Here is a 138,161-nt window from a genome sequence, read left to right on the forward strand (position 1 = left end):
CTGTTCCTCCAAAAAGCTGCTGAGGCTTTTTGAGCCAATTGAAACAGTTTAAGATAAAGATCAGCCAATGCTGAATTAATAATGGAACAAACTTGAAGAGCTGTAATATTCATTTCTGTGTCAAAGTAACAATGTGATTATTACACTTTAACTTCAAACTGCACTTCACATACAATTCAAGTAATCTACTTATTATCCTACATAGTGCAAGGAAGTACCATTTCAGAGTCTGAATTTTTCTAGCTTATCTGAGCAATGTGTTTTGTCGTGTTGCTTGATGCCACACTCTCACTTTGGTGTCAAGGCAGATTGGTCAAGGAAAGGAAAAAGTGAAGAACAGTCTTTAGAGTTAGACTTCAAAGTAATATTATTTATTGAACGTTACTGAATATTGCTATAAATAATAATTGTAGTTATACCAGGCTTCAATCTTGTCGTTGTTTTGGGTAAGGACTCATCCACCTTCTTTGTGTTTATGTGTCTATGTACTTGTAAGGCTCTGTGAAGATCTGGAGTGTCATGTAGTCCAGTGCAGAGTAATATAGTAGTGCTTGTTCTAAAGCAGCCAAGTTATGCTAATTATGTTAAGCTCATGCAGCTCTGTAACATCAGCACAAGGTTTCTTCAAGGTCCTGAGGCCCTTACACATCAGAACACCTTATTTTATATCAGCCCACCTTTGCATTTCCTCCAAGATTTACATATTTTATTTGTCTCTCCGCGATGAGAGGTAATGTGCTCCATCACTGATTCCATGGGCGCTCTGATCAATAAATTATTAAAAATTCTATTCCCACACTCAACCTTGATCACATACGTACCACAACACTCCCTTTCTATCTGAGCCATTTTGAAATCTATTGACAGATTTTACTATGGACATCCATTGTTCTAAGTTCATTTAGCAGTCAGCATGAAGTTTTAACAAAAGCTTACCAGACACCTTTGTTTGAAAGTCAAAACCAGATTGATTTATTAAAACCTGTGATTGAAATATATATTCCAAATATTGATCAAGTTCCTCATAAATACTAAGAAGATAGTACAGGCATTTCAGTTACTGACTATCCTTTTGATGTATTTTGAAACTGTAAAAGGACCATTTTCCCAGTAAGGTTAAGCTTGACTGTCAAATCTCTCTTAATAATAGTGTTTTCTGTAGTAAATACTTGCACATTAGAATTTAGCATATGCACATGCTCTTCAATTTATCTTTCATTTCAGCATCTTCTATATTTTTAAAGGTTAGTCACTTTTCCTTTGAAAACCTGAAGATAGAAAATTATTTATATTTAGTTACTTGGTTGCTACACATTTTTAAATGCCTGCTTGGTTTCCGGGTTAGCTCTTTATTTTTTTTTAAAAAAGGAAAGCTTACTGCACTGTTTACTCAAAGCAAAGGTGTTGTGAACTGCATTAAAAAAAACACAAAAATACTGAAGTGCTGTATAAACTCCAAGGACAGCATTTTATTTTTTCAAAGAGGCACCCCAGGACCTGATCAGGTGTACCCGAGAACTCTGTGGGAAGCTAGAGAAGTGATTTCTGGGCCTCTTGCTGACATAGGGCTTATGCCCAAAACGTCGATTCTCCTGTTCCCTGGATGCTGCCTGACCTGCTGCACTTTTCCAGCAACACATTTTCAGCTCTGATCTCCAGCATCTGCAGGCCTCACTTTCTCCTCCTTGTATCATCAGTCAAGGTTGAGGTGCTGGAAGACTGGAGGTTGGCAAACATGGTGCCACTGTTTAAGAAGGGCAGTAAAGACAAGCCAGGGAACTATAGACCGGTGAGCCTGACCTCGGTGGTGAGCTAGTTGTTGGAGGGAATCCTGAGGGACAGGATGTACATGTATTTGGAAAGGCAAGGACTGATTAGGAATAGTCAACATGACTTTGTGCGTGGGAAATCATGTCTCACAAACTCGATTGAGTTTTTTGCAGAAATAACAAAGAAGATTGATGAGGGCAGAGCAGTAGACGTGACCTATATGGACTTCAGTAAGGCATTCGACAAGGTTCCCCATGGGAGACTGATTAGCAAGGTTAGATCTCATGGAATACAGGGAGAACTAGCCATTTGGATACAGAACTGGCTCAAAGGTAGAAGACAGAGGGTGGTGGTGGAGGGTTGTTTTTCAGACTGGAGGCCTGTGACCAGTGGAGTGCCACAAGGATCGGTGCTGGGTCCTCTACTTTTTGTCATTTATATAAATGATTTGGATGCAAGCATAAGAAGTACAGTTAGTAAGTTTGCAGATGACACCAAAATTGGAAGTGTAGTGGACAGTGAAGTGGGTTACCTCAAATTACAACAGGATCTGGACCAGATGGGCCAATGGGCTGAGAAGTGGCAGATGGAGTTTAATTCAGATCAATGCGTGGTGCTGCATTTTGGGAAAGCAAATCTTAGCAGGACTTATACACTTAATGGTAAGGTCCTAGGGAGTGTTGCTGAACAAAGAGATCTTGGAGTGCAGGTTCATAGCTCCCTGAAAGTGGAGTCGCAGGTAGATAGGATAGTGAAGAAGGCATTTGGTAAACTTTCAATTATTGGTCAGAGTATTGAGTACAGGAGTTGGGAGGTCATGTTGCAGCTGCACAGGACATTGGTTAGGCCACTGTTAGATTATTGCATGCAATTCTAGTCTCCTTCCTATCGGAAAGATGTTGTGAAACTTGAAAGGGTTCAGAAAAGATTTACAAAGATGTTGCCAGGGTTGGAGGATCTGAGCTATAGGGAGAAGCTGAACAGGCTGGGGCTGTTTTCCCTGGAACGTCGGAGGCTGAGGAGTGACCTTAAAGAGGTTTACAAAATTATGAGGCGCATGGATAGGATAAATAGACAAAGTCTTTTCCGTGGGGTCAGGGAGTCCAGAACTAGTGGGCATAGGTTTAGGGTGAGAGGGGAAAGATATAAAAGAAACCTAAGGGGCAACTTTTTCACGCAGAGGATGGTACGTGTATGGAATGAGCTGCCAGAGGCTGTGGTGGAGGCTGGTATAATTGCAACATTTAAGAGGCATTTGGATGGATATATGAATAGGAAGGGTTTGGAGGGATATGGGCCAGGTGCTGGCAGGTGGGACTAGATTGGGTTGGGATATCTGGTCGGCATGGACAGCTTGGACCGAAGGGTTTGTTTCCATGCTGTACATCTCTATGACTCTACGACTCTATGAGTCACTTTACAGCCTTTCAAACTCAATGAGTTTAAAACATCAGATCACAGCCTGTATCTCATTTTTTTCTGCCAATAGTTTGAGTGCTCTTTCATGCTCTTCCGTGCATTGTGAGTGTTACTGATAAAGGTAGCATTTGTTCTCAACTGTCCTTGAGCAGCTAATGTGAACCATCTTCTTAAACTGCTACGGTCCATCTGTTGTGTTTGCCACAGTGAAGTAAGGCCGTTCCCCGATTTGACCCTGCAATAGAAAGAAATAGTAATACATTTCCAAGTTAGGATCATGTTTGGATTACACGGGAACTTGATTCAGGTGGTGTTATATATACCTGCTACTTCATCCTTCAAGTTGGTAGAGATTGCACGTTTGGAACGCACTGTCATAGGAATCTTGGTGAACTACTGCAGTTCTCCTTGTAGATGGTACACAATACTGCCATTGTACTGTGGAGGGGGGAATGAATATTGAAAATGGTGATTGAGGTGCCAAACATGTGGCTTTATCCTGAGTGTTGTTGAACTCTTGAGCATTGCTGTAGTGACACTCATCCAGACAAGTAGCAAGTATTACTTCCTCTAAACCAGGAAGCCCCGATTCAAATCCCATTTGCTCCAGAGATGTGTAATAATAATATCTCTGAACAGGTGATTAGAAAATAGCTAATTGAAGTCCGTCTTCTGAGAAAAAACATTTAATTTGTCCAAATTAATGTCCATTTTTGAAATGCCAACTCATTCAGTTTCAGCTTCTTACTCATCCCTTCGAAGTTGGTTCTTTTAACATTGCGTATGCAATTTCAGATTTACTCAAATTGTCAGTTATTTTGCTTTATTAAAAGGCATAATAATTAATAATTGGATGATTAGTTGTCTTTTGTCTGTCAGAATGACCTGCCAATTTTACCTCTAATCTTAATCTCAAGAAACACGTTACTTTGACCAAAACCACATGGGTTGCACTAGGTGTAGAACTTTGTGTTTTGGATTAAGACTCTAATGTCAGGGTCAAATGTGGATCCCAATTTTACCTCACATTGGGAGCAGTCACCTGACTGATTTGACCTAATTTCATGAATGAATGGCTCGAGGTCAGGCTTATTGTCAAGTTAAGCAGAGCAGTGAGTCTCCTGAAGGTGAAATAGGCCTCCAGCGTGGAAGGAGAGGTAGCCTGCCCTTGTAGAATGAGAGAAAGCACGAGGGGGAAGACAATCGTTTCTAAAGTTTAAAAAAAAGGTCGAGGGGAATTATCCTTGAAGGTAGCCTTCACAGGTGTGGCTGTCCAGGGAGAGAGGCCTCCAAATTATCATGAAGTGCTGTACCACACCAGCCTCCTGTTTTGCCCTGGGTAGTCTGCTTCCACGCAACCTACTGTACTTCCAATGCTCTTAGGCCAATGAGAGAATTCTAGCTGGCCTGGTGAAGCCTTTATTGGTTTTTCAGTTGCCTTCACTAGCTGTCCACCACTTTTAGACATGGTCATTCAGCCCCTGATCTGGCCACGCTGAAATAAAGTAGCAGGAAGCCCAAGAGATCCCTTCATACCCAAATCTCACCGCATCCAATCAGCTTTTGAAAATCCTAAATGTGGATGCTTTAACTAGCCCTTTATAAAAAAATCTCTCTAGTTCTCACACATTCTTGTCACTGCAAAAGCAGTTGTGTGATAAATACTAACACTAAATCAGCATGCACATAGCAGCCTCCTTAGTTATTTATATACATGTCCTCAACAGAACAGAAGCACAAATAAAATTTCAGACATCTATCACCATATTTATTAAAACTTGTGGCAGCCATTGAGACCAAACACCGACAAGTGTTATGCAGTGATGAGGAAAACTCAATTACACTGTAAATTTAACCAGGTCTGAATATTTACTTGGCAGAGGAATAAATTAATGGGGTCCATCAGCTCACCATGAAGAGGCATCCATCCATGAGTAGCTCGCTGTACAGAACAGAAGCCCTGAAGAAATGAAGGCTGGCCAGCTTTCCCTACCACTTTGACTTGGGAAAGGAGATGCAAGGGCATATTTCAATAAAGCCAGTGCTAATGAATGGACACCCACTGGCTATATATTTTGACCATAGGGGCAATATACTTAATTGGTCTGAAAATATTTGAATTATCGGAATAAATTGAGGACATCCACGGACAAGAAAGAAAGGAAAACATCTGCATAATAATGCTATATCTGTACAAGATATTACAAACGAGTTTTCATAAAGTTTCTTTAAATTTTGGTAAAATAGCATAATGAAAAGGAGGATGTGTGGTTTGTTATCAGTCCAACTCAACATCATACCAATGTAGCTTGATTTCCCTAATGATTGCTGGACCAGGTCAAGTTGTATTAAAAATCATCAGTTCAACACTTGAACAGAAAGAATTCTTTTGTAGCTCAGACCTCTGCCTCACCTCCAGTTAGATTAACAGAACCATATGTCCACCATAAGTAATATCCAAAAGCAGAAAAACTAATTAAATAAATCAGACCTGTGCGGAAAATTACATCACAAATCAATTTAAAATTATTACTTGTGCACAAAATAATTCAGTCTTCTTATCCAACAAAACCAGAGACTCTGATTAAAAAACAATATTTGGTGTGATCCTTAATCCTGAACTATTCCTGAGTCAAGAACAAACCCTTCAAAAGTTATTGCTATGCATCAATCTACATTTCCCACAAAGTGTGTAATCTTTGTGCAATCTGCAGCCTCATAGCTCGGCATATCCCCTACTCAGCCATTCAACCATCAAGCCAAGGCACCAACCCTGATTCAATGGAGAGCGCAGTATGGAATGCCAGGAGCAGAACGAAGCATACCAAAATAAAAATGAGGTGTCAACCTGGTGAAGCTGTGAAATAGGGCTATTAGCATGTCAAAACAGCATAAGCAGCAAATGATATACAGAGCTAAGTGAGCCCACAATCAACAGATCAGATCTAAGCTCTGCAGTTCTACCACATCCAGTCATGAGTGGTGGAGGACATTTAAACAACTCAGTAGAGGAGGAAGCTCTATAAATCCTTTATGATAGGTGAGTCCAATAAATCAATGTAAAAGATAAGGCTAAAGAAATTGCAGCAATCTTCAGCCAGAAGTGCTGAGTGGATGATCCATCTTAGCCTCCTCCAGTGGTCCCCAGTATCACTGATAGTAGTCTTCAATCAATTCAATTCACTCTACTTGATTTCAAGAAATGGTTGGAGGCACTAGATCCTGCAAATGCTATGTTTCCTGATGACCTTCTGACAACAGTACTGAGGAATTGTGCTGCCGAGCTTGCCTGCTCCCCTAGCCAAGCTCTTCCAATACAGCTTCAACAATAGCATCTACCCCAACAATGCAGGAATTGCCCAAGTATGTGCTGTCCACAAAATGTGGTCAATCAGTGTCTACTGTTGATCATCAGTAAGGTGACGGAAGGTGCCATCACTGCTATCAAGTAGCAGCTGCTCAGCAATAACCTGCTCAATGACACCCAGTTTGGGTTCCATCAGGATCACTCAGCTCCTGACCTCATTGCAGTCTTAGTTCAAACATGGACAAAAGAGTTGAATTCCAGAGGTGAGGTGAGAGTGAAAGCCCTTGATATCAAGACCACATTCAACCAATTGTGGCATCAAGGAGCCCTAGCAAAACTGGAATTAGTGAGAATTGGAGGGGGGGCAAATTCTCCACTCATTGGAGTCATGGTTCAGTGGTTAGCACTGCTGCCTCATAGCACCAGTGACCCAAGTTTGATCCCACCCTCAGGCAACAGTCTATGTGGAACTTCCACATTCTTCCCTTGTCTGCTTGGGGTTCCTCTAGGTTCTCCAGTTCCCTCCCACAGTCCAAGGATATGCAGCCTCGATAGTTTGGCCGTGATAAGTTGCCCAAAGTGTCCTGGCATGTGTCAGTTAAGTGGATCAGCCACGGAAAAAAAAAGGATTATAGGGATAGGGTAGGGAGTTGATTCTCGTAGGATGCTCTTCAGAGGGTCAGTGTGGACTCGATGGGCCAAATGGCCTGCTTCCACACTGTAAGGACCCTATGATTCTATACCTAACATGTAGGAAAGATGGTTGTTGGAGGTCAGTTATGTAATTATGGAGTTCCTCAGGGTAGAGTCCTAAGCGCAACCATCTTCAACTGCTTCATCAATGACCTCTCTTCCGTCATAAAGGTCACCAATGATTGTACAAGGTTCAGCACTGTTAGTGACTCCTCAGATACTGTTTAAATGTAACAAGATATGAACAATATCCAGGCTTGGGCTCAAAGTGATAAGCATCATTCGCACCACAGAAATGCCAGGCAATGATCATCTTCAATAAGACACAATCTAACCACTGCCACTTGACATTTAATGGTGTTACCATCACTGAATCCCCCACTATCAATACAATTGACCAAACTCAAACTGGACTTGCTATATAAGCACAAGAGCAGGTCAGATGCTAGCAAGTAACTCATGATTCCCACAACCTATCCATCATCCATAAGACACAAGTCAGGGGCGTGATGGAGTACGCTCCTCTCCCTTGGATGGCTTCAGCAGCACTCATGAAGCTTGACATCATCCAGGACTGGTGCCACATCCACAAGAATCCACTCTCTCCACTGCCAATGCTCAGTCACACAAGTGTGTACTACTCACAAGATGTACTGTAGAAATTCACCAAAGCTCTTTAGTCAGCACCTTCTAAACCCACGACCACTTCCACCTAGGCAGACAAGGGCAGCAGATACATAAGAACTCCTTCACGCAAGACCCCCTCCAAGTCATTCACCATCCTGACTTGGAAATATATCTCCGTTCCTTCACTGACACCGGGTCAAAATGCTGAAATTCCCTCCCTAATGGCATTAGAGGTCAACCTACAAGACATTGACGGCAACAGCTCAAGAAGGCAGCTCAGCACCACCTTCTCAAAGGCAAAAGGGGCATGCAATAAATGACCGGCAATGCCCACATTCAATGAGTGAATACAAAAAATGAAATGTACATCTGTTCCATACTACACCCAATGTAAAAACATCATAAATTGTATAATGGCAAAAACTTCTCAAAAAAATGTTGAACAGTTTTTACAATGTTCTTACACTGTACTATGTAATTAGATGTCAGACTGTTTCTGCCAATTTTCAAGATTTCAAGTTCAGTAACTGAGTGAAGATACAGATGATCATGTCAAGTCAAAAAACACAAAGAACTCAATGAATTTACATCAAAAGTTGAAATCAAATGTCCACTATTTATAGTATGTTACATTTCACAAGGCATTAATATCTTGTTTAAAACTACAAGATAGTTTAAACTTGTAAAACTTTGGGTCATTGCACTTAAAATAAATTTTCACTTCCTATGAAACACTGTAGTGTAAAAGAAAACATGATGAACAAAGTCAATTACAGCTACATGTCATCCTGAAAACCCAACATTTACTCAAAATTGGGTAATAACGATTCTTGATGCTAGGAAGTTGTCTATAGCCTGTTCTGATATAATGCGATGATTGTTCCTGTGCTATCCCACGTTATAAGAACATCACATAATAGCAGCACCATTTAAACCAATGGGACTAAAACCACCATGTAGCCAATACAGGGAAAGAAAGTTCACGTTTTACAAATAATGGTTTAAATTCTTTAATCAAGTTACAGCCAATTCGTATTGAAGAAACATGCAATAAAGCAGAACTGACTGTATTGTTGGTCACTGTGATTATATCACTTTTCATTCTTCCTGCTTTTTCCCAGGCAGTCGGCTCCTGGTGGGGTCTCTTGTGAAGATGAGGGCTGCTTGTTAGATTGTTACTTTGTGCAGCAGCAAAAGTTGGAGCGGAAATAGAGAAGGTGATGCTGGGTTTAAACAGCAGACTTTAATTCCAGTCAGACCCAATGATTTTTAATCTGTGACTGTCACAAGGGAGAGATTCCAGAGACATGGTGATTTTAAAAGAGCCTTGTCTAATCAGTATGCATTATACTGTTTTTGTAACACACATCCACAGAGCCTTTTATACAATTTTGCACCAAGGTTTTTTCAAAATAAAGCTTTGTTCTTGGAAATGGACAAGCTTGGGTACAACAAGACGGGCAGATATTACCAATCCCCAGTTGTCTGTTGAGTGCCTGAGAACGAGCCTCATGAACCATTGCCATGCTGTGCTAAAGGTACTTAGATGATGCCTTTGTTCCCCCCTAAGGAGTATCCTGATTGTTGCAGGTTGATACTGAATGCATAGTGAGATATTTATATTGACAAACATAATTGCATTTATATAAAATCCTATGTTTTAGAAGAAGTTTGCACATTATACTAGAAGGTTTGTCATTGAGAAGCATAAAGCTGATGGTCAAGAGTTTTGTCAAAGAGGTCAGCCTGAAAGAAAACCTTAAGAGAAAGAGAGTCAGAGTTTAAACGAGGGAATTGCAGAACTTATGGCCCACAGTCTAAGTCACTAATATACCAGGAAGAAGAGGGTCCTTCCCAATGTGTGGTGATCTCTGGTTTACACAGATTCTGATCCTGTGTGTTCTTGTGTTATGTCAATTGCATAGCAACATTACCTGCTCCACAGCAATTTTCCTAGTTGAGAGATTTTTCTGACTTCTTTCCAGCTGCAGGGTCCAGAAGACCTTCAAATTGAAAATAGCGAGATTGTTTCAGGGGTGAGTTTACAATGAGAATCCATCCTTTTATACAGCTTCCCCCATTATACGTGCACTGTTATCAGTGAGAGATTCCGTGACTCTCGGGTTGGTGTTGGAACTTCACTGTGGATCTGAATCAGTGTCCATCCATTGTTCCGAATCACCTCTACGCTTCCTGATCACCTTTTGGCCACTGACTAAATTTGTTGGTTTCTAGTAACGTGTGTATTTTATCTCTTTTTAATATTTCATTATTATGTCTGCCAAATGGCTAAATGAGGTTTCCACCACTACCTAATGCTTGACCATGTGGTGCTATCTTCATCTTGTCACTCCAGCAGGAGTCATTTCTCCTGTCCACTTCTCTTCCAATTCAGAGCTTATGCTACCCTGGTCCATTAAACTATTGTTATCTCTTCACAGATACTGGCTTGTTCGTGACCACAACAGACCAAATGGGCCTAATGGCCTTTTGCTGTGCTATAGACCTATGTTTGACCAAAATTCTCCAAGTTTCTTTCTTTAAAGATTATAAAGCATTGAAAAAAGCCACAGGAGGAACAAGCATGAATTAACACGAGTATTTTTCTACCAGATTAAATTTTATACAATATTTAAGACGTAATGAATTGAAATGCAATAGTATTAAATACAATTGTAGTACATTCAAAAGTCTAAAGCACAACCATTAAGACCAAATAAATGTAGTCCAAAGAATACTGGAAATGCAAATCTAATTATATAAAATATACATCATGAGAGAAAGGATGTTGAATCATTTCAGAGGGAAAACTGCTATTGCAATTAATTATTCAGATTCAATTCATCTTCTGACAGGAACAACCCAGGAAAATGAATCTAAACATCATCCATATGACATGCTCTGATTGAAGATTAAGTGTCTTCTCACTGCCAATCAATTTCCAGCATCTGGCAGCTTACTTCCCACAATTTCTTCGCTTTTTCATCATCCTGGGCAGCTTGTGAGCAGTTTGCACGCTTACAATCCCTGGTTTGAAAAGGATTGAAAAAGGTGTTTAAATTTTCCATTTAGTCATAACTGTGAAACCCTATTATCAACACATACCTCATATCCATCCTAACAATCCCAATTTTCAAATGAAACAGATAACTTACTCCCAATTCTGTGGGCGGCACGGTGGCACAGTGGTTAGCACTGCTGCCTCACAGAGCCAGAGACCCGGGTTCAATTCCCGACTCAGGCGACTGACTGTGTGGAGTTTGCACGTTCTCCCCGTGTCTGCATGGGTTTCCTCCGGGTGCTCCGGTTCCTCCCACAGCCCAAAGATGTGCAGGTCAGGTGAATTGACCATGCTAAATTGCCCGTAGTGTTAGGTAAGGGGTAAATGTAGGGGTACGGGTGGGTTGCGCTTCGGCGGGGCGGTGTGGACTTGTTGGGCCGAAGGGCCTGTTTCCACACTGTAAGTAATCTAATCAATGGCAAGGTTCAATTGATAAAAGCACAAATTCTGATTGGGAACTAGGGAGAAAAAGCTCTTGCTTCTTTCCTTACAGGATATTGTAATATTCAACTTGGCCTCTCATGTAAGGAACTTCACCATATAATAATGTGTACATGAGTAGTCCCTCAGAACACTAAAAAACTTTATGAGCATGTGATAATGTGGGGAACTGTTGTACTGCAGCTGTAGGTTAATGCAGAAAAAGGTACCAAGTTGCAGTACAAATAACTCAATTTGTTCTTTAAGTACACTTTCACACCCAGTTACAGTTAGTTGCATTTATCCAACTTGAAATGCTGGAGCCCTGCTCTCAACACCTATACTGACTTGCACACTTCAAACAATATACATTGCTTCCGCTGTTATGAAGTACAAGACAAGAACATAAATCAACTGATGGGGTTAAATACCTAATTCATTCCTGGTACTTGCATGCTGGAAATGTTATTTGTCACTTATAGTTGAGGTCTGAATGTTGTTCATGTCTTGCTGCATGTTACACCAAAGAAACTGATTAGTGAGCCCGCTTGTGGCATGGTGGTAGTATCCCTGCCCAAGACAAGGGAGGTGAAAATGTGTTGCTGGAAAAGCGCAGCAGGTCAGGCAGCATCCAAGGAACAGGAGAATCGACATTTCGGGCATAAGCCCTTCTTCAGGACCTTTCCAGCAACACATTTTCAGCTCTGATCTCCAGCATCTGCAGCCCTCACTTTCTCCTCCAAGACAAGGGAGGCCCAGGTTCAAATCCCACCTGCTCCAGAGAGGTGCAACAACATTTCTGAACAGGCTGATTCGAAAAGTAGGTAAAATGAAAACAAAAACTAGTAGTCGTGAATGGTGCTATCCACCCTGTCTATACCTCTCATGATTTTGTAGACCTCAATCAGATTCCCCCTTTAACCATAGTCTTACTCATAAAAATAATCCTAACGTATTCAACCTCTCCTCATAGCTAGCACCCTCCATACTAGACAACATCCTGGTGAACCTTCTCTGCACCCTCTCCAAAGTATCCATATCCTTTTGGTAATGTGGCAACTAGAACTATACGCAGAATTCCAAATGTGGCTGAACCAAGTCCAATACAACTGTAACATGACCTGCCAACTCTTGTAGTCAATACCCCATCCAATGAAGGAAAGGATGTCATATGCCTTCTTGACCACTTTACTGATCTGCGTTGACACCTTCAGGGAACAATGGATTTGAATACCCAGATCTCTCTCTGTCAATGTTCCCAGGGACTTTCCCATTTACTGTATAGTTCACTCCTGAAGTGGATCTTCCAAAATGCATCACCTCGCATTTGCAGGGTTTGCACTCCATCTGCCATTTCTCTTCCCAGCTCGCCAACCTACCTATATTCTGCTGTATTCTCCGACAGTCCTCTTCACTATCTGCTACTCCACCAATTTTGGTGTCATCTGCAAACTTGCTCATCAGGCAACTGATACCTTCCTCCAAATCATATAGGGCCCTATCACGGATCCATCTGGAACACCATTGTCATAGGTTTCCATTTTGAGGAACTCCCTTCCATACTACTCTTTGTCTCCTGTTGCCCAGCCAGTTCTCTATCCATCCAGCTAGAACACCCTGGACCCCATGCAACTTCATCTTCTCAATCAGCCTCCAATGGGAGCCTTATCAAACGCCTTACTAAAGTCCATGTATACGACATCTACAGCCCTTCCCCCATTAATCAACTTTGTCACCTCCTCAAGGAATTTTATTAGGTTTGTAAAACAGGACCTTCCCAGCACAAAACAATGCTGCCCAATTAAATAAGCCCATTTTCTTCCAAACTGGAATAGATCCTATCCCTCAGTATCTTCTCCAGCAGCTTCCCTACCAGTGACATCAGGCTCACCAGTCTATGATTACCTGGAGTATCCCTGCTACCCTTCTTAAACAAGGGGACAACATTAGCAATTCTCCAGTCCTCCAGGACCTCACCATGTTCAAGGATGCTGCAAAGATATCTCTTAAAATCGTAGCTATTTCCTCTCTTGCTTCCCTCAGTATCCTGAGGTAGATTCCCATCCAGACCTGGAGATTTTTCTACCTTAATGCCTTTTAGAATACCCAAGACATCCTCCCTCCTTATGCCAATTTGACCTAGAGTACTCAAAGATCTATCCCCAACCTCAACATCAGTCATGTCCCTCTCCTCGGTGAATACCGATGCAATGTACTCTTTAAGAATCTCACCCGTTTTCTCTGACTCCACGCATAATTTTTCTTTGTCCTTGAGTGGGCCAACCATTTCTCTAGTTACTCTCTTGCTCCTTATATGAAAAAAAGGCTTTGGGATTTTCCTTAACCATGTTTGCTATAGATATCTCATGACTCTTTTTAGCCCTCGTAAATCCTCATTTCAGATTGGTCCTACATTCCCGATATTCTTCCAAAACTTTCTTCAGTAGTCTGGACCGTATGTATGCATCCTTTTTCCTCTTAGCTAGTCTCACAATTTCACCTGTCATCCATGGTTCCCTAACCTTGCCATTTCGATCCCTCATTTTCACAGGAACATGTCTCTTCTGAACTCTAATCAACCTCTCTTTCAAAGCCTCCCAAATATCAAATGTGGATTTACCTTCAAACAGCTGCTCCCAATTTACATTCTTCAGCTCCTGCCGAATTTTGCTATAATTGGCCTTCCTCCAATTTACTGCTCTCATTTTTGTCCATGAGTATTCTAAAACTTATGGAATTGTGATCAATATTCCCAATTCCCAAAGTAATCCTCTACTGAAACATCAACCACCTGGCCAGGCTCATTTCCCAATACCAGATCCAGTCTGGCCCCTTTCCAAGTTGGACTCTTTACATACTGCTCTAGGAAACCCTCCTGGATGCTCCTTACAAATTCTGCTCCATCTAGACCTCTAACACTAAGTGATTCCCAGTCAATGTTGGGAAAATTAAAATCTCTGGTTACCACCAACCTGTTGGTCTGACATCTTTCCAGGATTTGTTTACATATTTGCACCTCTATCTCATGTTCGCTGTTCGGAGGTCTGTAGTACAGCCCCAACATTATTATCGCACCCTTTCTATTTCTCAGCTTTGCCCATATTGCCTCACTGAGGGTCTTTTTGAATTTAGCATTGACAAAAGTGGATCCATTAGAAACTGGTGCAGGGATTCCAAGTCCCACACACAACATATAAAAAGGTCTCCAGAGTTTTCACAACTTTGCAAAAATCTTGGCCTCTGCCCCACTTACCCAGCATCAGCCTTTCTAGCTGACCAATGCATCAAAATGGGGAGAAAGTGAGGTCTGCAGATGCTGGAGATCAGAGCTGAAAATGTGTTGCTGGAAAAGCGCAGCAGGTCAGGCAGCATCCAGGGAACAGGAGAATCGACGTTTCCTGAAGAAGGGCTTATGCCCGAAACGTTGATTCTCCTGTTCCCTGGATGCTGCCTGACCTGCTGCGCTTCTCCAGCAACACATTTTCAGCAATGCATCAAAATGTAAACCAATAGGAAATGTTTCTGTATGCATTCAGCAATGTCAGAACAACTTTCTTATGAAGTTTATACATAAATGAGTTAGAGGTATACTCCTTTAAAAAAAAAGTGTTATTAGAATCGCAGAATGTAATAAATATTGATTTTACGCGAAATACTGCCCAGTTTCTTCTTCCAGTCCTTCAGCCACAGCACAAAAGAGTGTCGTTTCTGCACCTTCTGACGGAGACTTGGTGAAAGGTCGTAGCATTGTCAGGCCAAACCGAACTGCAGGATTCAAATGTCTGCTTAGTTCGGTCCGCACCACTCCAGGATGTAAAGAAAATACCAAAACACCAGCACCTAGAAGAGAAAGTGAAATAAGTGGATTTCTTACAAGGGTGGAATCTCAGTTTCTGGAGATGGAAAGCTTGGAGGCTGGAAGGGCACTAAATTAGGCCAAGACGTAGCACACTCAAATCCTTCTGCCTTCTTGTCCCCAATGGCATTAAACTTTAGCTGGGAAGGACCATGGTCAGCTTTTGGCTTTGCCAACAATGGAGACCTTCAAATAGTTCTTAACTGGCTACTTAAAGGCCTCACTGCATCAATACTGCATTAACCCTGCCACCAAGTGCCTTTCAATAGCTGCTTTTCCTCTCAAGAGTTTGGGGGGTGGGGGGAGGGAACAATTAAAATTTTAGCTGCTTTGGATACATGATCCAAATAGAAGGGATAGGAGGAAAATGGCATGAGTAGTGGTGGGGGTACGGGATGAGAGCAAAGGCCTCGTGGGCCGAACAGCTTCTAAAACAGTTGGAATAAATCCCGAACAGAAGCAGGGATACTGGCCAGGCCATCTCAGCCCTGGCCTTCCTCTACCTGGATCTACATCCAGTGTTGACAGGCTAACTCTATCCCCACCCCTCAGGACAAATACTGGATCCAATGAGTAAGCCCTTATAAGTAAGGTGGAGTGCCAGGTTTGGAACATTCCTAAACTGAAAATATCCTAACAGTTGGTAACCTCCTTATTCTTCCTACCAAGTGCAACATTACTTACATTATTGATTCATGCAATTTCCCTATTAAACACTTTTACCAGTTTAGGTAGCTGCTCTTAACATACAAGTCTTGATATTCTGATTTGGAGACAACATACTTGTTTTTGTTGCCTATTCAATTTCACATGCTTTCACCTTAGTCCTGTGTCGACCAATGAGTTCATTAAGATATTTTGAAAATTTAACATATTGAACCACTTGAAACATTAACTCTTTTCATCTCCAGAGATGCTTCCCAAAATTCTAAGATTGTCCATCATACTGCAATGGAAGGTTGTCAGAATTGGTCTTAACACAAACTGATTTTTGCTGCTATCTGCAACTGGAGAGCATCCTGGATATACATGGGCTCCAGAAGTTCAAGAAGTTAGCTCACTAGTGTTTTCTCAAAGAAAATTAGGAATGGACAATAAACACTGGCATAGCCAGTATGCCAACATCACGTGAATGAACTTTTAAAAACAAAGTTTAAAAATAGCGTGTTGGAGTGATGTATTTGAATTTAAATAAAGGCAACTGTATTTGCTGTTCTCCAATCCTTCAACATCATCGTTCCACCTAAAAAATTCAAACTTTAAATTTGTTGGAGAACTGAAGTGCAAATTTCTTCAGCGAGACAGTGGGTGGGTAGAACATAGCTTGACAGATTGAGAGTTAAGTACAACTGCCTTAGGAAGGTCACTGTTTTGATGTGGATAGCAAGGACGTAACCTATGGCCAGTGGAAAAGTAACTGGTTCTGAAGGAAAGCAAGAGAGCAGACAGCGAGTCTGAAGTTGTCATAGAGATGTACAGTACGGAAACAGACTCTTTGGTCAACACGTTAAGCCTGAGAAATTTGGAGTTCATTATGAATAAGATTTTTGTGAATTTGAAGGCACTAACAATGGAGAAGGAATGTTAGTAATTACCAATATTGGGATACAGGAAAAGCTGCTGTTGGTGTGTACGTACTCGTGTGTGTGTGTGTGTGGAGGATGCACAGACAGTGGCAGGGGCACAGTACGCACTCTGAGTGGAGATCTTAAAATGTCAGAGAGTGGCTCAGCATCACCACTATTGATCAAGCCCTAAAAGGGTACAATTACTAAACTGGATCTATGGCAGGTGGTGAAGGAACCAACCAGAAGGGAAGTCGACTTGACCTTGTCCTTAGCAAGTCTGGCAGCATCCAAGGAGCAAGAAAATCTATGTTTTGGGCATCAGGGATGTCATTTGGCCTTTTGCCCGAAACATCAATTTTTCTCGTCCTCGGATGCTGCCTGACCTACTGTCCTTTTCCAGCATATGTAGTCTTCACTTTCACCTTGTCCTTAGCAAACTAATCTGTCACACATCTGCCCATCCATGACAAGATTGGTTGAGGTGAGCACCACATACAGTTCTTGTGGACACAAACTCTCGTCATCACATTCAGAATATCTTCCACCATGTGTGAGAATACCTAAATTAGATTTTGACAAATCTAGTAATTTAAAAAACAGGACATCCATGAGAAGTTATGGGCCATCAGCAAAAGTGTATTCAATCATAATTTGTACATTCATTGCCCACGTATCTCCCATTCTACCATTACTATCAAGCCATAAGTCAACTCTGATACAAAGCATGGAGGAGTGTATGCCAGGAGCAGCATCAAGCATACCTGAAGCTGAGGTGTTAATCAAGTGGAATTACAGCATATGATCATTTGTGTACCAACTGCAGAAGCAGCCTGCAATAGTCAGGGCTAAGTGATTGCACAACCAAAGGGTTCTGCAGTCCTGTCACATTCAGTCATGAATGATAGCGAACAATTAAACAACAGGAAGTGGAGTTCTTGGGTGTGGGGGATGGGCAGTCATTGAACTCAAAACTTTAATTCTGCATTCTCTCAGCAGATGCTACCAGACCTGTTACATTTGTCCAGTAATGTCTGCTTTTGTTTCATATTTCCAGCTTTTGCAATTTAAAAAAAAAATTTAGATGCATTTAGCAGCTCTTAGTCAGATTTTTCTAAAATATAAATCATGAACAAAATATCAAAATGCACTACATGGATGAGGAAAGAACATAAAAGGGGGTGAAATGATGTTAAATGGAACTCTGGCTTATCCCTATTGGAGGTGAGGGAGTTGTTTGGGCCAACACTGGGAAAGAAAACAAAAATGACCAAGAGGGAACATCAGAGAAAGGATTGTTGATTTTTCTCAACAATCATAAAGCTATTGTAGTAAAAGGCTAAAAGCTTAACATTTGGAAATTTGGGCATAGCCTCAAGCAGGTAGTCTTTGGCTGGAATAGAAGCAGATGGATGTGTAATTAAGGGTGTAGAGCAGGGATGCAGAAACTGGGAGTCTAAGGGTGCAACAAGTCCCAAGGTAGCCCTTTTCTTTCAAGTTTTTCCAAGATTTATCCACTATCTCAGTCCACCCTCCTTGATGCATTTCTGAGTACTACTGTCAACATGCAGACTCCACTCATGACTCTAACCTATTGAGAAACGCAGAATGTAATAACGGATTCAGGTTCAGCCAACCCATAACTCAAACTGCCTTTCTTAACATTATTCTCTCCCTTCCTTGTCCTGAACTATGTTCTTTAACTTGGGCATGATAGCATACTCTATACAGCAAGTTTTAAACAGCATCCTCATGATCCCACAGACTACCAATTCCAGTAGAGATTATTAGAGCTACTCATATCATGCAAAACATGCCAATAAGGAGCATCTGGACAGCTCAAACTTGGTGTTTCATAACTTTGCACACTGAGTGAAGGTATTTATGCTATCCTGACCCCCAGTTAAACATTGGTGCTCGGTGACTGACAAGCAGTATTCCAACATATCACACCACTCACTTCTTGTCAATGCCCAAGGAGATCCTGTAACTCTACATTTTTAAATAAAAAGATTACTCTTAGTAATTGGCCCAAGAGAAAAGACAAAGTCAACACACTGCTCCCGAGCTGTGGGACAAGGGATAAGAATGTGCGCGAGTAAGTTGAACCCACTCTTTTGCAGTGTAGAGTGATGGCAAAACAGCCATCCAGCCAACTGAGCTGATACATGAAGTGAAAAAAGAATGGAATAGCAGATTTAAAATTGGAAAAGACAAATAAATTGGACTGGCAAGAGCTCAAATCAATTTACATAAGCTACTAGTACATGTTCTCATTTGCACACTGAATTGATGAGTTCCTCTAACCATAAATTCAATACTTGACACAATTATCAGCCCTTGATTTGAATTTGTTCTTTTTCTACTGCAGTATTCTTTAAATATGAAAACTGAATAATACTCAAGGGTAGTTTATTGAAAAATACATGAAACAGAGCTTTTCTAAATGCAAAATAGTACAGGGAAAAAACAATTCAAATTACCAGAAAGTGAGAAATACTATTTTTCTAAAGTAGCCTTTTGAACTACTGGCAAGTAGTTGTAGACATCATTAAAAAAGGATCAATACAATTTTAAGAGACTCTTTTGTAACTAACCATGATGTTTTTAAAAAAAAAATCTATTTCCATTCACATACGTAATTTATTTCAGCTGGACTTTACCTTCAAGTTTTCGTGCCAGTTCCCTTGTAAACAGAACATTGGCGAGTTTGCTCTGTGCATAAGCTTTCATTGGACTGTAGCTCTTCTCGCTGTTTAAGTCGTCAAAATTAATGCCTCCCATTGTGTGCATGGTTGAGGAGACATTGATGATACGAGAAGGAGTGGACTGTTTTATTAAATCGATCAGTAAATATGTTAACAAAAAGTGACCTGAAAAACATTAAAATACATTAGTTTAAAAGAACATAGGAAGCTAATCTGCAAAATTCTCATAAGAGTTATTTATATTGCATCTTTAATGAAACATCCCAAGAGACTTCACAAGAGAATAACTGAAGACGTGACAGCGACCCATATACGATGAAAAATCTTGGTCAAAAGGATCATCTTTAAAAATGGAGAGAGAATAGAAAGGCAGATTTCGAGGATATTTCCAGTGTAGGACCATGACAGCTGTAGGTATGGCCACCAATGTTGGACTATTTAAATTGGGGATGCACAAATTTAGGCGTTGAGGAATTGAGATAGCTCAGTGAGTCATGGTGCAGGGGTAAATTACAGAAATAGTGACTTGTGAAGCCATGGAGTGATTTAAAAATAAGAATGAGAGTTTTAAAACGGAGGTGTTATTCAACCAAGGATCAATATAGGTCAGCAAGTCCAGACATGATTAAATGGGGTCTTTCTGCAAGTATGGATGCCGGCAAAGAAGTTTTGGACAAGAAGTTAAATATGCACCTGAATAGCCAAGATGTCACTAAGGCACAGATGAAGTTTTAAGCAACAGTGAGCCGAGGCAGGGCCAGATGTTATAACTTTGCATTGCTACTTAGAGCTTTCAGGCCCTTGTTTTGAAATCCCTCTCTATTTTGCTCTTCAGTCGAGTAATTCACATAATTGCAATTGTAACAGATTTAAAACAAATGCCAAACCGCTAAACCTCTTTTCTACATTATTTAGGATTTACCACTATGAAGTGAAACCAAAATTTCATAAATCAGATTGTTTGAATAGGAAGCTTGTTTGGCAGAGATGATTACACTACCTTTAAAAAAAGCAAATCCAAACTTAAAAAAAAAACTAAAATAAATGGAGGTAATTATATAAAGCAAGCAAAGTTTATTATAAAGACATCTGATGCAAAAGGAGGGGACTTTAGAAGTTTTGCAGATTTTCTTAAAATTGCACTTTAAACTCACCTAAATGATTGACCCCAAATTGTAGTTCAAACCCATCCACTGTTTTGGAATAAGGGCACATCATTACTCCAGCATTATTGATCAGAATGTTCAGGTGCTGGTATTCTGAGATAGGAAGAAGAACATCTAGTTAAAAGCCACTTTAATAGTTTTGTTACGACATGGGGTAAACCCCTCTGCTAATTTAAACCCAACACACAGAAGCTCATCTTGCGCTACAATCTGTTGAACAAAAAACAAATTCAAATTCAGCCAATCTGTTTAAATTATGCCCCAAGATACCAAAATCCAAACAAAATTGAAATATAATATTTTGATGACATCAAAACCAATGAAACAATCTGATGGTTTGGGGTATAAAACCAGACATTTTGAACAGTTATGCAGATAACTGCCAAGCACCAAGAAGTATAGACTGATAGGTGAACAGCTCTCTGAAGGGTACCTGTTCACAAGAAGGACCGGTGAAGCAGATTACTGAAGAAGAAGTGACCCAGGAAAATACAGCAAAACATTTACAAAGGAGAATTGACAACGCTGGCTGGTTTTGAAAGTAGAATTTTTTTGTAAATCTTAATTGGGGTTTTTTTATTGGACCAGTATTGTAGAGTGGGAGGTAAAAGGTAGGTTTAAGAGAAAGAAGTTGTAAATAGCTGTTGTTTTAATGTTCTCTGTTGGACTTAAAGAATAAAATTGTTAACTTTTTACTTTAAATAGTGACCTCTGAGATAACTCTCTGCCTCTCGAGCTCCACTCGCTCTGGCTCAGTTCGATGATATCCTCGTTGAACATGGCCTCCACCTCCTTCGGGACGTGTCTGGCTTTGAAAGGATTAAGCCGATAGAGGTGTTGTTTTATCAGAACAGTATTCCCTATGTCTACTTCATGTACAATAGCATTTAGTCCTCCCCATCTGTCCTCATACTGCAGTAACAAACCTTTCAACTGTGTTCTTTGATCCTGAGAGATAGTTCACTAACCTATCCCACTCCTCAAGGACCTCTTCGTTTTTTTAACATATATTGAAGCACATCAAAATCCACAACACCTGGATTTGATTCCTCACTCTGCTGGGCAGTAACTAACACCTGTTTCTCAAGTTCTCTCTCTCTCTCGTATTATACGGTTTCAACATGTTCACATGATATACACGATACTGCTTTTTTCTAACTGGCATCTTTACTAGATAGTTCACCTGACTCAACCTTTTTCTCAATTTGGTAGGGGCCACTAAACCTGAACACTTTGGTCCATTAACCCAAGGAAAGACAGATTGACACTGGAGGCAGTCCAAAGAAGATTAAGTGGGCAGATTCTAGGTATGGAGGGATTTCCCTATGAGGAGACACTAAGGCGATAATCCTATTTGATCAGTTATTATAACTCTAGGGGACGTCTTACAGCACAGTGATAATGTCCCTTACCTCAGACAGTAGCTCCAAATCTTACACTAGGACCAGTTACAGAAGGTGCATTTACAATTGGCCACAGGTTAATTACCACATTGCAAATCCTTACAATATGCCGGCTGACAAGTAGCAAGAGGGAGTTTATTTATAATCATTACAAAAGGCACTGCAATGCTTTTTCTAGAAGAATGAAATCAATCCAATAGAAGTCCATGGCCCAGTCTTTGCAAACAAAGATGGAAGACAGAAAGCACTTCTAACTTTCATTGAGAGGGTCTACCAATTGTTCAGTTGTTTGCAAAGTATAGACAAGCCAGAATCGGCATGTGGAGTTCCAAAATAAAAGGTCAATTCTAGTGAAATATGTCAAAACTTTACTATATACGATTACTAAACTTTCCTAGGAGTTTCAGCACCAAAATGGAAAGCTACCACAAACTAAAAAGTGATTTCCACCCCCACTTCCTGTCACACATTGCATATATCTGTAAAACATAAACCTACTTGGTTAATATTGACAATTTTGAATCCAAAGCAAAACTCTGTCAAGGAGAGAAACCAAAGTATAAATGGTAAAATGGTAGAAATGGGCAGCATCTGTAAAGACAGTTAATCATTCTGAAGTTTTGACAATAGCTAATTGAGCTGAAACATTAAGTTTCTCTCCATAGATGCTGCTTGAGTTACTGAGGTTTTGCCATTTCCTGCATTTTTAAAAATTAATTCATGGGATGTTGGCATCACCACTGGACCAGCATTTATTGCCCATCCCTAATTGCCAAAAGAGTAGTTAACAGTCATCCACATTTATGTAAGATACTAATCTGGTTAGTCCAGCATATTTTTCAACCAGTGGAACACACCGAATTACCTCACTGTTGTCTGAATGAGGCGCAATCTATCACTGTAATAGGATGCACTGACTTGTGAACCTCTCACTGGTGATTTCTATAGTTAGCCAGCAGGTGGAGCATGGACAAGACCATCTACTGTCAGGTTGAACGTACACAGAGCCAGATCCAGAGTCATCTTGTAGGTTAAGGTGAAAAATTAGTTTACAGGTTTACTAACAAACCAGAGGGAGAGGCAATCAGACTAAACACCATCAGCTCCACCTTCCCTTTGATTGTTTACCCTCACCTTGCCCACCACTTACCCCACCCAAAGTGTGATTGCTTAAATCCAAAACCCCACTGTGTGGAATCGAGTTGCCTGTATACCCATTATCGAAAAGTGGGCACTGGAAATGCACAGTAGGTCAGGAAGCATCCAAGGAGCAGGATAGTTGATGTTTAAGGCATAAGCCCTTCTTTGGGAAACTCCTACTCTTCAGATGCTGCCTGACCTGCTGTGCTTTTCCAGAGCCACACTTTTCGGCTCTGATCTCCAGCATCCATAGTCCTCATTTTCTCCCATAATCACCCATTGACCAGGTCAGTGGGAAATTCAGCAACTTATTTAAAATGAGATCCTGTCATCAAGATCTGTAGGGCTTGTGTCCAATTATGGTCTGTACATACTTTTCCCACAAATACTGAGAAGTAAGATCACATGAGGGTAACATACCATCCAGAACATCAGAAACTATTAAGTTAATCCTAATTGGACAGGTTTGCAGCTTGCAACTTTTGGCTGGCTGTTTCACAAAATAGCATACTAAAATAAAATGAAAAAGTTATTACATTTTGAAATAGGAACACATACCTTCATTAATTTGTTTCGCAAATTCCTGAATAGATTTGGTGTCAGCTAAATCCAACTTCTTCACCACGATATAACTATTTCCAGTTTCCTCTGTTATTTCTTTAGCTGCAGCCTCACCTTTCTCTGTGTCTCGGCATGCTATGATAATCACGGCTCCTGTGTGTAAAAAGGACATGTAATAGAAAAGCAAAAAAATGGAAAATGAACTACCAACATGGAACTTCTACTCAGCACTACCACAGATATCACATCCCAATCAAAGTGTATTCTTGTTTGAATCAATGTTAGGAGGTCAACAAAAAAAAAATAAAACAAATATAACTCCCACCAGACCCTGCTAGCATGTAAACTTCAGCAGTATTCCCCTTCGTATTTGCTGTTAATGCTCTGATTTACTTTGAATCGTGCTCCAAAGCAGCTTCACGCCTGCTGGAAGCAACTCAAAGCAAATCAAATGGACCGTGTCACAGCATTCTAGCAACCACGACAATTCCCAAACCTCAGGTTGCCCCATCTCCCAACACTGGCCCCAAGTCCTCACCTCCATTGGCCTTGCTCACCATCCTCCTCCTCCTCCTCTGCCAATACTGATCACCATTGTCCAAACTTATGTCAAACCACAGCCAGCACTGTCTCAGTGCAGGGGCCTTGGTCAGTGTCAGAGTGTACAGCATAGGGCTGAAAATGTGTTGCTGGAAAAGCGCAGCAGGTCAGGCAGCATCGACGTTTCGGGCATAAGCCCTTCTTCAGGAAATGCCTGCTGGATGAGTACAGTGCAGGTTGAGGGGAAAGAAGGGACATCAGGTGACACAGCCATTGATAAACACTGAGGCTCAATTAACTGAAGACAAACCTCAAGGGATGTGTCTCATTTTGTCACAACCAAGGGCTTGTGACTTTGCTATAATTGTCCTTCACCACAAGGCCTCCCGATTCACCTTGATGGATCGACATTTCAGCAGGACCAGGAAGGCTCTAAGGCCAGTTTTAAATGGGGTCAGTGACATATTCACCTGCTCCGCTGCTGATGACCCAAGGCATTAATTTAAAACAAATTTAGAAATCAAGAGATTACTGATGATTGACTGTTAAGGAAGGCACAAATAAACATGCTGCATAAGTCGTATTTAAAATAAAATGCATTCTTTAAATTTAATACTGATTTTCCTATTAGCACACCATATGAGGACCTCACAACCTTAGTTCAATGTGGCAGCATCAACAAAAGAAGAATGTTAAACTCAAAACATTAACTCTCCCTCTCGATGGACGATGCCAAACCTGCTGTGGTTCTCTAACAAAATAATGTGGATCTGAAATCAAACAAAGTGCTAATGTGGAAGGTTATGATTTGCCTGGGTATCAACTTTTTCACTGCTTGCAAACAATATTTTGGCTATATCGAAATTGTGCCCACATCCCCTATTCTGTATAATAGGGGTACATCGGATAATCAACTTGCTGCACTATACAGGACAAAATAAGGAGAAGCCAGAAAGAGAAACTAATGCAGCAAATGAAAGCAGCTGTACTTGAGATTGCAGGTTTAGAAATACAGTCATTAATTATTTATCCAGCATCATAATCAACTGTGGTGGTTGTTAAATGGTGTATTTCTTTTTTAATCATCTCAGGTGGCATGTGCGTTGATATTTTTGTTCCCCAAACATTTGTGACAGCTTTGGAAATCCAAAATTTTCTTCTGATAAACACAGGTTAACAGAAGACACTGACCTGGTTTCTGTACTTAAAAAGAACCTCCTTAAAGAAGCATTAAATGTGTAATTCATTCACTAAATACATTACTGCAAATAAAGGATACTCTGTTCTAATATGAATGAGGAATTTTGTGGTTACTCATACAATATTCATAACCTCAACTGTCAGACTGTAATAAGTGCATATGATATGGGGTACTGTAGGAATAAGTAAACATTTCAGTAGCTTACTATTTATATCAAGTAATGCTCAAATTTAGGTAAATGAATTTATTTTATATTCATTACTAGCATCACTCAGTCAGATACACAGTAAAGTTCGATCCAATCTTTCAAGATGGAAAATGGATGATTAGAAATCTACCTTCAGATACATTTTCAATTTCTATTTAATGGGATCCTCCATGGTTCTTTTTTTAAAAAAAAACAAGTCTGGAATGCTTCGCAAAACAAGTAAAATACCACATGTTGTTATGTCACAATTAAAATCGAGAGTAAAGATTTTGAAAAGTAGCAGCTGGAAAATGCCGCATTTCACCCCAAAAAACTCAATAAAACGGCTACCAGTAAATTTCAAATCATTAAGTTGTAAACAAGTTGTTAAATTACTTGTTACCTCTTCTTGCCAGGTCTCTTGCAGTCTCTTTGCCAATTCCAGTATTAGCACCAGTTATTAATATAGTCTGCCCATCCAGTCTCTTTGCTGACCATTTCTGCAATGGCTGACTGTTGAGAAATGAAAAATTCACAGCAAAATATTAATCAGAGTTGATATTGATATTGATTTAGTGTCACATGTACCAAGATACAGTGAAAAGCCTTTTTTATGAGCAGGGAAGTACAGGTCAAAAGATTTTAAGGCACACAGGTTACATTGCATGGGAGTGTACAAGCAGAGATCAACATTAGCAAGATCAGCATTATTTGATGCTAGAGAGTCCATTCAGCAGTACCAAGAAAAAACTGTGCCTGAACCTGCTGATGCATGTGTTCAGGCTTCTGTATCTTCTGCCTGACAGAAAAGGTTACAGGAGATCATTACTGGCATGCGATGGATCTTGAATGATGTTGGCAGCCTTTCCACAGCACTGAACCATGTAAGTGGAGACCATGGATATGGAAGGTTGGCTTCCGTGATAGTCTGGGCTTTACACACAAACTTCTGTAGTTTTGTGTGATCCTGGGCAGAGCAGTTGCGGTACAAGGCACCCAAACAGTATACTTTCAATGGTGTATCTGTAAAGGTTAGTGAAGGTCCCATGCCCAAATTTCATGAGCTGCTTGAGGAAGAAGAGGTGTTGTTGTGCCTTCTTGACTATTGCATCTACATGGGAAGTCCAGAACAGGTTGTCTGTTATTCGTCACTGCTTGACGCTCTCCACCTTCTCAGTCTCTGATAGATGAGCTGAAGTCTCAGTATCACAGATCTGGAATTGTAATATATTTACTATTATCTCCCAAACTTCTGTAAAGTTCCTCTGCCCAGAACTTCGCAGAAACCGGGTTCCTCAAATTCTGAGAATCTGCACCACCACTGCCTTCGAGCCGACATGCCTATTCTCCATGGTTTTTAATAGTCCCTATCCCAACAGAGGGATACCTCATCCCAGTCCAGGTTCCTACCTACCAGGCCAAGTAGCTATGGAAAGACGTCAGCACCCATCCAAGATTAAATAACATCAAGTTTTAAGTGATTATTACAAACTTGAATTTTTCAAGAAAATAAAGCTTCAATAAGAAATTATTACAATTAATGTTTTTTTAAAATAAGCTAATATGTCTGATTTAAGGCATTATGTTAAGTGTTTAATCCTTTATAGAAAACCAACACTGGACTTGGTGCTATCAAACTGAAATGGCTGGCACCCAAATATGATAACAAAAGGTTGTGATATCAATCATACAGCATTAATCTGGTAATAGCAACCTTCAGATTTATTTCTGCGGAGTGATTAGCACTGATTGGAAAAAAATATCTGGAGTATTAAAACAATGATTTAACAGGATTGGAATTTTAACTGCCTTGTCATTTTTGATAATAATCCTTGTCAATTCCTTCCACTAGGTCCATTTGGCACTATTTCAGTTCCCTTTGACAGATCTGTTGATTTGACAGTTAATGAGTTTAAACTTGTTCCAGAGGATAACTACCTTTTCTAAAGGTATCCAAAGACCATAGCCCAAAAAAGAAGTCCCCTGCCTGCTCCTACTGGGTTTAATGTCATGTTCTGGATACTCAGGTCACCAAAAATTGCAGGAGTGAAAGCAGCTACCAATTTCTACAGAAGGCACCTCAGGCAAATACACACGCATGAAACATGCCTCAATCCTATTCTCAACCCCGTTAAAAATGGGTATGAGATGGACTTGGCCACTTCTACCACGTTGGATATGATTCAGACCTTAGTTACCCACGTTAAAATACCCCTTCCTTTTGTTCAGTGTCAATTTTCATCGAACGCTCCCACGAAATGTCTCAAGTTATTTTCTGTGTTGATTAGAACACAAGTGATACATGAAATAGATTAGGTGGTCCCTCTGGTCTTGCTGCTCCATTCAACAAGACATGGCTGATACCATTCTCTCAGTGCCTAGAAATATATTGATCTCGCAATTTGCGCATACCCGTCAGCTAAGCAACCACAGCTCTATGGAATAGAGAATTCCAAGAAATTAAAAAGCACTGTAAAAGTAAAACTTTTGTCGTCAACCATGACACCACAATATTAGATTTTTAGTTCCAAAATTGAGATTAGTGTCTGATAATCATTGAGCTGGCAACTGGAAGTGATCCCACTTCATTCAATCAGTACACAGAGGAAAACAAAAACATTAGAATTTTAAAACAACTGTTTTAATGGAGACTTTCCACCCAAAGTGTTAAGCTGCAATTTCAGATGCCTGAAGATCGGATGTAATTTCCAGTTCCTCTCTTTTTAATAAATGCTGATTTAGAATCAAGTTTGATGCTCAACCCTACCTGGGCTGGAATGTGACACAGACAGTGGAAATATTCCTGAAACTGTGTGCAAAATAATAGTGAGAGAAAGTGAGGACTGCACTTTTGTTCAGTGTCAAATAATAGTGCTCATTTCACATTAGAATTCCAAAAAGAACATTCTTAAAATCCACATTAGACATAGCATAGGAAAATTGAAGCCTCCTTACTACTTTTTGGAAGTGTATTTTCACTTCAGTAATCCATAAAAATTGCCTGATTCAAGACAACTAACTATTTTCACACATTATCAACAAGCTACGAACAAGGATGCATAGTGATATTTGCCCCTTCTCCATTTCTGTCTCAAAGGCTGAATGGGATGCAGATGGATATTAAAATCCACCCAACCTACTAATCAACAACTTATTTATGGTTCTAAAAAAAGTCACTAGACCCAAAAAGTTAACTCTGCTTTCTGTCCATGTACGCTCCAGAACTGCTGACTTTCTCCAGCAATTTCTGTTTTTATTTCAGATTTCCAACATCTATAATTGTGTTCTATTTTGGCATTTGTTTCATGACTGCAACAAAACAAAAATGCCCCAAGATGCAGCACAGTGGTGTTAGAAAAAACAACAAAATAACAGGAGGGATGGACTCCACACCAGATCAGACAACTCATGACAGTAAGCAATTAACACACAAACCTGGTCGGAGAGTTTCCCAACTTGAAGTGACCATATCTAGTAACTCGTTAGATTGTGAAGAGGTCATGTGATCGCAAGCTAACTGGTCAAGCATTAGAGTGTACAGTGTAATGGACAGTGGAGTAAGGACTAAACAGAAAGAGGAGAATTTGTGGTATCTCACTCCCTAGCTGTTCTGTAAGCACATGCCCTGACCAGCCATACATAGCAAGCAATGCCTTCAATATAAACCACGCAGTTGCAAACTTCAGAGGAAAAGATAGAGACCATCCATCAAGACTTTAAATCTGTCTGCACAGAATCAAAGAAATCATACAACAGCCTGAAACCATCCAATACAATGAAGAGGAACTATTTATGGCTGACTTTCTTTTGCACACTCAAAACAATTTAACCTATCCTTTCTGCTTCTAACCTGTTTGTGTACATGCACAAAAGTCTCTAGGGTACATTTGTTGGTATTAGGGGACAATAAATATTGTTTCACTTTCTTTTGAGACTTACAAGATCAGTATGTATGTGTTTCAGAGTCACAGTGCTTCATTAAATACCCATTAAATCTGACAAGCAATTCAAAAACAGACATCCCCTCCGGCCAAGGGGCAGAGAGAGAAGCCACTCAGCCACTTCTGACTTGGCCTTAACAAACCATTTTCTGTGGAATTCACTACTCTATTCCATTGGTAACAAACATCCAATTCAGATCCTTAAATTGAGTTTGCCAAAGCAATATAATTCACAATATTTTCAGAAATGCTTGGAATGGATATATTAACATGAACTGGACAAAATCATAAAGAAATTTGGCATTGGATAACCTTGCCTCTGACTCTACTTTCAAGAAAAATATAAACAGTCCTTCAACCACTTCATTGACCTGAGAGTTGAAGTATGGATCCTTCTTTCAGACTGGAAAGTATATAATGTCATCATTTGAATATTGACAATGGAATACATGGTTTGAAAGTTAGATGTTAATCTTTAATAGGTTTAGATACTTGTACAGCTCAAGAAGTATAGATCAGACTTGTGTGTGTTTGTTATCATTTGTATTATGATTTATAAATTTTTTTGCCCTCTTGTTAAAAAAAAAACATTTTGCATGGTCAGAAAAGGACAAAAGTATTGTAAATAAAAAAAGTGGGAGGTTTTGTAGCTTTGTTAGAGTGATGTAACCTATGGGATTTATGTGTGTAATTTTAATGTTTTTGTTATAAGTTTGGATACCTAGTTTTGAACAGTGTAGAAAAGTGATCAAGAAGGATATAGTAAGTTAGGTCCTTAGGGTGAAGCGTTTCTGTTAGTTCCTGACTAGATAAAACCCACAGAGGTTTACTTAAAGAGGTATACTGAGAAGCTCAAGTTTATTACAGTTCCAGGAAGAAGATATTTACAGTTCTAGGTTGAAATCACAACTGACTTAAACCTTTTAAAGGTGTCCAATAGAGATTCCAGTGTCAGTATTGTATAAGTAGTGCTTTGAAAACAGTGCCAAGAGTAGTGTTTGGGTTCTGTAGAACAGCAGTTATGTTTCCTTTCAATTTATAAAAAGGCATGCTTTGGGATTAATAGGATTATAATTTGACAGAGTTTAAGGTTTGAATTTATACCATAAATGGATAGCTTGTAATATTCTATTTTATCCTGATTATGTTTTTAATAAGCTTAGTTTTGTTAGAACGCAAAATCTGCAGCATTGGGTGCTAATGCTTCCACGACAGGTCATGTTGTTAAAACTAAAACCAATAGAAACATGATTTACCAAACTAGGTTCCTGACTGGGATCTGACTAATCCGGTAATAACATCTGCTGGGATCATAATATCAGACTGAACAAATTTGAGTTGATAGTAGGAAGATAATACATTCCACTTAATGTACTGAAATGACAAGCATGTGCAAATGGAAAATTACAGGAAAAGCAATTCTCCCCCATGACAAATTGAATACCTCACGTGATACAGAGACATTCAAACCACATTATAGGAAGGATGTGATTGGACTGAAGGGGGTTGCAGAAGAGATTCATCAGGATGCTGCACAAGATTGAAAATTTAAGTTATGAGGAAAGGTTGGATAGGCTTGGATTGCTTTTGTTGGAAGAGAGAAGATTTGAAAGGCGATCTGATGGAGGTGTACAAGATTATGAAGGGTATGGGCAGATTGGATAAGGAGCAGGCATTCCCCTTATTTGAAGGGAAGTCACAAGGGGACACAGGTTCAAGTTGAGGTGCCGGAGGTTTGGGGTGGGGGAGGTTATGTGATTAAAAAACATTTTTACTCAGAGTAGTAACGGTGTGGAATTTGCTGCCTGGGAGCTTATGGAGGTGGGTTGCATCATAACCTTTAAAAAAATCATAACATTCAAGGCTATGGGCCAGGTGCTGGTGTATGGGATTAGGCTGAAGGTCAGGTATTTCTCATTTGTCAGTGCAGAATTGATGGGCAGAAAGGCCTTTTTACTGTATGATTCTATGAAACCAAAGAAATCGCCAGGTAAACCTTATAAATGGCCACAGACCTGAAAGAGGTAATGGTGACAACAATGGTTCAGAACCCTGAAGTACTTTTACAGTTACTTTTAATTCCAAAATGTGGTTTTAAGGGAGAACTGCTATAGAAAATCTATGAATTTAAATTCAATGACTATCTGAGAGGCCAATGGGATGTGAAATATAAAGAGTCAGTAAAATGTCAAGCAGGGAGAGAAAAAAAAAAGGCTGACTATCTCAACAGTAAGCCACCTCTTGGCTGATTTTTTTCTCCCTTCAGGAAAAGGCAAGGACAGGGGTTAAAGGACAGGTTCAAATCGACGGATGTGAACTAGTGGGACCTAATTCTGTCACCTGTACCAGCTATGTTTGAACAGTAGCACGCTGTAGAAGTTACGGTTGAAGAATGATTCCTAGTCACCCTATGTTACAAGTGAAGGAAGGCTTGCTCTCACATAGAGAATGGAAAAACACTTTGATGAGGATTTAGGACAAAGGAATCAAGAATAAAACCAGGAATTTCAAAAATCAACATTTAACTAACAAGGTAAAAACAAGGACTGCAGATTAGAGTGGTGCTGGAAAAGCACAGGAGGTCAGGCAGCATCTGAGGAACAGAAAAATCGACGTTTCGGGCAAAAGCCCTTCATCAGGAATAGAGGCAGGGTGCCTGCAGAGTAGAGAGATAAATGAGAGTGGGTGGGGAGAAGGTAGCATAGAGTACAATAGGTGAATGGGGGTGGGGATGGAGGCGATAGGTCAGAGAGGAGGGTGGAGTGGATAGGTAGGAAAGAAGATAGGCAGGTAGGACAGGTCATGGGGACTGTGCTGAGCTGGAAGGTTGGAGCTGGGGTGAGGTGGGGGAAGGAGAAATGAAAAAAACTGATGAAATCCACATTGTTGCCATGGGGTTGAAGTGTCCAGAGACAGAAGATGAGGCGTTCTTCCTCCATGGCTCTGGTGGTGAGAGTGGCGATGGAAGCGGCCCAGGACCTGCATGTCCTCGGCTGAGCGGGAGGGGGAGTTGAAATATTGAGCCACAGGGTGGCGGGGTTGATTGGTGCGGGTGTCCTGGAGATGTTCCCTAAAGCATTCTGCTAGGAGGCGTCCAGTCTCCTCAGTGTAGAGGAGACTGCATCGGGAGCAACGGATACAATAAATGATATTGGTGGATGTGCAGGTAAAGCTTTGATGGATGTGGAAGGCTCCTTTGAGGCCTTGGATGGAGGTGAGAGAGGAGGTGTGGGCACAGGTTTTGCAATTCCTGCGGTGGCAGGGGAGGGTGCCAGGAAGGGAGGGTGGGTTGTTGGGGGGGGGGGGGGCGTGGACCTGACCAGGTAGTCACAGAGGGAACGGTCTTTGTGGAAGGCGGAAATGGGTGGGGAGGGAAATATATCCCTGGTGGTGGGGTCCATTTGGAGGCGACGGAAATGTCGTCGGATGATGTGGTTTATGCGAAGGTTGGTAGGATGGAAGGTGAGCACCGGGGGTTCTGTCCTTTAACTAACAAGGTTGATCGACATTACCAGTAACTACCACTGCAATGGTCCCAACGTTCAACTATCCACTCTAGATGAACAATTACAGAATAAGTTATTTTAAAGAGGGTAGCAGGGACTGGGTGTAGATGAAGTGGTTCAGTTTATATTCATTGGAGTTTAGAAGGATGAGAGTTAATCTCATAGATATCTAAAATTCCAGCAGGGGTTAGTCAGGTTGTTCCCGATGACCTGGGATTCCAGAATCACAGTGTCACAGTCTAAGGATACAGGATATAGCCATTTAGGATTGAGATGATGAGGTATATGTCTTCACCCAGAGAATGGTGAGTCTATGGGATTCTCTGCCATAGAAAGTGGTTGACGCCAAAAGTTTAATTGTTTTCAAGTAAGAGTTAGATATCGTTCTTAGGGCTAAAGCGATCTAAGGATATAGGGGAAAAAAAGAGGATACAGGGCACTGGGTTAGATGATCAGCAATGATCATATTGAACGGCAAAGTAGGCTCGAAGCAGCGAATGGCCTACTCCTGCTCTTATTCTCTATGTCCAATGTTTAAATTTAGAGAATAATTCATATAACTCTTTAAACTTACCTCTTCTTTCAATTGTCTATGTAGGTTGCATTACTAATTCTGATCACATTTAGTAGTGATTAAACTCACATTTAATTCAAGAAAACCTAGTTTAAAATTCATTCAGGGGATGTGGACGTTAATGGCTATTGTCCATCCCTGACTGCCCAGAGGGCATTTAAGGGTCAATCACATTGTGAGTGTCTGGAGTCACATCTAGGCCAGACCAGGCAAGGATGACAGATCAAGAACATGAATGAACCAAATGAGTTTTTCAACAATTGACAATAGTTTTATGGTGACTCTTCAATTAAAAAAAAAAATCAGAAATTAAGTTACATTCAAAACTCTCCAGATTTAGCCAGACCTGCTGAATTTTTCGAGCACTTTGGTTTTTGTTTTAGATTCTGAGCGTTTTGCTTTTATTTTAGTTAATCTGTGGAGAAGGAAATATATTGTGTGGTAAACATTGACACTTGAGTCATTGTCTCCATCTAAGTTACTTAAAGTCACCTATTCTGACTCCTCCAGCTTCATTCGTTTTTATTTAATAAGACAGAACTAAGCACTTTTGAGTCCAGAAGAATATACGAAAGGTTACAGTGTGAGAAAGTTACATAAAGAATTGGATTTTGAGAAAACAGCCAAGACTAAGGAAGAATAAACTTTGCAAATGAACATTAAGCTACTCAATAAACAAGTAAATTCACATTTTATTAAGTAACCTAACCTTTTTCCTCATATTGTGCATGTTTCAGAAGAGACAGACAAAAGAAACTCATACGTTGAAAATATTCGGGCTGACCTGTTCCACAGGGATCACCTGACTCCGAAGTGAATGTCACATCACAACAACAGAACTAAACACAAAACATGCAATTAATTTTATTTAGCTGCTTTGCAAATCGGGTAATATATAGGAAACTTCTCTCAACACTATGAAAAGATGACAACGACAAGAGAATAGGAAGTACTTTAACTGACACTATTGGCTTTTAGCCAACAAGGAGACATTCTATAAACAAGTTAAATGATTTCTACTGAACTGTGGATTTAGCTAAAATTTTGCTCATATTGGAATCAACTGTCAAGCAATGAACTTTTTGGCTTTGGCCAAAGAAAAAAAGTCTTAAATTCAAAAATGTTACACCCTTTCAGAACTTGAAATATATTGTGCTGGTAAAATCCTATCACTAATGCACCTAAAATGTAAATTGTTCTGCAATTGTTCTAGTTATATTCCAAATCAACAATTTGTATTTATATATCTCCTTTAACATAATAAAGCCTCCAAAACCTTTCAAGCTGCAATTGAGACATAAGACAGATGACCAAAAAGTTGGTCAAAGTTTTAAAGAATAACTTGAGGCAGAGGGGTTTAAGAAAGAATGCCAGTGCTTAAAGTTCTGTGGTGCTAGTGGCCTTACCTTTGAGCCAGGAGGCCTGGGTTCAAGTTCTATCTGCTCCAGATGTGTGCTGTAGCAACTCTCAACAGGCTGATTAGAAAATATCTAGGACCACAGTAGCTGAAGACATGGAAAAATTAAAAATCAAGGATGTTAAGAGGCCAAAGGTGCAAGGATCACCAATAGCTTAGATGGTGAAAGGGCAGAAGAAGATTACAAAGAGACAGACAAGATAAAACAGATTTACTAATGACATAACATAATCCAAACAAAAGGAGTTAAATTATTAATAGTCTAACAAAGAAGATTATTTTGTCTTAAGTGCTTTTAGTATTCAAGTGGATCTCACTTATACTCAATAGCAGATGACATTAACCAAATAAAGTTTCTCCTTGAGGCAGAGAGATCACTGATTAAATCAATTCACCAGAAAGTCTGACTGAGGGTAAGGGGCCTTTTGTGGTGTTGTGGTAGTGCCCTTAGTTCTGAGCCAGAAGGCCTGGGATCAAGTTCCATTTGCTCCAGAGATATGGAATAATATTTCTAAACATTGGATTTTTAAAAAAATCTACTTGACTGAGGATATTATATATGGAATATCTTGTACCCATACTGTAACATACTATCCTAATTAAGCTTCTACATGGTTACATTTTAAAAATGTATATCATGTGATATCAGAGAAACATTATTCTATGTAACTAAAATGGACTTAATACTTAAATGAGATTTTGATGCAGTAATGCACTCAAGTTACCATTTGTTCATGCAAGTAGTTCATCAAAAAGCTGAAAATAGTTAACATCATGTATTTAACCCCCAAGAAAAGGCATCAGAATGCAATACCTGAAGCTGTGGTATGTGCAAGCTCAGGTTAATGACAACATTAGAAGGTGATGACAAAGTATTACAGCAGGCATCTATGGTTCCTTCAGTTTACTTCTCAAGAATGTTACTCTTCACTGGTTTAGGAATGATGGTTTTTCACTCTACTGAAAATATCGAATTATTTGGGAGCCAAAATGCTTTTCAAGGAGAGAAAAGATCAAAAGATTATTGCTACAATATACGATAAATTTATGCTGACTAACTGATCAAGTTTGGGAGCCTAATTAATTTATGATCTCAAATCAAGGTACAACACAAAGGTAGCAGTACTTTTATTTCTCACCAAATGATAGTGCCAACTCTACCAAAACACATCATCTTCAATTCATGGCAAATTCAAGAGTACAGAAGACAACACAATTCATTGTGACCTTCAACATACCCCAGCTCAGCTTGAGTTGTGGAAGAACAGAATTATTTTTGTGGACCAGTATCTCAAGTATAAGATTAAAGGTCAAAGTTCACTGGGTAGCAACGACTGAATCAAGAGACTTTGTCGAGAAAGCATGTAGACAAAGATTAGACGTTGGTGGGAACACATAACCAAACCATATAACCAAGAGTCGAAAAGTGTGGCGCTGGAAAAGTACACCAAGTCAGGCAACATCCAAGGAGCAGGAGAATCGACATTTCAGGCATAAGCCCTTCATCAACCCATTTCTGATGAAGGTCTTGCACACAAAACGTCAATTCTCCTGCTCCTCAGATGCTGCCTGACCTGCCATGCTTTTCCAACGTCACACCTTTTGTTTCTGATCTCCAGCTCTGCAGTTCTCACTTTCTCCATATAACCAACACTTCAGAGTACCACCCGCCCCACATGGGGTCGAGTCTGCAAACAGGATCCTGGAATCATCAGCATCTCAGAATCCACTGAACTAGAGTGTATGCAAAGTGACTCTTGACTCTGCAGGACCACATAATCAGAAAGAGATGTTCAACTCCCAAGGGCTATTTTCCCTGGAACTAAGGTTGAGTGGTGACCTTATAGATGTTTTTAAAATCATGAGGCACTGGATAGGTTGAATAGCCAAGGTTTTTTTTACCCAGGATAAGGGATCCAAAACTAGAGGGCATAGGTTTACAGTGAGAGTGGAAAGATTCAAAGGGGACCCAAGGGCAACATTTTCATGCAGATGGTGGTATGTGTACAGAATGAGCTGCCAGACAAAGTAGTGGAGGCTGGTACAATTACATTTAAAAGGAATCTGGATGGTACATGAACAGAAAGGGTTGAGGGGGGATATGGTCCAAATGCTGGCAAATGGGACTAGATTAATTTAGGATATTTGGTCAACGTGGATGAGTTGGACAGAAGGATCTATTTCACTGCTGTACATATCTAAGACACCATAAGTATCAGCTCTGTCTCAGCAGTAGCTTTCTAATCCTAGTTAAGGGATTGTAGGTTGAAGTCCCACTCCAGGACCAAAACATGCTGTCTGCAGTTTTTCCAGAGATAGGGGAAATGTGGTTGAGGATCAGAAGAACTGGTTGCTCCAGTACTACAGTGGACAGGCAGGAGGCTGGAAGAACACAACAAGGCAGGCAGCATCATGAGGTGGAGAAGTTGACATTTTGGGTGTAATCCTTCTTCAAGAGCTCTTCTTCTGCCACCTAAAAAAACCTCTTTGATCAAGTACTACAGCATCCAAGAAGAAGCAAACCAGCCTAAGCATCTGAAACAAACTAATTCTAATACAGTACTTAAATTCTGGAGAGTTGGCTTGAACCTGTAACTTGCCGTGATGTCAGCGAGTCTAACAGACATTTAAACGTGCAACTGCAATAAAACAACGCAAACTTATGGAATATAAAAACTACAAGTCAGAACAGTGAAGAGAAAACGTTTCACAGAGGCTGTCACTATGGGAGAGAACTAGTGTGCAAGTAAAAAAAAGTTAGAAAGCCAAAACATGTCAACGAAAATATATTATCCTTCAAGTTCTTCCTAAAATGTGCTAATCTAGTCCAAACCTAACTTCAACTTTGATCATTACTGGTGGTTCCTTTTTGAAAAGGTCAATTTGCCTCCATTATCAGCCTGAAGTTAAAGGAACGAAGTGAACAAAATCTTTATTTACCCCTTGCCACCCATGTTAATGGAATGAAGTCGGCGTACAGTAGCTGAGCAGTGGGTTCGAGATCCCGGAGATTGGCAGTATACGTCCTGATTCTGCCCTCACTCAGTAAACACCAGCCACTCCTCCCCTCACTAACTGACTGGCTGACTTCTCACTATCACGGAAGCTAAGGAGAGTATTAACCTCATGACTCCCAACTCGCCAATCGCATCCTCCCATTAAGGCGGCTCCTTTCTGTCGTTTTATTCGGAAGGAGGAAGGTCAGGGCGATTGCCTGTAGATTTCATTGTTTACAAGTTTCTACTTGCGCAGTTCGCTATATTTTTGTTTGATGTTTTTCACTCCGTGTCGGTGCTAGTTACTGAGATACATGAGTCATCAGACACGCAATGCACCTTTTGTTGTCATAGTCTGTTTGCCATGAGCTACCTTTATTACAAAACTAGCTATGAGTTAACTATTTGCCCGTGAGCAGCGTTGGGGGAATTAAGTGTTGAAAAGACATAAACAGTCTCCTTGGTCAACATGCTGCCCTGCAACTGGAAACATAAATAGAAATTGCTCAGAAACACAAGATGTCCGTCAGCATCAATGGAGAGAGAGAGCGCACAGAGTTAAATGTTTCAAACCTGTTCAGAATAGGAGCAGTGGAAGCTACTCAGACAGGACAGACTGCATTCCAGTACCTACCAGTCACCTCTTCGTGATGATGGGTCATCTTTGTGTGAAGTCAAAAAGTGTGGAGCTGGAAAAGCACAGCAGGTCAGGCAGCATCCAAAGAGCAGGAGAGTGTTTTGGGCATAAGCTCTTCATCAGGAATGGGGGCGGGTCAGCCCATTTCTCAGATTTGTAGCTCAGGTTGAGGTTCTGGCTGTAGGTTTGCTCACAGAGCTGCAAGGTTTGTTTTTAGACATTTCATCAACATTTAAGTAATATCATCAGTGAGTCTCTGGATGAAGTGCTGGTGGCATGGCGTGTGTTCTATTTATGTGTTTAGGTTTCCTCGAGTTGGTAACATCATTTCCTGTTCTTTTTCACAGGGTGTGTAGATGGGATCCAAGTAAGTGTGTTTGTTGATAGAGTTCCAATTGGAATGCCATACTTCTAGGAATTCTCGTGCATGTCTCTGTTTGGCTTGTCCTAGGATGGATGTGTTGTCCTCTTCTGTATGTAAGGACACTAGTGAGAGAGGATCATGTCTTTTTGTGGCTAGTTGATGTTCATGTATCCTGGTGGCTAGTTTTCTGCCTGTTTGTCCAATATAGTGTTTGTTACACTTCTTGCAAGGTATTTTGTAAACTACTTTAGTTTTGCTTGTTATTGTGTTAACAATTAGCTTGTGGCTCAGATAGTAATCTTGAGATAATTCCCTTTTTGGTTCTGCTTTTCAGTTAGCCCCTAGCTGCTCATGTTCCCTCTGCAGAACCTCTTTCCTCTTTCTACCTATATCGTTGGAACCAGTGCGAACAATTAGATCTCACCACTCCCACTCTTAAGTTTCTCGGACTCAATGTGATTATTACTTCCCAGGAAATATGAGGCAGGAATCCTACTAATAATAACAAATCTTATTATTTGTTGATTACTTCCCTTTTGGTTCTGCTTTGTAATTTAGCCTCTAGCTGCTCACACTCCCTCAGCTGAACCTCTTTCCTCTTTACAACTGCATCATTGGTACCTACATGGACCATGACAACAGGATCTGCCCCCTCCCTCTTTAAATTCCTCTGAAGCCCAGATGAGAAATCCTGGACTTGGGCACCAGGCAGGCAACACAGCCTTCACGACTCTTGATTCTGGCCTCAGAGAACAGTGTCTATTTCTCTGACTATACTATCCTCAATTACAACTACATTTCTCTTCTGACCCTCTATTGACTTTACTATTTGTCACCACTCTCTTGAATGGTTCCCTATACTATGGCACTATGGTCAGTTTTCTCATCCTCCTATAGCCTCTGCTCTCATCCACACAGGGAGCAAAAATCTCAAACCTGTTAGTGCTCAGGGGCTGAGGTTCCTTCAGCGCTGCCTCCTGGATGCCTCTACCTGCCTCTTTCGTAGTCACATCTTCCGGTTCCCAACTACCAACCGAATCTGAGTTAGTCATTCTAAGGGGTGTGACTGCTTCCTGAAACAGATAACTCCCTCCCTAATGTGCCGCTGTGTTCAAAGCTCAGACTCCAGCTCATCAACTCTGAACTGCAGTTCCTCAAGCAACCAACACTTACTGCATTATGAACCATGATGGGGTCCACCAGCTCCCACGTCATGCAGTTTCAACATATTGCCTGGCCTTGTATCTCTCTTATTTACGTAGTTATTAATTTTTTTTAAAAAATTCCTACTGGTCTTTTCATTTGTAATCTGTAAATATATCTCCTATTTACCTATCATCTTTCTATAGATGCTGCCAGACTTGTTGAGTTTCTCCAGCATTTTCTGATTTTGCTTCAAATGAGAAATCCAAGCTTGACTGGCAAAACCATAATTGAATGAAATGTTATATCATTGAGGTGCAACAACACACAAAAGGAGGGCAAATAAAGCCAGAACCATAGAGGTAAGAATAAGATGAATCTCACAATGGGTACATATGACAGATGTTAAACTGTACAAGTTAGAAACCAGCTGAAAAAGAAGGTTCAGAGGGGATGCAAAACCAAATAAAAGAAGCAAAGAATATTGTGGTTCCTTAACATAAAACAGAATCTAAAAGTCTTCTAAAGACATATAACAATAAAAGGAGGGTGGGCTGGGGAAGTGAGATTGGGAATGAGAAAAGGAGATTCATACAGGGAGGTAGAGGCCTGACTGACATGATAAACGAATACTTTGCAACTATCTTTATCAGGTAATGTGCTAACAAAGTTTTTGATTATGGACTTTAATTGTGAAATTTTTAAAAAAACAGCAAGCATTAATGTTTTGAATCAGATATGACATTTTTTCAAAGAACAGTCATTGAACATAAAATATTGACTGTGCTTCTCTCCACCAGACATGCGGAGTTTTTCCAGCATTTTTTTTCTCCGATCTCTCGCACCAACAGTAATTATGATACTAGATGGGGAAAAATTGATAAAGTGATAAAAGACAGGCTGGACTTCAATTTGATGCCTGCAGAACCCAGATTCCCAAATGTATCCAAGGGTGTTGGGCAGAATTAAAGGTGGAAATTGCAGTTACTGGCCAATATCTTCCAATCTTTCTCAGATACAGAAGTGATGCCAGTGAACTTTGACTAGAGAATTGCAGGTGTTACATTGCTATTTAACAAAGGCTGTAAGGATAATTCCAGTAACAAAAACTAGTCAATTTAAATGTAGTGGTATGAAATATTTTAGAATTTTACCCTAGATTATAATTTAAGGCTCGCTTGGACAAAAATGGGTTAATTAAGGAAAACCTGCACAATTCTTTGAGAGCAGCTTGTATTTAACTAATTTCAGCTTGTATTTAACTAATTAACTAAATCCAAAAAAAAATGTGCAGGTCAGGTGAATTGGCCATGCTAAATTGCCCGTAGTGTTAGGTAAGGGGTAAATGTAGGGATATGGGTGGGTTGCGTTTCGGCGGGGCGGTGTGGACTTGTTGGGCCGAAGGGCCTGTTTCCACACTGTAAGTAATCTAATCCAGTATTTTGATCAGGTCACAGAGGCAATTGTTGAAGCTGACATGGTTGATGTGGTGCAAATTCCAAAAGACATTTCATAACACAACATACAATAACAGCAAAGTTGAAGCCCAACAGAAGGGACAGTGGCATCAGTGTCGATACAATACTGGCTAACTGACAGGGAGTAGAGAATGCTGATAAATGGTTGCTTTTGCATTGGAGGATAGGAGACAGGAGTTTAGAGAATGTTTACTGGACTGATATGGAGTAAGTGAATTGCCATAGGAAGAAAGGCTAGGCTTGTATCTGCTGGAAAATTCAGAGATGACTTCATTAAAACATATAAGATGCTGAGGGGACTTACCAAGTGCATGTTAAAAGGATGTTTCCTCTTTTGGGAGAATTGAGAACTAAGGGTCACGGTTTAAAAATACGAGGATGCCCACTTAAACCAGAGGTGGGAAAGCATGTTTTTTCTATAAGAGGATTGTGAGTCTTTAGAATTCCCTTCCTCAAAGGTAGTGTTGTTGAATCTTTAAATGTTTTTAAGGCAGAGGTAAATAGATTCTTAGTTACCAAGAGAATGAGAGATTGTCGCGTATGTGCAAGAATGTAGGCCTGAGGTTAAAATAGGATCAACCATGATCTTATTGAATGGTGGACCAGGCTCAGAGACATTTGTTCCTTATTCCTATGTCAGTATAGAGTGAATTCTTCAAAGATCGATATCAGAACTATAGCTTTTCTTGATCTATATCAATGACCTAGACTTGGGTATTCAGGGTACAATTTCAAATTCTTAAGTGACACAAAACTTGAAAGTAATGTGAACTGTGAGGAGGGAAGTGGTAAACTTCAAACAGACATAGACAGACTGCTGAAATGGGTGGGCACATGGTGGATACATTTGCTGCACAAAGATATAAACTGACATATTTCACTTGAAAGAATTTTGAAAGACGGTAAAAGATACAATTCTGAAGATCCGGAAATATATGCACAGAAATTATTGAAGTGGCAGTGCCTGTTATTAAAACATTAGATAAGGGCTGCATGGCAACTCAGTGGTTGGCATTGCTATCTCATAACATCAGGGACCCGGGTTCAATTCCAGCCTCGGGCAACTGTCTATGTTGAGTTTGCACATTTTTCCTGTGTCTGTGTGGGTTCTCTTTGGGTGCTCCATTTTCCTCCTACAGTCTAAAGATGTGCAGGTTAGGTGGATTGGCCATGCTGAATTTCCCATCGTGTCCAGGGATGTCTTGGCTAGGTGGGTTAGCCAATGGAAACATGAGATGAAAGGGTAGAGGGTCTGGATGGGATGCACTTCGGAGGGTCAGTGTAGAATTGACAGGCTGAATGGCCTGTTTCCACACTGTAGAGATTCTGTGATAAGTATAAGCAGACAGTGAAAAGGGCTATGATGACATTTGTAAAAACTGGTCCCCCTCAGCTATATGTGTTGTGTCCAATGCTTAGCACTACACTTTGCGAAGAATGGAGAAATGATTCTTTGAGAATGGTTCTGTGTTAAGGATGGTTTGGAGAAGCTAGAATTGTTTTCATTAACAGAGAGACTTGTCATTAGCAGATTGACAGAGGTGTTCAACATCATGAGAAATCTGGAGAGAGTGGATAGAGATTGTTTCCATTTGGCAGAATGATCGAGAACCAAAAGACATTGATTTAAAGTGATTGATGAAAGAACAATGAGCAACAAATTTTTAATGCAGTATTTGATTAGGATCTGGAATGGACTTCATGAGAATGTAATGGAAACAAATTCAATAGTAGCTTTCAAAATGAAATTGGAAGAGAAAAGATTTGGAAGGCTTGAGAAAAAGGCAAGAATATACATAAGGTGAGTTGTTCTCCTAACTCCTGTAATATAGTTAAAAATCACACAACACCAGCTTATAGTCCAACAGGTTTGTTTGGAAGTACTAGCTTCCAGAGCGCTGCTCCTTTATAAGGTAACTTTGTCCACTCCAGTCCAACACCGGCACCTCCACATTCTGTAATATATTCACAAGAGTGAGATGGTAATGTTTACATTACCAATGTAAATTTTCAAGCCAGGAAGTGAAGAAGATATGAAAGGATTTAAACATGAGGATGAGAATATAAAATTTGGAAGGGGTTGGAGCCATTGTAGCCTAGTGAACTGCAAGACTTGACATTGAGGATGTGGACAATATGGTTCAGTCTGAGACAGTGGATCAAGCTGAGAATGGAAGAGAAACAGAGATTGTTATAGGGACTGAAGATGAGGAATAATATAGAGCGGTCAAATAATCAATAGTTATGATCTTTCCAACTTTGCAGAGAAGTATAGTAAAAACTAAACTTCTCTAACAATATTAAGAAAATTCATCTATGGGTTATTTTTAAATATGAACTAAAGTATCTCAATTATATCTGAGTTCACCTATGGTGTGCACTTTTTAGATTAACTCCTGCCAACTCCAGAAGACCATTATATATTGGTTTAATATGCATGAAAGTCCAATATGATCAAATAAAGCTGGTTCAGACTAGTGCTTCTTGCAGCAGTTGCAAATGTTGGGGGAAATTAATAATGAACTCCTATCTTCCCATCTTCTACTTGAAAGGAGTTCCAGTTATTCATAGTTATAACATCCTACAGCACAGAGACACGGCCTTCAGCCCAAACAGATCCATGCCAACCAATAATGTCCATCCACGCTAACCCCATTTCCCTGCACTTGGCCCATATCCTTCTAAATCTTTCCTATTGTCCAAATGCCTTTTAAATGTTGATAATCTGCCCACCCCAACCACTTCCACTGGCAGCTCATTCCATATACATAGCATCATTTGTGTAAAAATGTTTCCCCTCAGATTCCCTTTTATTCTTTCCCCTCTCACTTTAAACTGATACCCTCATGTCCTTGATTCTACTGGGAAAAAGACTGAGTGCATTCACCCTATCTATGCCTCTCATGATCTTGTACACTCTGTAAGATCTCCCCTCAGTCTTCTGTGCTCTAAAGAAAAAAGTCTTAGCTTGTCCAACCTCTCCCTATAATTCAGACCATTGAGCCCTAGCAGCATTTGTAAATGACTTCTGGACTCTTTCCAGTTTAAAATATCCTTCCTACAGCAAGGTGAGCAAAACCGAACACAATTCTCCAGGTGCGGCCTCACCAACCGTCCTGTACAATTGCAACATAGCTTCCCAATTTATGGCTAAGGAGAGTTTCTACAGGTATTGATCTTATTATTCCCTCTCCCATTGTTGCTGCTCACCAGAGGTGCCAAGTAACGCTCCATGCACCTGGTGAAGACTGAATCCAGACAAGTGTAGCACCAAGTGAATGGCATGCAAGATATGTGAACAGACATTCAAGTAGTTGGTAATTACCTGCTGAGCTGTAAAAGAGTACAGTCCCAGAAGAAGTTTTGTGAGCACCAATATTTAATGTTTGAAGGTTTCCTGGCCTGTCATCTTCCTGATAATATGTGCCCCATTGGTCCTTTGAGATGGAGCTCGTGCTCCAGGAGTTTGCAAACATGAGTTTGACAGAATGCAGAGAGTTCAGTAATTCTGTGTGTTAATTGTTACAACCAGAATGCAGGTTAATTAACTGGGGACACAATATAGTGATTTTGCAAACAGCAGCATGGGGTTTCCTGCTTGATGACAATTGCCCAGATCAATCTGAAACTTAACAAGATCATGTTGGGTCAACCCAACGACATTTTTTTGACCTTACATCTATACCAGAATTTTCTTCCTCTTGGCAGTTAAAATTCTGCTGTGTTTCTATATTTTATCACAAGACATTGTTTTTAATGCTTGACGATAAAAGATATTCAAGTTCCATAACAGACTAAAAGGAAAATAAAGTATTGCGTTTATAGAAGACATGACCTTTCATGGCCACTAGATATCCAAAGTTAATATCCAAGAATGAAGTGTGGTTAGTTACATTTGTAACATAGGAAACACCACAGCCAGGTTGTACATCACAAGCTCCCACATGGCACAATGTGATAACAATCAGATAATCCATATTTGTGCTGTTGCTTGAGGAGGAATAAATATTAGCAACAGCTCCAGGGATAACTCTCTAGTCTTGTGACATGGGGTCTTTTCTGTCTGATTGAGGGCAGTTTGGGCCTTGGTTTAATATCTCTTCCAAAAGACATGTCCAATGTTTTGTCAATATTGTACTGGAGCATCAGCCTTAATGTTTTTGTTCAAGTCCTGGAATAGGATTTGACTCGGGGAAGAAAGGTATGCAGGGCTGTAGCTTTAATGGCCCATAGAATTATTCAACAGTTTTAATAATGGACAAAGCCTTTTTCTGTAATGTCCATTTCTCTCAAACTTATGACCATAGAATTATATGATGGAAATGGAACACTGGGAATAAACATGGAACATAACTACTTCCAGATTGTTAAGACATTAGCAAATGGAAGTTAGAGTTCAAAACACTTCAGCATTTGTCTTTGTGGCATTTTGATCATCATAGCAGATATAAATTAGATAGGGAATAGCTGATGCTTCAAGCTAATTAACCTGAAACATGTTAAAATCAAAGGCTGAACAGGGATATTCAGATATTTATCTCTGTAAATACTGATAGCAATCCAAGTATTAATCACAAGAGTAAACTATGCACAACAAATTAACCATGTACCATTACAAAACACTTCAGCAGAATTTAAATTACACAGCAACATGATTAGTGAAATTAATTTTCAGGCAAGTCAGTGAAGTGTGATACAAGATGACAGTGTTAATGAGCTCTATCAGATATAGAGCAATCTGAATTCCATCAGAAAGAGAATGAAAATTAAGATAAAATTTCTCTTCAGGAAATTGTTCTGTGGTTTTCTTTTGATGCCTTCAATGCAGCAATCTTCAACATGTAAATGCCTGCCTTTTCCAAGATCTGCTGCTGGCATTGAAACAAGAAGTTAAAGGCAACAGAGTTCTCAAGCATAAGTGTCACTGTTTAAAAATGCACCAAACCAGGTAACATGTTTGGTCACAAAATACCCTTGTAAATGTCTTGCAATACTTGTACAACCATGAAAAGTGATTTGTTATTTCTAATGGCCTGGAGAGTTAGCTACATGTGGATTTCCTGAGTCAGCTCGTTTTCAGATTTGGAGTAAAAACATTGGAGTCAAACCCAGCCTTGGGTTGGTGCACAGGTCTCTTCAGGCTACCTCTGTTAAGTAAGGCACATTGGTTTAGGTCAGGAGGCACATAAAAGCCACTGGCTTTCAAGTTAGCCCAACAGAGAATTGGTGAGACAGAATGCTGTTTTTAAAATTTATTTGTCATGGAATGAAGGCAATGGCACCGTTTGTTGCCAATTTGATTTTTAATTGCCTTGGAGCAGAACTATTCTCTAAGGCAACCAAAGAGCAATTAAGAGTCAATTGCTGTGCATCTGGAATCACATATACACCAAACCAGGTAAAGACAGCAATAGTCTGTCCTTAAAGAGCATTCATGAATGAAATTTTTGGAACCAACAAGTTTCAAGATCATTATTACCAATGATTAGCTTTCAGTTCCAAATTTTAATTGATTGAATTTAAATTCCACCTGCTGCTTTGCTGGGATGTATACCCATGTTCCTAAGGGCAGGCTTGAGGGGCTGAATGGCCTACTTTTATTCCTGGTTCTTATGTACAGCATTAGCCTGGACCTTTTGGATTACTAGTTCAGTGAATTACAATGAATCATAATCTGCCCCAACAATTGTGCGTGTGGATGTGAAGATAAATTCTGATTTGCCTGCAAAGCCTCTCACTTAATTTAAATGGGGTGGTGTAATGTATGATTGGCAAAAGATAAATCATTGGAAATACAGCTTAGTTCAGATGAAGGAAAATTTTCTTTTCAGCGATTGTCAAAGGGCCTTCACATTCTTTCATTCTTGACTGCCTTCACAATGTTGATTGGGTGATTATCGTGGAGCCCAGGTGGGCAGTGGTAACAGAGTCAGTGCTGCACAAAACCTTTATCATTACTTGTAAAGGACTATAATCATTTAATGTCAAGCACAGAATCAGCAAACCAATCTGAATTCACAAAACTAAAAATATTTCTTGTCAGTACCAGCCATAAGTAAATGAGTGCTTCTACAGAATCAATAGAAATAAGGATTAGTTTTGCCATGGATCACAGCCAATCCTATTCAAGGAAATTTGGGTCTGGGGTCTGTGACATTTATTTGCATGAAATTTACATCCTCGCATTTCTTCAGCTAAAGTCAGGCCCCAGACATTGGGATATTGTGCATGCAATTCATTTTGAACAGGATCATAAACACTATTATCAGACCTCACATAGTTCTTTTCAAGGGGTATAAATTGAGAGATTCTTAAATTCCCTTAACCAGATTTTAACAGAGGTAATTTTAACCCAACTCAACTGGCTGAAAAGCAGGAGGGTGGTAAAACAGCATTGCAATCAATCCCCTCAAATTCCTACTCAAAGCACCATCTTAAAAATTCTCCCCTTCTATTGTTGGCATCACGTCCCTTTAAGCACATTTGCATTAACTGTGAATAATTTGTCACATGTCTTGATCTTTCACAATGCTTTCAGACTCCGATTGACTATTTCTTCCATGTATAAAATGTGAGAAAAGTTTGAACCCCTCCTTTATAAACTAATTTACAAACTCGCAAACATTTTTGGCAATCATTTGCTGAGTGGCACTCGAATGGTAACATGATTTCTGTGGATCAACATGGTGCAAGGGTAGAAAAGTCAGAAGACATTATTTTTGATTTGAGGACAGTGATATAATGATGCAATTAATATGGATTATATATTGCACCATGTGTTTGCAAATGATAAAAGTTTGCCTGACACTTTCTCAAAAAGATAATTGCATCATTAACTTTGAATGAATTTAATATCAGTAATATTTATTCTGTGACTAGGAAATGACCTTTGCAAAAGAGCCTCAGTTCTGATCATTCCTGAAACTAAGGCTGTTGTGAAAATTGCCTTTTGCCTCTATCCACACAGAGGTGTATTGAGTACCCGACCTATTTTACATATCCTCGCTGTGGAAAACAAACCCGAGAGTACAATTGATATCAGTCCATACAACCCTATAACACAAAAGGGGTGAACACTCATTCAACAGCACCTTGCAAACTGCCTTCAATCTCCAACATATTGAAGCACAAGGACAACAGGCACATGAGAATACCACTGCCAGCAAGTTTCCCTCCATGTCACACACATTGCTGATTTGAATACATAGCATTGTTCCTTCACTGTCACAAAGTTCTGGCAAAATTGTGAATGTATCTACATCAGATTGACTTTAGCTGTTCAATAAGGTAGTTCATGATTACTTTTTCAATGGTAACTCAGGATGGGCAACAAATGAAGGCCTAGGAAATGATGCCCATATCACATGATAAAATAAATAGTAGTAACTAATCCTCTTGGAAAGAGCTGTCCTGTTTAATTCCACACTTCCTGGAACCCTGCAATTTAGTCATTTTCAAGTACATTCCAATTGCTTTTTGAAAATTCCTGTGAAAAACTACTTCCATCACACTTACAGGATGTGCATTTCAGATCTTAACGCCTTACTCTCTGAAGGTATTTCTCCTAATTTTCTAGTATTTCTGTCAATTACTTTATATGTATGATCCCTGTCTACTCTCGGTCTCCAGTGCAAACAGCTTCTCTCTACTTTCTTAATTAAAATCCTTCATAATTTTCAATTTCCCCATTAAGTCTCCCTTCCCTTTCTCTGCTGTAAGGAGAACTATCCCAACGATCTCAACAAACAACTTAGAAAGGTAGCATTGAAAAGTGAAATGATCTTGTTCCTACCTAGGAACATAAGAATAGGAATAAATGAACATAGGATATTTTAAGATTGGGCAATAAATGCTAGTCCAGTCAGCAAAGTAGCCCACATCCCTGAATGAATAAATAAGGGAGCATTCATTTAAAACTGAGATGTGAAGGAATTTCATCTTTTGGAGGGCAATGAATGTCTGGAATTCTCTATCCTAGGGAGCTGTCCAGGTCAGATCACTGAAAGTATTTAAAGAGGAGGTACATTTGTAAGAGGAAGTAAATTTGAAACATCGAGGAGAAGAGGGCTATGTCGAGCTGGTGTGAAAATGGAGTTGAAAGAGGACAGATCAGTCATAAGCTTACTGAATAGTCAGGCAGTTCTGAGAACTTAAATATCCAAATCCTCCTCCTTTATCTCATGTTTGGACACATTTTCGTGTTGTATACAATCACAATAACAATGACACCATGTATGACTGTGATCATGACAGACCATCCCTTCCTGCTTTTTGACCTCTCTGTTGACTTTGACGGGGTGAACCATGTCATCCATCTCTAATGTCCTCTGTGGTACAGCTCCATGGAAAGACCATTACTTGGATCAATTTTCGTCTATCCAATCATAATCAGAGGACTTCCAGCAATTTTGTTTTCACATTGGTGCTATTACTAATGAAGTTCCTGAAAGATATACCTATGGATCCTACTTTTTTAACATCGACATGGCTTCCCACCCTAATGATTCCTATTCATATACTCATCCAGATGTCTTTTAAATGTTAGAATTGTACCAGCCTCTACCACTTCCTCTGGCAGCTCATTCCATACATGCACCACCCTCTGTGTGAAAATGTTGCCCCTTAAGTCCCTTTTATATCTTTCCCCTCTTACCCTAAACCTATGCCCTCTAGTTGTGGACTCACCACCCCAGGAAAAAAGACCTTGTCTAGTCACCCTATCCATCCCCGTCATGATTTTCTAAACCTCTATAAGATCACCCCTAAGCCTCCGATGCTCCAGAGTAAACAGTCCCAGCCTATTCAGCCTCTCCCTGTAGTTCAAACCCTTCAACCCTGCCAACATCCTTGTAAATCTTTTCTGAATCCTTTCAAGTTTCACACCATCTTTCCTATAGCAGGGAGACCAGAATTGAACATAGTATTCTAAAAGTGGCCTAACCAATGTCCTGTACAGCCACAACATGACCTCCCAACTCCTACATTCAATGCACTGACCAATAAAGGAAAGCATATCAAACACCTTCTTCACTATCCTGTCCATGTTCAACTCCATTTTCAAGGAACTACGAACCTACACTCCAAGGTCTCTTCGTTCAGCAATACTCCCCAGGATCGTACCATTAAGTGTATAAGTCCTGCCCTGATTTGTCTTTCTAAAATGTACCACCTCACATTTATCTAGATTAAACTCCATTTGCCACTCCTCAGCCCATTGCCACATTTAATCCAAGTCCCATAGAACTCCGAGGTAACCTTCTTCGCTGTCCACTACACCGCCAATTTTGGTGTTATCTACAAACTTACTAAGCATACCTCCTATGTTCACATCCAAATCATTTATACAAATGACAAAAAGGAGTGGATCCAGCACTGATCCTTGTAGCACTGCTGGTCACACGTGACCAGTCTGAAAAGCAACCCTTCACCACCACCCTCTGTCTTCCACCTTTGAGCCAGTTCTTTATCCAAATGGGTAACATGCCCTGTATTCCTTGTGATCTAGCTTTGCTAACTGGTCTACCATGACAAGCCTTGTCAAACCTCTTACTGAAGTCCATATAGATCATGTCCACCATTCTGACCTCATCAATCCTCTTCATTACTTCTTCAAGAAACTCAATCAAGTTAGTGAGACATGATTTCCCACACACAAAGCCATGTTGACTATCCCTAACTAGTCCTTGCCTTTCCCATTACATGTAAACTCTGTCCCTCAGGATTTCTTCTAATGTCTTGCCCACCACTAGTTCTAAGTTCACCGGTCTATAGTTCCCTGGCTTTTCCTTACCACCTTTCTTAAATACTGGCACCACGTTTGCCAGCCTCCAGTCTTCTGGCACCTCACCCACGGCTATCAATAATACAAATAATTAAGATGGTGAAGTCATTATATTCATCCTCTGTCATTATCAGCATGTACTTCCTAGCTAATGTTTCATGATGATTTAACTTTCTTGTAACATTGGTGGCCTGTTTGACTTTGAGCTGAGCGTCCACCCATACACGTCTCCATCACAATGAGTTCCTACTTTCACCTTTGTAACATCCTCATTTTACTGCCTCTAACTCAGCTCACCTGTTAATCAAGCCCTTGTCCATGCCATTGTCACCTTCGTATTTGCCCTAACTGAAGTGAAATCCGCCATCAATCACAGACATTACTTTGTCCTAACCTCTGCTGCCTGTATTCGATCTGTATTCGATCTGTAATAATTTACGATGGCTTGCAGCTCTCCAACTCCTTAAAATTAAACTTTTCATCCTTGTACTTAAATTACTTTTTGGTTTTGCTCCTTCTGACATATATCATATCCCTCAGCTTTACAATCTGCTAAGAACTCTGGGTTCCTCCAGTTGTTGTCTTTGTTTCTCCTCCATCTCCTTTATTAACTGTTGCAATTGCAACTTTAGTCATCTAGAAGTTACTCTCTGAATGATCTCCCTATGTTTCTACATCTTTTCAACATTGAAGTAGCTGTAGCTGCATCACAATGATACGGACAGAAGTCATATGACACCAGGTTATAGTTCAACAGATTTATTTGAAATCACAAGTACTGTTCCTTCATCGGGTGAAGTTAAGAAAAGCGCGCAGTTACAGTATTTACAGGCAGAGGTCAAAAAATCATACAAATAGTGTGAATGGAGCATCGACTGACTGAATAATAAATCTCTGTGTGAGATCAAAAATGTGAGATGGTGTGAGTAAAGTTTCAACAGCCAAACAGCAAGCGAGGGGATGACCTACAATCCAATTAATTGAGCCAGAGAGATAATTACAAAAAATTAACAATAAGGTGGCACTGGAGACAAACTAAATGACTGGAATAGCATGATAGGCATAAGAGTCACAGGCCAAGGGTCTTACCTCTAAAAAGTAACCAAAAACTGTACAAATTGCCTTCAAATAAGCGCCAAACCTTAAACAGACCATTGCTCACAGCAAACTACCCAGCCTTTGGGAGAACAACAACCACAACACCACACAACCCAGCCATGGCAACCTCTGCAAGACCTATCAGATCATCGACAAGGATACTACCATCACACATGGGAACTCCATTCACCATGAACACGGCAGGTACTCGTATGACTCAGCCAATGTTGTCTGTCTCATGTTGCAGGCAAAGATGCCCCGAGTCATGATATATTGGTGAGACCATGCAGATGCTACTGCAACGGATGAATGGACACTGCACAGCAATAGCCAGGCAGGGATGTTCCCTCCCAGACAGGGAACACCTCAGTGGTCAAGGGCATGCAGCCTCCGATCTTTGGGTAAGCATTCTCCAAGGCGACCTTTGGGATACAGAACAATGCAGAATCACCGAGCAGAAACAGATAGCCTCATTACTTTGCTTAGACCTTTGGCATGCAAGTCTTATACCTATCATGTAATTCCATGTTGGTCTCCAACACCACCTTATCTCTAATTTTTTGTAATTATCTGAATTAATTAGATTATAGTCATCCCTTCACTTGCTATTCAGCTGTTGTCACAAAGTTAGTCCCTTGTTTTCTAAAAGCTGTTCCTTGGCTCAAGGAGACTCTGTCCTTGATATTTTTCAGAGGGGCAATAAACCAGGCCGGACCGCAATCATTTTGGTTTGGTACAGAGATGAAAAGGACTTTGAAAGCCCTTTTGTTTATACGTAAACAGATGAGACTTAAGGCCAAAGTGGCCATGTTTTAGAAATGACCTGTATAAAGAGAGGGGAGTGGTTAGCTCTTCAGCTGGGTAAAAACAAGGACTGCAGATGCTGGAAACCAGACTCTAGATTAGATTGGTGCTGGAAAAGCATAGCAGGTCAAGTAGTATCCAAGGAGCAGGAAAATCGATGTTTCGGGCAAAAGCCCTTCATCTTTAGCTGGGCTGAGCTGAGCTGTTTTTAGTTCAGTCTGAACTGGGACATTCAACAGGGAGCTGTGTGGAAACTCTCTCTCTTTTCTGCCCTTCAACCTGTAAGCATATGTTCCATTTATACTGGGTTTTTGGGCGACACGGTGGCTCAGTGGTTGGTACTGCTGCCTCACAGCACCAGGGCCCTTGATCAATTCCAGCCTCGGGTGACTGTCTGTCTGTGTGGAGTTTGCACATTCTCCCTGTGTCTGCATGGGATTCCTCCGGGTGCTTCGGTTTCGTCCCACGGTCCAAAGATGTGCAGATCAGGTGAATTGGCAGTACTAAATTGCTCATAGTGTTAGGTGCATTAGTCAGAGGAAAATGGATCTGGGTGGCTTACTCTTACGAGGGTCGGTGTGGACTTGTTGGGCCAAAGAGCCTGTTTCCACACTGTAGGGAATCTAATAAAAATAAAGGAAGTTTGCTTATTGGGACTGTTGTGTGTATTTGGAACAGCATAATTATGTCTACCTGGATAGGTTGACTTCTGTAGAGGTTTTTAATTCTATTCTTTGTGTTTCATTCTGTGATTTTGTGAATACATTTTTTTGTCTGTTTTAAAATCTAGTCGTCAACCTAGCTAACTTACACTGGGTAATTTTCACTGTACACTTACTGAAACAAATTGCAAGGTTAGCTCTAGGCTGCCTGCTTAAGAATGTATTGAGTAATCTGGCTTAGTCCATAACACTGCTAACACTTTCCTCACACCGTCTGACACTTTTGATCAACTGCAGAGATGTATTATTCAACTTGTCAACACTCAATTCATACCATTTGTCTGATTTTTTTATCTTTTTGCCCATTGATCTCACTGGAGGAGAAAGTGAGGACTGCAGATGCTGGAGATCAGAGCTGAAAATGTGTTGCTGGAAAAGCGCAGCAGGTCAGGCAGCATCCAAGGAACAGGAGAATCGACGTTTCGGGCATAAGCCCTTCTTCAGGGTCTCATTGATCTCACTACCTATAAATTCTGTGCCTTTGTGCTTTCCTTCATACCTGATGAAGGAACAATGCTCCTAAAGCTTGTTATTGTATAATGGTCAACATTTTTTCTTTGTTTATCAAGTATTTGATGTCTTATATATTAGCACTACATATATGTAAAGTCAAAGTTTAGTTTAAATAAGGATGTCTAGAGTTAGTCACCTTCAGATTATGGGTCAGGTAAGCTTATCTTTGGACAAACTAAGATATTCGTCTCACAATTGTGGGCTTCACTACTGGAACTGTTTAAGCATCTTGTACCATTCCTCAATTAGAGGACTTGATTTTTTTTTTCCCCTGGCATTTTCCCCATTACTATTTCCACTGCCTGAACAATGAAGCTTGGAACTTTGTGTGTGGATGTTCTGCAGAAACTGGAAACAGATGGGAAAGCAAAAGGACTATTTGTTCACAGAATGACTGCAGCTATTCATCAGTGCACACATGAAAACAGCAGCTGTAAAGTTCACAGAATGACTTCAGTGATGCAGTGCTTGTTCTGAATTCAGATTGGTGGTTTTGTTTCACTTGATTTTTTTCAGCTGAATGGAATCCATTAAAATGAAAACAGTTTTGCATAAGATGCATGCTCTGGATTCTTTTTGCGATCTCAACATATTATTTCTCTAAATACAGACAAAGTTGCTGGCTTTTGTGCTGATGAAAACCATGAGAGTAATATTAATCCCAAAAAGCAAGTGCAATTGGATGGGATGTTCAAATGTCAATCCCAAACTCAACCTGCCTCAAACCCATCTATTTCTCTGAATGTACCTACACACATCCCACTAATCGACAATACCAGAACCTCATCACTCCATTGATCATGGATCTTGCGATCATGGAACACTACCCCTCCGCATGATAACATACACTCCCACTAAGCCAACCAGTTATCACCAATACCCCTCATGATCACCAACCACCAACCTCTACGATGATCAATGCTCTTTCAACACCCTCCAGCCACCTATCCTCTCCAATCTCTGGCTCTGGTCTCTCCCTGACCTGTTACCCAAAATACCACAACTCTACCTCAAGGAGATACCTCAATAGGAGATTGACCTATTATTGGGCTGTTGCGTCTCCTTGAGTCGTAGAGAAGTTCAGACCCAGCACTTAGGTTAGCTTTCAAACAAAAAGAAAACACTCGCAGTGTGATGTTCAAACAAAAGACATTCCAAAAATCGCAACCAGAGCTCTCTCCTCCTACTTGGAAGTCCTGCCTCATAAATATCAGGGCAAGAGTTCAAATAAAACAGACAATTTAAACATAGCCATGATACAATTTGTTACCCTGTGACTTTATTTCTGGAATGGTAAGATGAGCGGCTGGAAATAGATGATATACGTTTTGGGTTTGGGGGGTTATAATTTGTGTTGAACCCACTCTTAGTGAGAAATACACAAAGTGTATGCAACCACCTTGTATGAATTTGTGACATAAACTCATCTTTCCACTGCTGAAGCAGGCAGCCCAGTTGTAATATTTCTAGGCAGTGTGGTCCAGGCTATCTGCTCTTAAATAGAGCTCTGGATAAAAGGAAAAATGGATTAAAGGATTGCTGGCTGCAGCATAAATTCTTGCTGGAAGGACAGAGGGATTCTGGAATATGGAAGTGACAAGGATGTCTGCAACTCTTGAGTGCTATGGAGGCATAGTACTGCTGTATCATGGTTCTGGCTATGACAGGTTGTGTAACTTTTTTTGTAACATCTAATGTATCGGCTAACACACCTTCATCCTGCTATCTGGTAAGATAAGCAAGGTGCTGATGATGTGATCTTGGGATTCCTGAATCCTACCACAATCCTGTTCTCTGACACCAGCTTTTCCCTTCTGAAATCCTGCTTTCAGACACTCTGATACAATCAGCAGCTCAGGTACAGGCACGTATCATGGAAGCTTGTAGACAGGATCAGCGTGTGGTGAGGGATATATGTTGCTTTGCTTGTCAGCTCACCAAAGGTGAAGGTGGCAGGCAAGACCTCGTTACAGGACTCAGAGGAAGATCTTGATGGGACAGCATCCAGAACAATGCCGAATGGGCACACACAGAGAAATATTGCTACATCATCTTGCAAAAAGACTGAGTCCTGTCACTGCCAAGGAGTGTGTGGAAGTCCAGCTCCAACTTGTCAGATGGGATTGCGAATAACTGGTTCTCTTCCCTCTGCTGTATTTTCCCATCACCTTGCAGAACCAGAGGCACTGAAATAGCAGTTTCCATTTCTATGGCAGCTTTTTTATGGATAGGTCAAATACTCTCCTGCTAACCTGCTCTGGCAAAACTCCAAAGGCAAATTCAAGAACTCACCAGAACATCTCCAGTAACACTCGGGGATATTTTCAGACACTTTGCAAAATAAAATTTTCCAAAGATTACTCTACTGACAATTTGGAAGCCTGTCCTTTTGAATACTGCTGAGCCCACCTTGCATCAGCACCCTTCCTTCCTCATTATTAAACAATGCAGGTTGGACCTGCCCATGCACTGTCTGAACATGAGGTCTTCTCGTCACATCACAATTGGACTGTGTGGCATTAGGATGGCATCAATTCCTCTGGCATACACACAAAACACACCTCTGTATGTCTGCATGTTCCAGCGCCCTGGGAAATGGTGGATGGCAATAGAAACTGTCACACTATTGAATTTCTCAGACTAGGCACCTTCAGTGATTCGAATACTACCATGGAATTTATGTTTGACTCCAGAATACCAGAATGTTGAGATAAAATTCTTCTCTCCAACAGATGGAGGTGTCACATGAATTAATTCTGGCAGTGCCAACCCTATTCCTAATGTATGCAAATCTGCAGTCAAAAATTGCTCATTACTTTGACACTAATTGTTGCTACATTGGCAGGCACAATTGCTATTGCAAATGGAAATGTAATTGTAGTGCTTGCCTGAATTTGGAACAAACTTACAATGTGAAGCAAAGAACTTGTTGTTTCAATGCATGATTGAGGTGTAATCTGTTAGTCTGAGAGGTAATGTTGACAATGGATAGAAAGATTTTAAAATATTCCATTTTCTAACATAGATCTTTCTGACTTTAATAAGTAAATTCATTCACTCATATAAGTGTATAAATAGCCTGCAGCAAGTTCTATTATATTACAATCAACGTTTTGTTTGCATTCAATCTACACTGATGATCATCGACAATGTCGAACACTCTTGATGTTCACTCTTGGGAGGACAGCTGAGTGTCCTGTTCATATGGGACCAAAAGCTAGGCAATTGTCATCAGACCTCGAGCAGTAGAGTGCACATTTGAAGTCATTCAATAAGTGTCTTATAATTAGACATGATTTTTTCAATCAGAAAAATCGTTCTGTATGTTAATTGGGCAGCTGCTCCAGCATCACTGTTGTTATCCTTACCTTCTGCAACTGAGAACAAGTTGCTATCCTTTTCCAAATATTTTACCTACCTAGCTCATTCACTCAGACACTCACATACACACACAGATATGCACTTTGAAGTTTCATTGTTCAATTTAAACTTACTTCTTTAAGTAATGGTTTACTCTCAAAAATATGTGTTTTATTTTTGCGCCCTTCAATATGGCTGACATCAATGCTGGCAAACTGAGCAGGATCTCATTTAATGCATTGACTGTTAGTATAAAAGATTTGCCAAATAATAGTTGAAGATTAACAGCAAGGTCTCTCTCCTTTGCACTGTTAATACATCTGTATTTCTACAGCTCAGAATAGTACCACTCATGGCCACATACTTACTTCAGACCTTATTCATTATTGTGTCCTATGGATGGATGATGCTAAAGTAAGGGCATTTTAGTTTCGCAAGTGCACAAATCAGACTTCACTTGACAATAATACAAATATTGTTTGCCTGAAAACAGTCAAGTTATTAAATGCGGTGAATATTCAGAGATATGAAGGCTGTACTTTTTCCAGAGGTCTGGCCAGAAACCTTGAAATGTGAACAATTTCTTGTTTTATTCATTTATGGGATGAGGGCGTCATTGACTAGATCAGCATTTATTGTCCAGAGGGCATTTGAGAATCAACCACATTGCGATGTGTGTAGAATCACATGTAGGCCAGACCAGGTAAAAATGGTAGTTTCCGTCCCTAATAGGTTTTTTTGACAATCAATTCCAGATTTTTTAAAATGGAATTCAAACTCCACTATCTCCCATGGCAGGATTCAAACTGAAGTCCTCAGAGCATTAGCTAGGTCTCTGGATTAAATTCCAGCAATAATACTATGAGGCCATAACCTCCTTAATGTGGATGTCCTGATGAATTTATAGGCAATAAATCATTTATTGTTTTTTTTTGTGTTATTGTTAGTATTTAGTCATACTAAATACTAAGTAAGACAGGCACACCTACAGAATGGAGCAGAGGGAGATCAGCAGAGGTTGTGGATGGAAAGTTTGAAGCTTGTGTGACTGGAAGGTCAGGTGCAGATTGTGGAGGTCAGGTTGCAGAGATCGGGAGAGTAAGACTGATTGCAGGGAGGAAAGGTGGTTTGTTTGAGAGACTAGGAAGAAGCACTTCTGCATCTTTTGGTCACAAGCAGAAATAGGGCAGGAAAGTGAACACGAGGAATGCTGGATCAGCCATTTTCCTATTGAATGGCAGAGTAGGCTGAACAGGCTAAACAGCTTACTCCTTTCCTATATCTTATGGTCTTATAGTCTTCATCAGTGCCAGAAAATTACTTTCTGGCTGCATTTGGCCCTTTTTGTTCCTGTTCACCTGTTGGGATTCTATTGTCTTTGTGTGTTCATATCAATGTTTCCAGACAGTAGTGTAGTCTGGTTTACTTTGGTCTGATGTCTAATCTGTTCTAACTCTACTTGTGCTGTGATATTTAGACTCAGTGATTTCCATCTTTGAGACAACATTGCAAGGTTGCTCCCGGGTCTTGTAAACTTTATGGAATACAATTTGCGAGAGGTTGGACTTCAAAACAACAGAGGAAGAATGCCCACTATATGCATTCGAAATGATCAAAGTCTGCATTTTGTTTTAATGATGCCTCACTTGAGGTACTACTGATTCTTTATGAAACAGAGAGAGATATATATACTCCACAACAATGAGAGGATGAAATTAATAAAATGCAAAGAAACTGGTAGTTATAAGTAGGCAGCAGGAACATTGTATTTTGCTCTTGCATTCTGAAAAAGAAGTGATTTAAAGACCTAAACAATTCAGGAAAGTTGAACAGAGTTGTGTATGTACCTACCTGTTATTGCGCACATTACCCCACCTCCCTCACTCTACTTTGTTAAGCCTACTCCCAAACATCACTCTTCACATCTATCACCTGCCCTTCCCATTCCTCACTTCACCATCCATCCACCCATCAATAACATTCACTCTCATCTTTCTGTGATATCACGTTCATTCCTAATAGTTATCCTTACCAAATGCACACCATCCAATGAGTGAATGCATGACAACATTCTTTTCCATGTTGCATGATGTAGAACAGAAAGCTAGGAAAGGAAGAGAACCAAAGAGATTCTTCAGAGTTCGCAAAGCTCATAACTAACTGCAGAGGAGGAGGAGGAGCTGGTGCTCAGTGGTGTTTTGGCAACTCTGGCATTTGGGGCTGGAGAGCAGGTGGCACAACTAGCGTTCAGTAATCCATTAGTCACTGTGTTGACCTAATTTCAGAACAAGTGAAATGTAATCAATCTCTTGGTGATAAGTTATTACATTACCATATTCTTGCCATCAACTCGTTCAGATACTCACAATTATAGGTCCAGTCAGAAAAATTGCTAGGTTTTCACCTGATGATACATAGTTTATGAAAGCATAAAACCAGATAGTATTGGCAAAGTACTCTTTGGAAAGTCTGCATTGAAGGACACAATCCTCTCAAAGCTCTGCTCAGGTCGACATAGCTACTTAAAGTCAGAAATCATGAGGATAAACATGTAGCAGCAGCAGAGGATGTATGATGTACTAACACATCTTACAAACACTCTGACTATCAGAGAAAAGAAAGAGTCTGGTTTAAGCATGAGTGGAATGTTGGTATAAGACTTTGTGCTGCTATCTGCTTACATAGCGGCAGTAGGCACCTTCATGGAATATCTAAATTGGCAATCATATGCACACCTTGTCCATGATCTTGCACATTCTGGATGCTAGCATGTCTTCTACCTTAAGATGGATGAGGAGAGTACACAAGCAGGAGGTAATAAAGAACACAGCAAGCCAGGCAGCTTCAGGAAGTGGCGATGTCGACATACCTCAAGTTGGATGACAGATAGTATAGCCATGTCCTTATAGGCCACAGTGATCTGCAGTAAAGTGTTTGAGAGTCCTATCTGTAAAGTGTGACTGAGCCGTGAAGGGGGTAATGGCAAAAGTGATATGAAAGTGAAAATTCAAAATGTCATAGTGGTACCACCCTCTTAGTTGGGCACCACATATGCAGCTTTGTGTCCCATCACTGCAGTTGGAACAGTCTCTGGAGGGGCCACTGCAATGAAAGGTCATTGCCACAAACTTCTCAGTATTACAACAAGATCCTGTGTAGCCTGCTTCTACGTGATTGAACCCAGAACAGGCTGACTCAGACGTCATACTGCTATCAACTGAAACAAAGCTGCCAGGTCAAAGGTGGCTGGGATTAAAGAGCAACTGGATAAAACAGTCAGCTGAATTATGAGATTTTACCCTTTTAATAAAAATGCAATTGAGGAACTGATAAAGCCTTGAGCTTGTGCTCACACAGTGGGAGGGAGAAGCAAAGAAACAATTTTCTTACTGTCATAGGGGAAGAACTGCAATCTGCTGGAAAGAAGAAAATTTAAGTTGTCTTAGCTCAAAGGAAAGATCAGTTTTCAAAAAAGCAAACAAATGAAATTATGTACAGAGATTGGAGAGGCCGGGGTCAGAGAAGAGAATCTATAAAGGCTATATCAGGAGTAGGAAAGGGAAAAGGAAAGCTCCCTTAATGATGAAGGAAGTTTCCTGTTTGGGTTGTGAGCCAGGCAGCACTGTGGGTAATCTGACTAGTCCTACCACTTGGAAAATTGTTTATAATTGGACTCAAATAAGGCCAAGGCGATCAATTATGAGCCAATTTCACATGAAGTTGTGCCTTACACCAAGTCTGGTCTTGGGAGGCACATTTTGGCTTAATATCAGGTTCCTAGTGCCCCATGGGAAATTGACCTTTCTTCAGAATTGATGCTGCCAGACAAGAGAGAAGTAACTGACTGCAAAAAAGATTTTTTGCATCCACCACAGAGAACAGATGCAATTTTTGTTTGAAGCCTCATCGGAAAGACAGCAAGTTTGACAGTGCACACGTCTCTTAGTACTGCACTGGTGTATTAGCTGAGATTTTATGCTCAGATCTGTGGAATGAGCCTTGAACCTTCAACTGGCTGACTGAGAGTATGCTAAGATCGACTGAGCAAAGTTTAGCAGGACAAAGGTGTTGAAATGATCAGCCAGAAGATAACACATTTCATTCAGCCGGACAAAGGTGACTGGAAGTAAAGAGCAGCTGGATGGAGCTATCAGCTGAACCAATAGGTTTTAACCATCTTAAACGGATGTAGTCAAGGGAAGTGATAAGTCCTGAACAGGTGATTTGGTGTTTGGCAGATAGGAGAGGCAGAAAAAAAACTGAGTACACATCTTAGCATTTTGATCAAACAAAAGGAGATCGCAAATCTGGAGGAAAGCAAAATAAAATGAGAAAAAACTTTATTAAATTTAAAATGAAATGAAGTTAGTTAAGTTAAATGAAAATAAATTTTAAGTGAAGTGACCAAAATCATGAACAGTTTTGATCGAACAAATAAAGGGGGACTTTCTCCAGTGACAGTAGGGTTGATAACTAAAGGATATAGGTTTAAGGTGATTGGCAAAAGAAAACAAGACAAAATCAAGAAGCCATTGTTTACTCATCAATTTGTATTAAACTGGAATACACTAACTGCCTAAATGGCAGTAGGTTCAAAAGCAACAGGTGAATAAGGGCAAAGTACAGTGGATATTGATATCTGAAACAAACTCAGAATGCTGGAGAAACTCAATGCTGGACAAACATCATCTGAGATGAGAAAAACAGTTGACTTTTTTTGCTTGGTATGACCCATCAGAAAAGAAAGACAAGTTATATTCAGAAGAGAAGTGGATAAATTCTTGATGGAAAATGACAAACAGCACAATGAGTAATGAGAAGAGAAAAAGAGTTAATTGTTTGTTCCAGTAAATAGATTCCACAGATACAACGGGCTGAATGGTCTCTTCCTGCATTATGTCATTCCATTACTCTTCATTCTATAATGCTGACAGAATAGTAAATTGTTTTATAGTGTCATCCAGTGGTCAGAGCCTGCCACTGTAAGCAGTTCTTAGAATTTTCCAGCAGCATTTTACTTGAAAAATCCTGATACACAAGTACTCAGGCAAGCATCTTACAACATGTCATGTGTATGTGTATATTTAACGTTGCACAGACCACAGGACATTTTGACAGGATTTAAAAATGCAAATAAGTTATCAAATATTTATCAATAGATTGTGCGATAATCCAGCATGATTAGGGATCTAATTTAAGTGCTAGTCACACTATGAGTAAAAACAATACTGACACATCTGTTGCCATTAAGGGGTTTTCCAATATGCTCTAGTATTTCAGTTATAACAATGTTTTGTTCACACATCTCATTGCTTTAACTCCCAGCTGTGTCACTCAGGCAGAATATCATAACAAATTGAAATCAATTGCTTAAAATCAGTTTAACAAATGTGCCATGAAGTGTTGGCTCTTGTGAGTGGTAGCTATTAATTTTCATGTTGCATTTTGTACTAGTTTGGAACACATTGTTTAAAGAAATGTTTTCATCCCAGGGGTTATTAATGAACAACGTTTCAGCAGGCTATATGTTGGTCATTTTCCAAATGAGCATAAGAATGAGGAGCAGGCCTTTGGGCACTGCCAGCACCAATATTCAAGAAACTCATTGCTGATCTGATTGTGGCCTCAACTCCACATTCCTGCCTGAACCTCAAAATCCTTGATTTCCTTGTTGGTCAAACATAGAAGAATGAAGGACCTTGATCTTTAATCTCTAAGATTTTGGAATTAGGAAATAATTTTATCTGCCACGATAATTTCAAAAATGGGGCTGTGATCATGGATATTGGTAAGGGAGGGATTTTGAGCAAGATTTTAAAAGCACGTTGAAAACTGGCAAGGCAAATTGTTAGGGCACATGATGTGAGTGAACAATACAGCAAAGAAATGGGCCCTTCATCCCACAATGGTGTTAGCAAGGAAAACAATGGTGGAGTGGTGAGGTTACAAAATGCTTTAAGTGAGGAGCTAACTAAGAAAAAGTTAGATAAACCATGACATGAAGTCATAAAAGTATGAATGAGGAGCTCAATGGAACGAATAGGAGGAAGAGGGAGGTACGACAAGATAGGTGAAATGTTACAAAATGGAAGAGATTATTGTGTTGTGATGTTTGCAAGGCAAAATTTGAACTCAAGATTCAGTCATGGATTTATATTGTGAAACTTCAGACTTTCTGTAAGTCAAGTTTGATGAATTTGATGAAGTCAGGGTCAGAATGATATATCCTCTTACACAAGCCAAAATAAATAGAAATATGGGCTTATTCATACCTTAGTATTAATTGACAATTGGCGAATATAGCAACAGTATTATGACTGATGAAGAGACAGTATTGTTGCTTAATGTGGAAGCTATGTTGTTTCTGGATGATATTCTCAACATGTAGCACATAAAGGTTGAGGTTGAGGTGAATTGGGGTGAGGACCCTGGAGTACAAGCATTGTCTTACAACACAGCATGAGGAGCTATTTCAGCCGATGTACATGATTCTTCTTTTTCAAAAAGCATTAGAAAAGAACAAATTGCCATCACATATGTGGACTGGAAAGGAAGAGCAAGGCTGCCAAGTTACACACAATACAATCTGTTTTGTTCAAAGATATTGATTGAGGGATAATTATTGAAGTGAATACCAAGATAAAATATATTCACAGGAGAGACTAGACTCAGTTTAACATAGCATTCAGAAGGTGGAATCACTGATAGTACTTCAAATGGTGCTCTGTAATATAAATCTGATTGTATAAGCCGGCTGCAGGAATATGAGTTGTGTCCAGACCTTTCTGATGAGAGTGTTAACACTGACATTAGAACACTAGGAACGGGAGTAAGCCATTCATCCTTTCTCATTGATTCTTTCTCTTTAACTGGAACGAATATTTGCCGAATGTTATGAGCAATGTTCCCTCTATGCCACGGACCTGCACGTGTGCATAGACGCTCTGAGGATCCATGGACCACAGTCGCTGTCAGTTGTTCTGGAAGTCACTGCTGCACACAAAACTCAGAAGAAAATAAAATTAGTAGGAACACTGATGAAATATCTGCTTCAATGTCTGCTACTGCTTGTCTGATGATCTTTCTCTTAGTCTGTTTTTCCAGCCCATGTTAGACAACTTTCCTTCATAGCTCGGTAATTGATTTCCCTGGCCTGAGCTGAATTTGAAATTGTATCAATTTGCGATTGCTAACTCCTACAGGATCCTTAACTATGAGATTTCTGATTAATCTTACCTCGTTACATATTACTAGACCTAGAATAGACTGTTCCACATCAGGTTGTGCAATGTACTGCTCTAAGAAACGATCCCTGATACATTGTATAAATTTGTCCACCTGTTAGCCTTCTCCATTAGATTTGTCTGGTCAATATGCAGAGTACAATCACTTATGATGTTGGTAGTGACCTTGTCATAAGCCTACATCACTTCCGGATTATACTTTGTCTTCCAGTTCAGCAACTCTTCAAGGAGGCTATGGTATATTAGTAATGCCACTGGAATCTGAGCTGCGTGACTCTATGATTATTATGTAGAGCAACAGGTCAATGTTCTGGACGCATGGTTTCAAATCCTTCCACAATTTCAATTCTTAAAAAAATCTAGAATAAAGATCTAGACCAATGTAACCACTGTTGATTGTCATAAAAACCCATCTGGTTCAATTAATGTCCTTTAAGAAAGGAAATCAGTCTGGCCTGCATGTGACCCAATCCCCAGCAATGGTAGTTGACTCTTGACTACTCTCTGGACAATTAGAGATGGGCAATAAATACTGGCTTAGCCAGCAACGCCCATGTCCCATGATTCCCACGCATGACTTATTTCCTTTGTTATTCATTATTTCCTGTAACAGTCACAGTCTATTGCATCTATATCACTATTCACCACTGCACGGATATCTTCCTTTATAAAGAACATTAATCCACTTCCTTTTCCTTTTCACCAATTCTCCCAAAATATTGAATACTCTTGAATATTGGGTTCCCAGTCCTGGTCACCCTGTGTCTCTATAATAGTTGTCAAATCATATCCATTTAGTTTTATTTGTGTAGTCAACTTGTTTATCTTCTTAGAAATGCTATGTAAATTCAGATAAAATTCAAATACTGCTGTGGCATTTTACCATTAATACTTATTCAGATACTAATTTCTGCTGCATTCTTTTGGTTATATTTTCTGCCTGCTTCCCATCACACGTGGATTATCATTTGTCCTCTTCACCACCCAGCACCTCTGCTCTCCCATTCCTTTTTGATTTGTTTAAAACTTGCATCCAATTGAATTTGTCCCCCAAATAATTTGTTTGTGGTCATCTTGAGGAGGACCTGCTCGAGGAAGATTGTGTGTTCAGTATTCAATCTTCCTTTGCAATGGTGCAGTGAAACCTGCAGTTCTGTGAGTCTTCATGACACTCTTCCTCCCTCAGCCAGCAACAAAATGAAACTTCTGGCTTCTGTGTAGTTGTAGGCATCTAAGATATGTAACCCAATTGTTCAAATAATGGAAGCTCCCTCTGTTCCTTCACACTCCAAAAATGTCATTCAGTACTAAACGTCCCTGAAAGGCACAATCCTTAGTTAAGTGCTCAGACCAAGCACCAAGCAAGTTTGGAGTCTATAGGAACAGTAGCATCGAAAAAAATATTTATTTTCAAAATATTTGCTCAATTGTATTTTGAAGACTACTCGGCACTATAACCTCTCTTATTAAGCTGTTTCAACAGGCAATCAAGCACTTGGTAAAATACCCCTCCACATCCTACCAAAATCTATCTTTTCTCAGAAAAAAAGTGTATAAGCTCAATTATCACTTTTAAATGTAAGCTGACTATGACTTGCTTAAAGTTTATGATTTGCCTTCTCATGCTCACAAATCACAACAGAGGAAAGAGTTTATAATTATAGCTTTATGTAAGTTATAATGGAGTTGCAGCGAAATGTATCAAAAGGTATATGCAGAGTACAGAAATTATAATGAAATGCACTGAATATAATTTACAATTTGTGATAGAGTGCATTAAAATTCTAATGGAGTATATCAAAGTAGGGAAGAGAAAGCAGCATTATTGCATATAAATATAAAAAGGTAATTAGAAGAGGGAATTGCATTGGATAGTTTTGTGAATAAGTAATAGAAAGAGTAGATAAAGGTAATGCTGTAGAATATTTCGATTTTCAAAAAGGTCTTTAAGAAGGTAACATATAGTACACTCATTACTAAGGTCACAGCATTCTGAACCAAGGTGAAAACAGCACAAATAAGTATCAAAATGCCTAAAAAGTAGAAGTCAGAGAATTGGGGATAAGGCTAATTCTTTAAAAAATGGAAAGTAGTTTGGCACAATGGTGAGGTCCGAAGGGCCTGTTCCTGTGCTGTACATTTCTATGTTCTACATTCTAAGCAGTGTTTTACAAGGATCAATATTGTGGCGATAGGAGTTCACTATTTGCATAACTATCTTTTGTTCAGGAATCAGAAATACAATTCAAAATTTGGGAAAAACATCAAAATAGAGTATATAATAAAAACTGAACAAGACTACAGCAAAGGCCTACAGATTGCAGTCAGTGAGTGGGCCCAATACGGACTTCAATCAGGCGGCATCTCTAAAAGATAGAGTAGGCTTGTCACTCTGTTGGCTGAACTTCTTTCTTTTCTTTTTAGTTCTTTTCTCATGCTTTTTTCTTTTTACAAGTTTTTAAAAAACTTTTTCTCTGCTAACATACCTTCTGGAGAGATACAGTAGTGGCGGCTGTATGGGGCTCACTGAATTTGGCTGTCAGCTAGAAGCCCAGTGCGAGGCAGTGTCTGGGGGCCTGACCCAGAACTCTCAGCGAGTTCCCAAAGGCCAATGTGCAGACCGCAGGCGAGACTAGGGAATGGCGCATGGACCAAAGGACAGACCAAGACCTGGTGCTGATGGTGCCTGGATCGGGACTTTGCCAGCCTGTATACCCAGGAGCATCCCTTTCCTGATGAAGGGCTTTTGCCCAAAACATCGATTTTCCTGCTGTTCGGATGCTGCCTGACCTGCTGTGCTTTTCCAGCATTACTCTAATCTTGACTCTAATCTCCAGCATCTGCAGTACCCACTTTCACCTAATTCCAGGAGTGTGCCCAACTCTGCAAATGAGGTTTCCTGGACATTTGCAGCAACAACAACAATATTGAACCAGTGAGAGGAAGGTATATCAAACTAGATGAGATCAAGCCCTTTAAAGAAGGCAGTCCCAGCATGGCTAAGCACTTAAGAAAGACTGCAATGGTTGAACTTTTAGGTGTATTTCTTTATTTTTCGAATAATACTAAGAAGTATTGACATTTTTAACTTTTTTTATGTTATACTAAGAGCGACTGTAATATTTAACTTTTAAAGTTGTTCCTTATTTCTTTCTACCTTGTTCTTAAGTTTTTGTATCAAGGTCCTTGGACCTAAGATGACATCGTATGTGCTGAAAACTTTTCGCTGTACTCCTATACTTTGTACCAGAGTACACGTGACAATAAAGTCTAAATCTAAAATCTAAATCATTATGAAAGAAATCATGCAACAACGTCTTGGGACCATGCATGTAAAGTTAATCACAGAAATCAGGAAATAGCTGTCCAATTTATCCCTGTTCTTCCACTTTACATCACTCATAGGTCAGCAAGAATTCCATTATACAAAATTGTGAAGTTGCTCAATTAATAACTAGATACTTACTAAATATGTCAGAAAAGGTATGGCTTGTATATTCAGGTGTGACAGAACATTTAATCATATGATAAATCTTACCTTTTGCCAAGTAAACCCCTGCAGCACCAAAAAAATTACTTTTGAAAATGGGGAGTCTCATTCATTGAGTCATACAACATGGAAACAAACTGTTCAGCCCAACCCATCCACGCCAAACAGACATCCCAATCTGGACCTAGTCCCATTTGCCAGCATTTGGCCCATATCCCTCTAAACCCTTCCTGTTCTTGTATGCATCCAGATACCTTTTAAATGTTGTAATTGTACCAGCCTCCATCACTTCCTCTGCCAGCTCATTCCATATATGCACTAATCTCTGCATAAAAAAGTTCTTCTTAGGTCCTTTCTAAATCTTTACTCTTTTACCTTAAATCTATGCCTCCAGTTTTGGAATCCGCCACCCTAGGAAAAAGATCTTGGCTATTCACCCTACCCATGCCAGCTTCCTTGAACTCATGTCCACAGAACATTAACTTTGGCTTGTGAATTAAAAGTCCAATGATGCTACTGCAGTTTCATCATCTTTAAAATTATGGAAGTCTTTGATAGCATAGACATAGAGAATGTGCTGCCACTCAAAGGGAGACCAAATCTAGAAACCTTTGGTGTAATATATTAATTATTAAACCCAACAAGAAATTCAGATAGCTTTACAAAATGTGAAGATCATTCCTACAAGGAATAGTTGAGGGAAATAAGTTGGAGGTATATAAGATGCAGTAGATAAACATATAAGGGCTGCAGTAATGAAAGATATGTTTAAATGGTGAAATGAAAAAGGTGGGAGGACATTTATTGGATGTAGACTGGTTTGGGTGAATAGCCTATTTCAGGACTGTACAAACTAAGTAATTGTATGTTATTGCAATGGAGAAAATCAAAGTTCTAATGGAGCATAGCATGGTTTTAATGAAGTAAATCAAAGTTCCAATGGAGTAAATCAAAGTTATAATAGAATATATCAAGTTCTAATGGAGCATGTCAAAGTATAATGGAGTATGTCAAGTTTTAGTAAATTATATATCCTTCATTCTAGAAATTTAAAAAATCTTATTTCAAGGGTATCGATTGATATGTTATGTAAACAATTGGATATGAAGCACTGAGATTTGTTAGAAATAGATAATACCATATGATATACATTCTCTCACAAGCTGAACCCATATGATTGAATTACAGGAACTATTTGAACATATGGATTTATACAATATTTCCTCAACATTTGAAAAGAGACTGAATCTATGATGTTGCTTTGAAAGTATTTTCAACGCAACTATAAACATGTGATGGAATTAACTCATTTAAAGCACACAGATGTAATTTACCCATGGAAATATTGATTTTTCAATATCAGTTTGTCATGTACCCTGTTGCAATGGCAGCCTCTCCCACTAAGTCCAACTCTGCCTTTACCCTTCAGAGAGTGTGCAGAGTGCTAGCACACTACCACCATGAGTTTGGGATATCTCTCCTGAATTATGCCCTCTCTCCTATCAGCTGAAAAGATACAGATGAATGAGGAGTCTTCCATACTTCACCTAGTCCAGCATGTCATCCATAAGATATTGCTAATGACTCAGGGATACAACTCCCATGTGCATGCTACTGTATACAGAGTTAGAGACCGAAGACTCGATAGCCACTCACCTTTACAAACTTGATTAGATCTGTGAAGTGCTTTCTACACTTCATCAACGAACATGTTCTTTCATGCCCTCTTCATCTGGTGAATTAACCATGGGAAATGCAGGGTTACAGGGGATAGAGTAGGGAGGTGGTTCTGGGTGGGATACTCATCAGAAGGTCAGTGTGGACTTAATGGGCCAAATGGCCTGCTTCCACACTGTAGGCATTCTATGATTCAATGATTCTATTTACAATTCCCCACGTTACAACAAATCCCTCAGTGAGGTTCCCCAATTTTTTGTGGTTCCAGATGACAGAAGTTACAGAATGATGCTTGGATTAGTATCTGAGGTGACCATGACAAACGGATAGTAGGACATTGCAGCCATTACGTTGAATGGTAATGGTAGGGTTGATATTAGTGATTGATCAGTGATTTCACAATCCTTGGTTTTGCAGGTTAATTTAAATTCTTTTGCCTTGGTTCCTTTTGATTGCAGTTGACTGTTAGCACTCAGAGTGAGAGTTTGTAGTTTTTGTTTTCTTCAGCTGCAGTGCAGGAGTGTTTAATGTTGGTTTCCATGCTGTGATCTGCAAAACCCTGCTCTTTGATCAAACATTTTATTTTCCATCCTAATCTGATTTTTTTTCTATGTACATTTATTTGATTGCGTTACTACAAAGCACCTAAGGATATCTGACTGTGTTAAAAGTACTTTATCCATGCTTTTGCCATCATAGTATATCAGTTGGAAGTGGGTTAAAAGTCATGATTAAAACATATGGAACAACTAACTATGATTTTAATAATTTTCTCTTTCACAAACTTATACTACTTTCTGTGGTCTGGAACTTAAGTCTTTGGGGCTGTTGTTGCCACATTAGCAAATTCTGCCCACTGCATGGCTTAATCCAATTCCAGAATTTTTTTTAATTCATTCATCTAACGTTTATTGTCCCTCCCTAACTGCCGAAAGTCAATCACATTGCAATGGGTCTGGAGTCACATGTAGACCAGACCAGGTAAGGATGGCAGTTTCCTTCCCTAAAGGACATTAGTGAACCAGATGGTTTGTTCCTGACACTCGACAATGAATTCACGGTCACCTTGAGGCTCTTAATTCCAGATTGGTTTTTAAGGCAAAAAAAAGGAAAGAAACTAGATGGAACACCCAGCATTGGCTGAGGCACCCAAGCTGACAGTGACAAACACAGCTCTGGACCCTGCAAAATCTTGCTTGTTAGTATCTGGGGTTTTGTGCCAAAGTTGGAAGTGTTGTCTCACCGACTAGTCAAGCAATAGTCTGGCGAAATCATTCATAAACTTGGAATCATTATTGCATTTAATATCCCAGACGCCACCATCATCATCTCTATCCCACCGGTGGGCCTGACCCAACAAAAGAGGAGGCACAGTGGTATATAGTCAGGACACAGTTGTCTTGGGAGCCCTCAAAATTGACTAGGAGGAAGTGAGGACTGCAGATGCTGGAAATCAGAGTCGAGAGTGTGTGGCGCTGGAAAAGCACTGCAGGTCAGGCAGCATCCGAGGAGAAGAAGAATCGACATTTTGGGCATAAGCCCTTCATCAGGAATGAGGCTTGTGGGCTGGGGGGCTGAGAGATAAATGGAAGGGGGGTGAGGCTGGAGATAAGGTAGCTGGGAATACAATAGGTAGATGAAGGTGGTGGAGAAGGTGATAGGTCAGAGAGGAGCGTGGAGTGAATAGATGGGAAAGACAATGGATAGGTCAAGTGGGGGGTGCCAATTTGGAGGCTTGGGATTGGGATGAGGTGGAGGACGGGAAATGGGGACACTTAGTGAAATCCACATTAATCCTGTGTGGTTGCTGGGTCCCAAGGCAGAAGATGAGGCGTTCTTCCTCCAGGCATCGGGTGGTATGGGATTGGTGATGGAGGAGGCCCAGGACCTGCATGCCCTTAACACTTCAACTCCCCATCCCACTCCACCAAGGTCCCAAGGCAGAAGATGAAGTGTCTTTTCCAGGTTTCGGGTAGTTAGGGTTTGGCAATGAACCCGGCTCAGGATCTGCATGTCCTTTGTGGAGTGGGACAAGGAGTTGAAGTGTTAAGGGCATGCAGGTCCTGGAACTCCTCCATCGCCAATCCCTAACTACCCGACTCCTGGAGAAAGAATGCCTCATCTTCCGCCTTGAGACCCAGTAACCACATGGGATTCATGTGGATTTCATCAGTTTCCCCACTTCCCCTCCTCCCACCTTATCCCAGTCCCAAGCCTCCAACTCAGCACTGCCCTCTTGACCTGTTCATCATCTTTCCCATCTATCTGCTCCACCGTCCTCTCTGACCTATCACCTTCGCCCCAACCTTCATCTACCTATTGCATTCCCAGCTACCTTCCCCCGAAGCCTCACCCCCCCCGCCCCGCCCCTTCCCATTTATCTCTCAGCCCCCTGGTCCATAAGCCTCATTCCTTAACACTATGGGCAATTTAGCATGACCAGTTCACCTAACCTGCACATATTTAGATTGTGGGAGGAAACTGGAGCACCTGGAGAAAACTCACACAGACACGGGGAGAATGCGCAAACTCCACACAGTCACCCAAGGCTGGAATCGAACTTGGGTCCTTGGTGCTATGAGGCAGCAGTGCTAACCACTGAGCCACTGTGCCACCCCATGGTTGGTGAGAGAACCACAAGATGGAATATTCTATTTAACCTCATCTTCCCCAATCTGCTAGTCACAGATATGTTTATCTATGACAATAGAGTGGGGGATGTACAGAGCCATGAGGCAGCAGGATTGTATCCAAGCACAATCTACAGCCTTATGGCCTGGCATATCCTGTACTCATCCATAGCTACCAAGCCAGGGGATTAACCCTGGTTCAATGAAGAATGCAGGATGGCAGGCCAGGAGCAGCAACAGCGACCATGCATTCCACCATCTCGTTGGCACACAAGTAATCCTGTCTAGTGGCATCACTAGACAGTACTACTTGCGTGTCAATCAGCATAAGCAGCAGATGATAGAACTAAGCGATTCCACAAGCAACAGATGAGTTCTAAGCTTTGCAGTCCTGTTCTTTCCAGTTGTGAAAGGTGGTAGACAAATAAACAACATACTGAAATAGGAGACTCGACTGGTGGCAATGCCCAGCACAGCAGTGCAAAGGACAGGATGGAAGTATTTGCAAAATCTCCAGCCAGAAGTAATGAGTGGACAGAAGCAGAAAAAAAACAAAAAAAAAATCATGGCCGATCATCCAATTCTGTCCCCACTTTCTTCCTATAATCTTTGATCCCTTTAACCCTTACTAACTTGTTCTTGAAAGCATTCAATGTTTTTGCCTTATTTGCTTTTTATGGCAGAGAAGTCCACAGGCTCAGCATTGTCTGACTCTCCCTGTCTCAGTCATAAATAGCCTGCTGCATATCCCTAGACTGTGATCTTTGTTTCTGGATTCTTCAGTCATTGGGATCAACCTTCCTGTATTTACCCTGTCGAGCCCTGTTAGAATTTTATAGGTTTCTGTGAGATCTGCCGTAAATGTTATAAATCTTGGGTTCCTCCAATGGTTTGCAGCATCCCAGATACCAGTCTTCAACCCATTCAATTTACTCCTTGTGATATCAAGTGACATCTAAAGGCACTGGATGTTGCAAAGGCCCTGACAATGATAGCAATAGTACTGAAGACTAGTACCCCAGAACTTGCTGCTCCCCTAGCCAAGCTATTGCAGCATAGTAACAACACTGGCGTTTACCTGACAATGTGGAAATTTCCCAGTTATGACTTGTACACAAAAAGCAAGAGGAATCTATACAGCCTATTACTGCCCCATCAGTCTACTCTCAATCATCAGTAAAGTAATAGAAAGGGTTATCAACAGCGCTATCAAGCAGAAATTTGCTTAGCTATAGCCTGCTCACTGATACACAGGTCCATTCAGCTCCTGACTTCATACAGCCTCAGTTTAAACACGGATAAATGATGTGAACTCCAGAGGTCAGGTGTGACCAAATGTCCTTGAGGCAGTATCGAGGAGCCCTACCAAAATTGGAATCAATAGGAATCAGGAAGGAAACTCTCCATTAGTTGGAGTCATACCTGTCACAAAGGAAGATTCTTGTGGCTGTTAAATGTCAGTCACAGGCCCAACTATATTCAGCTGCTTCATTAATGACCTTCCCTCCATCATATGGTCAGAAGTGGGAATGTTCTCTGATGATTGCACAATGTTCAGTATCATTTGCAACTCCTCAAATACTGAAGAAATTCATGACCAGGACTGAATGGAGGAAGAATGGAAATGTTTTGTGGCTGGAGTTGCATATCCCTTACAGATCTTGCTGGCTTTCCTTCCATTAAGTGTTTTTTTTCTTATTTTACATCTCCCCTGTGATAGCACTTCCAAAAGGTGTCTGTACAAGAGAGTTAGAGCCTAATTCAATCATTGTAACATCTGTTAAAGCTGAAATACTAAGTAGAACATATTGTTCGCCATATCATTTACCTATCAAATCTATACACATGAAGAATATTTTGCTTATATCAAAACAAGATCATACACAACTAGTCTACCAATATTTAATAGTTAGGCATCTCATCCTTACCAAACAGCTCTGAAATACATTGCATTTCCAATAGTTACACTTAAAAAAGGTCATCTGACTCCTCAACCACTGCAACACCAAACTATTCAAAAGATCCTCCAATTAAGATACTTTGTCTGTGAAATACATTTATTATTCAGCAATAAACAAATTTGCTTACAACTTGACTTCTGAAGCTATTCTCTTCATTCCAAATTGCTGACTTTCAAATGCAACCAAATGAATATTCAGAACACAAAGAGCAACTAAAGTAATGCTGGCAATGATTAGATGTCTTTCCAATCAGATTTTCCATTTGAAAGAAAAAGTTGACTTTACATTCTTCCTCATTAGTACATTGAAATTCAAAAACAGGATCTGATGAAAGATGTGCGGTGAAAAGTTACCTAATAGTATTTGATGACATCTTGAAGGATTTTTTCAAGATGATTTCAAGCAACCTTTATGTTATTTCAGTAATCTAGGCTGTCTTTGTATTACACAATAATTTATCTAATACACTTTTTATAAAACTATTCAAGCAGCATCAATGAAGGCATTGCACACAATGGTACCCTTCCATCTTGCAAGGTGATGATCTGTGCTGTGATGATCAATTCTATTAAGCATTGCTTACGTGTGGTTCAGGAGCCTTACTCTGGTTTGGCACCCTCTGACAGATTTGCCGAAGATGAAGGCAATGGGCTGAGAGCTGAAAATGTATTGCTGGAAAAGCGCAGCAGGTCAGGCAGCATCCAAGGAACAGGAGATTCGCATTTCGGGCATGAGCCCTTCTTCAGGAATGAGGAGAGTGTGCCAGGCACGTTAAGATAAAAGGTAGGGAGGAAGGACTTGGGGGAGGGGCGTTAGAAATGCGATAGGTGGAAGGAGGTTAAGGTGAGGGTGATAGGCTGGAGTGGAGGTGGGGACGGGGGCGGAGAGGTCAGGAAGAAGATTGCAGGTTAAACTGCAATTTTCTTCCTGACCTCTCCGCCCCACACCCACTCCGGCTTATCACCCTCACCTTAACCTCCTTCCACCTATCGCATTTCCAACACCCCTCCTCCCTACCTTTTATCTTAGCCTGCTTGGCACACTCTCCTCATTCCTGAAGAAGGGCTCATGCCCGAAACGTTGATTCTCCTGCTCCTTGGATGCTGCCTGACCTGCTGCGCTTTTCCAGCAACACATTTTCAGCTCTGATCTCCAGCCTCTGCAGTCCTCACTTTCTCCTAGTGGGCTGAGAGGTAAATTTTTCAATGGTGTTTGTTTTCGCTGTGCTCTTTTCTCGATTTTTAAATTTTTGATCACTTCTAATGCCCTCCAAACACTCAGACTCCAGAGATCACGGACATCAGTCACTGTCTTCCGGTTGTCAAAATCTTATTCTCACTTGCAAGTGTCCATGTGTGGAGGTATGGATACCGAGGAAGTTGTGATCCAGTGATCAGTACAGCATACCAAAGGCCTTTGGGTATACAATCGTATATATTCAGGGAATGGCAGCACAGACATCATTGCTTTAGCAATAAATATATGCTGTTGGAATTAGAATTCTCGAGGACCTCGGAGTTGGTGCCAGCTCATGTCAAGATGTGTCAAGAATGAAAACATTAGTAATTGAATTCTTTGTAGAACTAGCTGATTTTATGGTTAATTTTGTATGGACGTGTAAGCAACTTTGAGTGAATGACGTAAGACTGAAAACAGAATTGAGATATTTGCAGTATGTGTTTAGCAATGCCCTGTTTACACTTGATAGTGGAACCCAAATCTCTCATTCAGGGTGAGCCCTGCATATGTGTGGTTGCACTCATGAGCTGAGCATCTACCTCAATAGTTAAAAGTGAAAAGTTTGAAGTGTGGCAGTATCAATTGCAATTTGTAAACACCAGTGAATCCCAGATAGTTATCAAAAATATTAGTTTCTGCCGATCTCATGAGTTAGACTGCAATTGTAGCAGAAACCACTTGTAGGGTCACTTACATCACAGCACAAATCCTTCCCTCACACTGAGGACAGTCTGACTGAGTCTTTTGTTTAACTGGCTTTATCCAGAATGATTTCAGTGGCCAGCATACTGAAACTTCAATCCAGTCACCCACCATCATTATCAACAGCCTTGATCCCCAAAACAAGGGATAACTATTAGCAGTTAATGTTATGTTATGATTGCTGTTGTGAACAAGAAAACAAAGAAATGAACTTATTTAAAAAGCTTTACAAACAACCAATGAACAAAATTTCACTTTTATAACTTGCATTTCTATAAACAAGCCAAAATCAAAACAAACTAATTATCGTTATGATCAGTATTCCAGCTTTATGGACTAAAGTCACTTTTATAATGGATAAATACTGACTGAAAGTAGCTACAGTGATCATCTGACTATAGATTGAGACAAGACAGTTGCTTGTTATTTCAATAAATATCACCTTAGCCTCATGCTCACATTTTTGTCCGAGGCGTTCTGTCAAGTTCCAACTCAATGTAACTCAAGGAACTGCACTTTATTTTTGGCTAAGACACTTTACAGCTGCAAAGGACTCGATATTGATTTGACAGCTTCAGAGCATGATCTCTTAACTCCATTTTACTCACAACACTCACTGTCTCCCAGCCAGGTCTTAGCTGTGTCTTGTTTAATCTTCGGGCCTTGCTCTCAGAAGCACGGATGTAATATTCCAGCTAGTATTCACACCTATTTTACAAATCACATAACATCAGGTTATAGTCCAACAGGTTTAATTGGAAGCACTAGCTTTTGGAGCGCCGCTCCTTCATCAGTGCTAGTGCTTCCAATTAAATCTGTTGGACTATAACCTGGTGTTGTGTGATTTGTAACTTTGTACACCCCAGTCCAACACCGGCATCTCCAAATCATGACACCTATTTTACATCTCTTTCTTTCTGCACCATCATCGTTGCCTTTATCTTTTGTTCCGAGCAAGCTCATGATTTGCTCCACTGGCTCCTCTAACCCCACAGCCAGTAATATATAAAACATCATTTTCCAGCTTCACATCAGCTCTGATGAAAAGTCATCTACAGTCAAAATGTTAGCTTGCTGTCTCTCCACGGATGCTGTCTGAGTCACTCTGATTTCCAGCATTTTTTGTTTTTCAGTATCATTTCCAGCTCCTTTCAGCTCCAAAGAAATGTCATGCAGGACTCAAAATGTTTACTCTGTTTCTCTTTCCACAGATGCTGCTAGGTATGCTGAGTTCCTCCAGCACTTTCTGTTATTATTTCAGATTTCTAGCGTCCATGGTATTTTTCTTTATCAAAGATAATTTAATAGATACATAGTAAAAGCGCACCAACAATGTCATGGAGTTGAGACCTATCCAAAGAGCAGACTTAGATTGGTTGTTTCACCTTTTGAAAGAGTCTAGGACCAGAGGGCATAAACCCAGAACAAGATATCGCACATTTAAGAAAGAAATGAGGCAGAATTTCTTCCCTCAGAGGATAGTGAATCTGTGGAATTCTTTACAGCAGAGAGTTATTGAAGCTGAGTCGTTAAGCATATTAAAGACTGAGATAGATAAATTTTAATCAGTAATGGTTAAGATTATGGGGGAAAAGGCAGGGAATTGGAGTTGAGGATTAGCAGATCAGCCATGATCGTATTAAAAAGTAGAGCAGACTTGATGGGCTCAACAGCTACTTCTGCTCCTACGTCTTATGGTCACATGGCCTTATATGAGGGCTTGAAGGTGCACCTTCCAGTGCAGTACTTATAAAGTGTTATTGGTTCTCAACTGTTGTTAGCTGCAAACTGAGATTCCCTAGTTAAAATCACATTGGAATGCTCATATTATAGAATCCCTACAGTGTGGAAACAGGCCCTTCGGCCCAACAAGTCCACACCGACCCTCCAAAGAGTAACCCACTCATCCATTTAACCCTTGACTAATGCACCCAACCTACACATGCCTGAACACTGTGGACAATTTAGCATAGCCAATTCACCTGACCTGCACATCTTTGGATCGTGGGAGGAAACCAGAGCACCTGGAGGAAACTCATGCAGACACAGAGAGATTGTGCAAACTCCACACAGTCACTTGAGGCTGGAATCAAACCTGGGATCCTGGTACTGTGAAACAGCAGTGCTAATCACTGAGCCACTGTGCCACTCCTTAATGGCAGCCCATCCTACCAACTGTACAAGCTCCACACTTCCCCAAATCCTCAACCTGATTATTTGTGCTTACCCTTCCCATCCAGGCCCCGACATATAAGCTGACCATTTGTTGTGCGGTCATACACTGCACCTTCTTGATGCAAGGGTGCTCCTGAACTGTGGTTGAGACCACCTCTTGCCTTACCCCCTTCCTAGCCATGCTTTTCATTATCTACATCCCTCCCACCTTCTTTACTGTACTGCACCGTTCCCCAGAGCTCACAGCCCCTACTCCCAACTACTAAACTGCTGAGGTTCATTGCCACAGCTGTGGGGGCATTTGCCTCCCCACTTTTCCCCCTTTCCCCTTTGTTCCAGTGGACAGATCCCACAGACTAGCCATGGCCCGCTATTCAACTGAGATGACTGGACTGCCCAGAAGACTGACCCAGACCTGTGTGTCGAAATCTCCATGACAGGATTATGCTGCCCCCAACCCCCCACCCCAGGATTAGAATGATTGAGCCAATCGACTGATCATGGCATACTCCCCAGACTGCTGAGGCATGAACCTTCTAACCAAGACCACCCCTGACCAGCAGCCTGACAGTGCCCAGTGCCTTTGTGTAGTAAAGGAGGCTGACTTTGACTTACTGTACCAGGATTGTCTGGCTGAAAAATACCACCATGGGTTTCAATGAGGACTACTCCCCTAAACCTTTGAGACAATGGCTGCCTGTTTGTTGTAGATGCGGCATATTTGTTGCACATGGTGCCGGCACATGGTGCAGGGATGAGGTTGTAGTATACTGCTGTACCTCCCCGCAAGATATGCACTGTCTAGGCTAGCACTGCTTAGCTGCAAGGTGAGGTGCCCAGTTGTGTAACTGCACAGCAGGGCATGTTAGAGATGCTGGGGCATGAATTGATGGAGCATGAAGAGAGCAAGCGACTTTCTAGAAGATGCAGCCTGGCCTCGTCTGTGAGAGGAGTGTTTGTCTGTGTGTGGCAAGTGTCTCCACTGCAGCCTTTCAATTCTAGTTGGTGATATGTGCCCTGCAATGCAATTCTGTCCTTCCACAGTCCACTGCCAGTGACTAGAGGCAGTGCCAGGATCATTGTGATGGGTTGTCAGGTTCCAGATGCCTATATCCATGAAGGAAGAGTGTCCTTGGCTGATGCCCATGGATAGTACCTGAGATGTTGTTGCCCAGTGTCTAACATTGGAGGTCATGTGGAGCATTGAATTTGGAGCTGAATCTGCCAGATATATGATCTGGTTTCTTTGTCAAGTTTTCTTATGTCGAGATTGTTTGGTGGGTCTGGTAAGCTGCAAGTCTGAATATTAATTTTAAAATGTGGTGGCATTAATAAGGCAGCTAATAAGCAACAATGAGTGTCAGGTGGTATCTCTCTGTTGCCTAGCAAGAATCTTGCCATGTCGTTTGTTAAAAGCATAGAAGTTCAAGCGAGATGACCTCAATGTCGAGTTTGGCCTCGCCTCTCTTGTCGCACATCTCACCACAGCTCCCCATCGTTCAGACCCCTCTAAGATTCAGCACTAAGAATTTAACCTTTTATCATTTTTTTATTTAAGACCATTTTAAGTATTGATTTGCAAAAGTGCTGAAAATGATTAAACATCAAGGCATGTTCATTTCATCAGTGACTCAAAAGTGACAGCAATTTATTTCCTTTAAAAGGTGTCATATTCCTCAAATGAGTTTAGGTGACCAAATCTTTTCAACATCCATAACGTAACCTACATGTCCCATGAACAGCTTCCCCAGTGTATCTATATTCAACAGGCAGGTGGCAGTATTTCTCAAATGATGTCATTCTTTTGATCTGGTACAGAACGTATGTTGCTAGATGTATTATTTTAGATTGATTTCCGATGACTTTATAATGTTGTTGAAAGATTTCATTGATCCAGTTAACTAGTTGCTAGAAGCTCTCTTGTGTACATTTTAAGCAATATACAAACAACAAGATTATCCTGACCACTGGGCCAGGAGGCCTGGATTCATGTCCCACCTGTTCCAGAGAGCGTAATAACATCTCTGAACAGGCTGATTAGAAAATTACAGCAGTGCCAAGCAGCTTGCTAGATGCCCAACACTATTCCTGTCACCAGCAACTTTTATTAGGTTGGAGAAAGCTGGCACAAAAACCTTAGGGAAGGAAACCTGCTGTCTTTACTCGGTCTATACTATGTGTGAGTTGAGGGTGTGGTGCTGAAAAAGCACAGCAGATCAGGCAGCATCCAAGGAGGAATGGGGAGATGAGGTAGCTGAGGGTACAGTATGTGGATTTCACCAGTTTCCTCATTTCCCCTCCCCCCATCTTATCCAAGTTCCAACCTTCCAATTCAGCACTGGCCTCATGACCTGTGAAGGGTTTTTGCCAGAAACGTCGATTTCGTTGCTCCTTGGATGCTGCCTGAACTGCTGTGCTCTTCCAGCACCACTAATCCAGAATCATGACCTGTCCTACCTGTCCATCTTCCTTTTCACTATCCGCTCCACCCTCCTCTCTGACCTATCATCATTATCTCCACCTCCATCCACCTGTCGAACTCTCAGCTACCTTCCCCTCAGCCCCACCCCCTCCCATTTTTCGCTCCACTCCCTCATCTCACAGCCTCATTCCTGATAAAGGGCTTTTGCCCAAAACATCGATTTTCCTGTTCCTCGGATGCTGTCTGACTGGCTGTGCTTTTCCAGCACCACTCTGTTGACTCTGATCTCCATTATCTACAGTCCTCACTTCTGTCCTGGACTATGTGTGACTCAGACCCACAGCAATGTGGTTGATTCTTGCAGGTTGGAAGCTGACGGTATGGTGGTGAAGCCAATAGACTAATAATCCAGAACTGCAAGTTAATCTGCTGGGGACATGGGTTCAATTTCAGGTGATCAAATTTGAATTCAATTAAAAAATAAATTATGTAATTAAAAGCATTCTAGTCTAATGATGGCCACTGTTGACTGTCATAAAAGAACAACATGGTTTACTAATGCACATTCAGGAAGGAAATCTGCTGTGTTTACCTGGTTTTTACTTCATGTGATTCTAATTCCATGGCAATATGGTTGACCTTTAGCTGCCCTCTGGGCTGTTAGGGATGGGCAATAAATGATGCCTTCACAGTGATGCCCACATCCTGTGACCAAATAAGAAAAATCAAATCAGTTCACTGATGGACATTGAAGAGCTTCTTTTGGGCACAGGATGTGGGCAAATGCCCACAGATGGTCACCTGAGACTGGAATCGAGCCCAGATCTCGGGCTCTGTGAGCCACCCATAGTTAAGACCCCATTTACCAATGAAGTATCTATCTGACACAAATGTAGGCTTTCAGTACATCAAGAGCTTAAGAGAACAAAGCATCAAGAATACCCAGCATGTAATGCAGTGTATGGGTATCAGATAAAGCTCAAGAGGTGAGTCACTTGGTGGCTGAGCTTGTAGCTCAGAAAATCGAAAAATCCCCTGATGCTGAGAAAGAATCATAGAGTCATACAGCACAGAAAGAGACCCTTTGGTTCAATTCATCCATGCGATCAGATATCCTACATTAATCTAGTCTCATCTGCCAGTATTTGGCCCACAACCCTCTAAACACTTCCTATTCATATATCCATCCAGATGCCCTTTAAATCTTGTAATTGTACCAGCCTCCACCACTTCCTCTGGCAGCTCATTCCATACATGCACCATCCTCTGCCTGAAAAAGTTACCCCTCAGGTCTCTTTTATACCTTACCTTTCTCACCTTAAACCTGTGCCCGCTAGTTTTGGACTCCTGTACCCGAGGGGAAAAATACCATGGCTATTGACCCTATCCATGCCCCTCATGATTTTATAAACCTTTACATGGTTCCGCTCCCCCCTCACCCCCCAACTCTCAAAGGGAAAAATGCCCCAGGGTATTCAGCTTTCTCTATTACTCAAGCCTCCATTTCTAGCAGCATCCTTGTTAATCTTTTCTGCACCATTTCAAGTTTAACAACATGTTTCCTATAAAAGGAAAACCAGAATTGAATGCAATATTCTAAAAGCGGCCACACTAGTATCCTATACAGCTGCAATATGACATCCCAACTCCTATGCACAACGCATTGATCAATGAAAGCAATCATGCCAAATGTCTTCTTCACCACCCTGTCTACCTACAACTCCACTTCCAAGAACTTTGCACCTGTACTCCATAGATGCCTTTGTTTGACAACACTCCTCAGGGCTCTACCATTAAATGTATAAATACTTCCCTGGTTTGTCTTAACAAAATATAACACCTCACATTTATCTAAATTAAACTCCATTTGCCAATCCACATCCCTTTGGCCATCTGAACAAGGTCCCATTGTTCTCTGAGATAATCTTCTTCACTATCCACTACATCACCTATTTTGGTGTCATCTGCAAACTTACTAAGTATTCCTCTTTTATTCACATTGAAACCATTTATATAAACGATGAAAAGCAGTGGACCCAGCCCCAATCCTGGTGGTACATCGGTGGTCACAGGTCTTAATTCTGAAAATCAAACCTCTACCACCACCTTCTATCTCCTACCTTCAAGCCAATTTCGTATCCAATTGGCTAGCTCCCCCTGAGGTCCGTATGATCTAAACTTACTAGCCAGTTATGCAGAACAGATCGAAAAAAAAATCCATTTTCTCTTAATTCAGTCAATTGGCGGATCGACAACATGTCAGCTGATATTGAGGAAGTGCTGCAAGAGAAGTTAATTACAAGTTGGAAGTTTGCTTTGCAGATTAACAAGCTCACCAGTATAAGCAGACACTGCCAGCTGCTGGCCAGCATTCAGTATGATAGTGGGGTTATTTTCTTTTGTAAGGAATGTTGAATGTTGTTGCACTATACTGCAGGCCGTTCTAGTTTGCAGAAGGCCATAACCATAGTAAATGCAAGTAAATGTGATGTTTATCTGCAATCAATTCAGCTGAAACAAGTGGGTGTGCCATGGAATTGTTTGGCTCACTGAAATATGCCTTGATACTAAAAAGGTTGGGAAGCAATGATCTAAAGCCTCACCCTCCTGTCTATAAGAACCTCACCCAGGGTCTGGGCGTAACAGCGATGGTGCAATGATGATGTCATCAGCATGGCTCTTTAAGTATGCTAACATACTATGAGACAACTGGCCCTCCAAACAATTATGTTGAATATCCTGTGATAAGAAAATTTATAATGGTTTCCTCCCAGAGATAGGGTGCAGAAGCCAAAAACAGTCCCAACATCAATACTCTATCTTCAAAAAGCAAAGCAGACTCATGAAGGTTAGAGGAACTAAGTGCTTTAGCCTTAAAACCAACAAAAAGCAAGCTTTAGAGAGAAAACTGTTTCAAGATAAGATGGAATATTGGGTTCAATAAATTATTCTTTAAACAGAGAGTAACAAACTTTTAAATTAAACTGTTGAGAGTACTGGGCATGACAAACTCAAGAACTGGCTTGCTACTGCATTGGTAGTCTTTAGGTTTATGCCTTTCAGAAGAAATCTAAAATGAACTAAATTGATTTTGTCAACTGTATTTATCTTGTAAAAAACACTCTGGAGTTTTCTGGAATTTCAGAATCATACAACTTGCTTCAGGTTTGTAGATTTAGTGGACCAAATCATTTGAGAAGTGTCCCATCAGATTACAATTGTTTTACCTTGTTCAGGAACTCTGCATTTCAGGCCTAGACCTCCAATTCAGGCCTGTTGAGAAATGTGATGCAGGCCACCCTATAGTGTAGGATAGTCTCTGGGGGTCAAGCTATGCCCCCTTTTTACAGCATCGACTTCCCTATTCAGGCTTTTAAAGATCCCAAAGACATACTGATATGCCAGACAGTGAAGCTAATTGTGCTCAGTAAGACGATAAGGCCATTCGGCCCATTGAGTCCATTCCACCATTCAATCATGGCTGCTGGGCACTTCAATGTCACTTCTGCGGTCTCCCGTATCCCTTAATTCCTTGCAAGATTAAGAATTTATCAATCTCTGCCTTGAAGACATTTAACATCCCGGCCTCCATTGTGCTCTGTGGCAATGAACTCCATAGGCTCACCACTCTCTGGCTGAAGAAATGTCTCCTCATTTCCATTTTAAATTGACCCCCTCTAATTCTAAGGCCATGGGTCCTCGTATCCCCGTCTGACGGAAACAAATTCCCAGTGTCCATCATTTCTAAGCCATGCATTATCTTGTAATAAGTGGGTGAAGGAGTCGGATAGCAGATAAGTGAGGTGTAAGACTGATAGACAAGTGAGTGAGGTGCATGGTTATTGGTTCGTGAGGGTCTAGTGCAGTAGGATGATGCAATAGTATGGAAGGCAGAAAGCTGGGAGCTAGACTGGCAGATGGTTGGGGGTTTGGTATTGTGGCAGGCAGTTGAAGAAGCTGGGTGTCGAGTGGGTGAGCGTGTATGTTGACAGGTAAGTGGGAAAGAGGGTAGGTTGGATACACGGAAGATGAATCAGATCAGGGACAGTCAGGTGATGAGGTTCAGATGTGTGTCAAATCTGTGGGCATCAGAGTGTTTGGGTTGGGGGTTTGTTGGTGCTGTCAAGAGGGAATCAGGAAGGGTTAATAATAAATCAGAGGAGATTCAGTTTGATAATTAGTGATGAGTTATGGCAAGTTTTAATCCCTTTAGTTTTCCTAGGTGACTATTCAAGAAAGTGTGTTGGAACTCTTAGAAGTCTCTGACTTTAACTCAGAATTAGAAAACCTTTCAGAGGGTTCGATAGCCATGGCCGTTCTCTCCTGGTTTGACTAGTCTCCTGAAAATGAAGTAGACGATAATAAGAAGAGCTGTCCACTGTGTGCTACTCAATTCCTGAAAGATATCAAGGGAGCATCTGTCACAATCTTATTTATTACCTATATGTATTATATTACCATCCATGGAGACTTACCAATGTACAGTTGACCCATACTCCTTAATCACATAATTTCCCCTCTGTTTCAACTTTGCTCTTTAACGATTGTTCCTCCCAAATCTAGTTTTTATTCTAATATTGCCAATTTTGATCAGGTACCAATTTCTCCTGACCAGTGGTTCAGGGATTTAACCCAAAGTTTTGGGTTGGAATGGCTTGTAAGGAGTCCTGTATTCTTTGAGAACTGTTTGCCATGTTGACTATCTTCCAATTGGAAGATCTAGTCCAATATTGCATTATCAAAGAATCTGCGACATAAAATTGTATAACATAACTTTTTTTAGTGTAATGTCCTTTCAGAACACTGCAGTTGAGATCAGTGATAAGGAAGTAGCACTTTAAATATAGACAGAGCAATGCCAAATGTTGATCTGGTTCCATTAGTGTTTGCAAGTTATCAGCTGCAGTTAGGACTTCAAGCAGAATGAAATACAGGATCATATGTCAACTGTCATTAATGTTTAATATTAAAAAGAGCTGAAAAAAAATGTATTCAATGCTTTATTTGCTTTCATCGTCATTTCTGGAAAAAATATGCAGAATTAAATGTTGTTAGTTTGACCATTAATACATTGATTTCAGATTTTCTTTAAATTGACTGTTACATTTTTTTCCAAATATGGGTGTTCTGTAACAACATGCTGTTTCCAAGTTACAGTACAATGAAACATTTGTGAATTTATGTATTAAAATGCCAGGAGGCAGATGTGCAAAACTTTTTCCCATAAATCATTTTTTACAAATAGTTCGACTTTCACACATGTGACTGACACACATTAGCCATTTTTGGTTGCATTAAAATATGGCAGATATAGATTTGTTCTTTATCATTGTTTGTGAATGCTGCAGGTAGCCTATCTGTGCACTCTAATGCACCTCTGTCCCTAGGCAGTCTACTGCTTATCCGAGAAATTTTTGTTGTCTGCTGGTTTCCATGTCACTGAGGATAATTGACTGATGTTCACTGAAGTGATCAACATCAACTTCAGCCATCACTCTGATCTTTAAAAAAACTAAAATAAAAGGACAGCAGGCATACCTTTCAGATGTGGTGTTTAGTCTGTACCTATTTTCTTCTTGGCGTGTAATAAAATGTTAAGTAATTTCCCGCATCAGAATTCAGCAACTTCATCAATTATTAAAACTGGATTAAATCAACAAGTGTGCTGTCATAAATATTTACCATGATCACAGGTGGCCCCTGGGGGCAAAAGCTAGATCAATTCAGGAAGGAATTGAAAACAAAACAGCCTTAGGCTCTACCAATGACTCCATGTGTAAATGTACTGTATTATACAGTGCACCTTACATTTATGCATTGGTATTCAAAGACCTAACTCTCAGTTGGAACTGGTTTTCATCCTAATTTTTAAAAAAATCAAATCTCAGAGTCAGCATAGAGCAATGAAGCAGTAAAGACAGGGATGAATGTGAGTTACTCAGATTATAATCATTATAATTATGCTCACATTTATTCCAGGCTGCTGGTGTGGTTCGTGATTCTGCTTTTGCCATTTACATCTACTCTAGACCAATTGTTTTACTCCTTTTTTAAATTCCATTATCATCACCTTTCAACTTGCATAATTATTCCATTTGTGACTTATGTTTTATCCAGTAATAGGTATGAAAGGACTATTGTTGGAGATTGCATTAAGCTCCACCCAAACTGGTGATGTCATTCAGCCTTCGGCAGGAAAGGAAGAGTTGAGCTCGAGATTCTGATGAAAACAGATGTGTTATCATTGACTCCTAATCCCTAGTTATTATGTTTAACTATCAACTGTCATTTGTACATTTTGCTATCATGTAACAAATTACAAAGACAAATGTCTCAGCTCATTAAGGCTTGCTAGTGGTTCATTCTTTGCCACTGTTAGCCAAATGTCTCCTCAGCCAAGTAGGAAAAGAAGGATTGGTAGCAGCACTCTATATACCACAAAAAAAAACACCTTTTTAAATCTTTTCTTCCCTACTCTACCTATCTACTTTGCCCCAGGCTCTGTTCTTGCTCAAAAAATGTCATATCTCCAACTTTGTTCAATTCTAACCAAAGTTCAATGATTTGAAGTTTTGGGCAGAAATGTATCCACTGAAGGAAGGTGAATATTGATGAAAGTGTGTGTTAAATATCCAAAACTGCCGTTCTGTATGAAGTCTGTGACTTGCTCACTCCTGGCTTTTACTGTCGGATATTTGGAAATATGCAGGGAATCTCCAAAGTGGTATCAGGTCTCCAAGTTAAAGATGCAAAGTGTGAATTCATTCTGCCTTTAACCTAGGATTCTGACATCAACAGAAAGAGCATGGGTTTTCCAAGCTATTTGGAACTTGCTAAGGTCAGTAAGGTGAGACGACAATATAGACATGTGATCAAAGAGACTGATTGAATAGCAAGCTTTTGAGGACTGAAAGTGCAGAGCTGTAATCCTGTCTAGGTGAAAGACCTTTGCTTACGGGACTTATTCTGACAGCGTGCTTTCACTTCCTCACAGGCGATTTCCAACATTTTGGAAACTCTTTCTCTTACCTTGGGTTTATCCATTTTGGTCAGCTTTTGCACTGTTGCCAGCCTTGAGCATGGGAGCAACTAATGCAGCATTGACCCCAATGACAAAACAAAAGAGAATCTACGACAAGAACAGTACCACCAGCAGCAGATGCAACAACAGTATCAACAGATCCAACAGCAACAGAAGGAGCAGCAAGAGCAACAACAGCACAAACAGCTGCCTCTTATGCAGCCACTTGCTATCATAATGTAGAGTGATGGAGAACGATGGTGGTCAGCTGTGCCTCGCACAACATTGCGCTGCAGTTCGGTGTGGAGCTGCAGATTTTAGGCAGCCTCAGACTGGGAGGAGAAGCTGATGTGGACAGGGTCCTTGTAGCCACTCGCCTGACTGCCAGAGATGCTGGCCAGAGCCTAAAATGGACTATCTTCAGAAAGCCTAAGTGTGTGAAGACTTATGACTGTGGAGTAAACTCCTTGCTTCTCTTCCCCATCCAGCACAATCAACTCTCCAGGCAACGATCCATGTCCACAATGTTTGCTATCACTAAATCTGATCAAACCATTCTCTAAAGGTTAGGGAGGCAACAATATAAATGGTACAACAGTGCAGATTTCCAACAAAATGACTGATTATTGAAATATTCCTATTCATAACAACATTGATATTGTTATAAATGCTCAAGTGAATCCTCTTATGTGACTATGGTATCATCCTCTTGCATGCTCTATTATTGTCACATGGTATTATGGCTGCCTTCATCAAAACGAAGGTCATGTTGCTCTTTGTCTTGCTGTGCCACATGAGATGCTTATAATAAATGTTCTCTGAGTTTTGGAACCCGTAAGGACCCTGACAAAGATTCCCTACCTTGTACAAATGCAAGAACAAACCTGGTCATTGTGAGGGGGATGACTGGGGTAGTTGGGGGGAGGGGTAGAGAGGGGGGCATTAGCCCTTTTTACAACATGGCTGTAATTCACATGCATGTCCTGAAGCATGATGAGTACATCATTGCCCGTCTGAAAGTGAGGCATTGAAGTAGGTTGAAGTAGGGTTTTTCTCCATCTTTTTTATAGTGACGAATTAAGTAGGAATCCATTGAGAAGGACAAACTTGCACTTGTTGCCAGCTGCATCTTCTTCTCCAAGCAGCTGGTCAGTCTCTCCAGTGAGGTGGACATCAGCACAAATGCCTGAAGCACCCTGACAGTCATAGTGGAGATTAACTTTGCCCCCCTCTCTCTCTCTCTCTCTCCCCCTCTCTGTCTTTCTCTCTCTCCCTCTATCTCTGAGAATGAGCAGTACCTCTGGAAATGCTAACAGAACCTCATTTTCTGTTACTGCTTCCAAAGTGTCACCTTAGTGAATGTAAAATATGGATTAATTAGGAAAAGCCAGCATGAATTTGTTAAAGGTAATTCTTGTTTAGTATACTTCCTGGAGATATTTAATGTGTTGTCAGTAAGAATGTCTGTTGATGCAGTGTGCATGAAATTTGAAAAGGCATTTGGTAGGAGTCACAGAACAGATTTGTCAAATATTTGAAGCTCATGTCATGACAGCATGGCCACAAAGTTGGCTGGGTGACAGGCAACAGAGATTGGAGATGTAGTGATTGTAACAGGGTCAGCCAGGTGGACCTCATAGAATAGGAGTTCCCTGATTGGTGCTGTTAACCCGGTCCAATCAGGAAGCCCTGGCTGACAGATAAGAACAGGAGTGTCAGAGGTTCTGGTCGCTCTGAGAGCTGGATCAGTGTCAAGGACTCTCCACAGGTAAATAAATAATGGATGACGTGGTGATGGGATAGTGCCTCTGTGAACTTTTTTTCAGGAGAAAATTGAAGGAAAGGGCCCAATTTAAAAATGTGGACATGACAGAAAACTTGAAAATATTGCGAACTGTGAAGATGGTAGCGTTAAACCTCAAGAGGACTCAGACAGATCAATGATATGGTTGAGCAAATGGCACATGAAATTTAGTGCATAAAAGTGTGTAGGTAATGCAGTTTGGGAGGAAGGCCACAGAGAGATAATACAAAATAAAGGGTAGAATTCTAAGTGAGTGTAAGAATACACAAAGCTTGGGTATATGCGCACAAATCATTGAAGGTAGGAGGACAGACTGAAATTGCTGTTAATAAAATTATGGCATTCTGAGCTTTGTCAATTGGGCACAGTGTGCATCAGTAGGGAGGTTATAATAAATCTTATAATGAAACATTGGTTCAGCTTTAGCTGAAGACTTTGTAAAGTTCTGGGCATAATACTTCAGAAAGAATATGAAGGGATTAGAGGGTGCAATAAAAGCTAACAAGAATGATTCTCTGGGTGAGAGGCTTCAGTTATGTAAGTTGAACTGAAGAAGCTGGGCTTGTTCACCTTGGAGAAGGAAGGTGAAGGGGAGATTTGAAAAGAGTGATCAAAATCAAGAGGGTTTTGGATAGAGCAAATAGGGAGAAACTCTCCCCATTAGAGGAAGGATTGAAAATCAGAGGGTGCCAATTTAAGGCAAAAGGCAAAGTAGCAATGGTGACATGAGGTTAGAGTGTACAATGCAGTGAGTGAGAGTGAGGTGGAAGCAGACTCAGTCATGTCCTTTAAAAGGGAGTTAGATCTGAAGAGAGAAAATAAATGCATGGCTACAGGGAAAAGGGAGGGAAGTAGGATGAGCTGTATTGTTCTCATACAGAATCAACATAGCCACAACATGCTGAATGGCCTTCTTCTGGGCTGTGATCATTATATAATTCTATAATTATGCTCTTAGTCTGACTCTTGGCTTTCCTTTATGCCACATCACAAACAACACGCATCTACTTTCCTCCCTGATTCTTATCATTGCCTTTACCCTGATTATTTGTTATCATTCTCTTCCTTATCACTGCTCTAATTTCCTCATTTCTTCTTGGTTTTCATGCTACGTAACTGCATCCAGCAGTTTCTAGCAATGTGCTGTTTTGGAACTTCATACTCCATATATTTTCTGAAGAATCTTTTCTATACTTCCAAAACTCGTGACTCTTACTACCTATTGTCCATGTTTCTCCACTAACTTCCACCAATCTCTTGAAAACCCATTTCCTCTTTCTTCTCCTTCTTTCATCCTATAATATTTTGGACCTCCGATCATTTCATTCTCTAATCCATTTCTGTCAGCACTTTTCCAACTTCATACCTATACTCAGAACAGCAATGAAACAGCACAGATTACATTACCTAAACATAGTTTCTCACTCACACAAGAAAATGATCATCATGAAATTTATGTGAGAAAGATTTTGCACATCAATCTTTCTCATTAATGCAAGCAATCCTTCATTCTGGCTGGTGCTCCAGTACATTCTTTAGCACTTAGCTGGGTCCATATTTTAAAAGATATTAATCTACAGGATATGTGTCATATTGCACAATTCAGAACCAGAAATGAATTCAGAGCCAAAATCTACAACCATATGCCTTAATGTGGGGAGGTTGTAGATTCTACTCTTTTATTCAATCAGCCAGTCTGGTCTTTAAAACTTATATACAGGCATAATAAATAGTTAACAATAAGCCACGAGACAATAATTATTTCAGTGGGACAGATCTTGGCATTGTAATATTTGTCAATTGTATGAGAGCTGTCACTCAAAATATAGTAAAGAATTTCGTTGCACACAGCAAGCCACACCTTTATGACAATCTGGCTGAGCGTCTCTATGACTGTTCTTGTATAGTCGCAGCTGTGCTTGTCTGCTCTGGTATTTTGGATCTCGGCAAAGTGGTACAAGTCTGACATTGCACCATGAATTTTCTACTAGATCGAATATATTGAGGCTGTTGTACAAACTGAGTGATGCCAGAGTTTTCTTTCTTACAGAATGCTCCACCTTTTCTCATCACTTTTCAGTTGATATTTCACATTATATCAGCTGAACTAATTGCGAAAACTTCAACATCCAGTATTTCATTACAGCGTGTATTTGGCGTGAGATTACCTCGAATGCTAAGAATTTAGTGAGAAAGTAATGATGGGAAAGAGCTGAATCATTTCACATCCATGAATGGGATTGTTCCTCACACCAACTTGAGATTTCTTATTCCATTTTCTTTTCAACTTAATTAATAAACCATGCATCACCACTGCCTATAAATAGGTTAAGTAAATGGGCAAAAATTTGGCAGATTGAGGGTAATATAAGAAAATGCAAACATGTCCATTTTGACAGGAAGAATAGAAACAGGATGTTGCTGGATATGGAGGGTTTGAATTATAAAGGAAGGCTGGATAGGCTGGGACCTTTTTCACAAGAGCGTCGGCTTTGCGAAGTGACCTGATAGAAGTTTATAAAATAATGAGAGGTCCAGATAGAATAGTTGTCTCTTCCACAAGGTGGGGAATTTCAAGACTGGGGGCACATTTTTAAGGTGAGAAGACATAGAGGCAAATCTTTTACACAGAGAGTGGTTTGCATATGGAATGAACTTCCTGCAGAAGTCATGGATGTGGGAATAAATACAACGTTTAAAAGACATTTGGATGGATACATGAATAGGAAAGGTTTGGAGGCATATGGGCAGGTGGGACTAGTTTAGTTTGGATTACGTTTGGCATGGACTGATTGGACTAAAGGATCTGTTTCCGTGCTGTATGACTCTATGACTCTATAAAAGCAGCATATTTTTTTCAAAATGGGTGAGACTGCAGAAGCCTGAGTTACAGACGGATCTGGGTATTTCAGTACATGACTCGCATGAAGTTAGAATGTAGATAGAGCAAGTGATTGGGAAAGCAAACAGAGCAATGTCATTTATTGCATTGGGAATGGAACATAGAATTAGGGACCTTTTGCTACAAATGTACAGGACATTGGTGAACCATATGTAGATTACTGTGCACAGTATCAGTCTTCTTATTTAAGAAAGGATGTAAATACATTAGAAGCAGTTCAGAGAGGGATCCTTGACTGATAGGTATGGCTATCTTTTGAGAAAAGGTTGGGCAGGCTGGGCATGTAACCATTGGAATTTCAAGGAATAATAGGCAATCTTACAGAAACATCCAGAGAGAACCTGCCAGATTTGGTGCTGGGAGGATGTTTCTGCTTGCTGGAGAGACTAGAAATAGGGCACACAGTTGAAATATAAAGTGTCTTCAATTTAAGATGGAGGTGGGGAGAATGCTTTTCCCTTAGAGGTTTGTGGAGTCTTTAGAACTCTCTTCCCCAGAGGGCATTTGAGACAGTCAACAAATATTTTTAGGATACAGGTGTGTAACTAGGACTAACAAACAAGTCAAAAGGTATTGATAATGTGCAGTTGAAACCAAGATCAGTTTGGCCATGTTCTCATTGAATGGCTGACAAAATTCAAGGAGTCAGATATCCTACTCCTGCTCACTCATTTCGATGTTTGTATGTTTTCCTTGAAGAACGGAAGGTTGAGTGGAGATATGATAGATGTGTTTAAAATCATGAGGGGTGTAGGCAGAGTTGACAGGGGATAGTTATTTCCATTGTTTGAAGGATCAAGGATGTATTGGATAGGTTGCTTGTATTTGAAGCTGATAGGAGTTGATAAAATGCGAAGCTGGAAAAAGCACAGCAAGTCAAGCAGCATCAGAAGAGTTGACATTTCGGGCAGGACCCTTCATTAGTTGATAGGTCATCAGAAGGAGGTGAGATACATCCAAGTATACTGAGGGAAGTGGGAGTGGAACCTGCAAAGGCACAGGCCACAATCTTATTGTCTTCATTAGGCTCGGGGTAGTCTTGGACAATTGGAGAGTTGCTTAAGATACAAAGGGGAGAATAATGCAGAACCTCAAAAGAATATACACATTGGTGGAATGGAAATACAAGTGACAGATGAAATTAATACAGAGGGGTATTAATAGATACACTTTGCTGCAAAGAATGCAGAAAGACAATATTAAATAAAGATGCAATTCAGGAGGGATGCATGAGCATAGAGTTACAATTCTGCTGGTGAAAGGATTGAGAACTAGACTGCACAGACTTAAAAGAGATTGACAAAAGAAAATGGCAGCTTAGAGAAAGACATTTTTTCAGCAATGAGTGATTAGGATTTGCAATGCATTGCTTGAGTGTGTGTTGGTCGGATGTCCTATTGAGGCATTCAAAAAAAAATGGATTACTAAATGAAAAGAAAGAATTTTCAGGGATGTATGAAAAGGCAGGGTAATAGCAATACATGAATTGTTCTATTGGAGGGTTGGACCTGGCACAATTAATTAAATGATGACCTTCTGTGATGTAATCATTCTATGATTCTGTGACTGAAATCTTGTTACTTAGTCATTATTATGTCAGTTGTGTCCATGACGTGCAGCTGAACAATGTGTTCATTGTAATGATCCTGACTATTTCAAACATACTTACTCTCCAACTGTAAAATAGCACACTTATGAAGACCTATATCTGTCATATACCAACAAAACCTGCCTGAGATGGGCTGTACATATACTGAATGAAAGTGCATGAAAAATAAAAGCTCTGATTTTAAACCAACCCACATGTTCTATTGACTTCAAAAGTTTTATTTTTAAATTGAACAGGGTGTGAAACAGACAACTTATATAGAAATACAGCAAATAGGAACAGGAGTAGACCACTCGGCCCTTTAATTCTGCTCTGCAGTTCAATATGAAAATGGTTTCCACCTTCTCCTCATACCCTTTGATCATTTTAGTCCTAAGAACTAGATCCAACTTATTGTTGATGACATTCAATATTTTGACCTCAATCACTCTCTGTGGCAGGGAATTTCACAGCTCACCATACTCTCTTGGTGACCAAATTTCTCTTGATCTCAGTCCTAAATGACCTACCCTGCATCCTTAGACTCGAACCCTTGTTTCTGGATACCCTAGTCATCAGGAACATCCTTCCTGCCTTCATTCATCTTTCTCTGCCTGAGCCCCCCAAAAAATCAGGGTGGCAGGCTGATAAAGGTGCAGCCAACTCTGGCAGGTGCTGAGAGATAACTTCTGGGAGGTGTGTCTGTGATTCCTCCTCCATCTGAAAGCTTACTGTCTCCTTGTGAGAAAGTAGCAACCAGAGTGAGGTCAAGGTCCCTCATTGCTTCGCCTTTGGTGCTGACTTTCTTCCCTGAAAAGCATTAATGAACATCTTTAACAACAACTGTTGCTTCTGTCAGTTTTTATAATTCTAGATGTTTAATTAATCAAAATGTCATTATCAGCCATGGTAGCATTTGAACTTAAATCTCCAGAATATTAATGTGGAGTTCTGGATTATAAGTTCAGTGATATCATCTCTATATCAGCACCATCTCCTCACTGAACAGCCATTATTAATTAGGTATATCAGGAAAAGATAGCAAACTTATGGCTTTGTCTTTGTTGGGTAAGTATAACAAACCCACTCTGTGTGAGATAACAAATACAGCTGTGAGTGACAACATAAGAACAATCTGATTGTAGATTAAGTGGTAATTATTTACAGGGTAAGTGTCAGATGTGTTGCTGTATTGTTGCTTATTATTCCAATTAATGCTGCTCATTCTCTTTGGTGTCATTATTAATTGATGTACATTTAAAAGCTTGCTACGTAAAGATGCATGTAGGAGCATGATTTCCTACTGATCAAAGTCTTATTGCCAGGAACATTCTGTTCTCTGGGGAAACTTAATATCCTGTAGTGTGTAACTCGAGAAGGTGGCTGCTGTAGACAGTGACAATAAGCTTTCTTTTTCGCTGGGCTTGGGGCGATAGGGAGGAGGAGGATACTCCACTGGCCAATCTCACATGGGTTTCCAATATGTAACTGGAATTTGATCATCATTTGGATTGCAGCTAATTCACCACGTTCACAGGCTGTGCCTTTAGCAGTGTGCAACAGCAAATAACAATTGACTGTTAGAAAAAGCTAAAGGTTCTGCCCATATCTGCATGGATTTCTTGTAGGTGTTCCAGTTTCCACCCACAGTCCGAAGCTTGTGCCAGTTAGGAGGATTGGCCATGCCAAAATTGTCCATAGATTTCAAGGGTGTGTAGGCTAGCTGCATTAGTTATGGTAAATGTGAGGTTATGGATATAATAGGTGGCTTGGTCTGGATGTGATACTCTTTGGAGAGTCAGTGTAGTCCTGATGGACCAAATGGCTCCCTTCTGCACTGTAGGGGTTCTATGATTCTATATGAATGTTATGGCTATCAGAGCGATGTCAGAATTAGGAATCTTGCAGTGAATACCTACATCTTGACTCCACAAAGTATGTTCACTATTTACAGAGCTAAAATCAGGCATGTGATGCATTACTGCCCACTTGCCAGGAGAGTGCAGCTCCAACAACACTCAAGAAGCTGCAACACTTCAGGAAGAAGCAGCTCGCTACAAATGGCGGCAGAATAGCAGCATACTGTGCGGGCTCCTCAGCCCAGGAGCCCGGTGCTCATCTACTCTGTCCTCTTTATCTTTTTCTCTTTCTATGCTTTTACGCTACCTTAATTTCTATTAATGACTTCAGAGGAAGGTGTCTTCTCCCAGCCCAGGCCCGGCAATGAAATGGTTTCCAATGTCCCAGAGTGGCAGTATAGGCCTGGTTCCTGGTAGAGCAGTCTCCTAATGTGGCAATCTCTCCAGTCTGGCAGTCTTGTCCAGGAGGGGCTGTCTCAGTCTGGATTGGAGGTCTTCTTCAGCGGCTTCTGGATACGCCAGCAACCCAGTGTAAAGGTCTAGTTCTGGGGCGGAGATCTTGTCTTGGCTTGGCGTTGTGGTCTCAGTCCAGCCCTGCATGGCGGTTTCTGCTCAGTGTTCTAGCGTAACCCGAACCCAGGAGCCATTATTTAAACTATGATGAACTTTTATTTTATTTTTCTTATTTATTGACTTCTGACATTAATGTAAGGTGCCCTGTCATGGTATGACAACATGTAAAACTTTTCACTGTACTTTTTTGTAAAAATACACGTGACAATAAATTGCTATTGATTGACACTGCATCCACAAACATTTTCACTAGGGATTATCCCAAATTTGGGAAAAAATTAGTCTGTTCAATACACAGGTTGTTGGTACCAGGACAGAAGCTTTTCAATTAGTAAACTGAAATGAACCCCACCCAACAGAGAGGTTGACCATCTTATTGTTGGATTCAAATTGGATAGAGACAATGATGTCAACCAGTTTGGTAATGTTTGGTTTAAAATTATAAGCCTTTGTGATACTGCTGGAACAGTACTTTCCAAGTCAAGATGGTGTAGGGCTTGGAGAGGAACTTGCTGGTGGTGATGTTCCCATATACCTGCTGCCCTTGTCCTTATAGATGGTAGTAGTTGTGGATTTGGAAGGTGCTGTCTAAGGAATCTTGGTGAATTTCTGCAGCATCTTGTAGACAGTACGCAACTCTGCTACCCAGCATTGGTGATGAAAGGAGTGGATGTTTGTGGATGCAATGTCAATCAATAGCAATTTATTGTCACGTGTATTTTTACAAAAGATTACAGTGAAAAGTTTTATTAGTTGTCATACAGTGGCATCACAAGGCAGTTCATGCTTTGCACAATATTCAAGACCAGGAGTTCCCATTGTCCCACAATACCAGCTAGATGAGGGCAGCAAAACCAATATGTATACAAGCAAAGCTTTCTGTCCAAGGAACCAACACTGTTTGTTTTCACGAACTGGATAGATTGGTCACCTGAGGTGTTTTCCCCCTTTGCCCTAAACACATGGCTATTTGTTTGAACACATGAAGTGTGTTTGTATCATAAATTGCTGACACATACTTCAGCTCTGACATTGCTGCTACCTGTCTCTCCCTTAGTGCTAAAAAGCAAACTAAACTCAGAGGCTGTCAGCCTATGACTTAGTACTAAACGCAATGTGTGCTAAGGAAGTAATCTAAAGTAGACACAGTTTGGCAGCTTCTGAGTAAAGGCTGAAGTGGACAAAACAAAAGTAAGAAAGAAAGCTAAGAGCTATAAGATGTATGTGTCCAAGTTAATACCAAGCAGGCATACAAGATTTGTGGCTTTCTCTACTCGAAAAGTAACCTAGCAGAAGTACTGAAATCATAGGTGCCCGTCAGCTCTAAATTAGTGTTGAATGCTTAAAGATGTGGCTGAGTTGCTTTGAGAACAGGCATGATGATATGGTGAGACTGGTAGTTTGCCATTGCCCAGTTGTGTGGATGAAGGATTAAGGAGAATGGTGACCATGGACCATGCAGGGACATTGTTATAAAGAAGTGGTTACAAGATGGGCAGAACAGGCATTTATCACTGCAGTTACCAGACACTCTTTTTCCTTGTCAGGAATTTGCACTGTCTGGTTTCTAAGTGAAGGAGAGGAGAATTGGAAGACAGAGATGGTGTACAGTATGGGTAGGGAGTCATTTAACTCCTTTGGCTGGATGACTGGTTTGCAGTTGTATGTTCAAATCCCACACTGGCTGACATCATCATGAAAGTCCTGTTTTCTCAACCTCACCTGCAGTATGGTAATTCCCAAGTTAACTTCATGACCAGTTGTGTTGATGTCTTTTTCTAATGAGAGAACAGCCATATGGTTCTCTGGGACTACAGCAGCCATAGCTACTACTAGTGCAAAATGTGAATAAGAGCAGGAAGATTAGATTTAACAAGTATCTTGTTTAAATGGAGAGAGTTTACAGAACTCAGTGCTACAGAAAGACCTGAGTGTCCTGTGCACAAATCCCAAAATAAGAGAGAGTATGCAGTTACAGAAAATGATTAGGAAGGGAAATGAAATGTTCAAGCTTATTGTAAGAGAAATGGAATAAAAAGTTAAGGAAATTTTATTGCATCTGTCCAGGGGCCTAGTGAGACTGCATTCAGAGTATTGTGTACTTAGAATCAGAGTCTCTATAGTGTGGAAACAGGCCATTCAGCCCAAAGGTCTGCACTGATCTAACAAAGAGCATCTCACCCAGTCCCATCCCCTATGCTATATTTTCCACGACTAACACACCTAACCCACACATCCCTGGACAATACAGGCCAATTTAGCATGGCCAATCCACCTAACTTGCACAACTTTGAATTGTAGGAGGAAACTGGAGCACCCAGAGGAAACCCACACAGGCACAGGGAGAACGTGCAAACTCAACACGGACAGTCATCCAAGGGTGGAATCAAAACCTGGGTCCCTGGCACTGAGAGGCAGCAGTGCTAACCACTGAGCCACTGCACTGCCCTTTTTGTCCTTATTTGAAAAAGATATAAGCACACTAGAAGCAGTTCAGTAATGACTCACTCAACTAATTCCTGGATTATCTTATGAAGAAACATGAAACAAGTTGGCTCTATTCTCATTAAAAGAATGGGAAGTGAACTTATTAAAATGTACAAGAGTCTGAGAGAATTTGTTGTTATTATGTTGTCTGTACAGATATAGGTCATCATTAACCAGGAGAAAGTGAGGACTGCAAATGCTGGAGATCAGAGTCAAGAGTGTGTGGTGCTAGAAAAGCACAGCAGGTCATACAGCATTCGAGGAGCAGGAGAATCGACATTTTGGGCAGGAGGGAACCCTGACGAAGGCCTCTTGCCCGAAATGTCGATTCTCCTGCTCCTTGGATGCTGCACGACCAGCTGTGCTTTTCCAGCAACACACACTTTCGATCATAATTACCCAGGAGCTAATTGTTATGTATAAGGTTCCAGGCGGTTACTTTCACAGCTGCACAGGAGTAGTGAAATGTAAAAAGACACCAGTCTAAAGCAGTCTTTGTAGCAATTTGTGTGGCTAGCTGTGTTAAACACAAACCCTCTAACCTTTCCAGACCTAAAGTGTGATTATTTCTAACTGTCAGGAATCAGAAGATATGAATTGCCCGAAATGTCGATTCTCCTGCTCCTTGGATGCTGCACGACCAGCTGTGCTTTTCCAGCAACACACACTTTCGATCATAATTACCCAGGAGCTAATTGTCATGTATAAGGTTCCAGGCGGTTACTTTCACAGCTGCACAGGAGTAGTGAAATGTAAAAAGACACCAGTCTAAAGCAGTCTTTGTAGCAATTTGTGTGGCTAGCTGTGTTAAACACAAACCCTCTAACCTTTCCAGACCTAAAGTGTGATTATTTCTAACTGTCAGGAATCAGAAGATATGAATTGTAGCAGTGATTCTATGTTAAACTAATTTAATGCCAATCAGGGAAATCAATTCAAATGTGTGTCAGAGAATGAGAGAAAGAAAACTGCTTTGTGCAAAAGTGAAAAGAAAAATGTGACTGGCAAAGCAAATGATGCATAGTTGCAGCCCATAATGATTTGCAAAGCTTATAATTTCATAAATACATTTGAGAAGTTTAAATGAAAGTACAGATCAACGATCAGTAGTTTCCTATATGGCATTGTCAGTGAAGAGGAGATCAGCCTATATGCTTCTGTGGGCAGGTGACAAAGGATCACTTTTATTTAACGACTACAAGCATACTGCAGAGGATAGCACCAACCCAGATAAAATCTTTGAAAGATTCAACATCCATCTCCAGACCAAAATCAAATAATTGAATCTACCATTATGAATTTCTTGGCCTGAATCAAGAGTTAGTTGAAACTTTCGACAACTTTGTAACAGGATTGAAAAATGTAGCCAGAAAACATAAGTCCATGGACACAGATAGAGGGCTGATAGATCAACTCATTTGGGATTGGAAATAAACAGCAGAGTTGATGCAGTGAAACAGAAACAAAAGAAGATATACCGAGCAGAGAGAAAGATATTCAGGAGCTGTGGGCACCACATGTATTCACACAGAAGGAAATGTCCCACATGTGGAGCCATTTTCAGGGTTTCTGGAAAGGCCAATTGGCAATGGAGACTTACAGAGTAGCTAGGAAGGATGTTCAGAGAGAGTTAAGAAAAGCAAGGAGGGGACATGAACAGTCTTTAGAGGTAGAATAAAGGAGAACCCAAAAGCTTTCTATAGATATGTGGGGAATAAAAGGATGACTAGGGTAGGAATAGGGCTAGTCAAAGACAGAAGTGGGAAGTTATATGTGGAAACTGTGGAGATCAGAGAGGTGCTAAACAAATATTTCTTATCTTCAAAGTTTGTGCGAAGATTTGTAGCTCGGGTGCTCGTTGCTGTGGTTCTGTTCGCCGAGCTGGAAGTTTTTGTTGCAAACGTTTCGTCCCCTGGCTAGGCGACATCATCAGTGCTTGGGAGCCTCCTGCGAAGCGCTTCTTTGATGTTTCCTCCGGTGTTTATAGTGGTCTGTCCAACAACAACTACTTGCAGATACCAACACCTACCAAAAGAGGGGGTTTGACCCCACCCCACAGCTCACCAATAGGATAAATAACACACTAAGGAATCTACAAAAAAACGGACAGATAACCAGAGCTGACCTACAAAGAATGAAACTGGAAAGCAACAACACCCCCAGATTCTATGGATTACCTAAAGTACACAAACCAGACATCCCACTCAGACCCATAGTATCACTGCCAGGGACACCATCATACAAACTGGCCAAAGAACTACAACAGAAACTGAAACACCTGGTCAGCGGATCCAAACACTCCATACAATCAACACAGGAATTCTTGGACATCATCAGAAATATACACATAGACAAAGAAGAAACCATGATATCATTCGACGTGACGGCACTGTTCACTTCGATTGACAAAACCCTAGCCAGAGAAACAATAGCCAACCTACTGGACATACAGAACAGAAAACAGGACGCTGAACCTATCAACAAAGACGGCATACTTAAACTACTGGACTTGTGCCTCACAACACACTTCACATTCAACAACCAGATATACGAACAAATCAACGGAAGACCCATGGGATCACCAATCTCGGGACTCATAGCAGAAGCAGTAATGCAAAGGTTAGAACAAACAGTCCTACCACAAGTTCAACCCAAACTCTGGGTCAGATATGTCGATGACACGTTTGTAATCATTAAAAACACGGAAATAGAAAAAACACCGGATCATCAACGCCACACTCACAGGAATCCGATTCACGAGAGAAGAAGAAAAGGATAGCCAACTCCCATTCCTAGACGTGATGGTACAGAGAACACCGAACAGAGAATTCACTACAAGGGTATACAGGAAAGCCACACACACAGACCAAGTCCTAAACCATGAAAGTAACCACCCCAACACACACAAACGAAGCTGCATCAGGACACTATTCAAAAGGGCCACAACACACTGCAGTACACCAGAACTACAAAAAGAAGAAGAGGAACACCTATACAAGGTATTCACCAAAAACGGATACCCGCGCAACTTCATCAACAGATGCCTAAGAGAAAGACCACGGAACGAGGACATACCACAACCAAAAGGACTAGCCACACTACCATACATCAGGAGCATCTCGGAACTGACAGCCAGACTACTGCGACCCCTAGGACTCATAACGGCACACAAACCAACAGCCACGCTCAGACAACAACTCACCAGAACGAAGGACCCGATACCCAACATGAGCAAGACGAATGTAGTGTACAAAATACCATGCAAGGACTGCATAGGACAAACAGGAAGACAGCTAACAATCCGCATACATGAACATCAACTAGCCACGAAACGACACGACCAGCTATCCTTGGTAGCCACACACGCAGACAACAAGCAACATGAATTCGACTGGGACAACACTACTATCATAGGGCAAGCCAGACAGAGAACAGCCAGGGAATTCCTAGAGGCATGGCATTCATCCACAAACTCCATCAACAAACACATCGACCTGACCCAATATACCAACCACTACAGCGGACAGCTGAAACTGACAACCGGAAGCGGCAGGGACAGACCACTATAAACACCGGAGGAAACATCAAAGAAGCGCTTCGCAGGAGGCTCCCAACCACTGATGATGTCGCCTAGCCAGGGGACGAAACGTTTGCAACAAAAACTTCCAGCTTGGCGAACAGAACCACAGCATTTCTTATCTGTTTTCACTCAGGAAAAGGAGAATATTGTAGAGGAGATGAATGAGATACGGGCTATTAGACTTGACAAGATTGAGGTTCGTAAGGAGTTATCAATTCTACAAAGTATGAAAGTAGATTAGTCCCCTGGTCTGGATGGGATTTTTCTGAGAATTCTCTGGGAAGCTAGAGAGGAGATGGCTGAGACTTTGGCTGAGTCATAATTACCGACAAGTTTAGTACCAGAGCACTGGAGGATTACAAATATTGTGCCCTTGTTCAAGAAGTGACTCATGTAATTATAGACCAGTGAGCCTTACGTCTGTTGTAGGAAAAGTTTTGGAAAGGATTATAAGAGATAGGATTTATAATCATCAAGCAAGCAACAATTTGATTGGAAATAGTCAACATGGATTCATCAAAGGCAGGTCATGTCTCACAAAGCTCACTGAGTTTTTTGAAAAGGTGACCAAGCATGTGGATGAGGGTATGGCAGTTGATGTGGTGTACGTAGACTTCAGTAAAGCCTTTGATAACGTTCCACCTGGTTGGCTATTGGAGAAAATGTGGAGGCATGGGATTGAAGGTGATTTAGCAGTTTGGATTAGAAACTGGCTTTCTGTAAGAAGGCAACGAGTGGTGGTTGATGAAAAATATTCAGCCTGGAGTCTGGTTACTAGTGGTGTGTCACAAGGATCTGTTTTGGGACTATTGCTGTTTGTCATTTTTATAAACAATATTAATGTAGGCATAGGTGAATGGGTTAGTAATTTTGCAAATAACACTAAAGTCAGTGGAGTGGTGGACAGTTTGGAAGAATGTTGCAGGTTGCAGGGAGATTTGGATAAACTGCAGAATTGGGCTGAAAGGTGGCAAATGGAATTCAGGCAGATAAATGTGAAGTGATTCATTTTGGAAAGAATAACAGGAAGGCAAAATATTGGGTCAATGGAAAGATTCTTGATACTGTGGATGTGCAGAGGGATCTTGGTGTCCATGTACATAGATCCCTGACAATTGCACCCAGGTTGATAGTGCTGTTAAGAAGGCATATAATGTGTTAGATTTTATTGGTAGAGGGATTGAGTTCCGAAGTTCTAAGAAGGGCTTATGCCAGAAACGTCGATTCTCCTGTTCCCTGGATGCTGCCTGACCTGCTGCGCTTTTCCAGCAACACATTTTCAGTTCCGAAGTTCTAATGTCATGCTGCAACAATACAAACACTAGTGCGGTCTCACTTGGAGTATTGTGTGCAGTTCTGGTTGCCCCATTACAGGAAAGATGTGGAAGCTTTGGAAAAGGTGCAGAGGAAATTTACCAGGAAGTTGCCTAGTCAGGAGCAAAGGTCTTGAGGAAAGGCTGAGAGACTTGGATCTGTTCTCATTGGAGAGAAGAAAGCTAAGAGGGGCTTGAATAGAGACATACAAGATGATCAGAGTTTTAGATAGGGTGGACAGTGAGAGTCTTTTTCTGAGGATGATGAAATCTGCTTGTACAAGGGGGCATAACTACAAATTGAGGGGTGTTAGATTTAAAGCAAATGTCAGAGGCAGGTTCTTTACTCAGGGCATGGAATGCCCTACCTGCCAATGTAGTCAACTCAGTCACATTAGGGGCATTTAAACAGTCCTTGGATAACCATATGGATGATGATGGGATTGTGTAGGGAGATGGGCACAAGTCAGCGCAACATCGAGGGCTGAAGAGCCTGTTCTGTGCTGTATTGTTCTATGTTCTATGTAAGGACTATTTTAACTTTTGTCTTTTTAAAGTAACTGTGGGCTTAAATGAGAAATAACTATTATAAAACTTTTGAAAGAGTGTCTGTCATTTTGAAAAACAAGTAACCTGACGCCCATGCCAAGCACCATGAAAATAATTGTTCGAGCAAAAACTAATTGCAAAGTTACAGACCATTTGGAATCAAGGGAGTTTACTGATGCAGGTTTTGCTGGGAACAAGAAGTTTATTGGTCTACGGACTAGTGACCAGTTATCAATGACAGAGGCCTTTTTGCTTGCCAACAACAACATGATTAGTTCCCAGGTAACTGAACAGTTTGGAGTTAGGAACAAATTACAGAGAGAAAAGTATTCAATTCTTGTGTGTGTGTGTGTGTGTGTGTGTAGAGAGTTTATAAGATGATTAGAGTTCTAATTACTAGTGTTCTATGCATTCTACCGCTTCTTGAACGGTCATAAAAATGAATTATTCTCATTCAGTACATAAGTCTGATCTCTGCTTTTCTCAACCTGGTCAGATAAATTGGGGAACCTTGCACACTTGTTAAAGATTGTTACTTTTGTGATCACTTTGGAAATAGCAGGCTTCATTTCCAGCATGGATTTGTGTATTACCCCCAATAAATCACTGAGAAAAGGTGTACAGAACAAAGGAAAGTGTGATAGACAAATCACTAGAGGCAGAGCAATATGGTGTATGGATAGAAAAAGAAACTGAAACACCTTTAGCCTGGATGATAATAGTGAGTTTGTGAACACAATAGACATAAGAGCCATGCAACTGCTTGGCACATCTGGGTGTAACAGTTCCCAGTAGAAAGAAAATCACAAAGCCATTCAGATCTGAAAGAAGGTGAAAATTAAACTTTCAAGGATTAACTTGAGGGTGACAATTCATACAAGAGAACAGAGTGACTTCATGCTGCTCATTATACCAGGAGATCTTTCCTGAAAGTTTTGGAAGAAAATGTTTATTTAAGGAAAGCTGCTCAAGAAAGTAAACAATGACGTGATAACAGTATATGGGAGAACTGAGATTTGACAATTAGGAACACCTGAAGAAAAATGTGTTAACTGCATGTTACATGTCACTGAATTAGACAATTCTACTCGACTGCAGTTTGGCATTTGTAAAGAGGTGCAAATTATTTTAATGAATCATGAAAGTAAGGACATAATACTGATGGTTGAAGACAGCACAGCCAGTATAAAACTCCCTACCCCACATCCCCCCCCCCAAAAAAAAAATGCAAAGAAGATTTGGTGCAAATGTACTCAAAGTGTTTCACTGAAGTAATTTGTGGTTTGAACATTTTGAGTATTACACCTCAATCAACCCAATGACGACTCCCTTGTAAAGAACTGGATAGAATTGAAAATCAATGGAAAGAGGGTTCCAAGGAATGGAAGGAAAGAAGGTCATGACCAGTTAGAGATTGGTTAAATTCCATTATGGTCAGAGAGAAGCCACATGGATAGCTAAGATTTGTCCTAGATCCCAAGCCACAAGGAGGTATCACTATCTTACCCCAAGAAATCTCAACATTACTGGCAGGAGTAAAAGTTTTGAACAATCTTGATATCAGATTGACTATGGAATGTGAAGCCAAATGTAAAATGACAACAGATAACACAGCATTTGAAGGATACAAATTCCTGTGTCTACCCTTTTGCGTTAGAACGAGTCAGGATGAGAATATGTTCCAGCAAAAAGCAAATGAGAAATTGAGGAGATGCAAATGAGTAATCAGTTTAGCAAATGATATTCAGGTATTTAAAGTAGATGAGTAGGTTGTGACACCAAACTACATGAAATCATGAACAAAAGTAGTAAATTTTGGATCAAGTTAAACGCAGACAAATGCATTGTGCAAGTGACATAAAGCCAATTCTTTAGAATAGTGTGCACATCAGATAGTCCATGGAATTATTTGAGTCATTGAATTTATGCAAGGTTGAGTTGGAGTTTTGATAAATAAGGGAGTTGAAGGTAATAAGGCAGACAGGATGTAGAGTGAGGCCACAATCAGATCAGCCGTGATCTTAGTGAATTGCAGAGGTGACTTAAGTAGCCTACTCCTGTTTTCCTTAAACATGTGGTTTAAAGCAACTGGATTGCTCAGTTTAAGAGTCAGTACGTAAAGTTACATATTGTCCAGACAATGGAAGGATGACACAAGGATTAATGAAACACTTGGGTTTTTACAACAACCGATGATAGTTTCATTGTCACCATCACTGAGACTAGCTTGCCTTTCCAGATTTATTATCTACTTAACTTTATCAATTAATTAAACTCATATCCCATAACATTAGCCTGGGTCACTGGATAACACAATAGAACTATCTCCCGAGAGATTATGTAAAAGAATAATCAGTATTTAATGTTCAGCTGTTGCTGCAGTAAAACTCTGAAACGCATTGGAAGACTTTCTCCAGACACATTTTCAAGACCAATGGCACTTATTCCAGAAATTGTCTGAAGGTTTATATTAAAAGCAATACCACATATACTACTCCATCCATCTGAGCACTTTATAGATGTTGCTAGGAGAAAGAGTCATGATCATCTTGCTCTCCGGACTACCTAAGGAGTAGGAAGAGGACATAAGGTCAGGTGCAGCAGCACCAACTGCTACAGGAGAGGGCAAGGAGGCTGAGATTGTATCCTTTCAGCTTACAGATACAGGATATCCTTATTGCTCTCGAGTTCCTTCAGGACTAGTACCATATCTGAGAGTCTGTACACCCTCTCCCTCAGTCCCTTGGCTGTCCAACAATTTCTTTTTATGTACCAGTCAGCATACTCTACACTTTAAGTACAACTGAACGTAAGTAAGTGCTCCTGTAAAATTGTATCTAATCAGCACTAGAGTGACATACTTACAGATGTCTGTTAATGTCTCCAGAAATGTTCAACTTATAATAATTAGCAACTGTATGCTGTATCTCAACTTTCAAGCAGACTAGTCAATGTAACACTGCAACCACTTTGTTTGCACTTTCATTCTATGGACAAAATAATTGCTGATGAAATAGTTCAACATTGATGTTTGTTATATCTTCAATCATATGATATTACCATTTGAACTGCAGGGAAGGCAACAAGTTAAAAGGAAAAGCAAAGTTTTGCAGCAAGTTGGCAACAGTTATAGAAATCCCAAATATTTAACTCCATCAAACTTGACCACAGTCACAGAAATTTTAGGCAGGTATTGATTTTTGGAAATTCTGGTGTGGCAGACTATGGTAAAGACTTTTACATTTACATCTACATCTGTTTTTGCCTTTAACTGTGTGTAGTTGTCATTAGGTACAATGGCAGGCAGTAATCAAGGGTCCATTCCTTTCTGTCACCTCATCAGAAAAATGATTGTTATATATTTTTCTTAATTGTAGTGCAGTGACTTAGAATGGTCTAAATGTGTGTTTGATTATCTTTCCTGAATTTTGTCCAGAATGCTACAAACAGAACAAACAAACTTTATTGTCATTTACTAGCCATTTTGATAATCTAGTCCTCATGTTGGTAATTTCATGTTAACTGCTTTGTGGTCCTATCAATTTTCAACCGTTGCTTTGACAAATTTTAAAAAAGTCTTACATTAGTAGCCATCTAATTGGATTTTTTGGCGGTTGACAATTACCTGCTAAAATAATTGCAGTGGCGCAATTTTACATGACGATAGTTACAGGATAATGTTAGCCTAAGCATCTGCTCCTGGCTGGTTTCTCACACAGTGAACCTTTCCAAGACAACTTCAGGTCATTGTAACTTTCTTAATGACTATCATGCCCTTTTTTAGTGGCTGGCTGCAAAGACTTATTTGGCAAGCCTCCAGGAAAATTTTATTGTGGTCTCATCCTCCTAAAAAAACCTGATTGTTGCAAGGCCAAATAAGTCATTATGGAAGCTGGTGACTTCAGTGAGGTTATTGAATTAATTTCTGCTTTTTCTCTGGTGTCAGCAGCAACCATTTTGCTGATTTAAGCAAAGACAGTGCACCACATGGGATAAATTTCCTCCAGAAATATTATTTCCATTGTATCACTTCAAACTGTTATACCTTTTCAACTTCACTTCCGATCTACAATAATTTTGATCTAACGATTCTGTAAGATTCAGCAACATTTTGTTTTAGAAATGCAAACTGGGAGTAAAGTTGATGAAAGCTATAAAAGTGCTACTGCAAGTATCCTTAGAAGGTTGATTTGCATTGCATTAATGATCATACTATCACTTAGTAAATGTTAGCTAGAAATCTTCATTTTAAACCCAGAAATCACATGAAAGTGTGTTCAATATCTGTGATTGGGCAACAGTTGTAATTTCAGTTTTGTGGGATATGGAATTTGCACCATATAGGTGAGGTAATAACTTAACCAGAACTGCATTTCTTGGAGCTGCCAGCAATTAAAAATACATTCAAACAGCTGGGCACCACCTCTCACCATTAATGGCTGCACAGCTGTAACAATAACAAGTGATGCCATTGAACTACCCACTGAGTTGCCTTGGCATCAGCAGGACAAGCAAAGCCTGCTGCTTTTATACAGCTATCACACTTGAACACTCACATGCTGGCTTTCACCATCTGTGATCATATTAACTTCGAAAGAAGAGCATTACTCCCAGGTGCTGTAACTAGCTTGTAAAGAGAACTGACCATTTCAAATCACAATACGTCAATATTAAGAATATTTATTGTAATCTTCTAAATTTAGTACTGTGATATTGGAGCACATTTGTGGTTAAAATAGAAATGTCAAAGGAAATTAATAAACGGAAGCAAATTTGTATGTGTGTCCCTATGTCTTGAGTGTGTGGCCTTTAACTTGCACTGAATATATATTGTATGTAACAGACATACACAACACTAATTGTGTACTATTAACTTCAGCAACTTTCTTTATCTTACATTTGTTCAAATTTACTAGTAACATGACCACTGAAACAAGGGTAAGTTTGAATCCATAAATCAAAACAAAACATTGTTCAAAAAGGGGAGTAGGGATAACCCTAGTAACTATAGGCCGGTGAGTCTCACTTCTGTTGTGGGCAAAGTCTTAGAGAGAATTGTAAGGGATAGGATTTATGCACATCTGGATAGGAATAATGTGATCAAGGATAGTCAGCATGGTTTTGTGAAGGGCAGGTCGTGCCTCACAAACCTTATTGAATTCTTTGAAAAGGTGACGAAGGAGGTTGATGAGGGGAAAGCGGTAGATGTGGTATATATGGATTTTAGTAAGGCGTTTGATAAGGTTCCCCATGGTAGGCTACTTCAAAAAATACGGAGGTATGGCATTGAGGGTGAGTTGGAGGTTTGGATTAGGAATTGGCTGGATGGAAGAAGACAGAGGGTAGTAGTTGATGGTAAAGGTTCATCTTGGAGTGCAGTTACTAGCGGTGTTCCGCAAGGATCTGTTTTGGGACCATTGCTGTTTGTCATTTTTATAAATGACCTGGAACAGGGGTTAGAAGGTTGGGTGAGCAAGTTTGCGGATGATACGAAAGTCGGAGGAGTTGTTGACAGTGAGGAAGGATGTGGCAGGTTACAGCAGGATATAGAGAAGCTGCAGAGCTGGGCAGAAAGGTGGCAAATGGAATTCAATGTAGCTAAGTGTGAGGTGATTCACTTTGGGAAGAATAACAAAAAGATGGGGTACTGGGCTAATGGTCGGATACTTGGTAGTGTGGATGAGCAGAGGGATCTTGGTGTCCATGTACACAGATCTCTGACAGTTGCCACCCAGGTAAATAGTGCGGTGAGGAAGGCATATGGCGTACTGGCTTTTATTGGTAGAGGAATTGAGTTCCGGAGTCCTGAGGTCATGATGCAGTTGTATAAGACTCTGGTGCGGCCGCATCTGGAATATTGTGTGCAGTTTTGGTCGCCATACTATAGGAAGGATGTGGAGGCACTGGAACGGGTGCAGAGGAGGTTTACCAGGATGTTGCCTGGTATGGAAGGAAGATCGTATGAGGAAAGACTGAGACACTTGGGGCTGTTTTCATTAGAGAAAAGAAGGTTTAGGGGTGACTTGATTGAGGTGTACAAGATGATTAGGGGGTTAGATAGGGTTGACAGTGTGAACCTTTTCCCGCGTATGGAGTCGGGTATTACAAGGGGGTATAGCTTTAAATTAAGGGGGGGTAGATATAGGACTGAAGTTAGGGGTAGGTTCTTCACTCAGCGAGTCGTAAATTCATGGAATGCCCTGCCAGTAGCAGTGGTGGACTCTCCCTCTTTATGGGCATTTAAGCGGGCATTGGATAGGTATATGGAGGATAGTGGGTTAGTATAGGTTAGGTGGGCTTGGATCGGCGCAACATCGAGGGCCAAAGGGCCTGTACTGCGCTGTATTCTTCTATGTTCTATTAAACAAAGAGTGATAACGAACTAAAATGACAGGAACTACAATTTTGGTTTAGTGGTTTTGAAATAGTTAAGCTGTTAAGGCGATAGTAATGTATGCTGGTTGTCCCTTCATTTTCACTAGCATCAGACTATATGAGTCATGTCTCACTTCACTCACACAGTTCATATCTTTCTGGTCTAGCGCCACTGCTACTCCCTATTTCTTTTCTATTCCGGAGTATGCCAATTGCAGTTCATTACTCATGAAGTCAACTGTATTTCACCTAATCATAGGATGTTTAATTTTTCCTTTTCCATTTCTATAGGCTCAGTATCTTTCTTTTCTGTCCATTGTTCATATATTCAATGTTCCAACTTAATTCTTATGAAACGACCTGGAGTGTGTAGGTGATGATTTTGCTAGATGCGAGGTCTCACTTCCTCCCTTCATGACAGCATTTGTCCTTTGACAGGAATTCTTGTTCATTCTGTTGGTATTTATTTCTGTTGATGCATCCTGTAAAGCGTTCTTGGCCACTTTCAGTCATGGTTAACTGCAGTGCCAGTTCAGCCACTGACGATTTGACCAATGTAAGAGATGACACTTGGCTACAGCAATAACAGCAGCTGATTTTACGTGATTGATGAGCAATAATGTTAGTTAGATTTGCAGATGACAAAGCATTCGGAACAAACAGAAGAAGAATTTCAAGAACCAGCAGACAGACAAAGAATAGCAGGGACAAACTTTGGAATGAAAGTGAACGTCAGCAAAACCAAAGTGATGCATATTTCAAGATCACCAAGATATGCTGCTATATTCATTGAAGGGAAAAAAAACTATACAAGTGCAAGGATTAAAGTCTTTAGGAAGCATAATGTATGCAAGATGAAGGTGCAACCAATAGGTCAGTACAAGGATAGCAATGGGAAAGGCTGTACCGAGTAAGAAGAGACAGTACTGACTGCAAAATATGCAAAAAACAACTCAAGAAAAAATTTGTAAAGAGGGTGACTTGGAGCGAATTTACAAATAGCTTTGAAATGTTGGTTTGAGGAGAATGGAAAGGATCAGTTGGATAGAAAAAGAACCAATGAAGAAGCACTGCAGAAAGTAAACAAAGACATTTGCTGAACTTAATGATGCAAAGACAGAAAAACTGGGTGTATCTGAATAGGAAAAATCAGCGGCAAATGTTACAGAACAAAGCACATAGAACATTACAGTGAAGTAGAGGCCCTTTGGCTCTCAATGTTGCACCAATCTGTGGAACCTATCTATCCTCCAGTATCCTATTTTCATCCATATGTTTAGCCAATGACGATTTAAATGCCCTTAAAGTTGGCAAGTCTACTATTGTTGCAGACAGTATGTTCCACACCCCTACTACTTTCTGAGTAAAGGAACTACCTCTGACATCTGTCCTATATCTATCACTCTTCAATTTAAAGTTATGTCCCTCATGCTAGCCATCACCATCTGAGGGAAAAAGGCTCTCCCTGTCCACCCTATCTAACCCTCTGATTATCTCATATGTCTCAATTAAGTCACCTCTCAACCTTCTTCTCTCTCATGAAAACAGCCTCAGGTCCCTCAGCCTTTCCTCATAAGACCTTCCCTTCATACCAGGCAACATCCTAGTAAATCTCCTCTGTACCCTTTACAAAGCTTCCACTTCCTTCCCATAAAATTGTGACCAGAACTGTACTTAATACTCCAAGTGTGGCTGCATCTGAGATTTTGTACAACTGTAGCATGACTCCTGGCTCTGAAACTCAACTCTTCTACTAGTAAAAGCTAACACATCATATGCCTTCTTAACAACCCTATCAACCTGGGTGGCAACTTTCAGGGATCTATGTACATGGCCACTGAGATCTCTCTGCTCACCGACACTACCAAGAAACTTACCATTAGCCCAGTAATCTTTATTCCTGTTGCTCCTTCCAAAGTGAATCACCTCACAGTTTTCAACATTAAATTCCATTTGCCACCTCTCAACCCAGTTCTGCAACTAATCTATGTCTCTTTGTAACCTGCAACATCCTTCAGCACTATCCACAACTCCAGTTGCTCAGTGATTAGCATTCTGGTCTCCCAGCGCCAGGGACCTGGGTTTGATTCCAGCCTCGGGCGACCGTCTGTGTGGAGCTTGCACATTCTCCCTGTGTCTGTTTGGGTTTCCTTCAGGTGCTCTGGTTTCCTCCTGCAATCCAAAGATATGCAGGTTAGCTGAATTAGCTATGCTAAATTGCCCATAGTGTTCAGGAATGAGTAGGTTAGGGGTAAATGTAGAGGAATAGGTTTAGGTGGGTCAGTGTGGACCAGTAGGGCTGAATGGCCTGTTTCATGCTGTAAGGATTTTATTCTATCCACCAATCTTAGTGTCAACACAAATTTACTAACCCATCCTTCTATGCCCTCATCGAGGTAATTTATAAAAATGACAAACAGCAGTGACCCCAAAACAGATCTTTGTGGTACACCACTAGTAACTGAACTCCAGGATAAACATTTCCCATCAACCACCAACCTCTGTCGTCTTTCAGCTAGCCAATTTCTTATCCAAACCACTAAATCACCCTCAATCCCATACTTCCGTATTTTGTGCAAAAGCCTACTGCGGAGAACTTTATCAAATGCTTTGCTGAAATCCATATATATCACATCAGTTACTTTACCCTCATCCACCTGTTTGACCACCATCTCAAAGAACTCAATAAAGTTTGTGAGGCACGATCTACCCCTCACAAAGCCATGTTGACTATCCCTAATCAAGTTATTCCTTTCAAAATAATTATAAGTCCTACCTCTTATAAACTTTTCCACCACTTTACTCACAACCGAAGTAAGGCTCACTGGTCTATAATTACCAGGGTTGTCTCTACTTCCCTTTTGAATAAAGAACAAACATTCCTTGTCATGGAAGGAGGGTGTCAAGACAGGAATAATAAAAGAAGTGAGACATCTCAATGATGTATGGCTCAAAAGTTAAAGCAAGTTATTGGAAAATGAAAAGATTGACAACAGGACAGACAGACATGAAAAGAGGTGATGGCCTCATGTTATTATCGGTGGACCGCTAACCCAAAGGTCTCGGTAATGTTCTGAGGATCCAGGTTCGAATCTTGCCACAGGAGATGGTGGAATTTGAATTCAATAACAATCTGGAATTAAAAGACCAATGATGGCCATGAAACCATTGTTGGAACAGGACCTCCTTTTGGAAGAACACACATGATGATGAACTGAAGAAATTAGAGGTGTTCATTAACATTCATTTAAAATCATAAAGTGGTTTCTTTTGTAGGTGCAATTTCAGCAATGCTCCAGCACATTTGGAACAAGTGGTCAGAGAAGGTTATTGGATAAATGGATCTGTGCTGATTATTGACGTCTGCTGTGAAATATCATGTTATGTGTGCTAAAATTAACTGTTCACTAATGCATAGCATCATACACTACTGCATGAGCAGGCATCTGAGTTCTTGCTGTAATTGATGCTCCTCTACCTCTTTCAAATTAAAAGATCAGGCTTGGTTTCACCTATTCATTGTGCCTTGATTTACGAACTTCTCTCCTAATCTTTGGGGGTGTTATACTGTCCTATGCGCCTTCATCTAGCTTCCTCTAATTCATAAACAAATTCAGTTGAGCAAATTGAGTTGAGTGCCAACTTGAGAGTTTCATGAATGGGGAGTTAAGTGCTAATTTTCATTCTTACATTTTGTTACAGAGTCATAGAGTTACACAGCATGGAAGCAGACCTTTTGGTCCAACTCATCCATGCCAAACCCAAATCCAAAACCGATCTAGTCCCTGTTGCCAGTATTTGGCCCATATCCATCTAAACCCTTCCTTTCATATATTCATCCAGATGCTTTTAGATATGATAATTGTACCAGCTTCCAGCACTTCCTCTGACAGCTCATTCCATGCATGCACCATTCTCTGCATGAAAAAGTTACCCTTCAGGTCCTTTTTAAATATTTCCCCTCTCATGTTAAACCCATGCTCTCTAGTTTTGGACTCCCCCACCTGAGGAGAAAGACTTTGACTATTCACCCCAGCCCTGCCCCTCCTGATTTTATAAATCTCTATAAAGTCACCCCTCAGCCTCTGACACCCCAGGGAATAAAGCCCTAGCCTATTCAGCCTCTCTTGATAACTCCAACCCTGCAGTACTGGGAACATTCTTATCAATCTTTTTTGTACCCTTTTAAGTTTTTTCCACCCTTTCAAAGGATAAAGCAGTTCTACAAGTTGAAGTTCAAAATTGGAGGAAGGCCAATTTTGACAGTATTAGACAAGAACTTTCAAAAGCTGATTGGACGCAGATGTTCGCAGGTAAAGGGACGGCTGGAAAATGGGAAGCCTTCAGAAATGAGATAACAAGAGTCCAGAGAAGTTATATTTCTGTTAAGGTGAAAGGAAAGGCTGGTAGGGATAGGGAATGCTGGATGACTATAGAAAACAAGGGTTCGGTTAAGAAGAAGAAGGAAGCATTTGTCAGGTATAGACAGGACAGATCGAGTGAATCCTTAGAAGAGTATAAAGGCAGTAGGAGTATATTTATGAGAGAAATCAGGAGGGTAAAAAGGGGACATGAGATAGCTTTGGCAAATAGAGATAAGGAGAATCCAAAGAAGTTTTACAAATACATTAAGGACAAAAGGGTAACTAGGGAGAGAATAGGGCTCTCAAAGATCAGCAAGGCGGCCTTTATGTGGAGCCGCAGGAGATGGGGCAGATACTAAATGAGTATTTTGCATCAGTATTTACAGTGGAAAAGGACATGGAAGATATAGAATGTAGGGAAATAGATGGTGACATCTTGAAAAATGTCCATATTACAGAGGAAGAGGTGCTGGATGTCTTGCAATGCATAAAAGTGGATAAATCTCCAGAACCTGATCAGGTGTACCCAAGAACTCTGTGGGAAGCTAGAGAAGTGATTGCTGGGCCTCTTACTGAGATATTTGTATCACCGATAGTCACAGGAGAGGTACCAGAAGACTGGAGGTTGGCTAACGTGGTGCCACTGTTTAAGAAGGGTGGTAAGGACAAGCCAGGGAACTATAGACCAGTGAGCCTAATGTCAGTGGTGGGCAAGTTATTGGAGGGGATCCTGAGGGACAGGATGTACATGTATTTGGAAAGGCAAGGACTGATTATGGATAGACAACATTGCTTTATGTGTGGGAGATCATGTCTCATAAACTTGATTGAGGTATTTGAAGAAGTAACAAAGAGGATTGATGAGGGCAGAGCAGTGATCTATATGGACTTCAATAAGGTGTTCGACAAGGTTCACGTTGGGAGACTGGTGAGCAAGATTAGATCTCATGGAATACAGGGAAAACAAGCCATTTGGATACAGAACTGGCTCAAAGGTAGAAGACAGAGGGTGATGGTGGAGGGTTGTTTTTCAGACTGGAGGCCTGTGACCAGCGGAGTGCCACAAAGATCAGTGCTAGGTCCTCTACTTTTCATCATTCATATAAATGATTTGGATGTGAGCCTAAGAGGTATAGTTAGTAAGTTTGTTGATGACACCAACTTTGGATGTGTAGTGGACAGCAAAGAAGGTCACCTCAGATTACAACGGGATCTTGATCAGATGGATCAATGGGCTGAGAAGTAGCAGGTGGAGTTTAATTTAGATAAATGTGAGGTGCTGCATTTTGGGAAAGCAAATCTTAGCAGGACTTATACACTTAATGGTAAGGTCCAAGAGATCTTGGAGTGCAAGTTCATAGCTCCCTGAAAGTGGAGTCGCAGGTAGATAGGATAGTGAAGAAGGCATTTGGTATGTTTTCTTTTATTGATCAGAGTATTGAGTACGGAGTTGGGAGGTCATATTGCAGTTGTACAGGACATTGGTTAGGCCACTGTTGGAATATTGCATGCAATTCTGGTCTCCTTCCTATCGGAAAGATGTTGTGAAACTTGAAAGGATTCAGAAAAGATTTACAAGGATGTTGCCAGGGTTGGAGGATTTGAGCTATAGGGAGAGGTTGAATAGGTTAGGACTATTTTCCCTGGAGCGTCGGAGACTGAAGGGTGACCTTATAGAGGTTTATAAAATCATGAGGGGCATGGATAGGGAAAATAGACAAAGTCTTTTCCCTGGGATGGTGGAGTCCAGAACTAGAGGGCATAGTTTAGGGTGAACATAGAACATAGAACAATACAGCGCAGAACAGGCCCTTCGGCCTTCGATGTTGCGCCAACCTGTGAACGATTCGCAGCTCGTCCCCCTACACTATCCCAAAATCATCCATACGCTTATCTAAGGATTATTTAAATCTCCCTAATGGGTGAGAGGGGAAAGATATAAAAGAGACCTAAGGGGCAATATTTTTACTCTGAGGGTGGTACGTGTATGGAATGAGCTGCCAGAGGAAGTGGTGGCTAGTACAATTGCAACATTTAAAAGGCATCTGGATGGGTATATGAATAGGAAGGGTTTGAAGGGATATGGGCCAGGTGCTGGCAGGTTGGACTAGATTGGGTTGGGATATCTGGTCAGCATGGATGAGTTGGACCGAAGGGTCTGTTTCCATGCTGTACATCTCTATGACTCTAAGTTTAACAACTTCCTTCCTATTCCATGATTAGGAGTCAGTAAGGGTTGCAGATGCTGGAAGCCAGGATTAATAGATGTAAAGCTGGAAGAACACAGCAGATCAGACAGCATCCAAGGAGGAGGAAAGTCAATGTTTCGGGCCAAAACATTGACATTCCTGCTCCTCAAATGCTGTGTGATCTATTGTGCTCTTCCAGCTTCAAATCTATTGACTTCTTCTTATGCCAAAGAGAATTGTACACAATATTCTAAAAGTGACCTCACCAATATTCTGTGCAGTCATAACATAACATACCTACACCTATACTTAATGGTCTGCTCAATGAAGGCAGATCCTTTTCTCCCCTCTGCTGATAAATCAAGTCTCATTCCTGTTGAACAATATTTGGAAGATACACTGATGGTCGTAATGGCACAGAATGATGTCACAAAGCAAATGCTTTTTTTTCTAAAAGCTGTTCCTTGGCCTTGATGTTTTTCAAAGGGGTAATTAATCAGGCCTGGCTCCAACCAATCTGGTTTGGTACAGAGATGAAAGGGATTTTGAGAGGCCTTTTGTTTATATGTAAACAGATGAGACTTCAGGCTAAAGTGGTCATGTTTTAGAAGTGACCTGTATAATGAAAGGGGAGTGGTCAGCTCTCTAGCTGAGCTGAGCAGTTTAGTTCAATCTTGAACTGGTTGGAAGTTCAACAGGGAGCTGTGTAGAATCTTTCTCTGCTCTTCAACTTCAACCTGTAAGCATGTGTTCCATTTATACTGGTTTTTAAAGGGAGTTTGCTTATTGGGACTGTTGTAAATATTCGGAACAGCATAACTAAGTCTAGTTGGATAGGTTGTTCTTTGTGTTTCATCCCGTAATTTTGTGAATAATTTTTTGTCTGTTTTAAAATCTAGTAGTCAACCCAGCTAACTTATCTTGGTAATTTTCACTGTACATTTACCAAAACAAATTGCAAAGTTATGGTCTGAGCTGCCTGCTTAAGAATGTTTTTGAGTGGTCTGCCTTAGTCCATAACAATGTACTCTGGGTGAGGGACATTAATGTCCATCAGCAAAACTGGCTCTCCAACATCACTACTGACCAAACTGGTCAAGTCCTAAAGGACATATCTGTTAGGTTGAATCTGTTAGGTGATGAAGGAACAATCAAAAACATACTTGATCTCACCCTCATCAATGTGCCTGCCACAGATGCACCTGTCCATGATCTTACCAATCGGAGTGAGCACCACACAGTTTTTGTCCAATGACAAAGTTCTGTCTTCACATTGAGAATGCCGTCCAATGTGTTGTGAAATACTACACGGTGCTAAATGGGATAGATTTCATACAGATCTCACAACTCAGAAATGGAAATCCAGTGAAATGATGTCAGCTGTCAGCAGCAGCAGAATTATATTCAACACACTCTGCAAACTCATTGCCTTAGATCTGTGTGAGACCTTGGCTAGACTGAGTACCTCTACCAGGCAACCTTTACAAGATAGAATCCATAGAATCCCTACAGTGTGGCAATAGGCTCTTCAGCCAAACAAGTCCACACTGACTCTCCGAACAGTACCTCACCCAGGTCCATTCCACTACCATATTTTTATTGGTAATTGGCAGTTTAGCACGGCCAATTCACCTAACCTGCACAACTTTGGATTGTGGGAGCAAAACAGGGCATCCAGAGGAAATGGGAAACTTTTTCAGGGAGAGGGTAGAGCGTGTATGGAATGAGGTGCCAGAGGAAGTGCTGGAGGTTGGTACAATCACAGCATTTAAAAGGCATTTGGATGGGTATATGAATAGGAATGGTTCAGAGGGATATGGGCTGGCAAATGCTGGCATATGGGACTATATTAGGTTAGGACATCTGGTCAGCATGGACGAGTTGGACTGAAGGGTCTGTTTCCATGCAGTACATCTCTATGACTCTATGACTTTATAAATATGCTTCAGCTAGTAACCATAAGAGTTTGTACGAGACTGCTATTTGATGTATCGTCAGCCTGTGCAATTTTCCTGTGGATGATGGAGAACAGTTTGCAAGATCCACCCCAAGTTAACTAGAAGATGCTAATAGTAATGCTATAAGAAGCATTTAGAGAACTTGGACATAACCTTTAGACATTTTGCCCAGATGGTAATACACACTAGAAGGGAAAAATGTGTGTTCCAGTCACCCTAAGTGACCTACTTGGGCTACTACAAAGTCAACAAGACCAGGTTACACCCATTTGAAGATAAAGTGAGGGTGATGAATGGTGCCCTGGCTCCCACGTCTGTATTGGAGATTAGGTTTTTCCTTGGGCTGGTGAGTTATTATGGAAAGTTCAGGCTTCCATCCTGGCACATGTGCATCAACTCCTAGGAAAGGGTCAGCCTTGGCCACATAGCTAGGCCTTAACTTTCAGTAAAGTGAAGAAAACAAAACATACTATGATCCCATGCAAAATCTGGCATTAACATGTGATGCTTCCCCATATGGCATCGGGGTGATAATAGCTCATAGGTTGCTTAATGGAAAACACCGCCCAATAGCGTATGCATCCAGGACTTTGGTTAATGCAGAGCATGAATATGTTCAGATAGAGAAGGAAGGCTTGGCAGTCATATTTGGAGTCAGGAAGTTCCAACAATACCCTTACGGACATAAATTTGTAATAATAATGGACCACAAGCCCCTGCTAGGTCTACTCAAAGAGGACAAGACAATGCTGCCCATAACCTCAGGCCATATTCAGCACTGGGCTCTAATACTGACTGCATAAAGTTACAATTTGGAACACTGGAAGGCCAAGTAGTGAATGCGGATGCTTTGAGCCACCTCCTGCTGGCAGATACACTACCGATGGTACCGCCACTAGAAGAATCCATAGTGGTTTTAAATGTTCAGGACACACTTCCAGTCACAGTTGACAATATCTGACTTCTGATGCAGAAAGATACAGACCCGGCAAACAATGAAACAGCTGGTGGTGATGGAAGAAACCAAAGGACAGTCACAACCAGAATTGAAACCTTCTTGGACCCGGAGAGACCAGATCACAGTAGAGGATGCAATATTATTATGGGGAGCAAGGGGGTTATTGTCCTGAGCAGAGGTCTCTGCCAGATACTGGTTGAACTCCACCAGGGTCATCCGTGGGTTTCCAAAATAGAGATATGTCTAGTGGCCAGGATTGGATGCAGACATAGCTGTGCTGTTGGGGCAGTACCCAGAGTGCCAACAAGAGCAAAATGTACTGCCAGTGGCTCTGTCACATTCCTGGGAATCGACTGGTAAACCCTGGACTCAGATACTCATCGACCGCGCAGGTCCTTTCAATGGGCTCAATGTTCTTACTCATTATGGACACCCACTCAAAGTAGTTGAACAGGCATAGAGTTCAATCATCAAACACGGGGAATATGATAGAAAAACTACATGCATCTTTTTGCAATACACGGGCTCCCAGAAGTGTTAGTCAGAGATAACGGGCCATCATTTACCAGGAGGGAATTTGAGTATTTCCTAAAATTGAATGGTATGCAACAATTAAGAACAACTCCATACCCCCCCATCATCCAATGGTCTGACAGTTTGCTTCAGGTGATGAGGTTTGTTGTAGGAATCATGGGAATGGCCCTGCATGGGTAAGAGGCATGATTGACGTGAGGTCAGGTGCCGTGATATATGAAGTTCGGATAGGTGCGACAGACTTGAACAAGCATGTGGACCATATGAAAGCTGCAAATTCACAAATGGGGTGGAGCAAAATGCGCCTGATTACTCAGAATGATCAGAAAGGCTGGTGGAACTTATGGGTTCTCCCTCTTCATCAAGCGTTGAAGACACCTCTGAATCTGCGACGGACACAGCGGATATCACTGCCTTAATGCCTTTGTGGTATGAAGAAGAGAATGCATTGCTTCCCAGATGTTCCAGGCACAAGAGGCATGTTATTGTGCATTACCCATCACCTGTATCTAAGGCAGAGTCAGAGCAATCTGACCTGGTGCTAAAACACCCCAGGAGGAGCAACGAAAAAAAGACTCAGCCTATGTCCTCAGACTCAGACGGGGAGGGATGTAGTGATTGGAACAAAGTTAGCCAAGTGGATCTCATAGAATATGGGTTCCCTGATTGGAGCTGTTAATCTGTTCCAATCATAGAACCCTGGCTGACAGATAAAAAAAGGAATGCCAGACATCCTGTTCACTCTGAGAGCTGGCTCTGGGGGAGCCGGATCAATGTCAAGGACTTTCTATAGGCTGACTTGGTGACATGGTGCCAGCCTCTGTGGAGTAATTTCAAGGTGAAAGTCTCTGCCTTTAACATCACAGCTACATTTAACTGAAAGCTGGTTAGATTCTCTCTTATTCGAGATGATCATTTTCTGCATTTGTGCGATACAAATGTTATTAGCCACTTGTCAGCTCAAATCTGGATATTTTCCATGCCTTTCTGCCTTTGGATGTGGACTACCTCAGTGTTCTTAAGAAGCCCTGACAAAACCGGAATCCATGGGAATCAGAAGGAAAACTCTCTGCTGGTTGAAGTCATACAAAGCTCAATGGAAGATAGTTCTGTTTTATGGAGGTCATTCACCTCAATTCCAATCTCTACAGGAGTTCCTCAGGATAGTGTCCTTAGCCAACCATTTTCACAGCTGCTTCATTAATTACTTTCCTTTCATCATGAGGTCAGAAATCGGGATGTTTGCAGATGACTGCACCATGTTCAGCACCATTCGTGACTTCTTAGATACTGAAGATATCCACATCCAAAAACAGCAAGAGCTGGACAATATCCAAGTATGGGTTGAAAAGCAATAACACTTGCATCACACAAATATAGGCAAAGGCTACTTCCAGCAGGGTAGAACCTAACCATCTCTCCTTGACTTTCAATGGCATTTCCATCGCTGAAAACCCAACATTCTGGGGGTTACCACTATCAGAAACTTAACTGCATAGTTCATATAAATACATTGGCAACAAGATGGAGATGAGAGGCTAGGAATCCTGCAACAAGTAACTCATCTCCTGACTCCCAAAAACCTATCTACCATCTACAAGGCACAAATCAGGAGTGTGTTGGAATACTCTCTATTTGTTGCCTGGAATGGAGAATAGGTCGTACAACGATAGGTTGAGAGTGCTAGGCCTTTTCTCATTGGAACGGCGAAGGGTGAGGGGTGACTTGATAGAGGTTTATAAGATGATCAGGGGAATAGATAGAGTAGACAGTCAGAGACTTTTACCCTGGGTACAACAGGGTTTACCCCGGGTACAACAAGGGGACATAAATTCAAGGTGAAGGGTGGAAGGTATGGGGGGATGTCAGGGGTAGGTTCTTTACCCAGAGAGTGGTGGGGGCATGGAATGCGCTGCCTGTGGGAGTGGCAGAGTCAGAATCATTGGTGACCTTTAAGCGACAATTGGATAGGTACATGGATAGGTGTTTAAGCTAGGACAAATGTTCAGCACAACATCGTGGGCTGAAGGGCCTGTTCTGTGCTGTATTGTTCTATGTTGTCTGGATGAGTGCAACTCCAAAAATACGAAAGAAACTTGACACTATCCACGACGATGCAGCCCACTTGATTGGCACCATATCCACAAAACATTCACTCCTTCCACCATTAATATGCAAGAGAATGTGTATCACCTACAAAATGAATTGCAAACATTCATCAAGGCTCCTTCAACAGCACCTTCCAAACCCAAGACCACTACCATCCAGAAGAACATAAGGGCAGCCAATACATTTAATATCACCAATTGCCAGTTCCTCTCCAAGCCACTCATCCTGTTGCTTCATTGTTGCTGGTTCAAAATCTAAGAATTCTTTCTAACAGTATTGTGGGAGTGTTTACATTAAAAGGACTTCAGCTTTTCAAGAAGGAAACTCTCTATCACCTTCTCAATGGCAACTAGTGATGGGCAATAAATGCTGACCCAGTCAGCAACACTTGCATCTCCCCAAAAGATTGAATAAAAAAAAGAAACCCCCTCCACTCCAAAATAGAAGACACAAGTCCATTCCTACCCCAGCCTATCTCTTTCAAATTATAGCCAGGGTTTTAATGGATAGAAATGGAGAAAGAAAGAAAGAAGGCTGAAGAATAGCTTGTCCTCCGTGCATGCAAATGGAGTGAAAAATATATGTAGTATAATATTTGCGTGTCATCATTCAACCTATCTACAGTGCTAAAATCTGAATAATTCTGTCAACCAAAATAAGTGCCATCTGAAGTAATGAAATGTATAATAATAGAAAGGAATGAAGCAAAAGTCCAGTTCTTTTGCGAGCAACATGGTGGCAATGCTGCAGTTACCTTGGTCTAAGCTGTTCTTCAAAGTATTCAGGGCTGGAAAACTTTTTTTTTTACATAACTGGTATGTTTGGCTCCAAGCTTTTGCAATGAAAGATCATTCATGCTGTGCTCAAGGACTTGGTCCTGTTGACAATCAATTAGATGCAGCTGCATTTCAACAGAATCCAACACAGGAAATATTTGGATAACTCTTCCATCATGCTGAATCAAATATGGAGCCAACATAAGTAGCAGCAGGATTTTTAAGTCATTAAATTGCTGTGGAAAATGTGCTGCTTTTCATGAGAAGTATGTCAGCTAGTTCCAACATGTTTTTATGTGTGAGGTTTGCTAAATTGTGTTACTCTATATGTTGATTGAATCGTTATAATATTTAATGACTCTCTAATATGCCATTCTAACTTATTTACGAACAATCTCACTAAGTGTGGTGACTATGGTTACAAGACATATATGAGTTGATAATTCAGACTGGCATTTCATATCTTGTCAGAACTGCTCGTCCTCAGACAAGATGCTAAAACTGACATCCCAACACTCATTGTGATCTTTTTAAAATTCTTAAGTTCTTCTTGCTTTCTCACCAAAATTGTTCTCACTTCACCCTCACCTTTTTGCAGATTATTTTAAATCTATACTCCCTTGATCTTGTTCTTTTTATGAACGGGAACAGTTCCTCCTTATCCACTTTACCACATGCCCACATGATTTTGAAAACCTCTAGCAGATCTTCTCTTAACCTTCTTCCCTCCAAGGAGAATGATCCCACCTTCTTCAGTCGAGCCTCATTACTGATGTTTCTCATTCCTGAACCATTCTTGGAACCACTTCTGAACTTTCTTCAATGCGTTCACATCCTTCCTGCAGCGTTGTACCATAACTTGTACCACAGTTCTCCAGCTGAGGTCTAACAAGTATCTAATAAGAGTTCAATATCACCTCCTTGCCCTACCCCTAATTAACATGGCTGAGAACACTGTCTGTCATTGCATAATGGCTGCTGTGTTTGTCTAAAGCATTAATTGTGCATGAGATATTTCTGAGAGATGTGATAATATTTTACCTAAATAAAAACATGTACTTTTCACGCAAAATGGATACCTGTACATCAAACTTCAGGGATTTTCACCAATTGAAATTCAAAATATATAAATTTAAGAGCAAGTTACCATTTCAGACGATTCCATCAGCCACACTGTTTCTTCAAAATGTAATTTCTTAATTCAATACTCATAGTTTCATGAATGGCACATGGAAAATATCTGATCTCTGAATTGTAAAATGTAACAATTAACAAAGACAAAGTACTTGTAATTTATCTGCAAAATCACCATTCATCAACATGGTTGATTCTGCTGGAAGTAAAAGAGCAGCCAGCCTTTGTTTGATAGTTGCTAAAGTGCCAGTGGTGATGAGGAAAGTTGTCCTCAAGTCAACTCTTGGAATAGTTCTATAGATCAACATTGTAACAAGCTTGCCAGGAGATAGAGTCAAGCTGTAAATCACCACTAATTCTTACTGTCAGATCAGATTTGTTTTACTGTATCTTAATCCACTTTTTCCCTTTGAGCAATGTTGAAGAGTTAGAGAAAGAATCCCTGTGCTGATTATCTACACAGAAAACCATATTATGGATACTTATTCCATAGCCAACAAGCCTTGGGACTTAAACCTTGCATTTATGGGCCAGATGTATGTACACTGTCAGTGCACATAAGACCTACAAAATAATTATAATTACGATGCATCTACTCACTGAAGATCTTGACAGTGCGGAGTTAGGTCTACTCTCTCTTCACTTACACATGTAAATATGGATGATGGCTGGGTAAGCTGGCTGGAGATAACTTCAGAATGCTTTCATTCAGATAAATGACACTCAGCCAAGAAATTGTGATGGTGAATCTCCAAAAAGCACTTGATGGTTAAATGTAATAAGGTTTATTAAACCTACATTCTGTCTGCAAAATAGACCCTGAGCTTCCAGTTTCCTGCCATGTTAACACACCATCCTGTTCCCTCGCCACTATCTCTGTCTCAGGCTGATGTGTTCCAGTGAAGTTCAGCACAATTTGGAAGAACATCACCTCATTTTCTGCTTGGGGACCCTGCAGCTTTCTGGACTCAATATCATATCAACAACTGTAGGGCTTGAGCCTTCCCATGATCTCACTCTAAACCCCACACATCAGGCCTTGTTATCACATAGTCTGCTATTACACACAACCCATTGTTAGCCACTAACAGCTATTCACCCTCCTAGCCTGGTCATTATCCATTCCTTTGTACAACTGTTCTCTCTCTTTGAGCTCTGTCTCCACCTATTGTTTACTCCTTACCCTCTCCCGTCTATCTTCTGCACATGAACCAACATTTTCCCAACTTCCATTAATTCTAAGGAAGGGTCACTTGACCCAAAACCTGAAGTTTGATTTCTCTCCACAGATGTTGCCACAGCTGTTGAGCTTTTCCAGCAATTTTTGTTTTTGTTTGTATAAGGTTTTTTAAGTCTGTTTATCCATCGAGAATGTGCTAACTACCTGGGGGGATTATTTAACTCTGTAGTTTCTTCATCTTTGAGTAGTCTGTGTGACCAAAATAAGAGAATGACCTACTTATGGAGTCATAGAGATGTACAGCATGGAAACAGACCCTTCAGTCTAACCCCAACCCAATCTAGTCCCACATGCCAGTACCCGGCCCATATCCCTCCAAACCCCTCTTATTCATATACCCATTCAAATGCCTTTTAAATGTTGCAATTGTACCAGCCTCCACCACTTCCTCTGGCAGCTCATTCCATACATGTACCATACTCTGTGTGAAAAGGTTGCCCCTTAGGTCTCTTTTATATCTTTCCCCTCTCACCCTAAACCTATGCCCTCTAGTTCTGGACTCCCCCACCCCAGGGAAAAGACTTTGTCTATTTATCCTATCCATGCCCCTCATAATTTTGTAAACCTCTATAAGGTCACCCCTCAGCCTCCGACTTTCCAGGGAAAACAGCCCCAGCCTGTTCAGCCTCTCCCTATAGCTCAAATCCTCCAACCCTGCCAACATCCTTGTAAATCTTTTCTGAACCCTTTCAAGTTTCACAACATCTTTCTGATGGAAAGGAGATCAGAATTACATGCAATATTCCAACATTGGCCTAACCAATGACCTGTGCAGCTGCAACATGACCTCCTAACTCCTGTACTCAATACTCTGACCAATAAAAGAAAGCATATCAAACGCTTTCTTCACTATTCTATCTACCTGTGACTCCACTTTCAAGGAGCTATGAACCTGCACTCCAAGGTCTCTTTGTGCAGCAATATTCTCTCGAACCTTACCATTAAGTGTATAAGTCCTGCTGATATTTGCTTTCCCAAAATGCAGCATTTATCTGAATTGAACTCCATTTGCCACTTCTCAGCCCATTGGCCCATCCACTTTCTAATACTTACATTCCTTTTAATGATGAGTACAAAATTCACCCAAAAATAGAAAACCTGGCATATTCTGGACATCAGTCAACCTTTTAGGTTGTGGGGTTTCAACTGCAACATGTCAACAACATAAGTGATCTATACTGATCTCCACTGCACTACAGTAATTGAGTCTTAGGGGTCTACAGCACAGAAAAAGGTCCTTTAGCTCATTGAGTCTGCAAGCATCAAAACAAGCATCCAATTAATCTAATCCCATTTTCTGGCACGTGGCCCACAGTCTTGTATGTCTTGGCATCACAAGTGCACACCTACATATTTCTTAAATTTATGACAGTTGCTATCTCTACCAGCCTCACAGGCAGTGAGGCCCAGATTCCCACCATCCTCTGGGTGAAAAAGGTCTTCCGCACATATTCTCTAGACCTCTTGACCCTTACCTTAAATCTATGCCTCCTGGTCATTGATCCTACTACCAAGGGGAAATGTTTCTTCCTATCCACCCAACTGTGCACCTCATGATTTTATACATCTCAATCACATTCCATCTCAGTCTCCTTTGCTCTAAGGAAAACAACCCTAGTCTGTCCAATCTCTGTTCATAATTAAACCTCTCCAGCCAGGCAATAGTCTGGTAAGTGTCGTCTGCGCCCTGCCCAGTATAATTACATCCCTCTCAAATGTGGCTTAATGGCAGGAGACAGACAGTTTTGGTGGATGGTTGTTTTTCAGATGGGAGGCCTGTTACCACCGGTGTTCCACAAGGATCAGTGATGGATCTACTTTTGACATTTATATGAAGAGCTACATAATACTTAAGCTGTGGCCTAAATACCATTTTCTAAAGTTTCAGCATAACGTCCTTGCTCTTAAACTCTATGCCTCGGCTGATAAAGGCAAATATCCCATATGTCTTCTTAACCACTTTATCTGCCTGTCCTGATACTTTAAGGGATAGGGGACATGTGCTGCAAAGTCCATCTATCCTTGGTGCTTCCCAGGGTACTACTAGTCATAATGTATTCCCTTGCCTTGTTTGTCCTGCCCAAGTGCATCATCTCACAGTTATTTGGATTGAACTGCATTTTCCACAGATCAGTCCATCTGACCAGCCTGTCTATACCCTCCTGTAATCTAAGGCTATCCTCCTCACTACTTGCCATTCTACCCATTTTCATATCACCGGTGAACTTACTGAACAGTCCTTCTACATTCAAATCTGAATCATTTAATTGCATCAAAAACAACAAGGGACCCAAAGCTGAAATCCAAATGGACACAGACCTCCAGTCATAAAACACCACTCAACCATCACCCTCCGCTTCCTGTCACTCAACCAATTCTCAATACAATTAATCAAACTTTCTTGGTCCCATATGCTCCCAGAAGGGACCTTTTCAAAAGCCTTGTGAAAGCCAAGTAGACTATATCAAACATGTTGCCTTCATCCACACACCTGGACACCTTTTCGAAAAGTTCAGTCACGTTGTTCAGATATGACCTCCCCTTAACAAAACCATGCTGATTGTTCTTCAGTGTTCCCTGCCTCTCCTAGGACAGATAATTCTGTCCATCAGAATAGCTTCCAAAAGGTTCCCCACCACTGAGGTGAGACTGATTGGTCTGTAGTTTACTGCTTTATTTCTTTCTTAGTTCTTGAATAACAGTACCACATTGGCTGTCCTCTCATCCTCCAAACTGTCAGTACCTCCCCTGTGGCTAGAGAGGAATTAAAAATTATTGCCAACACACTTTTGAGAAGTAGCCAAGAAGATTGATGAAGGAAAAACAATAGTTCACATGGGATTCATGGTGAACTTGCCGATTGGATGCAAAATTGGCTTAATGGCAGGAGACAGACAGTTTTGGTGGATGGTTGTTTTTCAGATGGGAGGCCTGTTACCAGTAGATGTTCCACAAGGATCAGTGATGGATCTACTTTTGACATTTATATAAATAATTTAGATTAGAAAATCGAGGGCATGGTTAGTAAATTTGCGAATGACACCAAAATTAGTAGTTTACTGGACAGTGAAGAAGGTTATCTTGGTATAAAGAGAACTTCATCAATTGGGGCAATGGACTGAGGAATGGCAGGTGGAGTTTAATTTGGATAAATGTGAGGTGTTGCATTTTGGTAAACAAACAAGGGCAGTACTTATACAATTAATGATAGGGTCCTGGGTTATGTTGTAAACAGAGAGACCTCGGGGTTCAGATACATAATTCTTTGAAATTTGCATCACAGATAGACAAGGTGGTTATGAAGGGGTTTAGCATGCTTGCCTTCATTGCTCAGACTATTGACGACAGGAGCTGGGATGCCATGTTGAGGTTGTATAGGATGTTAATGAGGTCTGTTCTCGAGTGCTATGTGCAATTCTAGTTGCCCCGTTCTTGGAATAATATTAAGCTGCAGAGGGTAGGAAAAGATTTACCAGGTTGTTGCCAGGAATGGAGGGTTGAATTATAATTTGAGACTGGATAGGCTGGGATGTTTTTCATTAGAGCATGAGAAGTCGAGGGGTGGCCTTGTAGCAGTTTATAAAATCATGAGGGATAGAAATAAGATGAAAGGCAAGTAAGTGTCTTTTCCCTAGTAATGGGGATATCAAGAAGGGGGGGCATATTTTTAGCATGCGAGGAGAAAGATATTAAAAAGACACGAAAGGTAACTTTTCGACATAGTGGTTTGTATGTGGAATGAATTTCCAGGGGGAGTGATGGATGCAGTTCGTAACAATGTTTAAAAGACATTTGGATAAGTACACAAATAAGAAATGTTTGGTGGATATGAGCAAAGCGCAGGCAGGTGGGAGTAGTACAGTTTGGAATTATGGTCGGCACGGACTGGTTGGACTACAGGGTCTATTCCTGTGCTGTGTGACTTTATGACTCTGCAAGTTGCAATTTCCTCCCTTACCTCACTGAACAGACTGGGATAAGTTTCATCCAATCTTGAAATGCACTCTTTTATTGAATCTCTAAATGGATAGCAGACATGGAAGACAATTCACTCAAAAGGCTTCTTCCAATATTTACAAAGGAATCACCTCCTGTCAGTTCAGGCTATATGGGATAAAAATACCTCGTCACTCACACATCAGGAAACTTTCCTGCTCTATAAACAAAGACAATAATAGTTTGGTCAGGTGCATATTTGTAATACCACATGGAAAACACAAATACAGTGAAAAGGGTCTGGGAAACTGAACTCTGCCTGCTGACAAAGCAAGGCACACAGTGTCCACCTGCAAGAAACTAAAAAAGGAACAGATTAAGAGAAAATGCATATATTGCATAAGTTTCCTCCTTGCACAATTAAGTATTAGAGTTGGAAAGAGTGTGGTGAAGAAGGGACAATTTTAGATACATAATGTATTTGTTCCTTGCTATAATTACCCTATGATTCAATAACCCACATTTTCCAGTCTCTGGATAGTTGGAAATCAGACCTATCTCAAGTCTCCCTAAGTCCAATGCAACAATTACACAGTAATTGCTTGGGAAGTTGAAGTTTCTAATGGTCCAAAGCCAAGCATCTGGAAACCTGCAAAAATGTTCCCATCTCCAAGTTAGAGTCAGAGACTCTGGAATGTCCTGACTCAATTTCCTCAATAGTTAACCAGGAAACATTGAGGAATTAAAACATGCTCTTAGCCCTGCTTGGTTATAGAGTTCAATCATTCAGACTGACCTGCAAATTAGTCACACTGGAACCCTTCATCACTTGCACTAACACATGCTCCTTCCTCCAAACAGCAGCTAACCCCCGCCAACGATGCCCAACAAGCAGCTAAACACCTGATCCTACACATACCCCTACACACCCACCTGCACCACTCCCCTCACTGACCTTATACGCTTAACTTCTCTCAGTAGCTTTAGGACTTTTAAACATAGATCAGGGAATCTATTGTAATAAAGGTGGTGGTGTAGTTTCTGGAGGTGACAATTCATTTCATTGCTGCCTGCGTGGTTTGTAGGGCTGCTTCTTTTGTAAAGCCTGAAGATGTCTAACTGGAAAAATCTTAGCAAGGTAAGTGGGCAACTATTTGTCTGAACTGGCAAAGAAATAAGGAATCTCAAAATCCATAAGACCAAAAGATAGAGGAGCAAAATTAGGCCATAGGACTTGTCGAGTCTGCTCCACCATTCATTCATTGCTGATATGTTTCACAACACCATTCTCCTGCCTTCTCCTGTAACCCCTGATGCCTTTCCTAATCAAAACCCTCATAATCTGACCCCAATCAGAAGATCTGGGTCAAGGATTCTGATGTTTCCTTTGTAATATCAGCGACCCTGAACTGCTCCTTTCCACTGTGATTTTGCCTCAGTAATAAGTTACTGAGTTGTTAAATGCATTTTCATGGTTTAACAATGACTCATCTGTTTTCTCTCACAATGGCAGAAACTCCTGTGTCTCCCCTTCCATTTGAATAGTCTTTACGTTTACCAGATCACTTTCCATTTACTTCCATATTAGTTCCAACACAATCTTCCCTTCACTGCAGGAAAGGTCTTCATTTCCACATCATTGTTTAAGGTCTCAACCTTTCTATCTACTTCCAACCTAATATGCCACATTAAATTCTCATAATGCAGTTCCTTTCATAGGGCGGAGACCAAATGTACATTAATTAGATGATAGTTAAGCGAGGACTTCAATTCTGTTCTCAAGTGTAATCCAAGCCTTTTCATGGCTCGTAGTTTTCTCTTTCTACTTCCATTTGACCTTTCTGACCTTAGGCGCCTCCATTTTTCCAATCAGCCTCAATATAAACTTCAAGAACAGTACATCTAATCACATAAATCTGCACTCCTAGGGAAGACACTCAGGTCAGAAGTGTAGATCATAAATTAGGTTTCATTCTGCCAAATTTGCATTGCCAACTGCCATACCATTCAGTAATTCGAATATCTGAATACTTTACAGTTCTCAGGCCTAAATGGTGGCAATGAATTCTTGCAGTGTCCACTGGAATGTCAGTAAAAAAGCCATGGAAAGAACAAGTAGAAAGGAAATCTTAGAATGGAAGTTCAGTTCAGAAGGTGGCATTCAGTCCATTGTGTCCATACAGGCTCTCTTCAGGTAAAACTCAGTTAGTCCATCTTTGTCACATTTTCCACTTGGCCATGCAAATTATTTCTCTTCAGATATTTACTCAATGTCGTTTTGAAAGGTAGAATTGAGCCTACCTCCATGATTCTCTCAAGCAGTGTATTCCAGATTATTACCACAAAAAACTACCCAAAAAACGATTCCCTTGTGTCACCTTTGGTTCTCTTGCCTTTTAAATCAGTGTCTTCTGGTTCCAATCCATGGGAATTTTTTTTCTTTTCTATTCTGTTTTGGCTCATTGTGACTTGAGCACCTTTATCGAAACTCCTGTCAAACATGTTGATTAAGAGTTTAGTGTTGGTGCAGGATTCTAGGGATAATTCTGTTATTCTTCAAATTAGCACCATATGCTCTCTTGAAAAAGCAGGTAACGCTTCTGTTTAATATATCAATGCATTCTAAATGGCTGACAATGAACACTTTGAGGAGAAAGTGAGGTCTGCAGATGCTGGAGATCAGAGCTGAAAATGTGTTGCTGGAAAAGTGCAGCAGGTCAGGCAGCATCCAGGGAACAGGAGAATCGACGTTTCGGGCATAAGCCCTTCTTCAGGAATGAGGAAAGTTTGTCCACAGGCTAAGATAAAAGGTAGGGAGGAGGGACTTGGGGGAGGGGTGTCGGAAATGTGATAGGTGGAAAGAGGTCAAGGTGAGGGTGATAGGTCAGACTGGGGTGGGGGCGGAGAGGTCAGGAAGAACACTACTGATTATGTAAGTAAGTTGATAATCAAACCAATTTCCTTCTCAGGCAGAACATTACCTGGAGTCAGTTGCCTGATAAGGTGAACATTGAAAACCAACTGAGAATATCAAGAGGTTTCATGTGTTGTGAATTTCATTTGCACAGATTTATTTTTTGACATATTTGTAATCTGCTTCCATATTAAGCCTACACAAATCCATTAAGAGAAGTTGGCACAGTATTTAGTTATGGAACATGGAATCTGCTGTGTCCAAGTGTGGGAGGGAGGGAAACTTCAGTCTCCATTCATTTTAATCATGGCTGTAACTTTTAAAATCTATTTCACACCTTGCCACATGATGTGCTGACTGCAAAACGACTGCACTTTCAACAGACCCACCCCTCAAGTGCTCATCCAGTACTGAATTTATTGATATATGAACCCCCACCAAAGCAGATCTTTTCCCAACATCTTCTTTGACAGACCATCTGATACATTCTCTGACCTCTGCATTAAAATATAAGCTCATCTTTCATCATTAATCGGATTTGTTTAAGACTGCCTCAACTTTGGGTGAATAGTTGTGTTGGAAAGTCAACTCTGAAGGGTTTGTGAAATGGGCAGATGCCAATTTCATGCCTATTTCAATCAGACACAAAGCAATTGCCTCATTCCAATAACAAGATGATTAGATTACTTTACATGATTAGATTACTTTACAGTGTGGAAACAGGCCCTTCGGCCCAACAAGTCCACACCAACCCGCCGAAGCGCAACCCACCCATACCCCTTACCTAACACTACGGACAATTTAGCATGGCCAATTCACCTGGCCTGCACATCTTTGGACTGTGGGAGGAAACCGGAGCACCCGGAGGAAACCCACGCAGACACGGGGAGAATGTGCAAACTCCACACAGTCAGTCACCTGAGGCGGGAAATGAACCTGGGTCTCTGGCGCTGTGAGGCAGCAGTGCTAACCACTGTGCCACTGATGCTGGTTGTAAAATGATCATGATTCACATAGCTAACTGCTAAAGGCAGAAGGGAAAGCTCCAGTTGTTGCACCAAAATATGATAAGGGTAAACCATATTTGTTGTGGAATAACTGCATTAAGGTCAGTATCCGATCACTAAGTCACCCATTATTTACTTGTGCACGATACTTGTGGCCAGCCAGCTTGGAGTCAGTCCCCTGAACTGACGAGATTCTAAATCTCCTGTTTATATTAGTCAGCCAGGGCTTTTGATTGACCCAGGTTAACAATCCCAACCAAGGATCTTGTAGTAAACAAGATCCAACTGATTCCAATTATTACCGTTGAAAATGGCATTGCAGATTTTGAAAAGTAGAAAGTAGATAATGCAAGCTTCCTGAAGGAGTTGTTTTTAGCTTCTGGACACAACGATTTATTCTTCAACTGTTCACACTCAATCTTCTCCTATCTCTTGTTTCTTTACTGCAGTCATTATCACTCCTTTGGCTTTTTCTACCACTCATGTCTTGTCACTTAATCTCTCCTGCCATCAATCCTATCAAAGATCTTCCCTTTTGATCTTTCAATCCCTTCCTCACACCCCATTTCTCCTCCACTACATTTCTAGTGGTGAAGAAAGTTCTTTGATATAAAATTTTCTATTTCTCTCAACATAAATAGTGAGACCTGCTGAGTACGTAGAAAGAGTTTGCTGTTGCCTGACATGAAGTTTAGAATAAAACAGAATTTACAAAAAGATCCTTTAGGTTTAGTTTTGCAAACTGCTCCTTGTGGGGATTGAACAGCACAACATGTGGGAAGGATGAAATAGATCTTAAATGTTATACTCATGATTACAACAAACGGAGTCAGAAGTTTCCCTCTCTCTCACACGTGGACACAGCAGATTCCCAATACCATAACTGAATGTTGTGCCAAATTCCCTTATGTAGGCCTGTGTAGGCACGGTGGCTCAGTGGTTGGGGTACTGCTGCCTCACAGCACTAGGGTCCCAGGTTTGATTCCAGCCTTGGGTGACTGTCTGTGTGGAGTTTGCACATTCTCCCTGTGTCTGCATAGGTTTCCTCTTGGTGCTCCGATTTCCTCCCACAGTCCAAAGATGTGCAGGCCAGGTGAATTGGCCATAGTGTTAAGTGCATTAGTCAGAGGGAAATGGGTCTGGGTGGGTTACTCTTCAGAGGGTCTGTGTGGACTCATTGGGCCGAAGGGCCTGTTTCCACACTGTAGGGAATCTAATCTAATCAACCTGTCAAAAAAACAGTTTATGGAAATGAAGTTACTAATACATGAGACCTCTTGATATTCTCATTTGGTTTTCATTGTTCACCTTATACAAGCAATTGATTCCAGGTGTCGTTCTGCCTGAGAAAGAAGTTGGTTTGGTTGTCAATTTATTTAAGTTCATCAGTAGGGCTCTTTATCAGCCATTTAGAATGCACTGGTATAAACAGTTTAATTTCTCTTCCATCATCACCAACTCTGCTCAGTCCACAAACACATTCTGCTTTATGCAGTTTACCAAGAAAGCTAAGTAAATTTCCAAAACCTTCATTCCTCTATTCACAACAATGACTCCACTTCATAGCATCAAATGATCTGATATACTTTGTCTGCCTTTGAAAGGAATAACAGGGTGTTATGTCGTGGGTGGCATAGTGGCACAGTGGTTAGCACTGCTGCCTTACAGTGCCAGAGACCTGGGTTCAATTCCCGCCTCATGCGAGACTGTCTGTGTGGAGCTTGCACGTTTGCCCTGTGTCTGCGTGGGTTTCCTCCGGGTGCTCCGGTTTCCTCCCACAATCCAAAAATGTACAGGTTAGGTGAATTGGCCATGCTAAATTGCCCATAGTGTTAGGTGAAGGGGTAAATGTAGGGGAATGCGTCTGGGTGGGTTGTGCTTCGGCTGTTCGGTATGGACTTGTTGGGCCGAAGGGCCTGTTTCCACACTGTAAGTAATTTATCTATCTAAATGCAAATTCACCCTTTCTAACTAAAGTGCTAAATTTAAAAGTTTTGATAGAACTGCCTTTTTAGTTCAACAATGCTCCTGGGTGTGGACCTTACTCCTATGGTCAGCATGCTATGTCTTTTCTGCAAAGTGTATTTACTTGCTTATACCTGAAGGTTATTAATTTCCCTACTTGCAACAATCTGTTAACCAGATTTAACAACTATGACTGTCAGGGTGATGTGAGGTAGTGAGATACCCGGATTGTCAGCAACTAACATTCTGTGATAATCATTTTAGCTCCTGTCCTACATGAGTCATGTAGTTCTGAAGAATTCAATGAACTTTTATTAACTTATATAAACAGCTCCTGGTATTTCCATATGTAACTTATAATCAAAGGCACTTGCATGTCTGGGCTCAAGCTCAGCAATTCAAATAATGTAGTGTACTCACTCCCCTCAATGTTAAAAATAACACAACACCAGGTTATAGACCAACAAGTTTATTTGGAAGCACTAGCTTTCGAAGAGCTGCTTCTTCATCAGGTGGTTGTGAAGCAGAATCATAAGACATAGACTTAAAAGCAACAGGATTGCAGTGTCATGGAATGTAATATTAAACAAATTTAGCTGAAGTCTTTCACCATTTAGAATGATCATGTTAGTTTCAGTTCTTTCATATGTAAATCCCAGAACTTTTTAAAGTTACATTCTCAAGATAGCTTTTAACAATAGGTCTCATCTCAGCTCAAATAATACATTGAAGGTGTGAAGTTAAAGTCTGTCTGTGTCCCAATGTTATGTCAGACTGATTCTATTTCTAAAGTGGCAGTTACAGAATCTTACATGGATTTATGCAGTTTTTGAGCAAAATAAAATGTAATTCTGCAAGTACAAATTCATCCCACAAACTTATATGTGTGTGTGTGTGTGCAGAGGAGACTGAGTGAGTGCGTGCATGTGGGTGTGTGTGGCGGGGGGTGGGTGATGTGAGTGCCTGTGAGTGTGAGTGTAATGGGGTATAATTCTGTGAGAGGATGTGTATTGGAGCATATGAGAGAGAGCCTGTCTATGAGAGGGTCTGGGGTCTGCATGAGTTGCGGTCCAGAGATGTGTGTGTGTGTGTGTGTGTGTGTGTGTGTGTGTGTGTGTGTGTGTGTGTGTGTGTGTGTGTGTGTGTGTGTGTGTGTGTGTGTGTGTGTGTGTGTGTGTGTGTGTGTGTGTGTGTGTGTGTGTGTGTGTGTGTGTGTGTGTGTGTGTGTGTGTGTGTGTGTGTAGTGCAATGGGATCACCTGTAGTGTGACTTGAACCCAAGGTCCCATTTGAAGCCATCCCCATGGGTACCGAACTTAGCTATCAGTCTCTGCTCGGCCACTCTGCGTTGTTGCCTTTCACGAAGTCCACCTTGGAGGATGGCCACCTGATGGTCCAAGGCTGAATGTCCCAGACCAGTGAAGTGTTCTCCAGCTTGGTGGGAACACTCCTGATTGGTGATTGTTGTGTGGTTTAGATCAGAGTGGTGCTGGGAAAGCACAGCAGGTCAGGCAGCATCCAAGGAGCAG

General features: G+C 40.7%; 1 protein-coding gene and 1 long non-coding RNA gene across 2 annotated transcripts; one reads left to right on the top strand and one right to left on the bottom strand.

The window, feature by feature from the left end:
* Positions 1 to 10,417: 10,417 nt before the first annotated feature.
* Positions 10,418 to 38,158, bottom strand: LOC122549919 (retinol dehydrogenase 12-like). The gene is made up of 7 exons (XM_043690146.2): positions 38,003 to 38,158; positions 26,028 to 26,137; positions 23,694 to 23,849; positions 20,581 to 20,685; positions 19,382 to 19,591; positions 14,945 to 15,137; positions 10,418 to 10,843 (listed from the first exon to the last, which is right to left on the bottom strand). Exons 1-7 carry the CDS (start codon positions 38,014 to 38,016, stop codon positions 10,741 to 10,743), a joined length of 891 nt encoding a protein of 296 aa, XP_043546081.2. The 5' UTR covers positions 38,017 to 38,158; the 3' UTR covers positions 10,418 to 10,740.
* Positions 38,159 to 40,412: 2,254 nt separating this feature from the next.
* Positions 40,413 to 55,138, top strand: LOC148149953 (uncharacterized). Its single transcript, XR_015757212.1, has 3 exons — positions 40,413 to 40,564; positions 43,212 to 43,481; positions 54,406 to 55,138. It is a non-coding gene; the product is annotated as an uncharacterized LOC148149953 (long non-coding RNA).
* The last annotated feature ends 83,023 nt before the right edge of the window (positions 55,139 to 138,161 follow it).

The sequence above is a fragment of the Chiloscyllium plagiosum genome, unplaced genomic scaffold (assembly GCF_037043375.1).
Source record: "Chiloscyllium plagiosum isolate Xiang-an unplaced genomic scaffold, Cpla_swu_hap1 HiC_scaffold_5, whole genome shotgun sequence".
In the NCBI taxonomy this organism is placed as follows: domain Eukaryota; kingdom Metazoa; phylum Chordata; class Chondrichthyes; order Orectolobiformes; family Hemiscylliidae; genus Chiloscyllium; species Chiloscyllium plagiosum.

Coding starts and splice junctions, on each gene's coding strand:
- LOC122549919 (XM_043690146.2), bottom strand. Junction 20,686..23,693: donor TGCGAAACAAATTAATGAAG/GTATGTGTTCCT, acceptor TTCCTATCTCAG/AATACCAGCACCTGAACATT. Junction 19,592..20,580: donor ATTTGGGGTCAATCATTTAG/GTGAGTTTAAAG, acceptor AATGTTTTTCAG/GTCACTTTTTGTTAACATAT.